Here is a 144,179-nt window from a genome sequence, read left to right as displayed (position 1 = left end):
GTTGCACCTATTAACCATTAAGAGTACCCAATAACATAAACGGCTTGCGCCCGAGATGTTCAGAAATGTTTTCGAGATGTAGACTCGAAAACGTGGTTCATTTAAAAAATATTGATCACAGCCTTGGATACAAATGACGACACTGTGTTTATGTCAACAGCAGAAGGAAAAGAATGAGAGTGCACTTTGTCTCTTTTTTCATGCAACCGTGACAAAAGTAGTCAAACACAGGTCAACGGCGTCAGCATCAGTCTACGCAGTTTGGATACGATGACAACCGATGGATATGTCAACCTTGTCGGTGGGACTCACTACCAGATCCCGTTAATGCCATGGGTTGCTGAATATCCATACTAACCCGGATCTGATGTAACTGTATTGAATAAAGTAGCACTGTTTATCATTGACGTATTAATAATTATTCACCCTGCATCCTTAAAATTATCCGTTGACTGTTTTAAAATCTCCAACATAAGGAATAGATATATATGTATTCATGTGTACATACATCAAAAGTACCAACCATTAATACACCTATCTGCAGAACATATGAATCACAGTTCATCTATGAAATCAGTTTCTTTTTAAATAACAAGAATTAAATGAAATCTAACATTATTAAAATCATCTTTAACAGTTTTAACATATGTATGTATGTATGTATGTATGTATGTATGTATGTATGTATGTATGTATGTATGTATGTATGTATGTATGTATGTATGTATGTATGTTTCTTATTAAAAGAAATTGATGAACTGTGATTCACATGTTCTGCAGATTGATGTGTGTTAATAGTTGGTAATTTTGAGTAGCTACTTACATTCATAGTGGCTGTACCCTGAAAGCGGGTTTAAGTATCATCAAACTATTGTCCCCCCTGAGAGGATACGTAAGACCCAAAACTTTCAAAGTAAAATTTATTAATTGTTTGTTATTTTAACATTTCCTCAATCGCCAGTGGCTGAGGATATCATGCAAAGCCAAATAGTTTCCGCACAGGAAGGAAAGACACTGTAAGTCCTTGGTATGGTGATCTATCCTCAGTTGTTCGTCTTCTGTGGCCCATTGTTACATTGAATTGTCCAAAATGCCTTTCTTCTTTCTAGGATATTTGCCAGCTAGTTTTAACTCAATGTGTGATAATCTAGTGCTTTTACTGTCATTCGTGGACAGGGTTTTAGATATTATATGTATGCATTATGTATTTAACAGCAACATCGTGTGCTTTTCTAAACCCTGATCTCGCCGGCAACGAACTCTTGGATCAAAGTCAAACCCCTCCTTGTTCGTATCATTTCAACAGTCTAAAGAGTGTCTCTTCCTGAAGACCATTAATTTTCTCAGTATATCAGTAGGACATGATTAGCACTGGTAATGTGGTTTCTATCCCCAGAAACAGACCCGTGAAGGACAAGGGTAGGATAGGCATTCGGCAACCCAAGCTTGCCATAAAAGACTATGCTTGTCGTAAGAGGCGATTAACGTGATCGGGTGGTCAGGCTCGCTGACTTGGTTGACACATGTCATCGGTTCCCAACTGCGCTGATCGATGTTCATGCTGTTGATCACTGGACTGTCTGGTCCAGACTCGATTTTTTACACACCGTTACCATATATTTGTAATATTGCTGAGTGCGGCGTAAAAATTAACTCACTCACTCCCTAGAAAAAAGTTAATTTGTTTTAAGTAAAGGGAAACATGGCTCTGAGAACTATATAAATGAATTAGTTAAAAGCAGCGATCATACCAGGTGTTCATGAAAAAGGTAAAGGTAAGTACGTCTTTCCCCACTACATAACAACCATTAATTTCGCGGATACAAAAGCAGCAGATATAGGTCAAGTATGAAATTAAGTTGTCCTGTTCTTTCATTTTCGTCTAGAATTATCAGTGCCAAATCGTCCAACCACTGACATGATCGTACCTTCGGCCAGTTGCTGATGTCGCTGTAGAGAAATCCTGCCTGGCTTGTGATGCCCACCTGGTCACTGCTGTTGCTGTTGAGTCCACAGGTTCGAGTCCTGGTCTCAAAGTTGAAGGACATGCAGAGTGATGACATCAGACATTCTGAGGCACAGGAATAGACAGACAATGAACTCACTTTCCTGAATACGTAATGTTCAATATGTGCGTCTTTCTTCAGAACAGAAGACACATTGAAACAGGTGCCGCAACAGCCCAGTCCTACATATGAGAGGAATAGGACTCCGGTAAAAAGTGGACAATGCATCTTCCTGACTAAAAAACACAAGACGACTGGTATGGAGAAAGTACAAGTATTGGATGTTGACAAACTAAAACCTTTCTCCTCCATATTCTTTACATAAAGTGGTAACGTGGTACTTCTGAAGCTAACAGAATACGGAATCTGACTGATATAAGCCTATCCCTATACCAGTTGCTTTGAATAAACCATAAACATTTTCCACACAGTCGTCTAACTATCCTTACTTATACCACGCCCCTTTTAGTAAAATAGTTGTCTGCCAATAGTTCTTGTTTCACTGATATAACAATACACCATGGCAATTTGTTATTTTATGTATAGGCCTATACAAGATCTCATCGCTGAAAGCAAATAAGCAAGCATTGATTCAGGTCGGAATGCAGTCGACATCAAGACGCATATCCTGGTAGCTACAATGACTCATTGTTACACAGATCAATAGGAAACTGAGGCTAATTGAACAGCTCCATTTACTTCCTATGTCATGAATAGCTTAGGTTATCACAGAAGAATGCTAATTACACTAACCTTACACTCGTTAAAACAGTGCATGGTGTGTAATATAGGCAATATTGGTTTTTTTCCAAACATGACATTCCTTAGCACCTGAACCCATAATGTGCTGGCCAACCAGAATTTATTATACTGGAGCCGGAAATTTAGCCCCATGATCATGTGATTCTGGTACAAACCTTCTTCTAGTTCCAACAACGTAGATGGCGATCTTCTGTTTTGTTTCTGGTAATATGTGACGACAGAGCAGTGGTTTTCCAGGTAGACTTCCCACGTGGGTATAATATGTAAAGCTCTGTTTGGTGACCCCGTTGTGAGACTGCGTTCGCTCGTCAAGCCTTGGTTCGATGTCCCGCATGGGTATAATATGTAAAGTTCTGTTTGGTGTCCCCCGTTCGAAACGGCATTCACTCACTTCAGATTGACAAATTGATGATCGGACTGGACGAAAATCATCCTCAGTTTCAATTACTCCAATAACATAACTCACGACAGCTTGACAAATTTAGTACATGTCCATAATGTTTTGGATGAGATATCTTCCAAGTGTGATACATTCATGATAATAATTACAAATAGTGTGCCCTTTTCTGTTATTCTGCCTGACTGACAAAGAATTAAATCTGTATCTATTCAGTATCTGCAGAAACAAAACATGCAAAACTGGTATCAGGAACTTACATGTATCGATTTCCAAAGGATTGGATGGTTCTCTTTTTCGTACTGTCAATTCTGTATTGATTAATACACACTTTTCAAGTGTGAATGGGTTATTGCTGTAAGAAATTACAGTCAGGATATACCTCAACGGGCCCTGTGTTTTGTCGCTCTCCTTCAACTGGCTCAGCTCGTTTTATATCAGGCAAATCCTTAGAGGGTACGTAAGTCCGAAAACATTTCACGTTACGTACGTTTAGACTTCCACTGTTTTAATCGTAGTATATGTGTATTTTTAATTTTTGGCTAGATGTGACTAAATTGCTAACAGCTGTGGGGATGATGTAAATCCAACTAGCGTCCATGCAGGTAGCAAAGGTGCTGTAAGTCCCCATGGCCCCTAGTATGGTGATCTTCAGTTGTTGGCAATCTATAGCCTGGTTTTATGTTGTGTTGTCCGAAAAGTGATATTAGTTTTAACTTTCCACACCAGTTTTAATCACATTTGTGATATTCTAGTTGTTTTACTGTCCCTTGTTGACAGATTTTTATGGTATCCATATATTTCATTTCAGTATTAAATGTTCTCGTCACGATATGGCTGAGATACTGCTGATGTGACGTTAAATATTAACTCACTCACTCACTCACTCACTTTATATCAGGCAAAACACTCATTTGTATATTTTCCGACAGTGAGAAATATTGCCAACGGTCTTGAGTATCCGACAAAACAGATTCTGTGCAGCTTAAAAGGAAAAACAGCTCTGAACACTACGGTTAACATATGCAGTTGGTCAGGCCTCTTTCCAGTGTTCTGTGACCTCATTTAAACACTCAGTGGTGCACAATATGGCGATACGCACCACTGAAAGTGTGTCATCATGACTATGAACCCATTCCTGTAACATGACGCGTTCGTTTATGGAAGCATTGTGGACCGTTGACCGAATCCCAAACACAGGCACGTTACTCCGTTTGGCGTGTTGGTAATAAAAGGTGAAGTTGAGGAGAACACTCTTCGCAAATTGTCATCATTGGGTAGAAAAGTAACATCCCACATCCCATACAGTCCTGGTGGATTTCGGGAGACTGTATGGGATGTGGGATGTTACTTCGCAAATTGCCGTAACTTGGTAGAAAAGTAACATCCCGTACGCGTTTTCCCTTTGGAAACAGAATCCATTCGACTTGTTATATATGAAAGTGTATTTGTAGCAAGGTATGATCGATGTACATGATGAAACATTTATGTATACTGCTAAAATGATGATACCCTTCACGTAGTCTTAAAGTGTCTTCTACGTACTACGCTAGCCTAATACGGCTCTACACAAAACTGAGTGGTATAACGGTAAATTTAGAAGTAAAAAAGGCCTCCGGCCTATATTACAAGTCATACAATTATAATATCTTGAGCACCAGTAATAATGATGTACAAAGATTTCACAATAGTGTCTCTATGTTATATTAAGAAAAGTTTTGTAAGTCCCGAGACGACAATATACCATGTTCTTGTACAGGTACTAAGAATAGACATAATCTTCTTCTGGTGCATATTTTCCGCAAACGACAATCCTTAGGTTATGATTTGAACAACAGAATTTACAAACAACGATCCGAGAAGCATAAAATTTACCGATGGTAAGTAGTTTTCATTCATGGGAAATTCTCTCATCTACGCTGTGATAAGCTAGGATAATCACACAGTTTTGGATTAGGTAGTTTCTTACCGTTTCTTTACAGACTTTAAATATTTCACATGACTCGTTACCGTACGTTGAAGAGAACATCACGTGACCAACATGTATTCTTCAATTGTTTCTGTAGGTATCAAAAGTAGTTTTATCATGTCTAGGCACAAGAAAACGAGTGTCAGTCTACCTTTGTTTATTTTCTTATTTTAGTTTTTTAACTTTTTTTTAAAAAAAAATATCGAAAACACACAACAACGATTTAAATGATATGGAGTATGTCCGTTTCAACGTTTTACAGTTGTGATTAAATAGATTGATTTGTGGATAGACAACTAAGCATTTAGTAAATAAGATATTCCATGTTCACCTAGGATTTTCTCTGTTCAGGATTAAGCAATGCTGTTGATACGTCGGAAGACTAAACTGTATTAGAAACAGTGGCCGAAACTGTTGGTGGGGATAACAGTCCTGTTGGTGAAAGTGGTGCTGACTGCAGAGGTAACTGAGTTGCTTGGTAGAATGTATGGTATAAGCAAAAACTAACAGAACCATGTTTTATGGATATTTTAATCACAAACGGTTGGAATAATATCTTAGAAACGATAATACACTTACTAAAAAAACGTAATATGATAACAATAGATATATGCATAAATTTTAGCATCAGTTGTCGTACAAGATGTAATTATCATATAACCACAAATCTGATTTGAATGAGAACACAAATGATGAAGGGCTTATCACGAAAACAAATGTCCATGAATTGATGCAGTGTAAGGAGTGGGATGTCACGTCGATGTGATGAATGAAATAGAATCACGTTGACATGATGAAGGGCAATGGGATGTAACGTCTATGTGATGAAGGGAAATAGGACCTCACATCGGTGTGATGAAGGGAATTTGGATTTCTCTTCAATGTGATATACAAACACTAACACAACATACACCTGCGATGTGTCAAATATGATTGAATTATCTTACTGGTAGTTGAATCTCGTATACAAAATACGTACCAGGGTACCAAAAGCTTGTTTGTTTTATGCTTTGAGCATCTGGAATAAACCTTTGGGTGAGACTTTCTCCTCCGTCTCTCGACCTACCCATGAAGATGCGGGTTAGAATTGATCTTCAGTAACTCAGGCTTGCCGTAAGAGGCGGCTAACAGGATCGATTGGTCAGGGTCATTGACACATGTCATCAGTTCACAGAACTTTGCGTAGATCGATGCCGATTACAGGATTAACTGGTCCAGACTCGATTATTACAGACCGCCGCCATATAATTGGCATATTGTTGGGTGTGGTGTAAAACTACACACACACATACACACATACACACGGACACACAGACACACGCACTCACACACACGGAGACACACACACTCACACAGACATACATACGTACCTACCTACCTACCTACCTGCCTGCCTACCTACCTACTTACCTACCTACCTACCTACCTACCTACCTACCTACCTACATACCTACCTACCTACCTACATACATACATACATACATACATACATACATACATACATACATACACACACACACAGACACACACACACACACACACATACACACATACATACATACATGCATGCATACATACATACTTCTATATATCAACACCCTCCCTCACTTTCCACTGGGTACAATGTGTGAAGTCCATTTCTGGCGTTCCCGCCGTGATATCGCTGGAATACTGCAAAAGACGACGTAAGATTCAAACCCACTCTCCTTTACGAAAACCATCATGTGTTGTCACTCATCTTTACTGTCATCAATCTTTTCAACATTGTCCAGCTTGATGTCATCGCAAGCCACATTGTCCGTCATGTCCAGGGTTGGATCAGTGGTAGAGTTATCCAGTCCCTGCTCGTACGGTCTAGCGTGCGCGTTGCGGTTGACAATGTATTGTCTTGCAACAGCTGTGATCTTCTTGCGGTTGAGTACAACGATGACGATGATGACAAACGCAAGCACGCCAGCAAAGACACCAGCTATGAGGGACAGATGAGTACCAGGGCCTTCAGGAGAGAGACCAGGTGTTGTTTGTTTGCCGGCTTGACTGGGTGTATCTGGCGACAAAAACCACGAGGAACACACACATATTACTTCATCACAGCATGCTTGCTGATAATAGATATAAACTTTGGTAATTTTTAGATTATACAGTTTGTTGGATGCGAACAATGATTTCACCTCATACAATTATCATCAGGCTCAGGGAACATCAGCAAACATCGAGGGTACATCAACCCGTGTCCCCTCAACTACTGAGCATCTTAACATGTTCTATATAACAGTAAGACATGATTTTTTTGGTAATGAGAGGTATATTTTCAAATGATGAGGAATCTTTCAGGACGCGACAATAATAAATCCTTTGGACCTGCTTCTGAGGTTACTTTAGGAGCTTTTTTCAACAGAAGGAAAGATGTATCCACACTATATCCAACCTGTTTAGCTCATTGCCTTGTTGTATCAAGTAATAGATAAACAACATCGACAAAAATGGTAACATCCACAATGGTCTATAAATACTGAAGTGTCATAAAAGTGTATCTTATCAATAAAATATCTAGAGCCGTTACTTTGAAAATGTCTACGTGATCAGCCAAGACAGTGTGCGTGATCAACCGATCGAAATAATCGCCACTTAATACAAATGCGGACACATTCATCGCTAGATCTTCAAAGGTTGTACACCATCCTATACAACCTATAACAAATGCAACACTTATGATTCACAATTCTACCCTCAGTTTCAGACATGCCATTGATCCGTTGACACATTCGTAACGACGAATCGATCGCCATCATGTCCTATCAAACTTTTGGGAATTTTATGAAGAACAATGTTCCAGCTCTTACTCTCCCTTGTCAAACACCATGACCACCACGTGGGTTGTAAGAAATATGCGAGGTCGTTACGGTTTGTATCTAGCCAGTCGGTCTAGGTATGCCTTAAAATAATTCACTAGCCCGATATTGAAATATAGGCACAGGTTTCATCGTTAAGTTGCTGATACATGTAAGGTGAACATTGACATAAAGTGTATTTACTTAACAAATCTGAAAAAGTTATTTCCAAAATGACCTAATGTCGGTCGGGTCAGCGACTGGAGATTTGCTGGTCCGACTGGTCAGTGTCTATTCCGAGCACTGGCTGTAAGTATAAATCGCCTACTACGAAATAACATCCAGTTTCAACTATCCCGATAAACAGAATCCATTTGGTGTAAAGGGTAAAACAGCTGCTATGTAAATTATATGAATTAACACAGAAACTCAATGAAACAAGGTGTTCAAGAGAAGGGAAGTCTGTCTGCCTTACTGGATACCCCATGCCACAAATTGTCATGACAGAATACCCCGTCTTAACTATACAAAAACGGATTACATTTGTAGTTAAGAGCAGAATTGTTGTGTAAATGCTATGAATGAACATATTGGCATTTTAATCATATGAATTAACACAGGAAATAAATGACACCAGGTGTTCACGAACAAGGGAAGTTGTCCCACCTTGCCTGTGTTCCCCCGCCACTCCCACACATTGCCTTAAAGGTATGTATCTACAGCACGATGTCTGACATCAGGACTCCTATCATGCGACGACAGGTTATGGGTGAGTGAGTATAGTATTACGCCGCACTCAGCAATATCTAAGCTATATGACGGCGGTCTGTAAATAATCGAACCTACCCCTGACAAACTAGTCATCAGCGGCACGATCATCTATTGGGATACGATGACATGTGTCAACCAAGTCAACCAGCATGACCACCCGATCCCATCGTTTCTTAAGACAAGCATGGGTTACTGACGATCACTGCTAATCCGGATCTTCAAGGGTTGACGGGGTACAAGAAAAACATGGAAGTGATCGATGGGACATAAAATACGGTTTTATAAGCTTGAATTACGACTAATGCGTTGATCAGGTGCAACTCGGTTGACAAGTAAAAGCGTTTTGGAAATATGTTGGGGTCTGTACGTGCAACTGCATTTGGTCTATCAATATTTTTTACACTTATATGTGGGAAACCACTTTCATCCTTCCCAAAGCACAACAATTTTTACTGAGGATGTCTTACTTGAAGGCTTACTTGATGGAGGTGTCGTCGCCAAGGTTGTCGTAGGGAGCTCTGTGCAATCAAATGTCAAATTATGAACAGATTAAAACCGTTTGATCAATGCTTCGGCATAATACATTCCACGAATGCTAATTTGCCGACATTATCAGCTCAGTGCAAAGCTTCTCTGGCATTTCATTTGGGGGTGATCGTATGTGGTTTCCGATCGCCTAAAAAGTGATTTAACGTTATGCCGGATTAATGAGTGGATTTGAATACATTGTTCACTAATTTGATTTTCGATATAATGCACAAATTAAAAAATGAAGCACAATGGACACAATGTTAACTAAACATTAATTTGCATCATTACCAGTCAGACAAACTGCAAAACATGAATTTAATTTGCAATTCCGAATATTTGCCTTGCTTATCTCCTACATATATAAAGAGGCTAAAGACTTGCGAGGATTGCACCGCTTGCAAAAAAAATTCTGAGAAAGGTATTTTGAATGCTGCCGTGAAATGATCAGTTATTAGTTACTGACTTACTTGAAATAACAAGGGAATATTATATTATAACAAAGATTATACACATATAAATACAAGGCACATAAAGAAACTGTGCACACAAAAATTTTAAATCTAAATTTATCCAACCTGTGTAGTCACATGACGATATAACCTAAGAGATTAGTGACATGTATCCGACATGCATGCACATGCCGCGTTCCATGACGTCAGTGGTTTCGTCAGTGCTTTCGTCCTTGAGACGAGCATTCCGGGAAAGAGACACAGAGCAAATAAATACCACATAACTGTCACTTTGGAAAGCGTGCGATCGTTCAAAAACTTAAACGACTATTGAAACGCATAGCATGCCAAGGCTAACTTGAGGAGGCCATTGGGATGGTCCGTGGGGGGAATGTCTTAACGACAAGTGGCTGCACGTTCCCACTGCCACCGGAACACATTTCTGCTACCGGAAAATAAATGACGTCATCGATCTGCCACGTTTTTGACGTCCACGTGTAACAACGCCAAGACAGGACAGATGGATAAGGATGAACCATCTTCGCCACAGGTTTCACACTGTAGTGATGACTCCTCGGACCATTCCAAGACTTCGCCGTATTCACCCCAACACAGTTCGACAACGTTTACGTCACGACGGTATCAGACCACGACGTCCAGCTCGCCGAATGAGGTGCCGAAATCATGTGCACAGACCCTTGTTTTGGTGGAGAAATGTTGTTTTTACAGATGAGTCCAGGTTTAACATTTCCCATAGTGATGGACGTCAGCGTACCTATAGTCGTGTGGGAGAACTTTAAACACGAACCTGTGTCTTGGAGAGGAATTGTTTTGGTGGTGGTTCCGTGATGATTTGTGGGGGGAATACGCCCAGGAACTTCTTTGATGATTGTTCAGGGCAACGTAACTGGTGTGGGCTACAAGGATCAGATTCTTCGACCAATGGCAATTCCTTTTCTGCAACGTCATAGTCCTGGGTTAACAGGACAATGCCTGCCCTCACACGGCAAGGGTTGCTATGGATTCCTTGCAACACCACAACGTTGACTTACTGCTTTGGCCTGCAAATTCACCGGATGTCTCCCCGATAGAGCATGTTTGGGATGAGATGGATAGACGTCCACACCATCTTCCTCATCCGCCAGATAACGTACTTGACAGAACGTGAATCTAGCATGACATCCCACAAACCTTCCTTGCACGCTTGATAGGCTCTATGCATCATCGATGCACTGCTGTTCTCAATGCCGATGGTGACATACCCGTTACTGAGCTTGTGACATGGCCGTATGAACCCTGTTCGGCTTGTGGACTCGTCACGTCTTTGTGACTGACTTTTCAATTGAAATTCTCGCGACTTGTTATGGTCTCATGATCATTCAATTAAAGTTTATATGTACCTTTGACATTGTTATCGTACTTATCAAGTGGGACAATATTTTGACAATGCACAGTTTCTTTATGTGGCTAGTATATTTATACACCGCCAATATCCTGCTCAGCTACACCAAGGCGTTTTGAGTTTCCCCCATCTTTGGACGTCAAACTCAGTTGGCAAATCGTATTATCAATCCCAAATCTCTGAGGAGCACACACCACTTGCAGCCTCTCGGTGCACCGAGTTCATGTGACATTCGCATCCTTACGGGGTAGCCATCCACAGCTGGGTGGACTGGGAGACATAGTTATGTCCACGTTTTACTGCTCGTTGCTGTACCCTGAACTAGTTGTAAACTTGTGGCCACGATGTGTTAGTCTAGCAATCCAGTGATCAAGGTCATGAGCATCGATCTACACTATTGCGATACGATGACATGTGTTTACAAAATACTGAAGTAGGACACTAAATGATCAAAGTTATTTACGACATGCAGGGTACATCAATAATCGTAAAATATGACAACTGGCTGTATTAAGAATATGTTGAAGTCAAACGATAAGTAGACAAATGAGCCAGTAAATAAGGACACCTTGAAACATATCATGGCAAGCCCGTGTGTAAATAGATGCCCAGAATGTCAGTCACTGAACTAAATGGACTTGGTTCGATTATTTCAAAGGATGTCATATACTGGAAATACACCAAGACGTTGAAATAAACGCACTGAGAAACTTACCTTAAGGCTGCAGAATATTTACAGTAGCTTCTCTACGATCAAGATAGGGATATTTTCTCTGACTTTATGAACATTATAAGTTGTTCACTGGTCACAAGGGGAACATGGGTATGTACCTTTGATATTTGTTTATGTTCCCTGAGCCCTAAGGGTGAGGGTAAGATGAACAAACATCAACTCTGGGACCCCGAGGGAACAGTGAACAACGCATTACCTTGCCAAACACATCAATGTTAATTTTCAACTTTGTGAAGCACGGATAAGAATTTGTTTGTAGCCGTAGCTAGATTTTGCAGACAAGAAAAACAGATTTAGAGTAACCTCCCCTCCACTGATTTGCAATTGCAAAACATCGGTAATTTCCGTTAATTATACGTGATTCTACTACCGTGAATTACTACCATGAAGTACCAGTTTGAGTTTAGCATTCCCTGCGAGGTACATAGAAAATGTTTCACGCTTGTGGGCAGGGTACATTGGCAATGACAGAAGAGTGCTCAGTCAATCAGAAAACGACATTTATGTGTGAGGCGAGGTAAGAGTTTTGACATACTGCCCATTTACAAGCATGAATAATAATGCTTGCAATGAGGTGACATGAGATAAAAAAAACATGTAATGGACACACTGAACCACATCATGGAGTAGAGCGGTACCCATGAAGCCAGACAATAAGTTAGGGTGTAATTAATTTTCAAAGTTTCTTCAAATACGCTGCCGCAGTGAAAAACAAATACACTAATAAACAATTAAGCAATACTTGCTGTAACGTTCAGTATAGTTTAAGTCAAATACTCAAAGAAAAGTTTAGAGGTTGCGGAATATCTACAGTAGGTTCGTTACGATTAAGATATGGGTAATTTCTATGCCTTTATGAACACTATAAGTTCACTGATCACAAGGGGAACATGGCTGGATGTACCCTTGATATTTGTTAATGTTCCCATCAACTCCTGGGTCCCGGGAGACCAGTGTACAATTTATTTATCCCACCAAACAAACTTTTATATACTGACCTTTAACAAGCTCCTGAATGCCACCGCAGACCAGATCCTGGTCGTAGTTATCACAGAAAAACTTTACAAAAACTTTTCCGAATGTATCCTTTGTAGTAATGAAGGTCTTGTTTAAGATGACGCTGGCAACGTTGTCTACTTCATGCCCACCGAGAAGGACTTCCTCGACACGACCGGTGGTTAGGTTGAACCCGGCATTTTCAATACAGTAGTAGTTCTTGATGTCAACTGAGAGCGTGACTTCTTCACCAAGTTCAAGTTCGTCCGTTTCAAGATCACTGGTGATGTTACAAGTAGGCGGACCTGTTGAGAGATTAAAATACGGAAGATGTTCAGGTGCAACACTTACAGTGAGTGAGTGAGTTTAGTTTTAGGCCACACTCAGCATTATTATAGCTATATGGCGTTGGCCTGCAAATAATCGAATCTGGACCAGGCAATCCAGTGATCAATAACATGAGCATCGATCCGGGAATTCACGGATTAGGAACCGATGACATGCGTCAACCAAGACAGCGAGCCTGATCACCCGATCCCATTATTCGCCTCTTACGACAAGCACAGTCGCCTTTTATGGCAAGCATGGGTTGCTGAAGGTCTATTCTACCCCGGGACCTTCACGGGTTGCAACACTTAGAACGTCATCATCAAGGTTCTCGGAATAATATACAACAAAGTATAAACATATCACGCACATACGCACACACGCACACACGCACACAAGCACACGCGCACACGCACACGAAAATAAATAAATAAATCAATACGACAATAAATCAATACAGCAATTTGAATATGAAGGTTGACTAGACCAGACTTCGCATTTATCTCAGATACCGCGTGGACAGTGGTGTTGAAATTTAAATTCCTAAGATATATTATTTGCAAAAATCTCTTTTTCTTTGTTTGTGTGTGCACTGTTTAACGCAGTGCTAAACAGTATTTTAGCAATATGACGACGGTTTGTAAATAACCGAACTGGGGACAAAGACTGATCAATATTGTGAGCATCGATTTTGAATACGATGACATGTGTTCATAAAATGCGTGAATATGACCATAACAATGTGTTCAAACAGAACGGTAAACAAATATTTCTGTTGTGAATAAGTTGAAAAAGGACGGTAAATAAATAATTCTATGTGAAAGTATGTTGAAATAGAATGGTAAATATATAATATGGCAATGTGTTGACATGAGAGAGAACATGTAATGTGGACACGTTGAAGTATAATATGGTATCCTCTTGTGTAGATAGATGCTCATGGTGTCAGAAAATTAATTCCGTGGTGTTGGCGTAATTAATAACAGAACTTCATCAAATAACGAGAATATGCTGAAGCGGTGAAAACCAAACACAACAACAAACAAGCAAGCAAAACTTACTGTACATGTAACGTTGAGTATAGTTTACGTCAGATCTTCCAAGACGGGGTTAGAAAATTTACAGTAGGCTTTCCGTGATTAAGAAAGGGATATTTCCTATGTCTTGTGGATACACGTGTTTGGGATACTGACCTTTAACAAGCTCCTGAGTGCCACCGCAGACCAGATCCTGGTCGTAGTTATCACAGAAAAACTTTAAAATCACTTTTCCGAATGTATCCTTTGTGGTAATGAAGGTCTTGTTTAAGATGACGCTGGCAACGTTGTCTACTTCATGCCCACCGAGAAGGACTTCCTCGACACGACCGGTGGTTAGGTTGAACCCGGCATTTGTAGAACAGTAGTAGTTCTTGATGTCAACTGAGAGCGTGACTTCTTCACCAAGTTCAAGTTCGTCCGTTTCAAGATCACTGGTGATGTTACAAGTAGGCGGACCTGTTCAGAGATTAAATTACGGAAGAGCTTCAGGTGCGACATACATACATACATACATACATACATACATACATACATACATACATACATACATACATACATACATACATACATACATACATACATACATACATACATACATACATACATACATACATACATACATACATACATACATACATACATACAGTTAAATAAATAAATAAATAAATAAATATTTCTACAAATACACACATACGGGAATCTGATTTATCAAATGACTATGCTAGAGTTCACATTATCATATCGCAATAATCCACTGAGAATCCGGCTAGGAATTCTCTTCACCAACCCATGTCTGTTGAGAACAGAAACGGTTCAGGGCATCAAGCTAGCTTTCTTCGATCCAAATGCTGAGGATCATATCAGTCACTGGATTATCTGGTTCATACTTGATCATTAGCAACGGACAGTCGTAAGTCCCTCATTAGCAATGGACAGTCATGAGCTGGACAGTTGCCGAGTGTGGCGTTAATCAATCAGCATAGCAACGCTCTTCGTTACACACTATGTAACCACTTCACCCATGAAGACAATTCCACTAGGGAGTGTCAGTGTTGTGTCAATATTGCGGGAAGTGTCACATGATCTCTGACACGAGAGGCCAGTTATGACCACGAGGTCGGAGGGGAATTGCTTAATATTGGTGTGTACAAGTTTTTGACGTCTCACTAAATGTGTTAGAACTACTCACTCTTTAGCAACTGGTTTACACCAGTACAAGGAAGATCCCAGGTGGTACTGTGGCAGGAAAAGCTGAGCAGGACGTCCCCGAGACGTTGCAAAGTAACGTTCAGGATGCTGTTTAGTGTGACATTGGCGTAGTTGGTAACGGTTTCATTCTGCAGCAACGTGTCGGTGACGTTACCAGCGGTAAGTTTAAAGCCTGCGCCGAGGGAACAGAAGTAGTTCCTGACGTCCACTGTGAGTGAAAGGGTTGTTCCTAGTTCCAAGGAATGTTGATCCAGGTCACTGCTTATGTTGCACATTGGAAGATCTGGAATGTGAACCACTGACTACAGAAACGCGTTTACGCTCCTGCAAAACAAATTCGTGACGTTGAAATGTCATTGTCATAGATTTAATAAGTGAAAAACTCGGAGGAAATTGGGGAATTCTTAAAGCTTCACGCTAAAACACAGCTGTTCACACACACACACACACACACACACACACACACACACACACACACACACACACACACACACACACACACACATATATATATATATATATATATATATATATATATATATATATATATATATATATATATATATATTGCCACATGAACTACTTATATATATGCATACATCATGTATACATGTACGCACACACACACACATATATATACTCCTCACAAACAGTTAAGTAACACAAATGTTTAGTCTCGTTTCATTTTCATGTTTTGACACTACAAATCGTGGAATGATGCGAAAGAGAGGTGATACATATGCAGACGCTATTAACAAAATGAAATGAAATGTTATTGAGCAATAATAGACTTAGTGTTACAAATCACCACATGCATGTGCTCGCGATATAGTCGTTCAAAATGTGCTGCGTTGATGGAGCAAAATGGTAACATTAACGTTAAGTCACTTTTGGACAGTGAAGCAGTGTGCAGTAAAGCAAGCTTCTACGCAGCTTTGCATTTACCAAATGGGCCTTTAAAGTTATTGTTGTGGAATGTTCAGGAAATCTCTCGGTAACGCTTGCTTAAGGTCATCCAGAGTTTGGGGGCGAACATGGTGACAGTGAACACGACTCCCAATGTCCCAAGCATGTTCAAGGGGATGAAGTTTAAGTGACTATGCAGGACAGTCAATGTGTGTGATGTTGATGATTTTAACAGCATCGTTATTCCTTCTCAGACATAACCTTCCACAAAAACGAAACTAGGAGCATAGGATTGATTACAGGTCTGTTTACACCTGACAGGCTGCATGTATAAAGAGTGGAGCACATTCATGCCACCCATTGGGCATGTTGTCTCTGAGGATGGTTGTGTTCTGGTGATGTTGTCAATGTTATCAAATAAATAAATTTGACAAACACTGAAAGTTATGCATTATTCTTTTTTCGGCATTATTGTAGATAAAATATTTATAAAACTATTAAACAGCAAGTACATGACATCCTACCAGTGAAACTGAACGATAAACAATATCATCGATGTTGTGCTGGACACATATACAGCTGTAAATGGGATGTACGTAAATTGTGAATAAAGCAGCATGAAGGGATTTTGCAGGTAGGATATAAGTAATGCTGCTAAAAGGCAAATACATGGAATAAAAGTAATGACAAAGTTAATAAACCCACAGTCTTTCATAGTAAGGGGATTGTACTGTCTGAAACCATTATGATTGTGCATAAACGGATCGACGGACATCCATCACTTAAATACCATAGAAGGGGTTGTTCATGCCAAAGCGTTACAGCATAACCTACACCATAAATGATAAACGTCATAACTTCACACTCACTTGCCGTCGTTAGATTACATACTAGTGTAAAAGTGCCAGTATCGTCATTTGCATCCTTCAATTTCCAGAATCCGGAGTCAATGAGTGAGATACGGTTTATATGCAGGGTGGTATATGTGGTATTGTAAGTGGCACTGTAAGGCGATGTTCCACTGCAGCTGGGGTTGCAGGTAACGACGTATTGGCCGCCGTAGGGACGTGCCCAGACAATTCCAGAAATGTTCTGTTGGGTCCCTGTTATTTCATAGACTGACCCCAACAAAGCTACTCCGGGACATGGATTTGCTGAAAATGTTAAAAGATCATCATCATCATCATCATCGTTTTATTAACGCATCCACCAACTTATTCAAATCACCATCTTCATCCTACAGGTACACTTATATCACAGTACCATATCATATCATATCATATCATATCATATCATATCATATCATATCATATCATATCATATATCATATCATATCATATCATATCATATCATATCATGAAATTTCACCTTATTTAGACTGACTAATTATCAATTTCAATTACAGATTGTTTACAATACCGAACGGTTTCATCATTACCACTGATGACCGTTGAAATATGACCAGCTATTGCGTGAGTCAGTGAAGAGGATACATGTTTCTTCACATCAGCAACAGGTCAAACATATCTTAACGAGATATACATTATACATTAATAACAAACACAATGAGACCGTAAAGATGAGGTTATCACATGAAACCGGTTTGGGGGACGTACAATTCAATGAACATTGCGATACACAAAGGGTCAAGAGACAGCCAGCAAGGTCATGTCACCGCACTGGGCACCTTGGGTACTGACCTGTTGGAATTCTTGTGAAGGGACGATGAAATAGACAAGTGGTTGAAGCATTCTCCCATAAGAATCGGGTTCGATTCACTAAATACATCCTATGGGTTAGGCCCATTTCTGGTAACCACCGCCCTGATATTCTTAAAATTGGCAACTCAACCCAACGCACTTACTTTAAGGATTGATCTGTCGACAGCGTACCTTGAACACACTTGGTTACATACGAAAGGCTGTTTTGGGATGTTTTCAGTCCGATGAGCGTGACTGACCAGACAATCTTCCAGGTAGAAGACAGAATTCGGTAAAGTGGTGATTTGTTTAAATCTATTTCATATGTGGGGTTGTGCGATTGAATTCATCTTCCAAAAGGGGGAATCACGCTTCGAAAATTTCGAAACAGGTTCTCCTCAAGTGAGTAGAAAAATCGTACACACATGGTTTGATTACTATGAACGCAGTGTAGTGGTGTATTGCATGAAGAGTTTAATGTGACGATGTTCGGTTGAAGGTTCGCCGTATAGAGGTAATGGTATCTTTACTGATTCGACCTTTACTGCTCAGCAATGACTTTCATTATCTTTTCAAAGACATTGTCTTGTCTTCAGACACTTCAGGGTGTCTCCTTGAGTCCGTCAATACTCCTTCACATTTCAGTTCAGAGTGCGACATCATCGACCAGGCATACTTAGACTGTTAGCCTAGACATGATGAGATCATGTTCGTGCATCATAGTTTTTTTTCCCTTCTAAATGGATTCTTAGGGCTACGAACGAATAAGGGTTCAGGTGGTGTGTCACCTCGAGGATGCATTGTGCATAGGGCAATGCGCATGATAAACGGACTATAGTTATTATTGACCGTTCTCTCCATGGCCTTACAAAAATACACACAGGTGGAATTTGCTTGTGATTTTAGTTTCAGGAATCAGTTATGACAATACTCTGCCCATGGAAAGATAATAGGTTGTCTAGATAAGAAATATGTCCACATGGTGGTGGAAATAGTGGGACACTGAAGGCCGTCTGGACCAACTCGTGGAGATCATGATGAGAACTGATCTTCAACAGCCCTTAAGCTTGTTTGCCTTAGAAACGGCTGTATTGCAGTAGTCTACAGCACTAAGGATCTCATCAATGTAGCTGTGGTGTTTCTGGTAAGGAAGGACCCGTAAAGGTCTCGGGGTAGAATAGGCCTTCAGCAACCCATGCTTGCCATAAAAGGCGACTATGCTTTTCGTAAGAGGCGACTAATGGGATCGGGTGATCAGGATCGCTGAGTTGGTTGACACATGTCATCGGTTCCCAGTTGCGTAGGTCGAAGCTGATGATGTTGATCACTGAATTGTTTGGTCCAGATTCGATTATTTACCGCCTATATTAGCTGCACTGTTGCTGAATGCTGGAGTGTTCAACAACAATCCAACCATCCAGCAAAACCAACCCTTTCGACCTTGCGTCACTTCACGCCCCTTTTCGAGGAAGGTTTTCCCTGATTGACACGAATACGTTTCGACTGGCTCTCTGATCTGTTGCTTTTTACGTCATAAGTGCGTGCTTATTTTTTGGGTCAAAGGAAAGCTGGTATTGCGTATATTGCGATATGACAGACAAGACCCTGCTTAATTCACAAACCCGGACATTGCAAAGATAGTGTCAACGGCGTTGTTGAGCTGACACGGATGATTGGCCGAGTGCTTCATGAACCCACACACGTTTTGTGCGTCAAGACGTCAGTTTGACCGATTTTCCCATTGTAATCGATTCAGTTGACGGGTACAATCGCTTGTTTATTGCTTTAATTCAAATAGTATTATTTTAATCCTTAGCCTGCGGTTATATTTACATCTTGTCCCGCCTTTTGTGAGTATGACGGATGATAGGTTGTGTCGAAAGATCATTACTCAGTGCCATCGTGTCTGATGTGCTTTTTTTGTCCGGGACAGTCCCCATGTGTTGATCATTTGTTTGAAATATTAAATACAATTTGCCACTGCACTTCACACCAGCCTGGTCACATTTTAGAACACGTCTTAGAGAAACCCTTTTTGTTTTGTTTTGTTTTGTTTTTTCAATGTTCAGTTAATTTGCAGATGACATTAAATACAATATATAAGATCTCATTGGGATTTTGTATGGTTATATTAAGGGATAAGTAAAGGGATAAAGGGATGAATATATTATCATTAAAATTCCTGTAGAGGGTAAATAAGATTGAAGAAATAAGTTTAAGCACTGTGATTTTAGTGGGTGGAGACTGTAAATATCACCTGATATTCAAAGAGCGCCTCTACGCTCAGTACAAAGTACGGTGGAAAAATGTGTCCACTCCCTATACAGAGTCCCAAGTTATTGTTTTCGTCGGTGTATATTTTATAGTTGTACATATATCTTTTAGTAACTTCAGAAATCTTTCAAAAGAGAGTGCATGTTGTTTAATACTTGAAACATCTCTTGGCTAGGAGTGCAATATGATTTATAATTTTATTGTTTGCACACAATTCAGACATGATAATGTATTTTGTAAACGTGACATTACACTGAAGATGGGTATTTACTACAGTTTGCCCAAAGTTTTTAACTGAATAACAATGAAAAATACATGTGGTGTGTCTTATGGGGTATTTTTACAAAAAGTACACGTATCAGTATCAAAGGGCGGCATCCTTAAAATAATTATTTGTTTTCAAAAATTATTCCGTAAATAAATCTGTACTCAAAATCTAACAGCGTACTCATAAGTTGCACATTTCCTGTGATATCTGAATGCCTCACTACAAATTATATCATACTGAAAGAAAGTATTCCAATAGTCTAGTATCTCAGGGGTATTGTTGTTCTCCATCAATTTATCATAAAATATCCTTGAACCTTTAACATCACAACTTGGTAAACACTATTAATGCTTAATTGATTTAAGCAGAGAATACTATTTCCTAACATCTGTCCCCAGTTCACGGGGATGTTATTTAACATGTGGTGATAAACCAAGAAAGTTGCTCTTATTTTGTACCTCTGTTTTAGATCTTTTAAACTGAGAAATCCGTTTTCACTACAAATATTTCCGACATTGTGTATATCGCAATAAATCATCTCTCGACCAAGGAAACCCTACGTTTGATCCTTCTGATGCGTAAAATACGTTTGATCAAGCTTTCGCTTCTATCATACATTCGATATTTCCATTGTTTTCTATTTCTTTGACAAAATTTCTTGAATTTCGAGTAATTTCCCATACAGGCCCTGCCATTTTAAGTTCAAATGCTATATGTTTCGATATAAAACGGTGCCATGTTTCTTAGGGAATTACCATCAGCAGAGGCACATGTTCTGTTTACATTCCAGACATATGCAGACTCTTTAATTCTGCAACGAATAATGTCTTGGAAAAAACGTTACCCTGACTGTGTTATTTACTCATCATTTGATTATCGAAAAGTCAGAACATTAATGTTTCTATCTTAAAAGTATTTCTCGATGGATACTGCTCCTTCTTCGTGGCGTTCAAACCCGTGAAGGTCCCGGGATAGAATAGGTCTTCAGCAACCCATGCTTGCCATAAAAGGCGACTCAGCTTGTCGTAAGAGGCGACTAAAGGGATCGGGTGGTCAGGCTCGCTGACTTGGTTGACACATGTCATCGGTTCCCAATTGCGCAGATCGGTGCTCATGTTGTTGATCACTGGATTGTCTGGTCCAGACTCGATTATTTACAGACCGCCGCCATATAGCTGGAATATTGCTGAGTGCGGCGTAAAACTAAACTCACTCACTCACTCGTGGCGTTCAAACTTTGGTTGTTGGTGAACTGTAGCCCACGTGTTTTCGACTGACAATTTATTCGCAAAAGTTTATTCATAGTTTATTCATAGTTTATCAATGCATTACTTCTTGTCCACGTGATTGCTGAAACAATGGCGATGTAACAAATGCCATCCGTACCTAGTGTTACAACGGGAGCCGTGTCAACTCACGTGTTCAAAAAGGGTATGCAGGACACTTGACCAAGACTACCACTTGTCGAAGGTCCATTTATGCCGAAATCTCTGGATCTAACTCTCTGAGAGTATGGATTCGAATCTGGTACGCACTGATCTATAAGAAGTATTACAGTGTATATTTCAAATTAAATTTGCAGCTTTATATTAAGGATGTGCATGTTTTGCCGATGTGAGGTTATATAACTAACTCACCTGTTATCATCGGAACTGAACAGAGGGCAGTGAACCATAGCAGGAGGTCAAAGGTTACCATGTTTCTGTAGCACAGCAGCTGGAAGAAAACAAAATCGATATTTCACTTATTCGCTTATTAAGCAAGAACAGTTACGACTCATATTAAGTGTCTCGTCGCGATCGTTCCTTGTGTGTCTGGCGATGGGCAAATCCTTCTATGTGGTGTAATATCACCATCATCAGTACCCAAGAGTTTTGGTGCTGGTCTGTATTAATGAGTCTGGAGAAGGCGCTGCAGTGAATGGCTTGAGCATTGCTCGTTTGGATAAAATAATGCGCATCAAGCAAGTCAGTATCAGACTCACTTGTTAGTTCGGTGTGGCTGTATTTCTAACTACAACACTACATGTAATAACAATATTGCGAGCCACTGTGCTACAGCGACATTACTGTGTACAATAATATTACTGTGTACAATAACATTACGGTGTAAAGTAACACTGCTGTGTACAATAACATTGCTGTGCAATAACATTATTGGGTATGGTAATCATGAATCTATTTTGAATATCTCATGACTTACTTACCCTCTCAGGACGACAACTTTACAACACTCTAACCTCATGAACATTATAAAACACACCTTTATCGATTTATTCTCGTACAGGAATATTCATTTGTCAGTTATGTACTTCCTGGTTCGCCAGACGGTTCATACTTAAGATAAAGCCTGCCCCAAGACCCTCACGGGACAGATCAATAATCCCATTATCGAGGTGTTCTGTGATTGCCAAGAATGTAAGTCACACTTCAAGTATTTCTGTACAGGTGTTGTATACACATCATGAACATGCGACGTAAACCGAACAGAGAAACTGACACCATTGACCTCGCCCAAGCGATCTACAGCACCTTTACAAAATATGTACCTGTCAGTTATAGACATATCAGGCAGGTGCGGTAGGTCCCCAGATTCTGATCTTAGAGCATATCAGCCATATCCAAGCTGTACTCTTTCTGCAACAAAGCATGCTATACGAGAATATGGACAGACAACGTTACCACCTGCAAACTTGATTGTGACGATATGGTTGATCGAGGTACCGATATGATAACCGATACGACGTGTACGATACCTCACTCACTACAGCAAAATGGGATTATATATATTTTGACTAGCGACGCCATTAGCAGCCATTTTGCGATTATATGACCTGCACATGGCTGTGTTGATGGCTGTCAGTTCAGTTATATTGACAGCACAGTGAAGATTTAGACACATAACATTACCATAACTCAGGGAATATACAAAGATGACAATATCGCTGTTAAAACCCATATCCCGCCAAAGTGCCTACGATGCAGTAGTCCTGTTATATCATAGAAAAGCCCCGTGAACCGAACTTTTAACACAATGTTTTACACGTTTTTTAATCGAAATTTCTGGTATTTTTTAAAATCATTCAGTTATTTCGGTTGTTAGTTTTTATTAACATTTTTTCTCAGGAATACGAACCTCAGTTCTCACTATCCGTGAAGATCCTGACTGGAATTGTTCTTTAATAACTGATGCCTTTCGATCACTGGATTGTCTGGTCGATTATTTATAGACCCCCTCCATATAGCTGGAATATGGGTGAGTAAAGCGTAAAGCTAAAGTCACTCATTCATACAGTTCTTCCCACTAAAGACACCCTTGAGTGATTATATATTGGATAGTGGCATGTCAGTATTAATTGACTTTGAACTATACTAACAACGAGACAGAGCATATTTTAAGACAAACAAAATTTAAAAAAAACAGCAGAGAAAAATATAAAATAAAACAAGAACAAGTCATTCAGCATATCCATTCACCATCTTTAATAGTAGGCGTTGGTTCTGGTTCTACACTATAAAGTTGAAAAAACGCGATGAAAAAAACGCCTGTGAAATCAGAGTTTAAACGATTCACTAAAGTGGTTTCAACAGTTGTGCGCCCACAACGCATGCGCAGTAAATAGGTTCGCAGAGCTTGAAACAGTATGCATGCCCGGAGTATCAGGACATGAGCAGTCTAATCTTGGTTGTGTACACAAACAAGTAAATAATCTACTGGTTACATTAAAAAACGTGTTGATTGTGGTAAGCAGCCTCTGTCACAGAGAAAGCTCAATGTCTGGTTTATTGACACTTATATGTCTGCCTGCCTGTCTGCTAAAGCTTCAGTCACTGACCACATGCAATTTGAACTTAACACCTATCAGGCAATACGCCATAAATGAATTGATTTACTACTGGGGAACCCGAGTTCTGTCTCTGCCATATTATGTAATTAGGCAGGTGTGATACTTGTACATATGTTTTTAGCGTGTGGGTTGGCAGCAAACTACATCCATTTTTCTCGGATGACTGGATCTGACGGAAACGGTTGCAAACTCTTGTCAGTTTCAAGTCCTGTTCTGTACTTGGACGAATGACAGTTTCTAGCCACGCAGTAGTTCACCACCTCTGCTGAGATGATTTTTTTATTGGATCGAACGCAAATTCAGTGAATATGTATTTACAAAACCCAACATGTCTATATACATTCTTTATGGGTAACAACTTCTTATAGTGTATATGAGTTTGTTTGACAGCTTTATATGAATCCCTACTGAAACGACGCATCAAGTACAACAAAAGAAGTTGTTATCCATAAAGAATCTTACTTTCTTGTGACTCGCCATACTTCTAAAATGCCCATCAAACAGATCATGTTTCTGAACACACAATGAGCCCTCAGCGTATCAGCAAATGACCCAGCCAATCGGAAGCCGTCGTTACACTAGAGTGCACACCCACCCGCTATGAATGGGTTCAGTCGCTCGAGAGTTTCGTTTCGTGGGATAATTATGTTATAAGTGATAACTGTGTTTTAGTTATGTTTGATTTTTTGGTTGCATGTGACCTTTAATGAAAACAAATGTGTTAAAAACAAGGCTAATTTTACATGAACAGATTCGTCTTCTGATTTCTTACAAGTATTTGTACGGTGACCCAAACATTTCTGTGGAATATGCTCCTTTCATAAATTGGCATAAGTATCACATATCAATCAGACAAGGCAAAATATTACATGTCTGGCCAATAATTGTTTACGGCCAGTATTGATAATAATATCTGTCAAGCAAAGTCTAAATCTCATAATTGCACTTCTACATTTCTTGCTTGTAATGTTTGTAAGATATGTCTCTGGTTCGATCAATGTGTTAAATGATCTATATACATCAAATCTAGAACACAAACTCATGAGTATTTTTAAATTCATATCAGTGACTCTTCGACGAAATCCTTTCACAAACAGCGACTCTTTACCAACGTCTTGGAAAAGCCACACACATCGAAATCCATACGAAAATACCAGATATCTTATACTTGTTACATAACCAAGAATATCTAAATTAAGCAGCATGTTTTAAAACTTTTTAGGTAGACGCTGTTCATGTATTGTCAGTATTTTGAACAAATATATCATGCATCGAAAGTGAAAGTTTACATAAAGCGGATATCTCCCACAACCTCCGTTTACCATATATTTTAATGTTGTAATGTTAACGTTAAGGGACTTCTGACATGCCAATGAATATATTTGTTCAATCAGCTGAAAAGTCTGAAAACCCCACATTTCTAGCAATATACAAAAGCATATTGTGTGAATCTGTGAATCGAAAAACGTCTTTGGTGCTAATGGGTAGAGTGATGAAAATATACACTAGATCTTGTTTAAATTTGTTTTTGGTGATAAGGCAGCAGAAGTTTTATATGTCTAATCAAAACGTATTCAGAAACTATTAGCATTGAAATGCTATTATGAGACCATTGTTCGCCATTGATGAGTTGTCCACCCTCCTCTCTAAATACTACAATATATTAGTTTTCCCCGTTACCTGACCAACTGACTGAAGAGGACCAACTTCCTCATGATTGAGGAACCCATTAGTTCAAGACAATAAGCAGAAGGAAGTAAACTTTCCTGGTACACAACAATTATCATGTAACCAATACGCCATAGAGGAAGGAAACCACCAGGAAAACAATGTGAAATGTTGTCAGATTCAGATTTATTGCATTCGGTACTCGATAATAAACCAATAATGAAATCAGTGTCTACAGAACTGAACGAATATACATACACACGTCCTGCAAAAAGATCACACTCAACATCACACACACAAAGAATCTTTTGGGCATCTGCATCAAGAGCCTTAGTAGCTCCCACCCCGATCCCCCGTCCCCACCACACACAAACACTGTGGAATTTTGGGGGCATCTGGATCAAGAGCCCTAGGGGCACCCACCCCGATCCTCCTTACCCACCACACACAAACACTGTGGAATTTTGGGGGCATCTGGATCAAGAGTCCTAGGGGCTCCCACCCCGATCCTCCTTACCCACCACACACAAACACTGTGGAATTTTGGGGGTATCTGGATCAAGAGCCCTAGGGGCTCCCACCCCGATCCTCCTTACCCACCACACACAAAGACTGTGGAATTTTGGGGGCATCTGCATCAAGAGCCCTAGGGGCACCCACCCCGATCCTCCTTACCCACCACACACAAACACTGTGGAATTTTGGGGGCATCTGGATCAAGAGCCCTAGGGGCACCCACCCCACCCTCCTTACCCACCACACACAAAGACTGTGGAATTTTGGGGGCATCTGGATCAAGAGCCCTAGGGGCACCCACCCCGACCCTCCTTACCCACCACACACAAAGACTGTGGAATTTTGGGGGCATCTGGATCAAGAGCCCTTGGGGCACCCACCCCGATCCTCCTTCCCCACCGTAAATATACTCATGGACACAAACATGCGAACACATGATGTTCCTTTTCTCTTCCATCCAGATCGGATGATCAAACTGTATGACGCTGCTAATAGTTATTACTTGGTGTAGGGTTTATGTAAATATGTTGAGATCTGGCTACGAATGGACTCCAACAGTCAGTGTTTGTCACGAACAGGATTATCCGATCGGGCCCTGGAACTTAGGGGATTCAGGTCATTGAATTCAAATTGCGTCGGCCGATACTCGTGATATAAATCATTGGATTGTCCTGCCCAAATTATTAGTAGCTACCACATAGCCGGAAATGCCAGACAAAAGTACAAACGCAAGAACCATGCTTGATACAGTTTGAATATATCGGACGCAAATGTATAGTCTGGTTCATAATTATTGAGAATTTTTCTTCTTACTTTGAGCTATCCTAACACCTCAAATGATTCACTGATACTTAAAACTAAGTAATGGTATAAGGGAGGTAACTCATCTTGGCCTACTGAGTATAGTACAATTAGAGTTACCTCCCCTGAATTTGTAGCAGACGTCACCTTCCTCAGCACTGTCAATAATGTCTGCTGAAGATAAAAGAAGGTTGATTTTTAAGTTGTGTAATCAAGGAATTGATGATGTAAATACATTGGCAGAGAGAACAGGAACTCCTCTTTCTACTGTGTATAGGATTAGGAAGAATTTTAAAGAGGGAAAGGATTTGGGGCACCAGAAAGGAGCAGGGAGACCCAGAAAATTGGACTTCTCAGATCGCGTCCGGCTGGGAATTTTAGCGTCTAAAAAGCAAAGGGCAAGCATATCCAACATCAGGTATGAAATGATAGAAAGGGGATCAACAGTTGTATCAAAATCTACAGTTAGAAGTAATTTGATGGAGCTTGGATGGGAGAAAAAGACTGGAATTCCTTCTCCTCTCATGAAACAAGAACATAAAGACAGGCGTGTTGAGTGGTGTTTGGCACATGAAAACTTTGAATGGGAAAATGTGATTTTTACTGATGAAAGCTCAATATGGGTATATCCCAATAATGTGAAAATATGGACAAAGTCTGCGTCAGCACCGTTGTATCGACGACCTAAATACAGCCCAAAGTTTCATGTATGGGGAGGGATATCCTTATTAGGAACGACCCGCTGTGTGTGTTTGAGGGAAATCTGACAAGTCAACGCTACACTAACATATTAGATAATTTTCTCCTTCCAAGTGCACATGTGTTTTATGGAAATGACTGGATTTTGCAGCAAGATAATGATCCTAAACACACCGCAAAACATGCCAAGCAGTGGTTTCAGGAGAAAAATGTGACTGCATTACCATTTCCTGCATATAGTCCTGACTTAAATCCCATTGAGAACATTTGGGGAATGATGAAGGAATGTGTGAATCAAAAGGGGTTGACAAAAATTGAAGACATGAAGAGAGAAGTGGTCCGATACTGGGACAGCATCACTCACGAGACACTAACCTCTCTGATAGGAAGTATGCCTACCCGTCTTAGACTGTGCCGTGAAGCTCAAGGAGACTTGATAAAATATTAAATTGTTACCTACACAACATGAAAAGGTCAGTTCACTTTCACAATACATTCAATTTTACCTGATTTGTTCTCGTTTAATAATAAGAAATGCTTTAGCTATTCTCAATAATTTTGAACCATACTGTATATCCTAAAGTGATGCTTAATTCTCCATTGCGTTCATTCTGTAAACTATTGGTTTGTGTGGTCCTGATTCGACAACTTATATGATGTCGCCATACAACAAACACAAAGACAACAGAAACAAGCCTTAGGATTCTCAGGCTACCACACTGCCCGGTAGTGTCACCGCTGGGTTCTCTAATTAACAAAACATGGGCATCGGCATTTGTTTCTCGTTGCCTGACGTTGCCGCTGCAGCTGGTAAGTTACACCATGACGAGTCAGCTGGAGACATAAAGCCAGTGGGATTCTGGTCCATGCCAGCGAATTTGGTACTGTGCGGATACCTAGACGGGGTGTTTTATGGATATACCAGCAGTGTGCAGGGGCATTGTGTGCACATTCCAATGAAAAAAACGGATAATTGACTAACATACCAACAATGAGCGCAGATAATTTAGTACGATTATGACATATTTGTTAGAGAATCAGACCCAAGTGTAATCTGATATCAATTATATCAAGACAAGTGGATAATACAAGTTAGAAATCCCCAAGGTTTGCCGAGGATATTTCTACTTTCAACAATGCGTTTTGATATATTTTATATCAGAAGAACAGTAAGTCCGGAAAACTTACTGACATATCTAAGGGAGTATGGCTGATTCACAGGACACACCAACAGGGAGTCTGATTTTTTTTTTTATGTGACATACCAAAAGAGGGCAGTGACATTGTGAACATATCAACAGAGAGCACTCTAATGTGATCTGCATATCACCAGGGAGCACTCTAATTGGAAGGGCATATGAACACGGAGCACTCTAAATTGATGGGCATATCAACATAGAACACTTTAATTTGATAGGCATATCAACATAGAGCACTCTAATTTGATGATATCAACAGTGTAGCACGGCGTTTTATAGTGTTACTACAGGAAGCAAAGAGCACGGGGATATGGACATAAGTACTGTGTTGTCTTACCTGAGTAAGTGGCCGTGTGAATATGTGACTGGGAGGAAAACTTTGAAAACACAGAACATCTATTTCTGGATATATCACAAGGACCTTCATTGAACCAGAAAATCCAACGAGAGAATACACACGACAAATTACTAAATAAGAAAACTGAATACCATCAGATGTGAGTGTCTGTGTCTGACTCTCAAGGCACACAATTCATCCATTTTATTCATGCGGAACGCTTTTCCATTCTGACTGAAACCTTATTCACAGCAACGAAATGTGTATAACTGTTCAATATAGATATAAGGATTATACTGATATGAGTGACGGGTTGACAACATTGGCACTGGACACGGTGATTCATGAAATAGAGCTTATCTCAATGGTAAAACTCTGAGGTACTGCACGTCCCGAAGTCTCTTTGCTGACGTGCGAATAAAACATTAGAGTACCCTCAGCTTAATTTAGCTTATATGTTCATCAAATAAGAATGCTCTCTACTGAAATGTCTGTGAAATTAGAGTGACTTTCAGTTGATATTTCAATCCACATATGTAATGCTTTCTGTTGACATGTCTATCAAATTAGAATGCTCTCAGATGTACACAAACATGCCAGTGGGTGGGAATTTGTTTTACGTGTTTACTCGACACACCGGAGTGAGTGAGTTTTAATTTTACGCCGCACTCTGCAATATTCCAGCTACATGGCGACGGTCTGTAAATAATCGTGTTAGGACCAGACCCCAGTAATCAAGAGCTGAAAACCAGGTCTACCCCGGATCGACACCGGAGAGATGTGATATGCATTTCAAAGCCATTACTATTGTAATTGTAACTCCCTGAAACAAATTGTTAATAAAGGCGTGACTCTCTGCTCAGGCAGAAAGTGAGATTGGTACGCACAACGATCGGATCATCACACTCTACATCCAGCATGCGACATTATCACCGTCCATCTACACAGTTTTTATACGAAAAAGCGAGGAGAATGTGCATATTTTGTATGTCATGTAGTCTGTCATAACTCCACTGTGGGTGGCTCGATATATTTCACTATTATGTTAATACGATGGTATCCATCAGCAACGGCATGTTCAGCGAGCCTGACCACGCGATACTGCTAGGCGATTCTTACATAAGGCACGGGTTACTCAAGCCCAAATCAGACCTAACGGCAGTATGTCCTGCACATTAGAAACAAGGAAAATGTATAAATAATTTAATTCACTTTACGTTTTTCCTGGTTTCTCGCTAAATGCTTGCTTTTCTGCTTCTTATTCAACTTTTACTGATATTGTAAGTATGTACGAAAATAGCTTTGAGAATAATGTCCAATGTGCAATAAAAGACTGGCTCAAGTGTTAGTCGGGGGAGCCGCCTACAACAGGTGAAAGTAATTCTTGACTCGCGTTTAACACAAAGGCGGCATATTCAAGGATCTTTACGAATGTAACCATTTCATAACCACATTCGGCTACCGGTCATGATTTGAACGCTCATGCACTAAACAGCTCACATGGTTATCACGAACGAACGCATCATCCACTAGACTACCCCACCGCCCCTGAACGACGACTGACACGATCGAGTGGTCAGGCTCGCTGGCTTGGTTCATGCATTCTTTTGTTTCCCATTCGCGTAGATCGGTATTCATGTTGTTGATCGTTGGATTGTTTGGACAAGCTGGAATATTGGTGACTGATGTGTAAAACTCAACTGACCCCCTGACTGCAGGTCCGGGTTAGAATTGGTCTTCAGCAACCCATGCTTGCCGAAAAAGGCGACTATGACTGTTGTAAGAGGCGACTATGAAATCGGGTGGTCAGGCTCGCTGACTTGGTTGACACATGCCATCGGCTCACAATTACGCAGATCGATGGTCATGTTGTTGATCACAGAACTGCCTGGTGCAGACTCTATTATTTACAGCTGAAATATTGGTGGGTGCGGCCTAAAAATAAACTCACTCACTAGATGCTAAATTAATCAACCCTTTATTCGGACAATCCCAACTCTTTGGGCAAACACACGCACACGCACACGCACACGCACACGCACACGCACACGCACACGCACACCCACACCCACACCCACACCCACACCCAAACGCACACACGCTCATAAACCTGACATTATAGCGATATTCATTCTCTCCATTACTTCTTAAAGCTGCGTTTCGTTACGTTGAAGACCCGGGTTCTATACCCCACATGAATGCAGTGTGCAAAGATCATGTCTGGTGTCTTCCGCCGTCATATTGCTGGGATACTGCAACAGACGGCGTAAAAATTAAACACCCTCATTCATTTAGCATTTCGTAAATCGTACATAAACAGTAACTGTGGAAATTATTTTTGAGTTGGGAAACTGCGAAAATCAAAATCTCTCTAATACCAGACACTGTGAAAAAGTGGATTTTAAAAGATCTCTATATATTGTTTATATTCGATCTCAGTGAACACCTAGATACACATAATATACACAAAAGACAGACATAAACAATAATATTTCATTATACAGCTTATAATTGTGAATGTAAAACGCACGTCCATCGAAAGCATTTCGCAAGACAATGAGGTAGGCGGACAGGTGGTCGCGAGACGTCACACCCAAGAGTCACTACATCAAGACACGGAAATACAGTTGAGAACCTGTTTGCTTACTGATGTCTGCTTCTAGTTTAACAAATCAGTCAGTCCAATAAGTCAAACCTGGATTTGGATGACATGCTAGATACAGATAACATCACTTATACATACAATTTGAAAGTATTTCTATCGGCAAGACCGACATAACTATTGACAACGATTCTAGCAGTTGACAACATACAGCCATGGGACGATCCCGATCCTGACTGCTTTTTGAATAGTTCACTGCAGATCAGTATACAAGCCACTTGCCTATCATGTGTTCATTGAAAACCGATCAGATACAGAATTAAAATTTTATTTTTCAGCAGTCACGGTCAAAATGCAATTTGTCATGATAACGGCAATGTTCAATCAATGTATTGAGCCTGTCTTCCGGTATACATCGGGAATGTAAACACTGAAATAGTTATACAGTCAAGGTTCATTATTTTATTAATCTTTTTAAGTAACTTTCAGCTTTGTTTCATAACATGCGTCTTCTGATTACATTACCCGTGAAGGTGTCAGCATGGTGATAATCTTTACCGTTATGGAAGTCGACAAGTTTGATCTCACTACTGTAATGTAATGAACAACCCTAAAGTCGTTAGTGTATGTTCACTAAGACGGTAGAGACTCTATATTGCTGCATCAAATATCAGTTTTATTAGATTCTCAATTTTCAAGCACGTGTAATCTGAAAAATCTGCACAATATACATAAAATGATGAAGACCTGTAACCTCAACAGCTGATAATAGATATAATAGAGAAATTTAGATACAATAAATTCTGACAGATCCTTGCAGTATCGTACTCTTCAGTTGGCAGCTAGTGAAAAAGAAATTTCTTCATTGTGTTGTAGTAGTAATGTGTAAAGTGAGATCAGTCCTAAAAAAAGACCAGCGATCAAATCAAGAGACTAAAATTAAATCAAATAATATATTTGCATACAAACTGTTTACGACAAAATAATGAATACAGTATGTGCACCAAAATCACGAAGGCCATGGCTTGCATGTATATTAACTGATGGACATAAACCTAAGAAAACAAGATTGCTCTCCCATACCATGAGGCAATTAGGCAATTAGGAAACATTAACCAAATGAACAAGTCACAAGATCCAAACAGAGGAATACAACAGACATCAGCCACAATTGGTCTGGTCTTTGGGGTAGCTGGTTGTCCTCTTGCATTTGGGTTTTCCAGTCTTGGTCACTGCTATTTAGACTGATTTGAAATGCTGCCATGCACACCCTAAAAGATAGCATTTAAGTAACATGTTTGAATTTGCCAATACAAAGCTACAAAAAAGTACATTAAGTGAATGAACATATAAAGTGGGTTAATAGTAACCTACATATACAGCTGTTATGATGCTATTACATGGGGCCCATAAATACCTCAGTTCATTGACAATGCAGAGCAATCCTTATCATTTTACCTTGTATTTATTGTATCTTTAAGAGAGAAAGGGTGAGGCAGTCAACATTTTAATCATGTCGCCCCCTGATTGATACTTACCTGATATGACTCATTTTTACTTTCTTTTCAGTAATTATGTGTTGCCTCTTACCACCACCTCCATATGTCCATGCCAAAACCCCTTCCAATTCCTCCACACAAACACTCACACACACCACAACACACCCGTCTAGGGAAATAGTGACTTGGCTCTATGGGTAACAGTTACTGTGGCTGTGAAAAATATATCTCTGATCGAAAACAGGACATGAACACAAATTATGGTGTGTACTTTTACATCAACTGTTTCTTTTTATAGCTAGCTACTAGAGTGTCTATGTTGCCCCAAAACAACTACATCTAAAACACTTGCAAACCACATCGCTTCTCTGTCCTAAACTGACAGTCTCTGTGTTTGTTTAGAATATCGAAAGGAATGTCCAGTATAGAGCATCCTTATATAGTTTTCGCCAGGTCTTTCATGGCAGTTCTTCTAAAAATGTAACGAACACAGATGACCCTGCGCGGAGTTGTTCGGAAAATCCGCACGATGACAGTAAACAACATATGCCCTTCTTCTTGTCAAACAGAGTTTCTCTGGAAATGTACAAATGTTGTTTACACAGTTGCGTACTTGGATAATCATCAACACTCGAAGTGCAGTTGTCAGTTTCCATTACATAAACACAACAACGTTATATTCAAAACATTGCGCTTCGTGTCACTTTCAGCTCGATGGCGAAATGTAAACACCGCGCGGTATGAATCTCGGGTATGACGTCAACCTTTTCAAAAATATCCTTTAAGATGTATGTTTCAGGAACACTACAGCTGGTGGCACCAAGATTGAGGTTCGCGTTCTGATACACTTAAATGTTGAGGAAGGAACGTGACGAACCAAAGCTTCAACCACTTACGTTGGGGTACGGGTTCGATTCTCGGGCTGGATAATGTGACCTTTGCACTGTTGCGGAGATTCTGTGGAATCTTTGTAAAACCGAGCAAAACTATACTCACTCACCACTGTCATAATATTGTCTTCCTGAGAGGGTATGTAATTCCTAAAACTTTCAAAGTCTGTTTAGCTCTACATGCGTTTTTAATCGTAGAATATTTCTTGTTATGGCTAACTATTACGACAATCGCCAATGGCTGAAGGGATGATATAAATTCAGGTCCCCATCGGCCTTTTTCAATATTGTATTGTCCTAATTTGAAGTCTTATTTTAGAGATATATGCTAGTTTTATTTCTTGGTGTGATATTCTTCTCAGTTGTACTGTCCGTCGATGTTTTCATAATTTACCAAAAATCACAATGCGGCACATGTAAATGTTCTCGTTACAATATGGCTGAAGTAGTGCCGATCTGACGTTAAATCTTAACTATCCCAATCACTCAACTTACATACTATATATTGTCCCACACACACATATCGATGTTTACCAGCGCAGATCCGGGTTAGAATTAGTTGTTTTCAGCAATACGGGTAAGCGGGTGGCTGTTGTAACGAGTGTTCGAATTCCCGTGAAACAACAATGAACTCTCTTCAAATCGATATCCATCGAATTGGACATTCCTCGTACACCGACATATATATTCGGTCCCGAATCGAATTTGTCCCAATATAATATCATATAACAAACTCCTTCTAATCCGACATCTTTCTAGTCCTATTTCCCACACCATTTTCGGTCCCCAAACATGCAAATTAACTCGCTCTAAACCAACATTGTATTGTCACAAGAGATTCCATCGGCCAAGATTTGGCAATTTGGGCGAGACATGGCCTGACATCAATGAAATCTCAATTTAGCATGAGTATTGCCAGTCAGTGTCACGAACACATATTTCATCATGATAAGAAGTCATGGTAAGTTTTGGATTTTGGAAACTTCCTGTAAACCGGCATCCCTCTAAACCGACACTTTCAGGAAGTCCACTATATTGAATACACGCGCGACCACGTCTTCCACAGCACTACACCTTTCTTTAGGACGTGATAAAGTATGGACACTGTCCACCTGATACGGCCGTAGGCCCGTGAGGATACGAGTTAGAACTGATCTTCAGTCTTCATGCTTGTCTTTAGGGACGAGTAACGGGATCGGGTGGTCTGGCTCGCTGAATTGGTTGACATATGTCATCGGTCCATAATGGAGCAGAACGATGCTCATGCTGCAGATCACTGGATTGTCGGGTCTATACTCTGTTATATGAAGATCGCCGTCAGTATGCCCCGCACATCGTTGTCGCGTTGCCCTGTAGAGACAGTCCAATAACTAAAAAGCCGTATATTTTAAGAGCGCTTCAATAGCCATCACCGTAGGTGCCGTGTCATGAGAGCCCATAAACTATAGGGAGCTAATGAAACAATTGAGAGCTGATAAAAATAGCTGATCAAACTATTGGAAGCTGATCAAAAGCTGATCAAACTGTTGGCGGAGGATGAAACTATTTGGAATCGACAAATCATTCAAAGGCATCCAAACTGTTGGTGTTTGTCACGCTATCGGGAGTCGACAAATCACCGGCAGCTAATAAAATTATTGGGAGCCAACAAACAATTTTGAGGATCATCTGTAGTTGATCGCTGAATCTGTACCAGTAGCCAAGCGTAGTTCTACCTCTGAACATCAAGTCAACGAAACCAATAATACTGATCCTTATTCTAACTTTAAGCGCCTCCACGGCAAAGCATACAGCCTAGTTTAAATCCAAAATTAACAAATATGAAAAACTCATGCTTTGCAATAGTATCAGCAACTGTGAAATGACTTTTCGAGGGAGCAGTTTAGATTACACACTTTTCAGAAGACTTGGACTTTCTTGTAAATGAGGACTAGTCAGTCACTAGAGTTAGATTTCACTCTTTAACTCAGTTTGAAAGTTGTCACATTTTTTGTTTGCTGGGAATTACTTCATCCCGGTATATCCCGAGCAGGCTAGTTTTTAAGGATGTTGTCTCTTCAAACACAGAAGTCCATCAGTGGATCCACATCACTTTATTCGTGGTCTCAATATGCAACTACAAGATCGTGCAGCAACTGCCAGGCAGCATCACAGACACGATCGCCAGTCAGGCTACCTACCCGCTGTCCGAGGGTAAAGTCCCTTTGCATTCAGAATTCATTGTATAGATACATTACTGACAGTCAGGCAGCTGTGTATTGTATTATACATGCATGCTCAGCCTGCAGGATCCAGCCTGCAAGATAGTCATAAGTGTCATACATTAACATTAACTTAGAGCTAAGTGAGCTTCGAAAGTCTGGGCCCAGTGCCTCTTCCACAATGTTAAACTTCTGTGGTCAACCGGCCATATTCTGAGGTTCATTAAGGTTAACTACACGCAGACAGCTGATCTGTACATGGCTGGGCTGTTAGTCATGATAACAGACTGCTGATATTTCAGTTATATTGTCATCACTGTGATGTAGATTAAGACAACAACTTTAACTTAGCTCAGAGAATATACAAGCATGTGTATAATAACTGATAAAACCCATATTCCAATAATATGCATACAATACTCCTGCTGAAATAAAGGGGCTGCACATTCTGATCAGGATCCACGACATTTTATGGATGTAGATGCTTAGGGTCTGCAGAGTTCTAGGGTTAAAGAAAGGGTTGAAGAAATGTACTTGTGGCATTGGGTAAATGTTGCAAAACGGCGTGAGAACCAATAGCCGAGCTGAGGGTATGGTGAAGAAATCACCGAGTCTCACCAGGTTAATTATCATTTAAATCGTTGTCACAGCTGTCATAGAAAGATGGAGACTAATTATAAATTAGATTCCCCCTGTTTAATGTTTTGAAGAATAGGGAGGTAAGAATGAGAAAAATTTAATTAAATCTGATTCTTTCCCAACATCATGTAAAACAATGCTTGTTGAAGCTTATGACGAGCAAATGAAATGAAATGAGTATTAAAGGTTTGGTTGTGATCCCGTCAGGTAGCGCTAGTAAGAGCAAAGCATGAAAAACGTCGATATTTTTCATCTCCTAAAGGCTGCAATACCAATGAATTTACACGTCTTCTATATACATGTAGTCCTTTGTAACTGATCTGAAATTAATTATCCATGCGATCTAACAAAGGTGACACTTAATGAACAGACTCAAGCTTCATAAATTTGGTTTTTCATTGACGCACTTTTCACCTCACATATTGTATGTTATGGCTAAAGTGGATAGAATTATCATTAAAACACCCGCAACAAATTACAACATGCAGCAATGGAAACGTCGACTGGCACCTAAACGTTGTTGCGCTCTGAAAAAATAATGGCTGCTGCTAGTATTGGCAGATATCAAGGTCAAATGTCGTCATTCTCAATAATGACGTCATCTGTTATGTTCCCTGACGTTTCCATAATTGTAAAACGTGGATCAGAGACCTCCGTCATTTGTCGTCAGCAGTAAATACTTCAAAACAGATAGATTTGTTTGTTTTAATTGTGTTCTAAATTCCATCCATCTTAGCTATAACAACGTATAGACAGAATAAACATTCCTTCACGTAACTTTAGAGTCAAGCTGACAATCCACTACAATCAGTCATATGTGACAGTGAGCTGATGCTCATGGAGGGGATGGTGTGACCATGTCTGCCTTGTCCAACAAAACACCCATTAAAAGGCTGTAATGAAGGCTGGACCGGATACACCTTGGCTGGTATAATAGGCAACGGCTTAAGCATCGGAATATGATGACGGAACATGTATGTTGACACCAAAGTTGAAAGGAAAACGTTAACATCCATCCATCCATCCATCCAATATCCATCCATCCAATATCCATCCACCCATCCATCCCAAATCCATCCATACATACATACTCACCCACCCACCATCCATCCATTCACCATCCACTCATGAATCCACCAACCTATCCATCCACCCATCTTCCCATGAAGTAAAACAGTGCGTAACCAGACTTTGTGTTGCATATCAGTCAAAATTCAGTCAAATCCTTTTTGCAACCACTTGTCAGTCGAACTAAAGTCGTTCACAAAAGATTCTTCTGTAATGCTGTAAAACATAGATAATATTAATCACAAGCACTGCATGTTTGGACTATTTCGTTCAAGGGTTTCATCAGTTTCACCATCTAAACCACTTATAATATTTACCACTTATCACCAACTTTTATAATCAGTATTGTACGTGAACCCTTCAAACATTCTTCACATTTTTAGATCAGTACTCAGCAACACGCCCTCATAACGTTGTCACACTCTCACCATACATCAATAATTAATCAGAATCACCGAGTCAATATTAACGCAAATCACCTTTCTACAGAAAATTGGTCTCACAAATCATCTCGTTTAGTTAATTATCTAGATTGTTAAGATAAAGACCCGCTTATAATAGGTCTTCTTTAACACTTGCTTGTCGTCAGAGGCAAAAAAAAGGGATCGGGTCGAAAGATTCGACTTGGTTGATGCACGTCATCTTATTGTAATTGCGTAGATCGATGCTCATGATCTCAGTGACTGGAGTTTCTGGCCGAGACTCGATTACATTTGAATTTACAGACGCTTGCATATAGCTAGCTGGGCTATTGCGAATAATACACAAACTAACAAAAGGTGTTTACCTCCAGACTCTACAAAATGCAGCGTATATGTGGAAATACAGTCTTTCTGAGCACTGCGTAAGGAAGTAAACAAATCATCCAGCAAACAACAGACTCACATAATGCTACTAATTAGAATAAATGTGTACTGTTTTCAAGAACATGTTTACAGCTTACGATATAATTAGTCTCTTTAAGTGGACTGATCAGTATTTCGATATTTAAATGTTGCATATGATAATACCTGTTCAAACGTTCGAATTAATTACATCCACGCTATGCTTTTCAATCAATTATCGTACAGGGTATGACGAGCTACAGTTTTATCGATCGGTGATATTAAGTTTTCAAGTACCCCTTTTAAGTAAAGCGAGGCTCATGCCCTTGATCACCGGATAGTCTTGCCAAGACTCGATATTTACAGACCGCCCGCCACCTCATTGCTGGATTATTGCTGGTTTAATTACACATCAAGCCAGTGTAACACCGAACCTAAATATATCGGACTTCCAAGGAGGTCCAACTTGCGTGAGTTTCTGCATCATCGGAAGAACAGAATGCTGCTTTTTGTACTCATAACTTCACCAAAGTATCGAAACAGGATATTCTAACATCTTTGTGTCAACTGCAAGTGATTTCTGCAGATAAATGACCACATAAATTTATCTGCACAAAACATTTCGCCGTTCAACGACATTCAGATATCTTTTCTTTTTAGCAGAACCATGAGTGGAACCATGTTCCCTTCCCACTTCATATTTCCACTGATCTCATCTCTTGCTTTAGAGTGCCATCTTTCTCTAACTTCAGAGAAAATTCTTAACCTAGAGTGGAGTTTCCTTCTGAAATGCGAATTTTCAACTCGTGTCTTGGTAGTCTTTCTCCAGAAGCCTTACTTCCGTTTGGAATCCTTAGTCGGCCAGTTCTTTGATGTATGGATCACTTCCGTAGAGACTTTTCTCAGATCCTATGTATCTTAAATGGTCCAGGGATATATAGTATTAGTCCGTCACAGTTAAGCTATTCTTTGGAATTTTCTACCTCGCGTTTAGTGCTGTAAACATTATAGAATGCGACATTTCTTTGACTGAGTGCACTCTGCAACATATGTCATATTTGGGATTTCACTTTCTTAGTGAATATGACATATGTTGCATTTGACCACTTTCTAAATGGCATCGTGTAATCATGAGTGCATTCTGCCATTTGGAATACAATGATTCAGTCTCAAATGAGTGGTCTCTGCCATTTGGAATACAATGGTTCAGTCTCGGATGAGTGCACTTGCCAGTATGAATGCAATGGTTCAGTCTCAGATGTACTTCAGGCTCAGCGGACAAATAAAACATAAGAGCATTGTCACCTTCAGAACATATTGATGTGAGCGTGTCAGTTAAGGTAGGTGTGCACTTTACGGGCTGCCAGAAGAGGTCAGGGTTATTGTTAGGAGTGATGACACCCTTGAAGTGCAGATGACTCGATGAACTTTCACATACCATAAGAAACTGGGTTTTCTATGTTTTCTAGTCCAGTTTCTATGACTGTCTGTATCCGCACCAGTCTTTTATTTCAATATTTCTCTTCTTGATTCTTGTAAAGTGTTGCTAGTTTTAAACAACTTCTCACTGATTTCTTCCAGTGTCGTGTAAACTTCACCACAGTCGTTCTTTTGAAAGGATATATGGCTTTGACTTTGTATCTCTTCTGAATGTCCCTAGAGGCTTTATACACCGTATATTAGAAACAGGTAATGTGCATAAGCATTAAATATATACAAGTTATGTCAAAACTCGTGCTACGCCCGTGGGTAGTGTGGTAGCCGAACTATTAAAACGTCAGCTCGTCGGGCCAAACACCCGGGTTCTATCCAACCCGTGGTTACAACGTTTGCAGCCCATTTCTGGTGTTCTCAACTGTAATACTGCTTAAATATTGCTAAAAGCGGAGTACAGAATTTGTACAGATAAAGGATTTAGACAAAAAGAAATATCTGGTCTCATCGTTTATATATTTATTCTCTCCCAACGTTGAGCCAGATCTCCCTTAACGTCATAGAATGATATGTGCATCCGAGTACGTTTCATTAACGTGACACGGCGCTAAAAGGGAATAGGATACTTCCCTAAATCGCCATTTCTTAGAGATAAGTATGCAGTGAATGGCAGTTTGATAAACTGTGAGGGTATTTCTCACTTCTGATCCAAAATGTCAATTTCCAAATATCCCTCCGTCGTCGTAAAGATCGCCTGCAGTCTGTTGTTCTACTTCCATCACTTTTATAATTCTTCCATTATTAACATTCGCCAATCACTAAAAATAGATATCTTACATAATTTTAGAAATTATATGAAAGTTACCTCTGGGAAAAGTACCACAATGTCTGACAAAAAATATTGACACATTGTTTGACACTCTCGGAAGACTTCGTTCTGTTTAATCTCCCATCAATACTTTGACAGTAGACGCTACACCTAATTGATCGTCGATGTTCATTAGTGGACACAAGTCGCCTTGCGTCAGAGTTCAAAACGCGTTCACACCTTTTAGAATCGTAGGGGATATTGAAAACCCTGAGCCTTTAAGTGATGATAATAGCTACTTACCACAGAATCTATTTGTCCCATGGTGTTCTGAACATTTCCTAATGGCTTTGAAACAATGTACCAACGACCAGCCATTAGTTACACAAAAGTGGGAAGCTAGCATACCGATCAGACAGACATAAACACACTTCATTAGAAAGTCCTACTGTAAAAGAGTAACTGGCTACTAATCGGACAAGGCTTGACTGGTGCGCAAAAGTACGGATAAAAGCCATTTTGTCTCCTCCCACACCCCGCCCTCGACCAACACCCACGTGAATGTTGGTTATTACTATGCAAACTGACACGTTTCACTTAGATAATATAACCATTCAACAAAGTAGTGAAAACCCCAATTTGCGAGAATACCACTACCAATGCCAGTGTAAATGAGAAATTGTAATAGATCCATGCAGATGAAACATTTCCAAAAAGAATGGGAGACATTGTCACATATCCCCTTAATTTCTCTTCATCATCTGATGCCCCCTTGGCTTCATCATCTGTATTTTATCAATCTTGTTAATCCAATATCCCCTACTTTTTTTAATGGTATGTGTGAAACTGGGAAACATTTAGTGTTATCATTAATATTAACAACCCATGTACTTTCATCATCCCAAAGAAACGTGATTTGACTGATCCCCAAAAGGTTCGCCTTATTTACTATATGAATACACAAAGTATTTACAGGGCATTTTACAGATCTTGTATCATCATACAACACCTTCAGTGATTATATTTACATGGATCAGAAACGAAACAGAAAGTGATTCTTTCAAGGATCAACTGTTGGTAACAAAATAGCATCATAAGCTCTCTGCGTTGGTAAGACGGCAGCAAAGTGTATGATTCTCTCGAATTCGAGTGCAATTGTCATAACGTATTAGTCTCACTGTGCGATTATTTGTTTTACTCAAGTCTTTAATGAATTGATGGCCATCGCAATTTGAACGGTATTTGTTTTGTTAGGATAGGGGCTGATCTCAGAACTAATTTCAGTGAGAAGATAAGTATTTCTGGATGATTCTTTTAGTTTTTAGCTATTCTGTCTATTACTAAATCTATAAAGAATTTTCGGCTTATCATCCTGGACCTCCCCAACAGAATCCCAACACACCTAACTGGTATCCGGTACATTGATGACCGTGAGCTTGCTGCCAATGGAGACACGGATGAAAACACAGATTCACCTTGCCGAGTCCGTCTCCAATTAACTTTTGCGTATTTTGCTTCACCCTAAACGTGGCAAGATAAAATAATGAATAGCATTCCCAGTAATTGAAAATTTATCAATGTAACGATTTATTGACCACATTCCTAAGTTCGAAACAGACGAATGTGGGATTTCGTTTACTGAGGTATTGTACATGGCAAGCAATGTAACGCCATTATACCGTATATGGTTGGTAGCAATTGACATTAATAAATTTATACAGATCGAAATATATGACACAGAGCAGTAACGAGGTAAGAGTTATTGAGGCCAAGCGATCGTAATACGTTGATACATTGTCTTGCCTTTAAACCACAAGTTGTGACACTTTCTTTACAGATATATTACTATTTATTATAAGGGTATTTTGGAGGTTTTCTTGGTACCTGTTGGGTATGTGAGATAAAGTGGTTAGATTAGAAATACCATGATAGCAGATGGCGTATTTGTGAGTGTTAACTATTGTACAAACAGTCAGATGGCCGGTCTTCTTGGTGCCGAAGCACTGAGTAGGTTGACGCCGGATTAGAGGGCGTGCAAATGATTATAAAAATGTGTTTGCCACTAATGTGGCACAATGTCCTCCGCCGCTAACGAAGACTGTAATATTCATAACATATTAACTACTTTTTACTTTTTGGTCACACACAGGAAGCATGAAATAATGTCTGGTATCTGCATAATCACCCAATGTAGACTGTGGACAAAACTGAAGACTTTGGTTGCAATGTTTTATGAGATATCGTGTTAACATAAGTTTGAAAGTGTACGACTTGTCGTGGTCACATTTGTAATAGGAACAAGGTCACCAAAATCGACTGATGTCTGTGAAATCCCCGAATTGATGTGACCGTGAAGGTAAGGTCAAGATCACCCAAATCGACTGGTTTCTATCAAAGGCCCCAGTGTAGGACAATGGGTACAATTGTTTATGAGATACTTCCTTACCAAGAGTCGTGGTGACCTTGAAAATAAGATACGGTCACCCAAATTGACTGTGTCTGCGTAATTCCCCATTGTAGGTTGGCAAAAAATATGAAGAAATTGGGTATAACAGTTCATGAGACATCCCGTTAACAGGAGTTTGAAAAGTGGTCAGAGAGTCGTGGTGACCTTGGAAATAAGGTCAAGGTGACCAAAATCAACTTGTGTCTGTGTAATTCTCCAATGTAGGTTGTCACAAAATTTGAAGACATTGGGTATAACAGTTCATGAGATTTCGCGTTAACAAGAGTCTGAAGAGTGGGCGGATCGTGGGGTGATCTTGAAAATAAGGTCAAGGTCACCAAAAGCGACTTGTGTGTGCATAATCCCCCGATGTAGGCTGACACCAGATTTAAAGACAGTGGATACAACTGTTCATGAGATACCTTTAACAAGAATGGGGACGTACGTACGGACGTAAACACGCTGCTGAACGCGTTGACGGATTCGAGGGATGTCGGTTTTGAGGACTTCTACTGTATATCTAAGGCTTTGAAAGTTTCTGTATTGTTTTGTGGGGTGCTTGTAGTGTTGAATGAAGCACTATTCTGTGTTGTCGGTAGTGTCTGACGAAGTGTAGTCTCGGTGCTTTTTGTTTCTTTGCAGTATGTACAGTTGCCTGTTTAGTGTATTTGAATTTTGTTATTAATCTGACCACTGTCTTTGTTTTGAGATATTTAAGTTTTAAGATATTGAGTATGTTTAGGTCAGATTAGGTAGTTTAAGTATTGTCATATTCGTAGCCAAACAAACAGAGACTGGCAGTTCTAATGGGATTTAGGTTGTTAGTGCTTGTAATGAGATAAGGGAGTTTGACAGATGTGTGCGAGCGATTGTTTTCAGGGCTTTTCCTTGTATTAGTTTAGTGTATTATTTAGTGCTGCGTTTAGAGTGTATAATTAAATCTATTTTGGACCTAAGTAGTAATCTGTATTATAATAACATTGTCTCCTTGGAGGCTTTCGGTTACCGCCTATCAGGCAGCGGGGGTATTAAGGTCCTTGCTGAACCTATTGATTAATTTTTTAATGCGGACGCACTAGATGAGGTTCTCACCGAATATGATGTGCACCATCGTCCACACATTTGCTACATGAGAGGAGACTCCCTAGATTGAAAGCGATAGACACTATATATTGCCTAGTAGTTGTTTTTTGTTGTTGTTATTGTTGTTTGTTTTTGTTTCTAAATGATTTTAACCTCACTTAATGATAGATGTTATGGGCGGTTGTTCTTTGCTTTGTTTTTGTTTTGTTTCGTTTTTGTTTTTGTTTTTATTTGGTTTGGGTTTGTTTGTTTTGGGGTTTGGTTTATTTTTTGTTTTGTTTTTTGGTTGTTTGTTTTGGTTTTGGTTTTGGTTTTTTTTTTGTGTGTGTGTGTGGTGGGGGTGGGTGGGTAGAGTTTATTTTGGTTTGGAAGCCACATTGCATATTTGTAATTAAATTGTTGCTTTCCAGGTACCAAACCAATCGATTATTGATCACTTATTTTGCAAGTCACCTAGTCATGACGTTGGTAGGTAATGTGACAGGTCAGAATGATCTCGTCGATAGGGTTGAGGGAGCACAATTGAAAAGAAGCCAAGAGAAGATAAAGAAAGATTTAATGGTAACCTTCAAGGTTATCTGAATAAAAATCAGTGTGTTTCATAAATGGTTGATGACAAATGTCTGCAGGGTGTGTCATCCAGCTTCTTTGCGAGGTCAACATAGTTGATAACATTCAACCACAATCCTTAAGATGGTGAATCCATGACCTTTCCGTTTAATCGTTTGAATCATATTCTACACCTTAATCTTTAGACATTATGTCTCGATGTCTGACCTTATCTTTTTAATGGCATGCTTAATAATGCTTTAACATTTGCAGTTTCAACCCTCGTCAGAGTGTGAACAATTTCGGCAAACGTCTTGTCCCGCCCTCTTTCCAATTCTTTCTGACCATGAGTTTGCTGATGGCTTTGATATCGTTCTATTTGCAATCCACTTAATCTGCAAGGAGATTTGCTCTGTTTGGCCATGAACATTCCTGATAATGTCATGTTGTGTATTGAAATGATGACCAGTCTGTCTTAGTATAGTCGATAGGGATGATAATTGAATTATAAATGGATTACTGGTTCACAGAATTATAGGGAAATGGTCGCCTTCGAACACATCGTCGTTGACGACCATGTATATTCACTTATCAATATATGGATATAAATTTTATCGATACTATATGAACTGTGCTGACAAACATCACATAGATCGGCTGGCATTGCTGCTGGCTTAAAAACCTGTTGTACCAGCAGTTGAATCATGAAAGATGTTCTTTAGCCTCTTACAATTCCGCTGAAAAAAACGAGTTAAAACTCGTGTTGTTGGTGGAAGTACTGTGAATTTTGCCACGTATTCCATGCAGTTTAAGTACTGTTTACACATGAGCTGATGTACCGTAACAAATCCGTAACGTTCAAAAGATCATTGTCACGCGTTTATTAAATGATGAAACTCAGTGAACATTGGCGAATTCTTAACAAGATTTTACACCAAAACTCAACTCTTCACGTGAACGATATTTGCATAATATTATTATGCTTTTCGGCAATTCGATGCATGATCCTCAAGCGATTCCGCTGCAAAAGTTTGTTCCCACAAGATAGTGGAGAAATCATCTTCGATGTAAATATATGTATACACATAACACACAGTGAAGGGTTTACGTGTGTCTAAACTTTTGATGGGTAATATATACTGAGATCTGTGCCAGGATGGAGACGTATGTGTTAAAGGTGTTACATACAGGATGTCTAAAAATATGCTACAGCTAAATAGCGCAAAAACTTATCTCATGATCATAGATTCTAAATCTAGACTGCAGAAATGTGCTACTGATTATATCTAAATCGATGACGTATACATTCCTGTTTCTCATAGTGTTAATCTATTCATGTGAAGCTATTCATAGAAGAGCATATTAACCACCTATCGAGTGAGTGAGTGAGTTTAGTTTTATGCCACACTCAGCAGCATTCCAGCTATATGGTGGCGGTCTGTAAATAATCGAGTCTGGACCAGACAATCCAGTCATCAACAACATGAGCATCGATCTGAGCAACTGGGAACCGATGACACGTGTCAACCAAGTCAACGAGCCTGACTACCCAATCCCGTTAGTTGAATCTTACGACAAGCATAGTCGCTTTATGGCAAGCATGGGTTGCTGAAGGCCTATTCTACCCCTTGACCTTCACGGGTCCTTCCTTACCAGAAACACCATAGCTACACCAGTTGATGAGATCCTTAGTGCTATAGACTATTGCAATAGTCTCTTCATTGGTATTACCAGCTTCAAAGACTGCAGAAGCAGCAGAACACAGCAGCCAGGATTATCATGCGCACAAACATAACATATCCAGCCTGCACTGAGGTCCCTCCACTGGCTGAGAGTCAGGGAAAGAATTGTGGCTAAGATTTTAACTCTAAACTACAAACCCTAACTGGAACAGTACTGCTTCACTCTATCGCCAAGTCCTCGTCTCACCTTACGTCTCACAAAGGAATCTTAGATCTACCGATCAATCACTTCTTGTTTTTCCTCCATATACACTCAAAACATTCGGAGATAGATCCTTCAAACGTTCAGCTGCTTTCCTATGGGTCTGTCTTCCTGCAGATATTAAATATGCTCCAACTCATTCAAGCTTTAAATCTCACCTGAAGAAAGACATTCCTTTTTCTTCCCTACTGACTTTCTTGTGTTTGCGCTTAGAGCATGGTCAAGTGCTGGGGAGTTTATATATATACACCTGGAAATTAATCAAGCAACACCCCAATTTTTTCTATTGGAGCAACTTTGAAGTGTTCTGACAATCAAACTATGCCGGGTTGATATAGTTTGACACTTTTTTATTCAACAGACGATCTCTGACAAACAACTTAAAGGGAAAAAGTATCAAGACTTTGCTTTATTGCAACGAAATCCAAATTCTTAAAACTGTCTTAAATTCATGAAAAAATGGACACAATTTACTATTCATCCACAGACGTTGTTGTCAGGTGTATTAACACAAATGTCACATGGAAAGAAAGAACAGTCATCTGAGAGTCTGCACACCGACTTTCATCAATATCTAGTGTGTCCTCCCTGCGCACGCACCACCGATTCCAGACGCCTCCTCATTCCTTGGATGAGTCTCCGGATCTGATTCTGGGGGATCCTGTTCCACTCCTCATGCAGGGCAGCCGTCAATTCGTTGAGATTATGGACTGGTGGGTCTCTCTGCCTCACACGACGGCCAATAAAGTCCCACAAATGTTCAATGGGGTTGAGGTCAGGGCTCATGGCAGGCCATGGAATTCTGTCAATTGCATTTTGCCGCAAAAAATCATTTACAGCATGCGCCCTGTGAGGTCTAGCATTGTCGTCCATAAATATGGGTCTCGTTGCCAGAGGATGGTTCTCAAAATGAGGTACCACAGCCCTGTCAAGAACCTCCTGTTGGTAACGAACACCGTTAAGGTTGCCACGGATGGTAATGATATCCAACTTGCAGTTCATGGAAATGCACCCCCATACCATAACGGAACCTCCCCCAAAGGCCACAGTCTCCTGGATGTTCCGTGGAGCCATTGCTGTGTTCCTCTGCCTCCAGACCCGAGTACGACCGTCCACCATGTGCAGCAAGAACCGGCTCTCATCTGAGAAATGGACCTTCCTCCAAGAGGCAATGTTCCAGTGCAAACGGTCATTACACCAGGCCAGTCGGGCTGCCTTATGGGCTGGAGACAGTCTGGGTCGCTTGATTGGCCTCCTTGCCCGGTATCCTGCAGCTTTCAGACGATTCCGAACAGTCCTGTTCGAGATGGGTCTCCCTGGAAGCCACTCCTGTCTCAACCGAGAGCTCGAGTCGAAGGACCTGCGCCGTACAAGTCTCAGTAAAGCTCTGTCCTCCCGGACTGTGGTCTTCCTGGGTCTTCCTGGTCTAGGCAGGTCTTTAACTTCATTAGTGGCCCGGTATTTTTTCAAAAGTTTTGAAATTATGGAATGATGTCGTCCGATTTGAGTCCCGATTTGTCTTAGAGACATACCAGCATTCCTCATGCCGATTATTTGCCAACGAGTGGCCTCTGATAATTTCCTACGTGCCATGACATTGAAATGAATGAAAAACCGAATGCAATCGACAACCTGCGCTTGTAAACACCCCAGGGAAAAAGTGCATTTTTCGAAAGTTGAGGTTAAAGCAATGCACGTGCGCTGTGCAAGCTTCACGCGCGTCATATCAACCCATGAAAAGCTCATGCTGTATGTCAATACATCAAAATTGAATAATCAATCATCAAAATTACTTCGTTAAACTTTGTTAAGTTTTTATGTGTCTTTGAATTTGGTGTTGCTTAATTAATTTCCATATGTATATATGAGAGAGAGAGAGAGAAAGAGAGAGAGTATATATATATATATATATATATATATATATATATATATATATATATATATATATATATATATATATATATTGATGGTGGTTCAGCGTGTGATTCTGATGCAGCAATCTCTTTCGCAGTGGAAGATGGTTTGATGACTGTACTATGTGACAGGATGCACAATTGACAGTTTTATTATGAGGGTGTGAATCGCCTGTATGTCATACCTGCTGTTGAACAAGGTGTGCCTTTAATAAGAAATAAATGCTTCGTGCTATGTTGCATGGAGTTGAAGTTTGACTCACGTGTATACTCACGTCTACAGATAGTGCGCGGCTTACATGAAGATTTGTATTTGTAAAACAAATTACACATTTTGGAGATGACAGACCATTACATCCGTCATGTGTAGCTTCATGTGTAATGCAAGAATGTGCACCATGGCCAAATGCATCAAAGTGACATCGAAGTGGATTTTGTCTACTTTGTTCCGCTTCCATGATGCAATATCCGGTTTTCGTTGATTTTGTGTGTTTCGATTTTCTAACCGAAAGTAAGTTTGCATTTGTTTCTATAATTTCATCATTTCACTCTAATATATTAGTATTCTGCAACGTATCACATTCGTGACCCCTTTCAGTTCTGTTCACTTTTTGGGTAGCCCCGTTGCTAAGAAGACCCAGCTGCAGGTTCGATTCCCCCTTTGGGTACTATTTGTTTTGACACCTTCATTCAAAGAAAAGGAAAGCGCATGTCTTGAGGTTGCCATGAAAATTACATGCAGAACAGATGTAAATAATGAACACTGAGGACTTTATATTTACTTAAAGTAATTAACCTATGTCGTCTTAACTATATATTTAAATGTAGTGTACTATTACACTTAATGTCATACAAATAAGATCGGTTCTGTGATATGGACACGTGACATGTTGTCTCTGTCACGCATGTTACCATACAAAGAGATTTCAGTTCCGCTAATATGGCTGTACTATTACCAGCACTAGTTTACATTTGTCTTGAAGAAGAGAAACAGTTTAATCGACAAACAAACAACGTATGTTCCCGTGGCGTTTTTCTTTGTGTCCATGGCCCTCGTTATCGTACACCATATTGCCATCTATAGTTAACAATGAAGAGTTGACGTCGTTATACACATACCAGATAGTATTGACTGAGTTTGTTTATACGTTTAATAAGTATGATCCCCAATTGTAAGAAATCCATACTGGTAACATGTTTACACAGAAGTCTCTTAGTGCATATTTCTTAGGCATCGTGGCACATGTACGTACACAGACGCAATTACATACTGAACATATTCATTAATACTCTCATTTTGTAGATGTGTTGCGAGTCGCTCACAATCGGTAAAACCTAATGGCGACTGATGAATACTTTATTCAAATTGTATTCATTTGGTGCTTTTGTGTGGTGGCGTCGTGCCATGTTTTATCAGTGGGGGAGACAAGTAAATAATTGACGGAGATCAACTGACCTGATGGACCGTAGCATAATTGATTCTCACGTGTTAGGAATTTTGTCGGCGTCTGTTCAGATCTCCAGAGAAAGCGCATAGCTAGTAGAGATGAAACGTCAAATGTTTGGTTCTTGAAGTTATAACTATTGAGACATTCGTTTAGATGGCTGTGGTCTTAAAAATGTTAAAGTAATTATTTTGTGAATTAGGTAGAATACGCGTATCGTTTTAAGCTGCAAACTGACTGTTACTTTCTGGTATAAACGACCTGTGAAGGTCCCGGGGTAGAATAGGCCTTCAGCATCCCATGCTTGCTGTAAAAGGCGACTATGCTTGTCGTAAGATTCAACTAACGGGATCGGGTGGTCATTCTCGCTGACTTGGTTGACACATGTCATCGGTTCCCAATTGCGCAGATCGATGCTCATGTTGTTGATCACTGGATTGTCTGGTCCCGACTCGATTATTTACAGACCGCCACCATATAGCTAGAATTTTGCTGAGTGTGGCATAAAACTAAATTCACCAACTCATTCTCGTATAAACATGTTAACTTGAACCTTATCCGAAATCAGCTGTCCGTATCGTCGTTATTTGTCTCTGATAATGAACGAAATGTTTTATTGAGAACTGGGAGGCAATGGTGGAACTATTGCACACTATGCCAACAAACACACGACGTTTCCACTTAACATAAACATCAAGTAATTTTAATCTTGTGGCGACGAACAAATAGCGTATCAATACGTCAGGCCACATGGATGTGACAATGTGAAATTGTTAGCTATGTACACGTATTTTATGACCCACAAAATGTTTCTAGCCTGTTTCTAACTATACGTAGGTAGAAGGGTACCATCTTAAATATTTGCAAACTAGTCCTTCATTTGTTTCATCCTGCACTAAAATCTAGAACTTTAAGAACCCATTATCTGGCAGACGAAGTCAGACGTCCGCTTGCTATAAATAGAGATTTTATGACATATCAGCTGTGGAAGTCTATTGTCAATGCATTCCTCTACCTGTCTCAGTGTGAACTTTTATTTAATCCAGATTCAAATCTATCATAAACATATACGCTCGGCTCCCTAAATATCATCGGTTACAAAAAATAGTGTTGACTTGCTGAAGATAAAGTAAAAAAGCAAGTTACCATATCGTATGTATAATATATAAGTACCATATATGTGAGCCAAATAGGCTTGCTTATGTGTCGTTTCTATTCAAGCGTTTTCTCTCACTAAATGTGTGGTAATTATGGATGACGTCATGCTACATGCACCTATCCGGGTATTTCGCTAATTACAACCGGTTAAGATCATTTTCAAGTAGTAATTGTATAGCGACACACGAACTGCAAAAATACTGATGTTTTCTACGCATGTGAAGTGACGTTTGTCAATGCAGTCAGGGCTAACAAATACATATTCCGTGAGTGATCGATAGGTTGGTGGAGCCTGACATGTTGATGAGGGCTCGCGCGGCTACCGGTGTGTCTGGCTAGCCATTAATTACACACACACCTATGCAACATAGAATGAAATCTCAGCATCTTTGTTGACTCGTGGGGTTCACTTCTGTTTTCTCTGATCTCCACAAAGACTGTGACTTTGTATTGGTAGTGAAATATATACAACATACATCGTGGGTTCATCTTCCACGTCACAGGTTGAGCACACAAACAGTTTCATCGTTAACTCGATACACACAAATTGTGGCTTCACCATGGTTGGCAGAGATGGTGCAAGGAGAACTATCTGAAAGTGCGTGGCTTCATGTCTAACGCCACAGACAAACTGTGAGCAGGATTTATTTCAAATGAAGGGTGGCTTCATCGTGGACGTCAGAGACACTCTGTGAACAACAGAAATATGTCATCCAAATGCGCCACACCAATAAGGATGGTGGTATTTTTTCTTTTCCCTCTATTTATGACAGCTGTTTGTGCTAGCATCCCTTGCTACAAATATACATTTGAAAGGCTTACTACGCAAGACGATCTTAAAGCCATTCAAGTACCATTCAGCGTATTACCAGCTCAAAATGTTGAATACTGTGCCCATCAGTGTGCCGACGACGACAAGTGTGTTTCACTGTCTCATCACGGAGGTCAGTGCACCATCTACAGATCATCTCTGTCTTCATCAGGGATTACAGTCTCAGGGTCCAGATCCTACATCAAACAAGGAGGTAAGACACCATATTTGTTTTCATGTTACTCTACACAAAGTACATGCTAAGTCTTGTACGTGTGCGTAAGTTACTGGCGCGGTAGGGCAGTGATATTTTGTTTTCTTGGTTCTTTAAGTGAACTCAACATGACCTCGGTAATCAAGTTTGGATCAGTTCACACGTTTCTGGTGGTTCTGGTGGTTCTTGTGGTTGAGGGGTGAGGGTTGTGTTTGATGGTGACACATTTGTTTGCGAATCTTTAACAAGCAATATACTATTTGCCTCGAGTCATGTGCCTGATGGGCTAATCCTTTGAAGTTGACCTCCAAATAACTAATATCTCCAATTTATTGTCATGGGCAGATAAACATTGACATTAATCTGTTACATGAATACTGCTCGTTGTGTCAAATTCCCTGGCGTACAGCGCCCATGTATACCTGGTGTCAGCACGTTTGATATCCGGCGCTACTTGACACCTACTTGTTGACATTCCGTCGAGGATTGTGGGCATGAGTGGTGATGTTTTTCTATGTCACGACGACATCTGGTTCATGTAGAAGTGCTTAATCATGTTACCTTCATCATGTCGCAGTCTGCTTCACCTGGAAAGGAAAGGAACTTTTTCTCTTATCAATCAATTTATCGTGGGTGCGGGGTTAGAATGGATACCCACCACCCGTCTGCTGCTGAAAAAGGTCAGTTTGTTGTAGTTTGCGTCCCTGTGGCTTGTTCCTTGGTCCAGCAGACAAACTCGACTTTGCCAGTGCCTGAACGAGTGGCAGAATAGGTCTGATTTGTATGTTGACCATGAGCCGCCCTGTGCACATAATGTTCAGCACTCAGATATGATGTTTCGAGATTCGAATTGTCCTAAATGTCCATGAAATTCCTATGAAAACACATCATGCTTAGAGCCCACAAAGTCATCGTAGCGCTCCGACTGTTGTAAGTCTATGTTAAGGTATGGGAGTTACGATCATCTTATCGTAACGATCGCTTTGTGGACTGCGTCCCTGGGTCGAGAGGATGGTGACTCATTCTGATGACGCTGACGTCCGAATATATTTTACGTCAATAATTTTCATTGTCCGGACCAACCTAACTAATAATTTGGTAAACAGCTACAGTTTTGTGTGTGAGATTCACTCGAGTACAACACCCTCGTCATCTGCAGCATTCCCCGTTGAGACTCGTGCTTAATTACTTTTCCTTGACACGATTTTCCAAAACAATGGTTCCAAAGCAAAGAACACTGATTCTGCTAAATGATTATGGGTCAAGAGTACGCAAGAGACGACCGAAGGCCACATTTCTTATTGAAACTTGTGATAAAGAACCGACTGAATTTATCTGTTTTTTCGGAATGTACACATGTATTGCTGGTATTTGGTGAGAGATTTCCGGTGTAAGCTTCTGTCTGATTCGCTCCTAAATCATAATGCAGAGACACAACAATCCGTACATCTGCACAAATGGACGCGTTTGTCAGTATCAGTGCTGATGTCTCGGTGAAAAGACACTACTTTAAACAGAACTAGCTGCTTCCTAGGACATGATCAAAGAAATTATTACTACGCAAATTACCGCTGCCAAACAATTTGCTGTATTAAAAGATGCTGTGGTTCAACCGACCAACACCTGTCTCTTCACATTTGTCCGAAAGACTATCATTAAATCGATCAATACTGATTAAAGAAATGTTGGATTGGAGGGGTACGGCCTCCAATATTTTGACAGCGATCTGAGTCCTGTCTTGTCTCTGTTGTTTCTTAATTAGCTCTACGTTGAAAGTGTGTTTAGCCTATCACTGTATCTTTGATATTCTCTTCGTTTCTTCAGTGTTTTACATCTTAAATAATTACTTGTGAATCTTAAAAGATATACGCATTACAACGTCATGCCTCAGTAGCACACTCCGCTCTTGATCTTTGATGTTGCTGGCAAGTTTGAATGATTCAATCATGGTGTATCACTTGGGGTGACAGGTTCTGATATGCGGAGTTAACAATTGTGAATGATTCATATTGTCATGATGTAACTGAGTGATTGAGTTTAGTTTCACAACAATACTCCTGCAATATCGCTGTGGAGGACACCGGGAATGGGCTTCACACATAGTACCCATTTGGGGAATCAAACCCGCGTCTTCAGCGTTACGAGCGAACCCCTTATCCACTAGATTAAATACCAATAATGATACCTAATAATTATTATTAATGACTCGTTTGATCAGCCGTATGAGTAGTATCTGTACTAAATATAGCCTGTATCATAAATTGAAAAATATGTTTGTGCACATATATTGTATATTAGTTAACTGATGTAATGGTATTTTAAATTGTAAATAACATTGGCAAAGGTTTCCAAGTATAAATTTGCTCTTGTCAGAAATTAGTGTGAATAAAATTGGTTTCGTCAATACATGGCTACAAGCTTGCCGATACATATTTTCGTTTTCACTCACTCACGTAACATTTTAAGTGATTTAATTCTTTTGTCTTCAGCTCTGCCCAGTGAGGACCCGTGCCCTCTGTCTCAAGGTTACACGTCTGTTCTGTACCCACGTGTCTGTTACAAATTATACAATACCGATCCTTGGAAGACTTGGGCAGAAAGTCAGGCTCGATGTCAGAGTGACGGCGGACGTCTCATTATCTTGAACACGACAGAGAAACACGACTACATCGCAGACCTCATGACTCAGGCGTCGTCCACATATGGTACATAATAAATATAGTTATTACCATCATAGGTTGTTCACAGGTTCGGGGAACATAAACAAACCTCGAGGGTTCATGAGCCCATGGACCCCGAGGGACCAGTGTACAACGTATTTTTCTTACCAAACACCTGAGTTTCAATTTTAAACTCTTTCAAGCACTTCTGTTGAATGCGAGGCGAATCGCCATTTTGCAGACGACACAAGGTAAACAGATTTAGAGTTATCTCCCTTCCATCGATTTTCAATCGCAAAACATCGGTAATTTCCGTGCTTCATGCGTGATTGAATGTTATTCGAGACAAAGACGTACTACCATGAAGCACCAGAAGAGTTCGGAATTCCCAGCGATGTACATGGAAAATAATAGAATAGCGTTTAGCCAATCAGAAAGAGACATTCATGCGTGAGGTAAAATAAAAATCTTTAGAGATAATGAAAAGCATTTTATAGGCAACTCAAAACAACGAGTGATGGTAAACATGATAACCTGACTCCCGTGGATGCCAATGAAACGTCCTGGAAACAGTTGTATTGTGTGCCCGGCAACTGTAAGGTGGAGGCACGCAATGCATGAGAAAATAACCGGGTCGTGTGTCTGTTACATCTCACCAGATTGCCTGAGGTGATATTCCTCAATGGTTCTGCAAAGGCAGCAAAAGACTACTTCCGCCAAAACGAAGACTTGACTGATCCGATATCATTCTGCCCTAACACGTTTGAAAACACAATATATACAAATATTTACAGGGTGTTTGAAAAATCTCGTGTCATTTTGTTCTTTTGTTTGACTTGATTTAAAAGCACCCTGCTCAGTGATATTATTAGTTTGCGTACTTTTGTACATATTTATTAATCGGATGATTCTTTTGGGGATGCATGTCAAGACTGATGATGAAAGCAAGGAATTCCACAGCTATTTTAAGTGTGCCAAGTTTGTTCGACAGAATCTGAAATTCGAGATTGATTTTGTTGATGGTGGTGTACTGCTGGGCGGTACAACGATGGGAGTAAACCAGGTGTAGTCGGTACAACAATGGGAGTAAACCAGGTGTAGTCGGTACAACGACGGGAGTAAACCAGGTGAAGTCGGTACAACGATGGGAGTAAACCAGGAGAAGTCGGTACAACGACGGGAGTAACCCAGGTGAAGTCGGTACAACGATGGGAGTAAACCAGAAGTCAGTACAACGATGGGAGTAAACCAGGAGAAGTCATTCATCAAGACTGCCCAGACTCTGTCATTTGTGCAAGAGCTTTTAGAAAAGCCATTGCATCGTGTGAACATGCATGTGTGTGGAACAGAATATCACTTCACCTGGATGGAGTCGTTTCTTCTCAGATGTGAAACTGAGGGCCTCCTTTTTGCTGCTCAATACCAGATACTACCAACTCGAAAGACGCCATGGCATGGGTCGTGGTTTCTACTATCGTCCCGAGACCCTGTTTATATATACAGGACAAAATAAGTTAGAGATAATGGTATTTGTTATGAATGATATTTTACCAGTGTGCCAATGAATAAATACATCATTATTAATAATTTCAAAATGTACAAATATCCCTAACTGTTTTTGTCCAGTATATCTATGGCGTCATGGAAAATCCTGCCTTCAAACGTCTGTGGAATAGGGCCATATACAGCCCCAGAACAATTCAAACCAATAAACCTAGTCGTGACCTTTTCAATAACATCATTTAACGTATTTAGATCATTGAATTTTCTGTCCCTTTTGACGTCAGTATGACGGGCAAGATTCTGGAAAAGCATGATAAATGTAAGGACCTCGAAATTGAAATGTCTCGCTTGCATCTCAAGTACACTTTTGTTAGGCTCCCCATTTTTCTTGGTGCCCTTGGTTTGGTACCTCCTGATCTCCTGGAGGAGATAATGAGAGTCCTCGGCTTCTCCAACGGGAGCACAGTCCTTCTGACACAGCTGCAATGTTTTGGAGTCTTCATATTCTCCGGAAAGTTCTTTGTGGGTTCGACTAGGTAACGTTTCCTGGGAGAAGTCCGATTTGCTGTCTGGGCTGCGTGTAGAGGGGGCAACGTCCCTGAGCTGGTGATGCGCCATACCAGCCTCATATTGTACCACAATAACCCTAACCCTCTCTGCTGCATTTTCATCGAAATCTGAAAAACATAATGATTGTATTAATACAGTCAAACCCCGTTGTGTCGAACTCGTCGGGTCCAAGGGGAAAGTTCGACTTATCCGAGTGTTCGACACATCCGTCAACATTGCAAAGACCATGAACCAACACGACCACGGTGCTTAACACATCGTTATTTTCAGTAGGATACACGTACGAACAATATATCTTTGCAATAAACGTTTACGGCAGTATTGATCTTTAAATTACAACATATACATGTAGTATATAATGTGTTATAAAATTTAAGTTTATTAGAGGTAAGAATACTTATGTTTAGAAAATAAAGCTAGTCTGGTTTCAAAACAGGTTCGGTAATGAAATAATACGACATTTTCAACAACATAAATGCTTCTATCCAGGAACCAATATGCTGGTAGTTTTAATAAGTAGCATAAATAGATTACAAAGCTACAGGTTTTACTGTGTGGGAGGACTTGGTCTTTGTGGCCAGGACGGAAGCGGGGAGGTTAGGACACATGCTGTCGATGTCATGCCCACTAGACCTGGAATGTCTGGTCCAGACTGGATTATTTACAGATGGTCGCTATTTTGTTGAAGAACAAACACATTCAAAGATGCATGTATGTAAAAATTAATTTCCAGTCGTTTTTCCTCAACAGGGGCGCTTATTGGACTGCAGGCGACAAGTTCAACCAGTTTTGCTTGGACTGATGGATCAACCTTCCTACGCACAGGATCAACGGATTCACATTTCGGCAGTGGATGTGCATACCTGGCTCAAGATAAAGTAAGGACCACTTCGTGCTCAAATAAAGGGTGGTCGTTGTGTGAAGTTGTCTGATGCTTCAGCGGAAGAGGAAAGAAACTTCTCCTGGCTTTGACATGTTTGAATAGCACAAAAAATGACTTTTTTGAGGCGTGAACACAAAACATTCTAGAAAGTATTATGTTATCTGATAAAAGCTTCTGAAGCACTGTTGCAACTTATGAATGTATAACATACCATGAAAAAAGTAGAAAATATTGTATTTACAAGATTTATTTAACGCAAATGTAGAAGCGAAGGAAGAAGAGAAATTGAAGGGAAAATGTGACAATTCATTCCATTCCTTTGGAATTGTTTCATCTTTATGAATATATATTGGTTTTTCATATATGCATTGGCATTGACTAGTGGCATACTCGCAAAATGGAATATCCCCTACCTTTTGAAGGGACAGAATATATATTTTTTCATTCAGATAGACGACTGTCCCAGTTGTAATTGTAAATAGATCCACCATGAAATTGCTAAATCAGATGCGGTTACAAATTGGTCATCAGCAACTCTTGCTTGTTGTGATAGTTCACTAACGGGAACAGGCTCGCTGATTTGATTCACGCATGTCACCGAATCCGAGATGAGAAGATCGATGATCATCTCTGCATTGTCCCGTTCAGATTGTATTATGTACACACGGAAAATACGTCAGTTGTAAAGACTTGGAGCAACTACGGCTGTGAACTCGGTCGCCCTTTGAAGTGTTCATTGTTTCAACGTTTCCGAATGTTGGCATCTCGATGAGATCAGACAAACTGAACCTTTCCTACTAGCACCATAACGCGACCACACATAAGTATGACTGGTGTTTTTGACACACAAGGACGACCCATACCCATTTCCAGCGGAAGTAAAGTTTAAACCCAGTGAGACGACGCAATCTTGGTTTAGACCGTTCCTTGCAGCATTCCTGCTAAATGGGAGGCTGTGGAGAACTACAAAAGATTTAGAATTTACGGTTATATCTTTATTGATTTAAGTGAGCCAAGCGTTATGAACGCTACCTCCACACAAATGATCTTTGTTTAGCCTCATGGAGAACGAAGACCAGATGTTGATTGGCTTGGGCTTCAGCAGGCTTAAAACAATGTAGAACCCTGTTCCATAATCCGCTTCAGTCTTACAACCGTTCCAAAGTCGGGACTCTTGAACGACAGATGCCTCATCTACAGCGTACACCAAACGTGTTGTGAATATTATTGGGCCAGCGAGATACCAGTTCTGTTCGGCAGGCTGTAAGTTATAAGGGCCTCGTCATCTGTTGCCTGAATGCCCCAACCGGCTCTGACCCTGTAGCTCCCCTTCCTGGGCACGATTGTCGTAGATCCAAGGAGCTGGATGAACAAACAAGAACGCTTCTCGAGGAATATACTCTCGATATTGAGGATCATACGCTGCTACACTCTGTGGGACTTTTCGTCCTTTCCAGTGGACTCATCCGTCATAAACATTTTAACTAACTCTCCCCTACTGCTCGGCTGCAGATCTACAAGTTTGTAGGAGCTACAGACACTCACTCTGCACAGACCAGATAGACGTATTTAATTATTTAGTTTTGAAAGGGTGATTTATCAAACCGTTTTGTGACAATACTCATAAAATGGACTCTTGTTTCGCTCACAGTGATATAAAACGAATTATCCAAGTCATTTTCGGCCGAAGCCTTTGACGTTTGGAAAATACGACAAAACTATTTTCTGGTCTGTTTAATTGTATATGAGGTACAAATTCGCAATTTATGTTATTTTATGCTAAACCGTTTGAGGCGCATGTATTAATTGCGTTCATATGTGTGCTATATAAATATCCCATAATGATAATAAAATAATAAGTAATTCTTATCTGCATGGTACGAAGTGGTTTTCTTAAATGCAGCATTAAACAACAAACAAACAGTTACGTGCTGTCGCTCTATCATTACTGCTGTTACATATATTTTGCAACAGTTTGTATTGATTTGTAAAACCTGTTTCATTGTTGATATGTGTAAAGCATTTCTATGCCGTTTGCCTGACAGGTTTTACACTGCGTTTGGTAACTAACGGGATCGGATGGTCAGGATCACGGACTTGGTGCACACATGTCATTGTATCCCACTGGCGGCGACCGATGTCCATATTTTCCCAGTGTATTGACTGAAGCAAGCGCGATTACTTACGTTATACAGCTTGTATAGTGTTGGGAGCAGCTTTAAACAACAAACTGTGCGGTTATGTGTTTCTAGTTGCCTTGTCAAGCGTTTGAACCCATCCGTTACACAATGGCCAAATCGCCTTGGTTCTAGATTTGAATTCAGAGTGGATCGATGCAGTGACAATGAACTTCTTTGCCAATCAACCAGATTTCGTATTTTCCGAGACATCTGACACTCATGCTGCATATTATACAACCAGGCAAGTGTATATCACTTTTGAAGACAATGTGTGTGACCGCTGGTAGTTGAAAGGGGTATGTCCTTGGAGGTATTGATAAGTGACCGTTGGTAGTTCCGGGGTTCAAAGGGGTATGTCCTTGGAGGTATTGATAAGTGACCGTTGGTAGTTCCGGGGTTCAAAGGGGTATGTCCTTGGAGGTATTGATAAGTGACCGTTGGTAGTTCCGGGGTTCAAAGGGGTATGTCCTTGGAGGTATTGATAAGTGACCGCTGGTAGTTCCGGGGTTCAAAGGGGTATGTCCTTGGAGGTATTTATAAATGACCGTTGGTGATGACCATGTGCTTGATCTGACAAAATTCAGTAACAATCCTTACTGTCATTGCTGCGTGCGAAACAACGGTGATTTGTGATCCTGTGCACAGCGACCATGACTAAGATCAGGTGAAGTTAACCAACGTTGGCCGCGGAAAGTCACTGGATGGGTGACCGCGTTTGGCAGCTCTGACTCCTGAGAGTTTCTACGCCTACAGTCCTGCCCACCATAGGCATGCAGAAGTGCGTGGAAAGAAGAGCTTTATGAATAACCATCATTAATTACATGTTACGTTGTATGCACAGAAATTCGGACAATGGGTATGTATGTGCAGCTTTCACCCAGTTTGAAGTTATGTTGCTTATTTTGTTTGTTCATATCGAACACCGGAAATAAAAAGCAAGTCTGGCTCATATGTTCTAGTTTATCTCTGGCTTTGTCAGGCAAAATAGAAAGGCGAGTCCTAAACAAGAACTAAAATGAATATGAGAATAGTGGTCCTGCCTACTGCCTTAATAATTTGCTGTCTTTTGATAATGACATCCCTTGTACGTAATCATGGCATCACTTCCTTCTTCACTACTATGTTTATTTTTCCGTTTTATTTTAGGACAGATTTTGCACGAACAAACACGAATAGGTTTCTGAACACCAGGTTCCCAAGAACACGTGTTTTAACGAGGCCATTAAAAGTATGACACTATGTGATTTCGATGACTTAATGTCGATAACAAACGAAGTTACCTGGCGAACTGGTCAAAGTTGTGACAGATTTAGTCCCGAAAGAAATTTAGTTTCACATAATCATGAAATATTAAATAGGAAGTGCATTATATGTGTTTAGATCATTTCTGGCAGAAATAATAATATAAGCATGCATATTTCTTCTTCACGATGATGTTTGTTTTCTCTGAATAAATATATTAGAAAGAGAGTATGACTTGTCATTTCGTGTTCGAGTTCTACTTGACCATTTTGGCAGGGTACACAAGACAGGAATTTCAAAATACGAAGAACTTCGGGATGTTCTGCATGAAGAGGAAAATCTTTAACCACACGGCAACCACGCTGCTCCTGATTTAGGAAGAAAATTTAGACTTCGTGGGAACATAACACGACACCAGTACGCTAGGCGTGTGCGTGAGTGAGTATAGTCTTACGCCGCTTATACATTCCAGCAACATTACGGCGGGGGACACCACACATAGGCTTTACGCATTGTACCCGTGCGAGGAATCGAAGCAGGGTCTACGTCGTGATGAGCGAACGCTTTAACCACTGGGCTCCCCCTAAGCCTAAAATACCTATGGAAATAACGTCAATGCATCACTGAAGCCAGTGTTAGCACCAAATGTTTGCGAAAGGGTCGGCGTATCCTGTCCTAACAGCAACACAACCTGAAACTGCACCCTGCGTTTTCCGTCCTATTTGTATTTTTTTTATCATTTTATTTTTGCCTGGCGATATATACCATTACTCCTGCCGTGCTAAATGGAACAAAATAAGAAAATCAATCGGAGATCTCAATGCACATTGGTACAATAGTGTATTCACTGTTCGAATCAAAATTAGAACCATACTATAAATTATTAATTAATGCTGGTGCTTACAATTACAGACATTGTTGCGTAGGGTTAGAGAAACGCGTGCTTGAAAAGCTGCTTATCAGTACTCACATGAGTACAGACATGCTGAAAAACTGGAAAAAGTAGCTCTAACAATGCAGAGAGAGTAAAGCTTATTAGTTTGGCTGTTGTTTAAACCTACACTACATTCCAGCTACATGGCGTCTATCTGTAAATAATCATAATAAATTATATATCTGTGAGGATCCGGCTTAGAACTGGTCTTCAGCAACACATCTCGTTATAGACGACTAATACAATCCTGTGATCAACCTCGTTGACCCTTGTCATTGTATCTCAATTGCATAGACCGATGCTCATGCTGTTGATCAATGAATTGTATGGTCCAGGCTCTGATATTGAGGCGTAAAACAACACACAGACCAAACCTTGTAAACTAACGGCGTGTGCGTCCGTGCCCTGAAATCCATGTCGACTAGGTGGTATTTGGTGCGAATGTCGCAATTACAAACTAATCGGGGACTGACTTGCAGAAGTAAATAGTCTTCAGTCCATGTAGAACTTTCACGGCTCTTAAACATCATTTATCGAAGTCTCCATGGCAGAACATTTAACAGTAAACTCAATTAGGTTCTGTATCCCTCGTTTTGTCCTCTTGGTCAGGTCGATAACTTGATGAAGCCAAGGTCTATAGAGCAATACTCATCAGCTGTAGAATGTCCTGGAGACAGATCAAGACCAGCTCAGTCCAGCTAATCAGAACACTGCCTTTCAAAGACCTTACGAATGTTGTCATTCAATTAAGCATTTACTGTTTAGATCTAATTATTTACAAGAACTATACCTGTGTCATATAGTTTAAACAATCGTATATTTTGCTTTACGAACATCAGTTTGCAGAGTCTGCTTGTTTACTGGGTTATATCGCACTCGGCAGCATTCTCTAACGGTCTCTAAATTATCAGAGTAGGATCAGACAGATAAATCCAGTGATTGACATCGTGGGTATCGATGAGACAAGATACAATAACAATGCATCAACCAAGTCAACGGGCCTGACCACCCAGTTTCGTTAGTGACTGAAGATCAATTCTGACTGTTTTCTCGTACTTGTTGTCGTATGTAATTATTACTGTGTCTATGTCTCTTCAACTTGCATCATAAAGTGTCTCGCAATGTTGCCTAATTCAGTTACAACCGTGCGATTTCATTTCTCTCTCGTTAAACCTGACAATGCAAGAGTGAGTTTCGATTCACTGTCAGAGATACTAAGTGAACATTCAACTGTCACAGATAGTAAGTGAACATTCAACGTCAGGTGCGAGAATGAGTTTATTTAGATTCAACGTTAACCGAGAGAATGAGATCAGATTCAACGTCAGTCGAGAGAGTCTCCTAATATTAAGTGCCAGCCGATAGAGTGAGTTAAGATTCAACCTCAGGTGACAGAGTGAGTCAAAATTCAACGTCAGACGCGATAATGAGTTTAGATTCAACCTCAGACGAGAGAGTGAGTAAACGTTTAACGTCAGTCGAGAGAATGAGGTAATAATCATGTAATAAGACCAGACTTTGTCTATTTTGCTATATTTCCATCCCGTTGTAAATCGTAGTGTATTTCATATGATTTAAACAAATAGCTAACATTGCATTCCACCGCGCGCAGAAGCTGAAGTGATGGTACAAATCATGCAGGGGACAATGTCAATTAATTAGTTTCATGTAGATACGCTCACTAGTTTCTTAAACATGTGATAATACGTAAATACTACCAACGTTGACTTGGAAAAAACATAGTACAACTTCTAAACGTGTTTAGAGGTTTAGTAATCTTAGAATCAATCTTCAACTCAAGAAACAGGAAGGTAATATATTTTATTGCGTTATGTCTGCATAATGTATTCCAAACAAGATCTGGATCGACTTGACCACTGTACATCGATGATATACCCGTATAACTGTATTATAGGCCACGTGGCCGACTTTACGCAAATAAATTGTCTGTCTGTCACAATATAGTTGTTATACTGTCCTTTGATGACAGCCTTTTTATAAACTATGGGACGTACTGTGACGTAATGTGACGTAACCTCTCAACATAATCACTCACTTCATATATTCTGAATCATTACCGTGTATATTCACGCTGCACAAACACGGTGGATATATAGACGCCCGCTCCATTTTCTACCAGCACGGCTTGAATGTTTAAGCAAGGACTGAATAAATATACTTCACAGCAACTTTGAACACATCGTGAAAGATCAGTTCGAAAACAGCGATCCCACTTAAACACTCTCTTCAGAGTATTTGCCATGTTTAACAGTTATGTGATCAATACGAATCTACTGCGAAGTTTGATTTCTGGGTGATAACACGTGGGCCTAAAACGCATTTCCAGCCAAATGTCTTTTTAACGGAACTAAATCATAAAAAAATATTGCATACAGGTTTTATTGTCAAAGTAAAACAAAACATGGTCAATAATCTGTCATTTCCCACCCTCTTAACACCTTGTTTTTTTCACCGACATCTCATCCCTTTGCAAATACCCGACCATTGATATTGATTTTGGTATGAATGCATTTCAAACAATTTCGCAGAGAATAATGAACCGCCATGAATAATCAACCACCAGGAGTGTCTGTAAGTAATCAAAGATATACATTCTACCATGATTGAGTTATTGAGCTTCTGCGTAATTAAAGTGCATTTGTGATGAGAACATCAACAGTTATGAGTTGCCTCCACATATAACACTTCTCATTTCAGTATTCAATCTTAATAATCGATATTGTAACAAAAGTATGAAATACATAACCAGCCACAACAAAACACTCAGTATTTCACATGACTGTTTCCGTCACACAATAGCGGAAAGTAAAGGGGTAGGAAAGTTAAGTTAATCGAACCATGTGTATATGTTTGTTTGCGTGCATATGTCTACTGGGACGATCAAAGCGCTCAGAATTTGCTACGTCGTTTCTAATTCAAAACAGAAAGGTTCATTCTGTTCATATTGGTTGTGGAATACGAAGTGCCAATAGAGTTGAAACAATTCTCTCCCACGCACTGCAGAACTACCTATACAAGAAAAGTTTAATATTTTGCCACGATCATATCAACCATATGAGGGAGTTGGATTTTACGTCGCTTTTAGAAACATTATACGAATATTCCAGCAGGGGATACCAGATATGAGCTTCACACATTGTAGTCATTTGGGGAATCCTACCCGGGCCTTCGGCATGACGAGCGAACGATTAAACACTATACCACACCGCCCCACAGTCACTGGACCTTCAATAAATGGAGGAGTTTTAGCAACGTGTTGTTTTATCTCTGTCATCAAAATGTGTGGTTAATGATCATTGACATTACTCCTCTCCCCAGTCAGCGAGCCTGACCCCCATCACGATCCTGTCAGTCGAATCAATGCCGTTGTGACAGTGGCTCTGGGCAAAAACTTATAACTTTTCTACAAGTCATCATTCAATATTGCGTTTTGTTTAATTTGAAGAGCCACGTTGCAATACGACTTAATATACGCTGCATTGACCAGTATTCAATTTGAAATGAAACCATTTTTCTTCGGCCAGAGTAAATACTACTACGTTAAAAGAATTCACTCGTTGTGTAAATAACAGCAATTGCACATAGCAACCTCACACACAAAAGCTCAATAAGGTTGTCTGGTAATTGATGTCCCACCTATCAAAACAGTGCAGAGCGGCTGAAATGTACTTATGAGATAATTTTATCTACATATAAATATTTGTTACTGTCGATCAATGTGACGTATTGTCAGCCATGACTCTTTTCAGAGTATTCGATATTGACATTATGTGTTAAGTACGCCTTTTGTCCCGTGATTATTACGTAAGAGTAAAGTGAACGTTCATTTGAGTGAGTGCTCTATGTCTTCGACACGTGAATCCACTCTGGTACCAGACACTGCATCATTTCGAAAAAAGGACTTAAAAGTATAAAAGCAAACTGGGACCCCACAACTGAAGAAAACATCTGTGTGAGACCAGTGAAGATCCGTGCTAAAACTGATCTTCAGTAGCCCATGGAAAAAGCAATTTGGTTGTCATATGTAATCGTATCCCAAATGTGCAGATCGATGGTCATGTTGTGGAGGAATGTGTTGTCTAGTCTAGACTCGATTATTTACAGACCGCCGACGTATAGAGCTGAGTGTGACTTTAAAAAACAGACCAAACATCCGTATGATTCTTCTTTTAGCAGTACAATTGTCGACAACGGATGAGGTATAAACACCCATTTTACTTTCAGCCATTAAAGCTTCGTCAATAACCCAGAACTAAATAAATACCACTCACAGCGTACATCTCTTTGAGCATAGCATATCCAGTGTACCATTGATGACCATTTGACAAGCACACCAAAATACCATTTCAGCGAATATATCTGTTATTGTTAGAATTATGATTAAAATAAACATGGTGATTGCATCTTATCAGCCGGGAGATATTTTTGTTTCAAAAAACAACATCAAAATGTATCGATCATATTGTCACGCCTGAACTGTATGAAGCAGCACACAAGCAAACTCATTATCCACCGGAATTCAAAATGAAACAGGGCGGAGAAGAACTTGACAAGCAATAATGACGATCTCAATTTCAAGTTTCGATTATTTATAATCATAATAATAAGTCTCCTTCTATAGCGCACAGTGTACGAACACCAAGTGTTTGGTCGTGGCGCTTAATCACAATCTGATTATTATTACCCCGGATAACCCCAGCTGCCTGATAGGCGCTTGAAGGTTATGGTCACATGACTTTATCTAACCCAATACCCATTTTCTGCTGGAGGTATATAGCCAATTTTGAACAAACTCATTTGACTAACGTAAAACCACGTGTATCACATGTGCCTGGTTGTGGAGCAGGACTGAAGTCCAAGAAACTCAGTCACCCAACCTAGGACTGTAAAAACTCGACGTTGCTGAACTTCAACATATTTCGTTACCTGAGATCTGTGCACAGGACCACAGGTCACCACTGACGAGCTGGTAGTTCATACAAACCTATTTCTGCAACTTGTCCCTCAAGCTACATCTGTCATTTCAACAACACGTACATTACTGGATTAGCCCACGATTTTTTTAATAAATCATGAACTCATCTTATAACGCGTGAGAGGTCGCAAATCTAAATCGTGGCGATCTCCGTGCTTTTGAGGCATTCTGATAATCGTGGCAAAATATTAAACATGTAATATTTTGCCACGATAATGCCTATAGGCACGTTTCAGGACGTGGTACATAGGCGGATCCGGAGGTAGGCGCAGGGATGCGCACCGCCCCACTTTTGTCCTGAAACTTTGTTAAATGACCGTTCAAACACAGGTGAAAATGATGTGTAAGAAAAACACCTAGCTGTCGAAAGTAAACTTTCTAAAACTCGATACAATTGAGAAAGATATTTCTGACACCAAATCAAACAATGCAAGTCTGGAACTTAAAGTGGAAGCGCACTACTAAGACCTAAGATCAACTCACTTGAGGACAATATAAAGTTCATCTCTGACTTCTTCTTCGGAGTTCGATTGCAAGAGGAAGAACATTGAGATAGCCACCACAATGTCGAAAGATAAACTTCAGACTCTTGATAGAATTGAATTTTAACATCTCACCATTAAAGAAGCAATGATCGATTAACAATGTAGATCGATGAGAGACAATTTAATCTTCACCAACATTCAAGAGTCTACAGTGAGTGAGAATGGGAGAGAGGTTCTCATCCCACTTATGGAAGTATGGCGAACGCGCCAATGTAGATATCGATAAATTATTGTTCATCGACAACCAGCTACAATCAATCCTCACAGCCGACAAATGTAAATAAACAGGCTCGTTCGAACCCATCCGTTACACAATGGCCAAATCGCCTTGGTTCTAGATTTGAATTCAGTGTGGATCGATGGAGTGACAATGAACTTCTTTGCCAATCAACCAGATTTCGTATTTTTTCGAGACATCGGACACTCATGCTGCATATTATACAACCAGGCAAGTGTATATTGTGACCGCTGGTAGTTCCGGGGTTCAAAGGGGTATGTCCTTGGAGTATTGATAAGTGACCATTGGTAATGACCAAGTGCTTGATCTGACAAAATTCAGTAACACTCCTTACTGCCATTGCTGCGTGGGAAACAGCGGTGATTTGTGATCGTATGCATAGGGTTAAGTTAACCAACGTTGGCCGCGGAAAGTCACTGGATGGGTGACCGCGTTTGGCAGCTCTGACTCCTGAGAGTTTCTACGCCTTCAGTCCTGCCCACCATAGGCATGCAGAAGTGCATGAATAACCATCATTAATTACATGTTACGTTGTGTGCACAGAACTTAGGTCAATGGGTATGTCTGTGCATATTTCACCCAGTTCGAAGTTATTTTGTTTTTTTTGTTTCTTCATATTGAACACCAGAAATAAAAAGCACGCCTGGCTCATATCCTCTAGCTTATCTCTGGCTTTGTCTGGTAAAATAGAAAGGTGAGTCCTAAACAAGAATTAAAATGAATATGAGATTGTGGTCCTGCCTACTGCCTTAATAATTTGCTGTCTTTTGATAATGACATCCACATATTCCTTGTACGTAATTATGGCATCATTTCCTTCTTCACTACTATGTTTATTTCTGCGTTTTATTTTAGGACAGACTTTGCACGAACAAACACGAATAGGTTTCTGAACACCAGGTTCCCAAGAACACGTGTTTTAACGAGACGATTAAATGTATGATACTATGTGATTTCGATGACTTAATGTCGATAACAAACGAAGTTACCGGGCGAACTGGTCAAAGTTGTGACAGATTTAGTCCCGAAAGAAATTTAGTTTCACATAATCATGAAATATTGAATAGGAACTGCAGTATATGTGTTTAGATAATGTTTACCTTTCTGGCAGAAATAGAAATATAAGCATGAAATATTTCTTCTTCATGATGATGTTTGTTTTCTCTGAATAATTATATTAGAAAGAGAGTATAGCTTGTCATTTCGTGTTCGAGTTCTACGTGACCATTATGGCAGGGTACACAAGACAGGAATTTCAAAATACGAAGAACTTGGGGATGTTCTGCATGAAGAGGAACATCACACGGCAACCACGCTGCTCCTGATTTAGAAAGAAAATTTAGACTTCTTGGGAACATAACACGACACCAGTACAGTAAGCGTTATTGATTCTCTGTTCATGCATTTTTCAGTAGGCATACGATATGTGTGTGTGAATGAGTATAGTCTTACGCCGCTTATACATTCCAGCAACATCACGGCGGGGGACACCACACATAGGCTTTACGCACTGTACCCGTGCGAGGAATCAAAGCAGGGTCTACGACATTACGAGCGAAAGCTTTAACCACTGGGCTGCCCCTAGGCCTAAAATACCTATGGAAATCCTACATCAATGCATCACTGAAGCCAGTGTTAGCACCAAATGTTTGCGAAAGGGTCGGCGTATCTTGCCCTAACAGCAACACAACCTGAAACTGCACCCTGTGTTTTCCTTCCTATTTTTATTCTTTTATCATTTTGTTATTGCCTGGCGATATATACCATTACTCCTGCCGTGCTAAATGGAACAAAATAAGAAATTCAATCGGAGATCTCAATGCACATTGGTACAATAGTGTATTCACTGTTCGAATCAAAATTAGAACCATACTATAAATTATTAATTAATGCTGGTGCTTACAATTACAGATATTGTTGCGTAGGGTTAGAGAAACGCGTGCTTGAAAAGCTGCTTATCAGTACTCACATGAGTACAGACATGGTGAAAAACTTGAAAAGTAGCTCTAAGAATGCAGAGAGAGTAAAGCTTATTAGTTTGGCTGTTGTTTAAGGCTACACTATATTCCAGCTACATGGCGTCTATCTGTAAATAATCATAATAAATTATATATCTGTGAGGATCCGGCTTAAAACTGGTCTTCAGCAACATATGTCGTTAGAGACGACTAATACAATCCTGTGATCAACCTCGTTTACACTTGTCATTGTATCTCATTTGTGTAGATCGATGGTCATGCTGTGCCCAAAACTCCATGTCGACTATGTGGTATTTGGTGCGAATGTCGCAATTACAAACTAATCGGAGACTCACTTGCAGAAGTAAATAGTTTTCAGTCCATGTAGAACATTCACGGCGCTTAAACATCATTTATCGAAGTCTCCATGGCAGAACATTTAACAGTAAACTCAATTAGGTTCTGTATCCATCGTTTTGTCCTCTTGGTCAGGTCGATAGCTTGATGAAGCCAAGGTCTATAGAGCAATACTCATCAGCTGTAGAATGTCCTGGAGACAGATCAAGACTGACAGTCCAGCTAATCAAAACACTGCCTTTCAAAGACCTCACGAATGTTGTCATTCAATTAAGCATTTACTGTTTAGATCTAATTATTTACAAGAACTATGCTTGTGTCATATAGTTTAAACAATCGCATATTTTGCTTTACGAAAATCAGTTTGCAGAGTCTGTTTGTTTACTGGGTTATTCAGCACTCGGCAGCATTCTCTAGCGGTCTCTAAATTATCAGGGGAGGATTAGACAGATAAATCCAGTGATTGACATGGTGGGTATCGATGAGACAAGATACAATAACAATGCATCAACCAAGTCAACGGGCCTGACCACCCAGTTTCGTTAGTGACTGAAGATCAATTCTGACTGTTTTCTCGTACTTGTTGTCCTATGTAATTATTACTGTGTCTATGTCTCTGTTCACAACTTGCATCATAAAGTGTCTCGCAATGTTGACTAATTCAGTTATAACCGTGCGATTTCATTTCTCTCTCGTTAAACCTGACAATGCAAGAGTGAGTTTCGATTCACTGTCAGAGATACTAAGTGAACATTCAACTGTCACAGATAGTAAGTGAACATTCAACGTCAGGTGCGAGAATGAGTTTATTTAGATTCAACGTTAACCGAGAGAATGAGATTAGATTCAACGTCAGTCGAGAGAGTCTCCTAATATTAAGTGACAGCCGATAGAGTGAGTTAAGATTCAACCTCAGGTGACAGAGTGAGTCAAAATTCAACGTCAGACGCGAGAATGAGTTTAGATTCAACCTCAGACGAGAGAGTGAGTAAACGTTTAACGTCAGTCGAGAAAATGAGGTGATAATCATGTAGTAAGACCAGACTTTGTCTATGTTTCTATATTTCCATCCCGTTGTAAATCGTAGTGTATTTTATATGATTTAAACAAATGGCTAACATTGCATTCCGCCGCACGCAGAAGCTGAAGTGATGGTACAAATCATGCAGGGGACAATGTCAATTAATTAGTTTCATGTAGAAACGCTCACTAGTTTCTTAAACATGTGATAATACGTAAATACTACCAATGTTGACTTGGAAAATATTCAGTACAACTCCTAAACGTGTTTAGAGGTTTAGTAATCTTAGAATCAATCTTCAACTCAAGAAACAGGAAGGTAATATATTTTATTGCGTTATTTCTGCATAATGCATTCCAAACAGGATCTGGATCGACTTGACCACTGTACATCGGTTATATACCCGTATAATTGTATTATAGGCCACGTGGCCGACTTTACGCAAATAAATTGTCTGTCTGTCACAATATAGTTGTTATACTGTCCTTTGATGACAGCCTTTTTATAAACTATGGGACGTACTGTGACGTAATGTGACGTAACCTCTCAACATAATCACTCACTTCATATATTCTGAATCATTACCGTGTATATTCACGCTGCACAAACACGGTGGATATATAGACGCCCGCTCCATTTTCTACCAGCACGGCTTGAATGTTTAAGCAAGGATTGAATAAATACACTTCACAGCAACTTTGAACACATCGTGAAAGATCAGTTCGAAAACAGCGATCCCACTTAAACACTCTCTTCAGAGTATTTGCCATATTTAACAGTTATGTGATCAATACGAATCTACTGCGAAGTTTGATTTCTGGGTGATAACACGTGGGCCTAAAACGCATTTCCAGCCAAATGTCTTTTTAACGGAACTGAATCATCAAAACATATTGCATACAGGTTTTATTGTCAAAGTAAAACAAAACATGGTCAATAATCTGTCATTTCCCACCCTCTTAACACCTTGTTTTCTTCACCGACATCTCATCCCTTTGCAAATACCCGACCATTGATATTGATTTTGGTATGAATGCATTTCAAACAATTTCGCAGAGAATAATGAACCGCCATGAATAATCAACCACCAGGAGTGTCTGTAAGTAATCAAAGATATACATTCTACCATGATTGAGTTATTGAGCTTCTGCGTAATTAAAGTGCATTTGTGATGAGAACATCAACAGTTATGAGTTGCCTCCACATATAACACTTCTCATTTCAGTATTCAATCTTAATAATCGATATTGTAACAAAAGTATGAAATACATAACCAACAACAACAAAACACTCAGTATTTCACATGACTGTTTCCGTCACACAATAGCGGAAAGTAAAGGGGTAGGAAAGTTAAGTTAATCGAACCATGTGTATATGTTTGTTTGCGTGCATATGTCTATTGGGACGATCAAAACGCTCAGAATTTGCTACGTCGTTTCTAATTCAAAACAGAAAGGTTCATTCTGTTCATATTGGTTGTGGAATACGAAGTGCCAATAGAGTTGAAACAATTCTCTCCCACGCACTGCAGAACTACCTATACAAGAAAAGTTTAATATTTTGCCACGATCATATCAACCATATGAGGGAGTTGGATTTTACGTCGCTTTTAGAAACATTATACGAATATTGCAGCAGGGGATACCAGATATGAGCTTCACACATTGTAGTCATTTGGGGAATCCTACCCGGGCCTTCGGTATGAGGAGCGAACGCTTAAACACTATACCACACCGCCCCACAGTCACTGGACCTTCAGTAAATGGAGGAGTTTTAGCATCGTTTTGTTATATCTCTGTCATCAAAATGTGTGGTTAATGATCATTGACATTACTCCTCTCCCAAGTCAGCGAGCCTGACCCCGATCACGATCCTGTCAGTCGAATCAATGCCGTTGTGACAGTGGCTCTGGGCAAAAACTTATAACTTTTCTACAAGTCATCATTCAATATTGCGTTTTGTTTAATTTGAAGAGCCACGTTGCAATACGACATAATGCATACTGCATTGACCAGTATTCAATTTGAAATGAAACCATTTTTCTTCGGCCAGAGTAAATACTACTACGTTAAAAGAATTCACTCGTTGTGTAAATAACAGCAATTGCACATAGCAACCTCACACACAAAAGCTCAATAAGGGTGTCTGGTAATTGATGTCCCACCTATCAAAACAGTGCAGAGCGGCTGAAATGTACTTATGAGATAATTTTATCTACATATAAATATTTGTTACTGTCGATCAATGTGACGTATTGTCAGCCATGACTCTTTTCAGAGTATTCGATATTGACATTATGTGTTAAGTACGCCTTTTGTCCCGTGATTATTACGTAAGAGTAAAGTGAACATTCACTTGAGTGAGTGCTCTATGTCTTCGACACGGGAATCCACTCTGGTACCAGACACTGCATCATTTCGAAAAAAGGACTTAAAAGTATAAAAGCAAACTGGGACCCCACAACTGAAGAAAACATCTGTGTGAGACCAGTGAAGATCTGTGCTAGAACTGATCTTCAGTAGCCCATGGAAAAAGCAATTTGGTTGTCATATATAATCGTATTCCAAATGTGCAGATCGATGGTCATGTTGTGGAGGAATGTGTTGTCTAGTCTAGACTCGATTATTTACAGACCGCCGACGTATAGAGCTGAGTGTGACTTTAAAAAACAGACCAAACATCCGTATGATTCTTCTTTTAGCAGTGCAATTGTCGACAACGGATGACGTATAAACACCCATTTTACTTTCAGCCATTAAAGCTTCGTCAATAACCCAGAACTAAATAAATGCCACTCACAGCGTACATCTCTTTGAGCATAGCAAACCCAGTGTACCATTGATGACCATTTGACAAGCACACCAAAATACCATTCCAGCGAATATATCTGTTATTGTTAGAATCATGATTAAAATAAACATGGTGATTGCATCTTATCAGCCGGGAGATATTTTTGTTTCAAAAAACAACATCAAAATGTATCGATCACATTGTCACGCCTGAACTGTATGAAGCAGCACACAAGCAAACTCATTATCCACCGGAATTCAAAATGAAACAGGGCGGAGAAGAACTTGACAAGCAATAATGACGGTCTCAATTTCAAGTTTCGATTATTTATGATCATAATAATAAGTCATCTTCTATGTACGAACACCAAGTGTTTGGTCGTGGCGCTTAATCACAATCTGATTATTATTACCCCGGATAACCCCAGCTGCCTGATAGGCGCTTGAAGGTTATAGTCACATGACTTAATCTAACCCAATACCCATTTTCTGCTGGAGGTATATAGCCAATTTTGAACAAACTCATTTGACTAACGTAAAACCACATGTATCACATGTGCCTGGTTGTGGAGCAGGACTGAAGTCCAAGAAACTCAGTCACCCAACCTAGGACTGTAAAAACTCGACGTTGCTGAACTTCAACATATTTCGTTACCTGAGATCTGTGCACAGGACCACAGGTCACCACTGACGAGCTGGTAGTTCATACAATCCTATTTCTGCAACTTGTCCCTCAAGCTACATCTGTCACTTCAACAACACGTACATTACTGGATTAGCCCACGATTTTTTTAATAAATCATGAACTCATCTTATAACGCGTGAGAGGTCGCAAATCTAAATCGTGGCGATCTAAGTGCTTTTGAGGCATTCTGATAATCGTGGCAAAATATTAAACATGTAATATTTTGCCACGATAATGCCTATAGGCACGTTTCAGGACGTGGTACATAGGCGGATCCGGAGGTAGGTGCAGGGATGCGCACCGCCCCAATTTTTGTCCTGAAACTTTGTTAAATGACCGTTCAAACACAGGTGAAAATGATGTGTAAGAAAAACACCTAGCTGTCGAAAGTAAACTTTCTAAAACTCGATACAATTGAGAAAGATATTTCTGACACCAAATCAAACAATGCAAGTCTGGAACTTAAAGTGGAAGCGCACTACTAAGACCTAAGATCAACTCACTTGAGGACAATATAAAGTTCATCTCTGACTTCTTCTTCGGAGTTCGATTGCAAGAGGAAGAACATTGAGATAGCCACCACAATGTCGAAAGATAAACTTCAGACTCTTGATAGAATTGAATTTTAACATCTCACCATTAAAGAAGCAATGATCGATTAACAATGTAGATCGATGAGAGACAATTTAATCTTCACCAACATTCAAGAGTCTACAGTGAGTGAGAATGGGAGAGAGGTTCTCATCCCACTTATGGAAGTATGGCGAACGCGCCAATGTAGATATCGATAAATTATTGTTCATCGACAACCAGCTACAATCAATCCTCACAGCCGACAAATGTAAATAAACAGGCTTGTTCGAACCCATCCGTTACACAATGGCCAAATCGCCTTGGTTCTAGATTTGAATTCAGTGTGGATCGATGGAGTGACAATGAACTTCTTTGCCAATCAACCAGATTTCGTATTTTTTCGAGACATCGGACACTCATGCTGCATATTATACAACCAGGCAAGTGTATATCACTTTTGAAGACAATGTGTGTGACCGCTGGTAGTTCCGGGGTTCAAAGGGGTATGTCCTTGGAGTATTGATAAGTGACCATTGGTGATGACCAAGTGCTTGATCTGACAAAATTCAGTAACACTCCTTACTGCCATTGCTGCGTGCGAAACAGCGGTGATTTGTGATCGTATGCATAGGGTTAAGTTAACCAACGTTGGCCGCGGAAAGTCACTGGATGGGTGACCGCGTTTGGCAGCTCTGACTCCTGAGAGTTTCTACGCCTTCAGTCCTGCCCACCATAGGCATGCAGAAGTGCATGAATAACCATCATTAATTACATGTTACGTTGTGTGCACAGAAATTAGGTCAATGGGTATGTCTGTGCATATTTCACCCAGTTCGAACTTATTTTGTTTATTTTGTTTCTTCATATTGAACACCAGAAATAAAAAGCACGCCTGGCTCATATCCTCTAGCTTATCTCTGGCTTTGTCTGGTAAAATAGAAAGGTGAGTCCTAAACAAGAATTAAACTGAATATGAGATTGTGGTCCAGCCTACTGCCTTAATAATTTGCTGTCTTTTGATAATGACATCCATATATTCCTTGTACGTAATTATGGCATCATTTCCTTCTTCACTACTATGTTTATTTCTGCGTTTTTAGGACAGACTTTGCACGAACAAACACGAATAGGTTTCTGAACACCAGGTTCCCAAGAACACGTGTTTTAACGAGACGATTAAATGTATGATACTATGTGATTTCGATGACTTAATGTCGATAACAAACGAAGTTACCGGGCGAACTGGTCAAAGTTGTGACAGATTTAGTCCCGAAAGAAATTTAGTTTCACATAATCATGAAATATTGAATAGGAACTGCAGTATATGTGTTTAGATAATGTTTGCCTTCCTGGCAGAAATAGAAATATAAGCATGCATATTTCTTCTTCATGATGATGTTTGTTTTCTCTGAATAATTATATTAGAAAGAGAGTATAGCTTGTCATTTCGTGTTCGAGTTCTACATGACCATTATGGCAGGGTACACAAGACAGGAATTTCAAAATACGAAGAACTTGGGGATGTTCTGCATGAAGAGGAAAATCAGACGGCAACCACGCTGCTCCTGATTTAGAAAGAAAATTTAGACTTCTTGGGAACATAACACGACACCAGTACAGTAAGCGTTATTGATTCTCTGTTCATGCATTTTTCAGTAGGCATACGATATGTGTGTGTGAATGAGTATAGTCTTACGCCGCTTATACATTCCAGCAACATCACGGCGGGGGACACCACACATAGGCTTTACGCACTGTACCCGTGCGAGGAATCAAAGCAGGGTCTACGACATTACGAGCGAAAGCTTTAACCACTGGGCTGCCCCTAGGCCTAAAATACCTATGGAAATCCTACATCAATGCATCACTGAAGCCAGTGTTAGCACCAAATGTTTGCGAAAGGGTCGGCGTATCTTGCCCTAACAGCAACACAACCTGAAACTGCACCCTGTGTTTTCCTTCCTATTTTTATTTTTTTATCATTTTGTTATTGCCTGGCGATATATACCATTACTCCTGATTAGTACGATAAGGACAGACATGCTGAAAAACTTGAAAAAGTAGCTTTAAGAATGCAGAGAGAGTAAAGGTTGTTAGTTGGTAGTCCGCTATATTCCAGCTACATGGCGTCTATTTGTAAATAATCATAATAAATTATAACTATGCAATCTGTGAGGATCTGGCTTAGAACTGGTCTTCAGCAACACATGTCATTATAGACGACTAATACAATCCTGTGATCAACCTCGTTTACACTTGTCATTGTATCTCATTTGCGTAGATCGATGCTCATGCTGTGCCCAAAACTCCATGTCGACTATGTGGTATTTGGTGCGAATGTCGCAATTACAAACTAATCGGAGACTCACTTGCAGAAGTAAATAGTTTTCAGTCCATGTAGAACATTCACGGCGCTTAAACATCATTTATCGAAGTCTCCATGGCAGAACATTTAACAGTAAACTCAATTAGGTTCTGTATCCATCGTTTTGTCCTCTTGGTCAGGTCGATAGCTTGATGAAGCCAAGGTCTATAGAGCAATACTCATCAGCTGTAGAATGTCCTGGACACAGATCAAGACTGACAGTCCAGCTAATCAAAACACTGCCTTTCAAAGACCTTACGAATGTTGTCATTCAATTAAGCATTTACTGTTTAGATCTAATTATTTACAAGAACTATGCATGTGTCATATAGTTTAAACAATCGCATATTTTGCTTTACGAAAATCAGTTTGCAGAGTCTGTTTGTTTACTGGGTTATTCAGCACTCGGCAGCATTCTCTAGCGGTCTCTAAATTATCAGGGGAGGATTAGACAGATAAATCCAGTGATTGACATGGTGGGTATCGATGAGACAAGATACAATAACAATGCATCAACCAAGTCAACGGGCCTGACCACCCAGTTTCGTTAGTGACTGAAGATCAATTCTGAGTGTTTTCTCATACTTGTTGTCCTATGTAATTATTACTGTGTCTATGTCTCTGTTCACAACTTGCATCATAAAGTGTCTCGCAATGTTGACTAATTCAGTTATAACCGTGCGATTTCATTTCTCTCTCGTTAAACCTGACAATGCAAGAGCGAGTTTCGATTCACTGTCAGAGATACTAAGTGAACATTCAACTGTCACAGATAGTAAGTGAACATTCAACGTCAGGTGCGAGAATGAGTTTATTTAGATTCAACGTTAACCGAGAGAATGAGATTAGATTCAACGTCAGTCGAGAGAGTCTCCTAATATTAATTTGAGTGAGTGCTCTATGTCTTCGACACGGGAATCCACTCTGGTACCAGACACTGCATCATTTCGAAAAAAGGACTTAAAAGTATAAAAGCAAACTGGGACCCCACAACTGAAGAAAACATCTGTGTGAGACCAGTGAAGATCCGTGCTAAAACTGATCTTCAGTAGCCCATGGAAAAAGCAATTTGGTTGTCATATGTAATCGTATCCCAAATGTGCAGATCGATGGTCATGTTGTGGAGGAATGTGTTGTCTAGTCTAGACTCGATTATTTACAGACCCCCGACGTATAGAGCTGAGTGTGACTTTAAAAAAACAGACCAAACATCCGTATGATTCTTCTTTTAGCAGTACAATTGTCGACAACGGATGACGTATAAACACCCATTTTACTTTCAGCCATTAAAGCTTCGTCAATAACCCAGAACTAAATAAATGCCACTCACAGCGTACATCTCTTTGAGCATAGCAAACCCAGTGTACCATTGATGACCATTTGACAAGCACACCAAAATACCATTTCAGCGAATATATCTGTTATTGTTAGAATTATGATTAAAATAAACATGGTGATTGCATCTTATCAGCCGGGAGATATTTTTGTTTCAAAAAACAACATCAAAATGTATCGATCACATTGTCACGCCTGAACTGTATGAAGCAGCACACAAGCAAACTCATTATCCACCGGAATTCAAAATGAAACAGGGCGGAGAAGAACTTGACAAGCAATAATGACGGTCTCAATTTCAAGTTTCGATTATTTATAATCATAATAATAAGTCTCCTTCTATAGCGCACAGTGTACGAACACCAAGTGTTTGGTCGTGGCGCTTAATCACAATCTGATTATTTTTACAACGGATAACCCCAGCTGCCTGATAGGCGCTTGAAGGTTATGGTCACATGACTTTTTCTAACCCAATACCCATTTTCTGCTGGAGGTATATAGCCAATTTTGAACAAACTCATTTGACTAACGTAAAACCACATGTATCACATGTGCCTGGTTGTGGAGCAGGACTGAAGTCCAAGAAACTCAGTCACCCAACCTAGGACTGTAAAAACTCGACGTTGCTGAACTTCAACATATTTCGTTACCTGAGATCTGTGCATAGGACCACAGGTCACCACTGACGAGCTGGTAGTTCATACAAACCTATTTCTGCAACTTGTCCCTCAAGCTACTTCTGTCATTTTAACAACACGTACAATACTGGATTAGCCCACGATCTTTTTACAAATCATGAACTCATCTTACAACGCGTGAGGGGTCGTAGGTCTGAATCGTGGCGATCTCCGTGCTTTTGAGGCATTCTGATAATCGTGGCAAAATATTAAACGTGTAATATTTTGCCACAATAATGCCTATAGTGTTAGCTATCGTTTCAGGACGTAGTTTATAGACGGATCCAGAGGTAGGTGCAGGGATGCGCAAGGCCCCAATTTTTGTCCTGAAACTTTGTTAAATGACCGTTCAAACACAGGTGAAAATGATGTGTACGAAAAACTCCTTGCTGTCGAAAGTAAACTTTCTAAAATTCGATACAATTGAGAAAGATATCTCTGGCATCAAATCAAACAATGCAAGTCTGGAACTTAAAGTGAATGCTCGCGCACTACTTAGATCAACTCACTTGATGACAATATAAAGTTCATCTCTGACTTCTTTACGAAGTTCGACACCAAGATGAAGCACATTGATATAGCCATCACAATGCTGAAAGATAAACTTCAGACTCTCGATAGAACTGAATTTAAAAAGAAGCAATGATCGATCAAATGAGAGACAATTTAATCTTCACCAACCTTCACCAACCTGCAGAGAGTGAGAATGGGAGAGAGGTTCTCATGCCACTTATACGTGCTGCTAGGAAGTATGGCAAACGCGCCAATGACGATGTCGATAAATTGTACATCGACAACCAGCTGCAATCAACCCTCACAATCCGCAAATGTAAGCAAACAGGCTCGCTCAGCCCGCCCGCCCCGGGAATAGAAAATCGCCGGTGGGCAGAAGCAGCTGACTCAGAAAGCACAGCAAGATGAACTTATTCAAACCCACGCTGCAGAGAGTAACATATGGGGTAGGAAATATTACACGTGTTATTGCAGATTCCTATGAGTTAGACCTTACTTCAGATGTGACTCAAAATGACTTATCCCAATCAAGTATAAACATTCCAAAGATTTTCACATTAGCACTAGAAACACTACATCAATATCATTATGTGTGTTGCCATGCATGATGTATATGTAGTGTGTGTATGCAGTGTATTTGTGATGTATTGTGAGGTACTATATCTGTCATATAATGTTTCATAATTTTATAATGGTACCTTGTACATGTATGAATTGTGTTATACATTACATGTTCCATGAATATTGTGCATTATGTAATGCATGTACGGGTATGTATATGTATGGAGGTATGCATTTACCGTTGTATGGTATATAAAGGGGATGCATACGATGTTTTGTGTAATGTAGGTGCAAGGCATATGGTGTTGTGCATGTGCACAGTATATATGATATATGCTGTTATGCTTGTGCAGGGTGTATGTGTTGTATTGTGCATTGTATTATTTACAGTCTATAAATGTTGTTTTTATATTATGTATATAATGAAAGTTATTCCTTTAAAAATAATAATAATAAAAAATATATTAAAACATTTCTACGGTAAACGACGTTTCAAGACATTCTGGTTTAACAAACCCTCATACAATAATTACCATATGATATAGCATGTCAATATAATGGACTAAGTTTTCTGAGCATTTATGTGTGTTTGCGATACAAACTGTATTAATCTGATTTTTCACAATTTGATTGAAAAAATATTATGGTATTGTTTCTTTACAATTGTTTCTTTACAAGAAACAAAAACAAACGCTTCAGATTATCTTAAATTGAATGTTATAAACTCTACGGTCAAATAGAGCAAATATATCACGTAAATCTGGCGGCATTGCATTACGAGTTAGAGAAACTACTCCTGTACATATTGAGAATATAGTGCATACAGTGGTTTAGAATTTCAAAAGAGTTGGTTAATACTAAGAAACAACTATATATTGGAGTTACCTATCTACCCACGATGGGTCAAGGTGTGCCAAATATATAATGTTCAGTGATATAGAAGAGTCAAGTCTTACCCCTCTGATCCTGGTGAACGTATGCTAACTGCCAAGGGGGCCTGTCAGGCCCAGGTACTAGTAAACTTAAAGTTTCAATCCAGTGTCTGCCTAGGATGTCAGATGCGTTTGGCAATTCGTTTATTTGGAAAAGGAAGGACAATGAATGAATTCATGACGATCGTTGAGAATAATGGGTAAGTATTTGCAATATTTTCACAAATTGGATAAGTTTCAAAATTTTACAGTTTATTGATCACAGACCTTTTAAACCAGTGATATTTAACTAAAAATGTGGGTTTTTTTATAATGATATCTTTGGTTACAGAGACAAAGTTCCACAGGGTCTTTATCACATCCTCATGCATCATGGAACCAGCCGTCAGGAGGTTTATAGATATATGTATGGGCAGCTTGTGGTAGGTTTTGTGTTTCTTTTAGTTTCGTTTTGTTGTTACTTTAACATTCGCTCTAACCACATGTATAACATTACAATATATAGTTTACGTTCAAATTCTTTATTTAACATTTCAGAATGATTTACATGAAATTTACAATGTATATTTCAGCATGGTGGTAAGCTTGCGACTCCTGGGTCTACCCTAATCTACCCCCTCGAAATACGCAATGTTGTCTTCAGGCCAATATGATGCCCACTATGACAAGAAAGATGATGTAAGTAGAGCGCATATGTAACTCTTTACAGCTCCGAATGATTAGTTTTGTAATGACTATAAACTCTAACTATGTCAGTATGCCAGTTATTGGATTTTATGAAAGCTATGTTATTTTGCAGTGCATCAGGCTGACCATCAAACAACTTATTGACTTTCCTTGGCGACCACCACCCAAGAAATGTGACCAATGCAAGACCACCAAGAGTCAAAAGGAGCGCTACAAGCCATACTGAACAAAAATAATTTCAAATTATCTGTAATATTCAGAAAAATAAAGCTTGCCTTTTAAATGAAAAAGGAAGATATTTGTTATTCCAATATTGTTTTTATAGAACACTCAGGTACAATATTTATGCATTGTCAACGTCAGCCTGCCAAAACCTGTCACAGAATTTAAACTATAAAACAGTAAGCTAAACATCTGATAATGTAAAATGGCTGAGCTGCTGCAACAGTCAAGGAGTACAGTCATCACAGACAATTTTCATGGTACTGTGTTCCTTGCAAACATTTCTGGTGCAACTGTCGCATCTTTGTTTGGACTTTCTGTCCTTGGACGATGGACAAAGGCAACACCTCCTTCTTCTCTTTGGGCTGGATGGTTCTGTGTCCTCTGCTGTGTCAAAGATCTTGGAAATCTCAAGTCGAACATTGGCAGTTGTTCTTCCTTCATTCCTGCGTTTCTGTATCTGTGGTGACATCAACTGTTCCGCAGTTGTCCTCAAGAATTCCCTCCTTCTGGAATCATGGAAGTATTATGAACTAATAGAGGGACAGGTAAAGAATTACAAAAGGTGGCAATGGGGAATAGAATAGAGGGTTGACAGATGTTTACAAGATGAGACACTGAGAGGATTAATTGAGTGAGAGACAGACGTGAGGAAGAATATATATGAGAATGAAATATGAAATGAAATGTGAGAAGAGAGAGACAATTGTTAGTGAGAGAATGTATGAGAGAATATATATCTACAGAGAAGAGTGTAAGAGAGTGCAAGAATAATATCGACACAATGCACCTATAGATGGAGAACAATGAGGTACAGACTTAAGTTTACATGTGAAAACAGTAAAGAATATGTACCTGCTAGTGTTTGTGGATTTCCACTCAGGATATTGTCCACACTGTAAATGCTGCAATGCCTGCTATGTCCAGCATATTTGTAAACATATCAAGGGGCCATCTTCTTGTCCTTCGTTTGGTTGTGTATTGGTGGGCCATGTAATCCATTGTGTCCACACCACCCTTGGTGCTGTTGTAGTAATTCACAATCACTGGCTTTTTCTTCTCTGATGAAGCATCAATCTCTCGCTGATTGTGCATGGTGCTGATCAACCTCACGCTGTTGTTGTTCTTGCTTTGGTACTGAACAAGGGTTACTTTATCTTGAAAGGCAAAGCGCGATTCGTAGAGTTGCATTCCCTTTTTCCATGTAAATTCTGGAGGTAGAAATTTTTTATTCTGGCGCAAAGTTCCAACAAATGTGAGCCCATTAATCAGGAGATCACCAGCCAGATCACGACAAGCAAAAATATTATCAGGAGTGATATTTCTGTGTGAGCCAAAGAATGGCCTGCACAAATCTAGTGTCAATGACCGTCCAAGTCCAACTTGTCTTTTGGTTCCTTCTTTGCCTAAATAAGGGATACATGAAAGTGGATAGAATGTTTCCGAGTCAACTGCCCAGAATAACTTTATCCCATATTTATCAGGTTTGGATGGGAGATACTGAAGGAAACTGCACCTACCGCAAAAAGGTACAAGTTGTTCATCTACGGTAATATTGACGCCTGGTATGTAAAACCTTCAAAGGGACAACTCAAACTTTGTCCAGATGTCACGTATTGGTGCAAATTTGTCCTTAGCACGCCTTTGGGAACGTGAACATTTATCATCAAATCTCAGAGCAGCAAGAAGGTCTCTGAATTTTGTTTTACTCATTGTGCATCTTATGATAGGTGGCCCATACGATGTGCTCCACAAAGTATCAACATCCACCATATTTTGCTTCAAATGACCACAAGCTAAAAGTATGCCAATCAGTGCAAATATCTCATCCCTATCTGTATTCAGCCACTCAGATGCTTCTTTACCCCGCTCATCATTTCTCTTCTGCCCCTCTGCATTTGTGTATTTGACAATGATGTCTATAATTTCCGTACTAATGTAGGCCTGAAACATATGAGATTCGGTCGATATGTGGTCCGTGTGTATCACTTTCTTCAAAGGACCGCGAATAACATTATGGGCAGGTGCACGACGTTGAGTAATCGGTTGACTATACCACACACTCCCATCTTTACCAGCGTATTTGATGGAATTTTCAGCAGCAGCACTACTGTCAGTGTCAGACTCTCCTGTATCAGAGGATTCAGAATCTTCATCACTTGATGGCAAATACGAACTATCTCCTGAATCACTTTCAGACGCGTCAACGTCGAGGATACGCCGTGAACAGCCAGCCATTTCAACAAAGCCACATGTAGGAATCATGTTTTAAATGGTTCTGCACAAAAAAGTGACATGAATGTGTTGCACGTCACTGCTGGGAAAGATGCCAGTCCCTGCAGCAAAGTCCTCACTTCATGTGATATCAGTATAAAGAGTTATAAATCAGCCAAGGCACTGGGCCTGACAAGCCCGCTTGGCAGTTAGTGTGACCTTTTTTTAAAAATCGCTCTAATAATTATGAAAATGCAAAGTTTTTGGAAGAAATTTAGAGAATATGTATAAAATACAATTAGAAAAAAAGTCATAAAAGCATGTGAAAAAACATCCAAAGGTAAACTCAGAATCACCTTTTAAATGTCATGCCGGGCCTAAGAGGCCCCGAAAAAGGATCAGAGGGTAGTGTTCGGGCTATCAGAATACGTAATTCTATTCGGTGATAGAGCTTAGAGCTTTTAATATGCCTGATTATTCCGTAACTCATCAACATTTAGTTGATGAATTTGGCCTTGATGCTGAGTGTGTGGACATTAACCAAGAAGATATTTTAGACACACAAATATCTTCTAAAGAGAGGTGTAATATGGATACAGGTAGAGTAAATAATTACGGGAAAACTCTAAGTCTTATATCACTCTTCAGAGACCTTGACTTTTACATCTGTAATGGTTGACCCGGAAATGATTCATACCGTGCAAAGAAAAAAAGCGTTATTGATTATGCTATTGCCTCATCAAATGTACTTGAATACTGTTCTCGGATATGCACTCACCAGTTACTCTCACTTTAAGACACGAAAAGAAAGTTGCAAAGAAACTTTAATGCTGACATCATATACACTAAGGAAATCAGGCCAATAAGGTGTGATAATAGTAGATTCGAGAGGCAATATTGATCTGAACATGGTTGATGATCTTGGTCATCGAGTTATTGGTGCCTCAGAAGGTCACGTCAGCTTGACCCAGGAGATCAATACTTAAAGCAAATCAGGTAGCGCACGTGCTGTGCGACGCAGCACTCACTACATTTGGTGCCCGAAAGACGACATATAATAGTTCAGCTCAGAAACGTAGAAGAGATAAACCCTGGTTCAGTAAAGAATGTAGACATAACGTTTGGTGTTTGGGAGGATTTTATGTATCGTATTTCAGTCTGATCCTGTCTTCAGGAGTTATCCTCGAGGAGTAATTATGGCTCACAGGAGTAATTAGATCAATATATAAAAGTCATACTCTTCTATTACCATATTTAGCAGTTTCGGGAAATTATTTACATGCATTCTTAATAAAAGGTTGAATATATTTTTAGAATCAAAACAACTTTTTATTAAGTGCAAAGCGGGATTCCGACAAAGATTTTCGATGACAGCCAAAATATTTGCACTGTATATACTGTGCCATATGCTGTTTAAAACAACAAACCAATGGGGCATGCATGTACGTATTTTCAAGTCGACTGCCTCTGGACAGAAATAGAGGTTTGTATGTGCGTTGTCTGGAATACGTGGAATCCTCGTCACATGATGTTCGTTTAAAATGGTGTTTTGTGTTTGGTATCTCCCCGTCCTGTTAAACTCGCATCAGTGGTGCAGAAGATTTTTTCACAGGCTTCTGGACAAAATGTATAACTTTCAGAATGAAGTAATAATCTGACTGTGTGGTGTGATGATTTTATTCGAGGCGTAGATAGCATCCCTGACCGTGAAGTAACAGACTTTACTCAGAACTCCTATGGCCAATTGTTTACTGATTGTTTAACACAAAGGAACAAAGGTCTTTACATTTATCAAGAACGGTGTCTCAGTAGTTGATTATGTTGTCTGTGCTCATTAACACTTGAATCATTTTACAAATTTTATGTCATCATTAACCAATGGTATTGATATGCCCAAATCGGTGCCTGACCATTCGATTCTGTCTTGGAATTTATTTGTACCATGTAGTGAGAACGTGGCGATTGGTAATGATGTTAATTGTGATGTATTCTGTAATTCTAGACGTTATGTTCAATCACGTATTCCAGACTCATTTCTCAAGGGTCAGACAGTGTTATAACAGGTCAATGACTTCATACATCGTTTAGAAAGCAACATTTCTGCTCAGGACGACGTTGACGGAGTATATAATGATTTGTTTAAACTCTCTGTATGCGGAATTAGATAACGTTCCCTAGCATAGCTAATACGAAAGTTAGATTGAATAAGTTGATAATATTATCACAAAGTGTGCTGTTATCACGAAGTGGGTTGGTTCGTGAGTAACCCGTTTTGTACTAGCCCATTATGTAATAAAATCGTCTAAGTACGAAACTTTTTTGGACTATATAAATTTTATTACAAAGTGCGTTGTTATTACAAAGTGGGTAGCCACAAAGCCTTGTTGTAGAGGGAATCTAGTCACTATGGGATGATGCTAAAGCTGCAGGGTGTGAGTGGTTACGTTGTAAATCATTGTATTGCAAAGGTAACTTCGCCATATCAGTCATAGAAAAGTTTTCGACAAGCATCTACGCAAGTCTACAAGGCAGTATCAGGTGAAGGAGCAGCAACGATTATTACATAAACATTCTGATAATCATCGTAATGTTTGGGAGACCATTGGTGGGTACGTTTGTTATGACGAAGTTTGTATGATAAAGCACTTATCGCTGCCGACGAGCTGTCATCGCAGAGAATGCTGGATGTTGTAGCTGATTGGTGCTCCCTTTGGCGAATTCTTGTTAATATTCAGAAAACAAAAGTTACTCATTATCGTCCTAAACGGTTTACGAGATCTAAATGATTTTTTTATAACTGGCGATGATTATGTTGATTACACCAACGCCTATAAATATTTGGGACTTTGGTTCGAGGAGAATTTTGATTTAACACACAGCTAAGGAAACATCGACGTCTGCTAATCGCGAACTGTTATTGGTGATGTCTAAGTTTATGTCTGTGAGAGGTATGGCTTATTATATTATAGCGTCTTTAATACATTGTATGACAACTTAGTGCAGCCTATTCTGTCTTACGGTGTAGCACTTTAGGGAACCAAGGATTTTAGTAGTATAAGCACAATACAGAACCATGCTTGCTGATTTTTCATTGGCGCAAATAGAAAAACCTCAAATTTGGCAGTTAGAAGAGACATGTGACGGACTACTACTTTGTCGAAACAGAGAGCAGAATTCTTACAGTTTTGGGACAAGCTTCACCGTATGCCACCTGATAGATTGCCTTCTGATATTAGCAGCTGGTCACGTCGTGTAGCCACATATTGGGATAACACAGCGTCATCTTGCAATCATTGCAGTCGTTGCATCTCCCATTTCTTAGTCCGCAGTTTGTATTACTCTGATCTTCGGTAACGACCAAGTTACATTCCTCTTACATACATTCACGTGACACATAACTAAACTATTTTGTTTCCCTGAATTACATTCCTCTTACATACATTCACGTGAGACATAAGTCAACTATTTTGTTTCCCTGAATTGTTAACTGGTGAATAAATGAAATACTCTCACGAACCATTATTTACACCCCTTAAAATACATAATTCTATTCATGATCCTTTTAGTGATATCAAAAAGGATATACATTGAATGACATTATTCTCATAGAATGTTTCTTCATTATCCATACAGTGAAACATAACTGAATGCATTAATATCATATGTTGCACACGTGAGATAAACCCGAAAAAGAATTTCCTTGGTCAGTTATGCATAACCTTCACGACCCCACTAGAATGTGGAACTAATTTTGTCATTCATAACCAGAACTAGAACTTCATTCATACTACAAACTTTACTAAGAATGGTCAGTCCCGTTAATGAAGAACAAATTTTCACACATCATGTTTATTAACATGAGATTTCATGAAAATACAAACTTCATGTGTAAACATTAAGTTAGCACATTCGCAAGATGGCTTCTCCCATCCCAGTCAACAGTCTCGTTCAGATAGATGGGCAGCTAAAGGGTCATATTTTCAGTGTTACACAACCTCTAAATTCCTTGAACTTGTTCGTTGTTCTTTACACATCACATACAAGGATTATGTTGGATATAGATAAAAACACTAAATTAAATGCATTCAGAATACATGGAAATACAGTTTTTATCAGACAAATAAATCAGTTACATATATTTAAATCATAAACATTGAACCTAAAACTGTTAATCAATTATTTACAATCAAGAAGCATTTATTTGTAGCAAAATCACACGTTACTGGGGCTTCATCGGGTGTAAAGCTGCATCTGCATACACCATGACACTCGTGGTTTCTGCTTTGAAGTTGCGTCCCAGAGTGTCTCTCCTGGAGATGACATCGGAATACCTCTTCCTCTTGGGCGGTCCATACAACGTATGAATCCCATTTCTGGTGTGATATTGTTGGAATATTGCTGGAAGCGGAGTAAAACCCCAGTCCCTTAGGTAGCAGTCATTGCCCTACATCGAATTGATCGAGTTTTTACCATTTTTCACGCTCATGCTTTCAATTTACGCTCTCTTTTTGACGAATGACCTGACACATTATTGGTCACATGTTTTGTTTTCGTCTCTGCGAGGCACATAACAACTGAATTGTGTTCATTGCAATGTCTTCAGGCAATACCTTGTAACCAGATGCGCAAACTTTCACATATTAACTTTTAAAAACGAAAGTCTGTAAGGAATGTAAATTAAGGTATGGTTGATTATTGTGTTACTGAATAATTGATGCTCCTGTAAACAGAACAAAAACAGTAATGGATTTCCACGCGTGTGGCAGCCCCGTGCTTTGTGTTTATTTACTCCAATCAATGCCTTACTGAAGGCTTGATGTACGAGTAGGAATACAGAGAAATGTATGGAACCATTGTTGATATATATTAGACCCAAGGGCATAATCTTCATGTGCAATTCTTCATTGTGGATATTTAAACTGTTTTTTGGCAGTTTCTGCACAATGGATTCACGCCAAAGCATCTCCCGACAGACAGACAGAATTTGTATTTAAGTCTCACCTCGGTGTATAACAATAATGAATACAATAATATACTATAGAAGTGAAATATATCGAGCAACACAATGGGGTTATGATAGAGTCCACATGGCAGATACAGAATATCAAAACATCATCTACGATTAAGCTTTAAAAGTATGGTTCAAAGATTAAAGTATTAAAACGCATTGTACATTATGTAAAAAAATCATCAGGTGTATAAGAGAGGAAAACGCTTGGATATCATAGCATGGGGATTTGGGGCAGCAGTGGGTAAAATGACCGTATGTGAGAGTGTAAGACCTACTGTATCAGTATCACTGATGGCATTGCAGAGGTCTCAAAGCTCCTTTGACTCGTGGTGGCATTGGGGACACTTCATCAAAGCATGGATGTGGCCATCGCAAAATGGGCATGTTCTCTCCTCCAAAGGAGCGTCTCTGTCATGCCCAGTTTCCACCCTTAAATGGGCTCCTCCGCTTCTGAATCGTGCAAGGACTCTTCTAAACGAATTTATAGCTGCTTCGGAGATTACTGTAGGTATGGCATATAAGAAAATGCTAATTGTCTTCACTTGTATTTGAATGACATAATTAACAAGTTCTCTATCCATATTTACATGTATACGTGTACCTTTCATAAAACCAATTTGAGTTTCATGAACAATCTAATCTAAAACAGACTTTATCTTGTTCGCTAGAACTGTAACAAAAACATATAATTAATATTTAAAAAGTCTTAAAAAGTGAAACACTTGATGTATGTATTTCCGAAGAATACTCCAGTGATTTTTAAAGGAAAACTATTAAACGTTAAAAACTTGTTTACACTATTCAGTGGTTAAACCATCACAACTTTGGGCTTGTTCGGCTTCATCTGTGTAAAACTTATGCATAGCTCAGAAACATGGGCTTATCTTCCTCTGAGATACGTCTTGATCAAAATACTCTAAAACATCTTCACCAGTCTTTCGGTCTCGACCTGAATATAAGTAAAATAACAAATCTTTACTTTCTGACAATATATCTTGTTTATTCTCTATTCTGACTACGTTACCATTCTCTAATTCTCGGATAACATTTTACTGTGTCTCGATTTATTACTTTTCTTATTCTTTTCTCACCAGTCAGTTTTTGATCTTATGAAAGCTCCATCACCTTGTCTCGAAAATTAGTATAAAATCAGAAATCAGTCACTTAGTGCACCGGGTCAATCTTAAGCTAAATGCTGGTGTTCGCCCCTTCACAATGTGTAAGAGTTTATTTGTCTAGCGCCCCACACAGCGATTTTACAGGTATATGCACATGAAGCTGGTGTGAAGACAAACGAATCTGGGCCATACATTTAAATGACTGGCACCATGGGTATCGGCCGACGTAATTAGGATACGATGACGTAATGACCTCTTACGAAAAGCATGGGTTGGATCTTCAATGGTTCCCGAATATGTAGTGAGTGAGTGAGTTTATTTTTTCGCCGTACTCAGCAATATTCCACCTATATGGCGGCGGTCTGTAAATAATCGAGTCTGGACCAGACAATCCAGTGATCAACAACATGAGCATCGATCTGCGCATTTGGGAACTGCTGACATGTGAGAACCAAGTCAGCGAGCCTGACCACCCGATCCTGTTAGTCGCCTCTTACGACAAGCATAGTCGCCTTTTATGGCAAGCATGGGTTGCTGAAAGAATATTCTACCCCGGGATATATATCGAATATGTCCCCGAATATGTATCGAATATTTTTGTTACAAATAGGCATGTCGTTTTCAAAAGAGGGGCGGTAGGGTAGCTTAATGGTTAAAGCGTTCGCTCCCCATGCTTGAGATATAGTTTTGATTCGGCACATGGGTACAATTTGTGTAGCCATTTTCTGGTCTCCACGCTGTGATATTGCTCAAAGCGACATAAAACTACATTCAATTACGCTTTGTGACTCTCATGGCATTGCCACATTTGTTGATTGTTGTACGAGCTGGATGCGAACTGTGATCTATAGTCACCACAGCTGCCTCAAAGTGCTGTACACCTCGAGGTTGATGGCGATTGATCAATGACTTGAACGCCGATGGAAAGAGTTGCTGTGACCCAACACAGTGGGTAATGTTGTAAGGACTTAGTATTAAATGACAAGCACTACGAGAAAAGTACTCCATATAAAACAGAATTGTTTAAGCATAGTTGCTACAACAAATAAGGTATTGATTTTTAAACACGAGACTGTTTGGGGTGAAAAGGATGAAAAGAATTCACAGCTACCATTTTAATTTAGCGAAGGAAATATGAGTCCGTTATATTGGTATTGTCATAAAACTACAATTTCCGTAATTGATTAAGATCAATACGTCTGGTCTCTACATCATTATTTTCAGATACTTTCATATACACTAAACCTTAAAATCTAATCTTTGTTCTCACCGACGATTTGAGCCTTAACGTTATTGCTCACGTCAATCAACACACATAAAATCTAAACATAAATTCTAAATCTGTTGTGTTCTGTTTGAATGCTTGTTTCTTGTTATCCCGCTCTCAGCAATATTCCATCTATATGGCGGCGGTCTGTAAATAACCGAGACTGGACCAGACAATCCAGTGATCAACAGCACGCGCATCGATCTACGCAATCGGGATACGGTAACATGTATGAACCGCGTCTGCGAGCAACCACCCGATCCCGTTAGTTGCCTACTTGTGAATACCAAGTCTGACCACGCGATGCCATTAGTGGTCTTCAAAGATCTTCTGAAGATCTTCACGGGTCCGGGTCCTGTTTGAGTATCTTGTTCATTTAACTGGACAAGTGATAGGAACGGCACCAACAAGATTACGTCGTAGATTTATATCCCATCATACGACCATCGACCACTTTAACACAGCTGGTTCTATTTATCTATTACTATTACTGGTTATCATTATGCTTTTGCGCTAAATGGTGTCTTAGGTGTAGAGTAATATTCAAGCTAGTTTTAACTTGTTGATAGTCTAGTTTTGCTACTGTACGTTTTCGACAGATTTCATTATGAAACTTTATTTCATGTTTGAATTAGGTACGACATAGCTGGAATACGACCGACGAGAGCAGTAACTGACTCACTCAAGTTACAGCAAAGCAGTTATGAATACTTTGCGGGCGATGAAATAGCAGTGCCGATTGGGCCATCACAATAAGATGTTAGTTCTTGCCATGTGCCGATTATGCTAACTGTGCAAGCACAGCGTTGATTTGTGTATGTGTTTCTATGTTTTTTATTCTTTATAGCTGGAAAATTACTCTGTTTGACGTTACACGACAAAACACAAAATGCACAAATGTACCGATAAGAGCCCTATTATTGGATTCGTGGGTTGTTGAACCATTGTCATTTTATTCAGAAACAAAATAGTACTTCTTGTGTCGCAGTTTCAGTGCTTCGGACTTACCGCGCCGTCCATAAAGTGAAATGTTCTGTCTATGATACAAACAGCAAAGACACCAAATGAACGTTTGTCGGTATCAAAGACTGTCATCAATAGAAAATATCGACCACTATTTCCATGTGGTCAGATCATGTGGACATCAATATCTGACAGAGGACAGGAAATAATATGGCATGCGCTAAAAGCTAATCTTCTCTGCATGTTATTTACCACCGTGAACATTTTGAGAGAGAGCTTTTCTGTGTTTCGTGGCGCAGGGCCAATACAAAATATTACCAATCAATATTAAACCGACCTGCGCCAGGTTCACAACCTCAGTACAAATACTTTTGATATTTAGTACACCGTATTCAGTCATTTCTGGCACGTTAATGGTAAAACATCCACATCGTTACAGATCAGTTGTTCTTCACTGTTTCAACGTCAGAAGAGCATAGTTGCTACTAAATTGCCAGTGCAAAACACACACACAAAAAAACGACGGGTAACAGAAAGAAAGAAAAAAATGCTGTTTATTATCTTAGAACTCCCACAAAGAAACTATCATGCATAAATAATTAGGTGGAGCTTATTGTCGATTTCACATTGTATGTTTTCACTTGAATCAGAATGACTGAACAATTAATTCTCAAGGGACGTTTTACCATAATCTACACGTAGGAAATTTAAGACCCGTGAAGGTCCCGGGGTAAAAATAGGCCTTCAGCAACCCATGCTTTGCTTGTCGTCAGTGTAGACTAACGGGATCGGGTGGTCAGGCTCGCTGACTTGGTTCTCACATGTCAGCAGTTCCCAAATGCGCAAGTCGATGCTCATGTTGTTGATCACTGGATTGTCTGGTCCAGACTCGATTATTTTCAGACTGAGTATTGCTGAGTGTGGAGTAAAACTAAACTCACTCACTCATTAGGAAATGTAAGCGCATATATATTTTCGTGTGGTATTTTGCTCTGGGTGAAGAAGAGTTGCGTCCCTTGAGGATCGGGGTGAAGAAAACACAAAAAGCACGGACATGGACAAAACACATGGGCAGCTCTGCGCTGGACCTCTAAAGCTATCACAGTAATGACATGTTTACACGGGAAAAACAAACTTACCAACACACTTCACTGTATTTCCTGCAAATAAACTCTTGAAATAATCCTTTTTGTTCTTTCACGAACACTGTTGTAGCCAGATATTTGACATGATTCTTTGCAAAGTTGTCATGACTGTTGTCTTACGGACAACTTTGCGATACCATTCCTATTCAAAAGTTGGAACAAAATGCCTACCTATGATTCACGTGTTGGTCTGGACCAGACAATGCAGTGATCAGCTGCCTACCTGTGACTTCCGCCAGCCAACACGTGTTGTTTGTTTGTTGTTTGATGCCGCACTATTCCAGCCATATATATAGCGTCTGTGTACAATCGAGTCTGGATCAGACAATCCAGTGATCAACATCGTGAGCATCGATCTACGCAACTTGGATACGATGACATATGTCAACCAATTCAGATGCAATGTGTGAAGTCCATTGCTGGTGTCCCACGACACGATATTGCTGTGAAAAACCTCACTCACCCGTCATTTACAATCAGCGAGGGTTTCCGAAGAAGTACCCTAACCCGGATCTTTCCGGTACATGGGTACAGTGACAATGGCGGTATGGTATGTTTCCAAACCAGTTAATGATAAACTACTGGACGTGAAATGTACAAATTGTTGCTCAGTACAGAATGAAACCGTGGTAAAAGGCAGTGCTAAATATATTCACCCCACAAGTTTCCTAAAATGAGCTTCCAGGAGGAGTCACAAAACTTAGGATCTTCATCTAACGTCTTATAACCCGCAAATAGCCAGGTTAGAATTGATCTTCAGTCACCCACACATGTCAGAAGAGGCAACTATTGTAAACGAGGTCTCAGACTTAGGCAGAGTTGGTTGACCCATATGTATTATCATTGTCTGAGTTACATTTAGCTGGAATACTGCTGAGGACGGAGTAAAACTAAGCGTGCAATTAGACAGATGGATAAGAGGTGCTATGAATAACTGATCAGAGGAGCGGAGATGTCTTAATGGTCTGCAGTACAAGTGAGTGAGTTTAGTTATTACGCCGCTCTCAGCAATATTCCAGCTAAATGAGGGTGGTTTGTAAATAATCAGATGAATTTACACTAATAATTTATCAGTCAAGTCAGTGCTCAATTAGATTACCACGTGTTTTTAAAACTGAGAGAGCAGAAGAATAAGACCTGCCAGTTAACACAACAATATACCAATGTACTCGAGGTCCCTACGGAAATTTGGCATCCGTACTGGAGACTTAAAGTCTGGATTTCTTAGTCTACTTAAGTACTCACTAAAACAGCCCACTAAACAGAAAGAAATGAGGTTAAGAATCGCTGCATCGTGTTAAACCACTGTGACCACAAAACTGACACACACACAGTTGCGACATCATTACAACATGGAAGCTGGTGCACTACAAAGTGAGAGGGATCGGCACGCACGCACGCACGCACGCACGCACGCACGCGTGTTTCGGTCCTCAGCTTGCATTGCCGCCAAAAAGGTTTTCTCAACTTTATGATTAGATGCCGAACCGGTGGTTCTTCTGCATGCTTCTCCCAAGAATGTCCGAGGAATATTCGACTGGGGCAAGGTCTTGTTAAGACGTCAGTTTTGTTGCTGCAGCAGATTTTAAGTCAGGCGAGTTGTATGTGGACGTGCGTCCATATTAACCGTGCTTGAACATGACCTGGCGTTAACGGTATAGCCTTGGGGGAAAGACAGGCAAGGAGACGACTACGGACGAGCTGCGGACTTTGAACAGGTTCTGCTGCACTATAAAATTTGTCTTCACGTGGCGTTCTTTAAATGCCTTTTAAAAAAAATAAAATAATTGTAACAACCGTGTCCGTTTTGTTTATTGGGTTAGCGTTTAATAGCAATATAATTCTGGTGCCTTAAGGATTTGGATGTGAATTTTTTTCACTAGTGTTTTACAACATACATTGTTCCTTACATTCTACTTCAAGTGGAAAGTCACATATGGGCAAGGATGCTTTCCTTAGCGCAAGGTCTGGTAAAACCAAAACTGAAATAACCTTGTGGCGAAATCCGTATTGTACTTTATTAGGATTAAGAGACCCGTTTAGGTACACGAGGTGTTGAGTTACGCTGATTTCCTTTTTATTCTCATACAGTGCTATAAATATCACAACTGCCGGTCTAATAATTTGCACGACACGCTGTTGTATAAGGGCTTCGTCTGACATATTGATTCTTACAGTTAGACTGTTATTCTATGGTGATCTTGGTCCATGCACGAGTCCTAGGTGAGAAATAAATGTGCGTTATGCATTGTATCCACAGGGAAAATACCTTTTGCGCGTTTTATGATGAGTCAAAGCCTTGAGGACGATAAGAAAACAAAGTGAATATGTTGTGCGAAGACACTTTGTCTTTGAATCCATGACTGCTTTTTCAGTATTATGGATGTGATCAGTGATGTTCCGTAAAAGGGGGCTCTTCGTCAATATAATCTTTCAAATGATTGAATTGACAAACAACACTGACTGTTGTATAGGCGAATACCAACGCTGGTTTACAGTGGAACAACGCGGTGGCTGCGTGGGTTAGAAAGCTGACATTGTGTGCTGGAGATTAGGTGCCTGACTGTGAAAGTGTGGTTTGAATCCTGCATTGGACTCAACTCAACAAAAGTACTACCGTCTGTACTTACTGAGAAAAATATAATTTTCAAATACAGCATGTTTTATATTTGACCGATTTCTATATGACATTGCGTATTCATGCAGTTGTTGAATGTCATCGTGTCACCGACGGCCTTGGTCACCCCATTATAAACATAGAGGGATCGTTACTAATAGGGAGGTACACAGCTGGAGGACTACGTTGATTGTACATCACAAAGAGTCAAGGAACATTGCTCACAGCTTCATTCAACCGATTATTACACGGCAGTGTTAGTGCGGGGTTGGAGTTTATTCCGCCGTTGTGGTGAGACTTTTTATTGATGAAACACGGAAAGAGACGAAAAGCGAAATGATTTGCTGAATATACGGCTCGATATTCTTTAGTCCACAGACTGGAACATTAGATTATGTAACATCAAGAAGGTGTGGATGTTTACCTTACGTTCGATAGTGTGTTTGTTACCTAAAACAATCAGGAAACCTGGCTGCTAGCTTTTCAAAAGAATCATGACTGTGGTCGATCAATTGAAGCAATTCGCGGACGGAGGAACATTTTTAAGTGCAGTGCATCGCTCGGCACGCAGTAATCAACAGTATTTCCGGATTTAAACAATGGGGTATAAAAGGATATATTCTCAACATTTGGCTTCTTGGCAGACCCTTAGGACCAGTCAGCAGAGAACAATGTGGAGATGTAGAGGCATACTGTGACTATGGACAGATTCCAACACAATTATCAACAGGAAATAGTCAAGTTGTTGGACGAGGACAACGGCGATTACTTTGATAATTGCTAACGTGATATTTTGAACTACATCTGTCCGGTGCACCTAGATAAAAAATGAAGGTTCTATCACTTGTCTTCGTTTTTTGTCCTATCGTGTTTTCGGAGAACACCTACTCACAACATCATTTTCAACGAGAGATTGCACTGGACAGTTTGAAAGCCAAAGAGCCTTCCTCGGACGTCAGGCAAACTGATTCTCGACTGCAATGTTCAGCGCTTTGTTCTCAGGACGATCAGTGTGTTGCTGTGACGTATCACGATGGCCAGTGTTTCAGGTACAGCTCCTCAGTCTCAGACTCTGGTATTACACTCCCAGGAGCAACAACATTCAGCAAGGAAGCAGGTCAGATGTTTATTTGATATTCAATACAGAATCCATTCTATACCCTTATACTTGTATTTGGGAGTGGTAGCTTAGTATCTAAAGAGTTCACTCATTATGTATACAAAAGATGTACTATTGGGTATCTTGGAACTGTTTTGTCTTGTACTGAACACAGGCAGCAGCTGTTCGGCAGCTTGAGGATCTCAGAATGGTAGCCTTGCTCCTGATGCTGTTTTATATACCAAAAGTAATGTATGAAATATATATCTGTCTTACCTACAGGAGAGTTTTGCAATTGTTTTAAACCAGGGTAATTATATACTGTATAAAACAAGAAAATTGATATGTTTTGTATTTCATATACTGAATGCATATATAAGTGATTCAAACATGACACCATTGCTCAGTTACAGTACAGTTATCATCACTTTACAAATTTCCACGTTTGAACATGGTTGTCCAGACAGATTGCAGCCAGCCACCCAAGACCACCATACGTTATTCGTTTTTTAGAAAAACAACAGTTATGTACCTGCTTATTTACAATACTTTTTGTTTCGAGTAGTATAGAATGAAATGTGACACAGACATAAACATATGTTTCACATTATGACGTGAAACCCTTGCCATTGCCATGTCCCGACAGTAGAACAAAACATACTTGACGGTGAACATTTTATCGTAAGTGATGAACTGCACAATCTGCTACACGGATTGTAACGAGCCGAAGCATCGGCCGTTGTGTTACACGCTCAAACATAACCATCAGTTGGCCATTGGAAAACACAAACGAAGACAGCGTCAGAGTACTGTAGAACCCTGAAACTCCTTCCCCTCGACCCCTTGACGTATGGATTTGCGTATTGGTAGGGAAAAGTTTTTGGCTGGCCTTGACGTTACATATGTGGCGTCTAAAACTAATGAAAAAATGTAAATCCTTTTGTGTGTCATATTTTGGGGGGACACAGGTGGTCTTTCAGTTTGTTCTTACTTTTCTCTATGCACACTGTGGTGAGAAAACACACACAACAGAAGATTGTAAGAGCGATTTTTAAGAATGCATCAACTGCTCAGGCGACTATTCATCTTCTTCTAAACAATGTGCAATTTGGAAAGAGCAAATGCAAATTAACAAAATGAAATTTACTCAAAATATCTCTTTTCCTGAGGCAAAGAAACTGGTGAAGAGGTACGACCTTACAGAATGTTATGCTACAGTAGCAACAGCATCATCTGAGTCTAGCTCTAAAATATGAACATCATCCACAAGCTGCCAAACTACCTTGACTTAGGTCAATTGCAACTCTCCACAGCTTTTGTACCTTGCTACATCATCTCAAGAAGAATCACTTCCTGGTATGTCAAAGTCTTCTTCTGATCGTAAATCATCTTCTCGGCCACGCCCAGTGTCTAAATCGACAGCTGATAGTCAACAAAGTGTTAAGAGTAAACCTAGAACTAAGCCTGATGCTTCAAAGCAACAAAGTGGCAGTGCATATCATTGTCTTTCAATGACCATACCGTTGTTTATCACCTCCGGGTAATAGGTCCACTGGAGGATCTTCCATCCTAGTCAAAAAGAACGTTATGCATAGCGTTGTTTCACTTACCACTAATCTACAGTGAGCATTTGGCGTTTTCACTATGCTCTCTCTATATGCCTCCGTCTTCAACAACGTTTCACAAAACCGATCTTCAAGCTCTGTATGACCAACTCCCGAAGCCCTGTATTATAATGGCAGATTTGAATGGGCACAACCCACTCTGGGGAAGTGTACCTACAAACACTAAAGGTAACTTGTTGGAAGACTTTTGTTCTGACAATGTTTTATGTATTTATAATGATGGTTCCAACACATATTTATACCCTGATACAGGGACCTATTCTGCTCTCGACTTGTCACTCTCAAATTCAGAACAGTAAAGGTAAATTACGGGAGGACTATTGCTCTGATAGTGAGTTATGCATTTACAATGATGGTACGGTACGGGAACTTATTCTGCTTTCGACTTGTCACTCACAAATTCTGAACTACTAAATGAATTTTAATGGTCCGTCCGCGATGTCCTCTGTGGAAGTGACCATTTTCCAACTATATTAAAACCTGTAACTCCATCAGATGTACCTCCGTCATCAAGGCGGAATGTTAAAACGTCTAACTGGACTTTATATGAAACACTGTGTGCTTAATCCTGATGCTGTTAAATGCTTTCTGATGAACTGAATTCCATAGCTGATGAGTGTATACCTAATTCCTCTGCAGTTCCACATATCCAGACACCATGGTTCAGCGATGAAGGCAAACAGGCTAGGAAGGCAAGGAAAAAAGCAGAACATTATTTCCGTCGCCATCCTATGGTGCATAATTTAAATAAATTTAAAAATTTAAATGCTAAACGCAGCGTACCTTTAACAGAACAAACGCCAATCTTGGCAAAATTATGTATCCAAAATAAATTCTTGGACACATATATTCATGGTATGGACATGGCCCAAAAAGTTAAAGGTAAAGGTACTAAATCTAGTATCCATTATCTTAAACATGGAGATCAATTACTTACCGATAAATCAGATATTGCGATTAAACTGGGTGAAACTCTCGCTAAACACTCTTCCTCTTCTAATTATGTACCTAAGTTCCAGCAATATCAAACACAACAAGAAAAGATGACTATTAGTTTCAGTTCAGATAATGGGGAAGATTATAAAGAAATATTTCATATTCATGAACTCCATACAAGCTCATGATACTGTTACAGGAGCTGAGAACGTACATTATCGACTACTGAAGAACTTACCAGAATCCTGGTTAGAGACGCTATTATATATTTGATGATATTTGGACATCAGGGAAATTGCCTCCCTCATGACGTGACGCTATAGTTGTGCCAATACATAAACCTGGACCTACGGATCCGTCCAATTATCGCCCGATTTCATAAAAAAATATGCATACTATTGAACGGCAACTACAGTTGTGTTTAAACAAAATACATTACAAAATGCATTTAATGATGTCTTTCATCCCCCCCCCTTTCTGATGATTTGTGTGACAGAACGTTTTCCCTTGTTGCGTCTCTTGGGCTCAGAATTAAGCCATTTATTGCTGCTGCCGGCATTGAGCTGGACAACATAGCTCCTTCCCAACTACTTTCTTCTCCATCTTGGCAATTGGTTAGGCCACAAGTTGACCTAACATTAACTACATTTAAAAAATCAGAAACTAATGACTTACAATATGTACAAGAATACAATCAGTTTAACCATGATATAGAAATAACAAATCCTTATTTACAGATGGGTCCAAGGACGGTGGCGCAGTGGCTTATGCCACTGTCATTGGATCCAGAACAATATCTTTTAGATTGCCGGACAACAGCTCTGTTTTCACAGCTGAAGCTATTGCCATATTAACGTCTCTTAAATATATTCAAAGACACCTTAAACATAAACAGTATATAATGTATTCAGAATCTCTTTCTTGCCTTCAGCCTATAAAAAAAATACTTCTTGCGAACATCCAGTTTTCATTGAAATCATTGAATTGTATAATGATCTTACTACTGGCCAGTACGACATCGTGTTTTGTTGGTTACCCAGCCACGTAGTAATTTCTTGTTACACGATGGCCGATCTTGCCGCCAAGGCAACACTCAACAAATCTGTGACACCACTTCTTATTCCATTACAAAGCTAACATTAGTACTTACATCCGTGGTCTGATGCAGAAGAAGTGGGACACCCAAGTACGTAACAATAAATTACATGCAATAAAACCCTATATTGGTTACACCTACTTGGGTTGTCAGTCCAGATTTGAGGAGGTCATTATGCAATGATGTCGTATTGGTCGTACGCGGTGTACACACGGATAGTTGTTAAAAGGTGAGGATCCTCCGTTTTGTATCCCTTCTGATGAAAGAATCACGGTGAAGCATGTCATGCTTGACTGTATTGAATATTCCTTCACTAGGGATAAATATTTTAAATCACGAACTACAAAAGATCTTTTAAATATTGTTAGTTTTCATTGTTATTGCATTTTAAAGCAATTAGAGTTGTTAAATGATTCGTAAATAGATAAATATTTTATGATTGGAAGTTTATTAATAACTGAGGTGGTTAGTGGCCGTACCCTCAAGGGAGGTTAAAGTATTTTACAATTATTGTCCTCCTGAGAAGGTAGGTAAGTCCCGAAACATTCAAGGTAAATTTTAACTTACCATGCTTTTTCAAGGGCTTTTTAGTATTCTTGTTGGTTTAATTTTGGCTGACATTTCCCACAACCGTCAGTAGTAGAAGGGATGATGTTAGTCCAGCTAGGGTCCATGCAGGTAGCCAAGGTACTGTAAGTCCCCATGGTCCCTAGTATGGTGATCTAGCTTGAGTTGTTGGCGGTATATAGCTGTTCGTATATAGTTTCGTCCTCGACAGTGAAACTGCTTTAGAGTTAATTACTAGTTTTAAAAATCTACCTGTGATAATCTAGTTGTTTTGCTGTCCTTCATGACAGATGTTTTACCTTTCACTGTTATGTATAATATTAATGGTTCTAGTCACGATATGGCGGAAACATTGCCGATGTCACGTTAAATATTAACTCACTCACTTACCCATAACATCTTGTCTTATGCTAATTATGATTCTGTTTATCTCCAGTGGGATGTCCTGAGTCCCAGGGATATACGTTAGTCCAGTCTCTACAACTGTGTTTTAAGCTGTACACTGATCCCTGGCTGAACTTCAGAGACAGCCAGACCCGATGTGAGAGTGATGGAGGGCGTCTCATTATTCTTAATACTGAAAAGAAGCACGACTATATCGGAGACTTCATGACGCGTACATCTTCGATCTACGGTACGTAAGTATAACCATGCACATGCATGAACTCGAACGTTTTCCAACTTTCAACACGAAACATAATTGTAGACGTGAGCTCACATAACACCGCTTCACACTTTGGGTCATCATATTGATATATACGAGTATAATGTGACAAGGATCAGCAGTTCTCAAGGCTTTCTCCTTGACTCTACTAAACTTTGTATACATGTTAGGTAATAATTCTGCCATGTACTTATCAACTAAGTAGTGTTTTCATGGAAATAGAAACAAAGGAAATTCTGAAAAAAACATCCAAATACCACAAGGCTCATCTATGGGTAATACTTAACATGTACGTGAAGTTAGGTGAACCTAGCATGTAGAATTTAAGAGATATTCTCCGGATAAAGCCGTGAAACACATTTGGCACTAAGTCGTGTTTCCATGGAAACAGCACAAAGCAAAAGTCTGAATAACTTGAATGACTTCAAAATAGCAAAAAGCACAGTTATGAGTAATGATTAACATGTACGTGAAGCTTGGTGAACCTAGAATGTAAACTTTAAGAGCTATGTTCAGGACAAAGTTTCGGAAAGGACGGACGGACGGACAGATTGACAGAATGAACGCTATATACCCCCGTTACTTCATAGCTGGTGTATAAACATACTTTATGGCCACAATGTAATGCTCAGTTTCCATAAGTATCTTTCAAATATGCACAGGATCAAAAGAACGGTCATCATATGTTTCCGTTATTTGGTTTTCACACATTTTTAAATTTTATTTTCACACATTTTGGGACGATTGATATCAACGTTCGCGTGACCTCATTATTCTTATCACCAAAGAGTCTGACAAAGAAAGTAGGATTACGAAAGTTAACACGTCTCATTAAGATGTGCACACACTTGCAACCAGTATCAGTTACGCCTTGTCTGTGGTGTTTGCAAATCTTGTGAGGTGCTTGTTTCGAGGGTTTAAAAGGTTCAGTGATGAACAAAGGGCGATGTTAGTCTCCTCTAGCTGTCCCAACAGAATCGCACTTCATCTCTCTTGGAGCATGGCGTAATTTCTTAAGTCTGCTCAGCTCGCGTATCGCCACTGTAGCATATTTTTGACTGTAGATAATTGGAATACTATTGCACTGCATGTGACCTAAACTAAACGTTGTCCACAATATTCAATAACGCAAAAATATGCGATAACAAACAATGTCACATCAAAGCATATGTTCTGTGAGACAAGAATAAAAATAGACAGCACAGATAGATGTGGATGCGGGGTTTTTTTCATGTCTTTTGTTGACATATATTTGGAGGAGGTCTATGACTATTACGCCCCAGTGTTGCTAAACATCTTGAAGACCTTTAGCTTGACATAGATGCAGACCTCTCATGTTCAAGTTCAGGGCCTCCTTTTCCTTTCACAAAGCACTACTGTGACAGTAAATCACTAAGATAACCTTAATGCAATGTTAAAGAATGGGACTTAAGGTTAAAATTAGTAAGGGTTGCTTCGTGAAAGGAGCCCCAGCTCTGACAGGTGCCGAAAATATCATTTCGATATGAATGCAATATCTCACTGGGTTATTGTTTTCCTAAGTAGGTGAGGTGTTTTCTATAAGATTAGCGATAGGTGTATCGTTGTCCTTCTGATATTCCCCCGAGCGGATACACGCTATACCTATTTACTTTACAGTATGTTACAGAATTGTAGGGAATAATCTTAAGACTTTCCTGCGTTGACCAGGATTCTCGAACTTGTAACAGTCGTTTGAGAAGATCAAGAGAGTAAGGGATACTATGGATGTATATGACGGGCATATATACGGAGTATGTCCGAGGAATGTTACTGTATAAATACAATAATAGAAATATCGGTTATGTTTAAGAAGTACCATCAATCTGATAGTCAGAGAGATTATTGTTATGCATCGTCACAAACGGGCCAAGATAAAAGTACATGTCATTCATCCACACATTTTATCCCTTTTATTGACGCAGGACATCAGTGTTACATGTAGGTGTATGTATTCAGGGCCTGGTTGTTCAAAACTTGGTTATCCTAACGGACGGTTAACTCCTAACGGCCGGTTAAATCCCTAACCGAAACGAACGTTAACTATGCGCTGTTCAAAACATGGTTGGTCATGCCGTTAGCAAAGTGGCTAACGTCACTGGTTAGCTTGCATTAATCCCATAATTCCGTTTCTGTTTACTTCCGGTTTACCGCAAATGGAAACGCAAATGTCGCCTACACCTTACGGAAAAAGAAAAATCGACATTTCTCAGCTGAAGAAGAGAGAATCCACTCAATGGTTCAGACCAACTTCATAGTGTATCATGGGCATGTGATTGTTTTTAGTGTCACGAACGTTTTGTATAGGAACACAGCGTTTCAGTCGTTTCCATTAATATTTCAAAGATCCCAGTTCTGTGTGGGACGTACTTCAATTTCGACAACAAACAAGACATTTTAATGAGAAACTGTAGCACAACTGGGAAACAAATATGATGAATGCATGAATATAATATTAATAGCAGAAGCACAGCGAGCGTCGATAGAAGATTTACAAATATTGCACAGTTACGCTTAGACGGCTACGGTTTTAATGAATCTTTGAATTCACACAAGACCCATCGCTCACTTTTCACTCCTTAAACTGTTCTGAATGTATGGCCAAGTCAGGAAGGTGCTGTCAGAATCATTTATTTTAATTATTTGCTGTTTGTCTGTGAAAAATCAGTCTGTAATATATGACCACACACTGACAAATCTTTTAAAATTAGAGAATCTAGATATTGTAAAATCAATGCTATTTGTTTTTTATCTGTAATATTAATTCATTGCCAACAGAAACTTAATATGTTACCAGCACCATATGCACCTAGATCAAATTGTACTACAGGCCTCTGGGCCATTATCTGACCATTCTGTTGACAGGATTCTCACGAGATACGTGACCATTGTACTCATTAATCAGACGAACCTCCCTTTAGTTTAATTTTCAAGTGATGGAAGAGAAATTCGGAAGAGAAATGCTTTTGTGCCATTGTGCCTTATATGAAGCTATCAGCGGATACCATTAGCACTCAGATATTCTTATAAAAAAGTTCCAAAGATTATCGTGTAATAGTGACACTGTTGTGTTCGCTGTGACAAAAAGGTTTCGATATTCAAATATAACATTGAATCAAAGTGACTACGAAGTAGGTCTGGATATGATTCACAACAAGAAAAAATGCATAATAATGGTTTATTTATTTTCCTATATGTCGATTGCGAGAGGAGTGTTTATGTTACTAAAGTCTTCGTAAATTTATATCTTCTTCTTTAAAAAAAACAAAAAAGGATGATTTTCTTCAATGAGAAATTGTAAGGATAATAAAGACATTAAGGCCTATTGTTGAAGTGATTGGTAAAAATATAATTAAAATCCACCTAAGCGAAGCCAGACGGACATGTAAAAGCAAAATTGGGTGATTACTCGGGGTACTGACTTTCAAAGAATTATCACTGATATCAGTTTTTCATAAAGTCAAATTAAATTTGAAACGTTGCCGATAGACCTGGAATCGTGTTAAAATGTTTTCATAAATATTCACTCACACAAACGCCCAAGTGCACTGTCTCCCATATTGGATAGTGTTCACTAAATCACGTTTCGCGAAGGCCGGTATTGAGACGCCAATTACATCACTTATATTTCACATTCCGCGGCGACAAATGCACCAATGAATTCCTCAAACGTTTCAGAATCTAATTACAACAGCTCTTTGTCACCAAGTGCCTAGATAAACTGAAGGATATTGGGGTCGGAACGAATGCTGTGATCGAAATACAACACCGTTTTGAAATGTTAAGAAAGAAAATTTCAGATTTTACACTGTGTAGCATTTTTTCAAACTTTCAGACACCCATTTGCATGGAAAGAGCATCGCAGCAAGAAATAGGAAATTCAAAAAAGATACAATACATGAATGTGTTTTGTTTACAAGAAACTGCCAAGTTTCTGTGCCATAACTGACGGAAAGTCACGCAGAACAACAACGGTAATGATCGGTATATCTGGCTTTTTTAACTTTCTTACAATGCAAAAGATAAGACCATATTACAATGTACAAATAGTCAGAATCAGTCTAATTTCTTACAACTCATACTTATGTATAAACTTTCCCTGAATCAAGGGGAGGGCCCTTGATTAAGATGGTAGAGAAGCAAGTTCTCCTCCCATCACACATATAAATGTATAGAGATCCAGTGATTAGTGGTAGCGTTGAAACAACTTATTAAAATTTACGGCATACACTACGGCGGTAGTACTGCATACCTAGCACCGTATTTATTACTCTTGCTAAGGTGAAACAGGGTCGTCATGGTAACAGCAATACTGGGTATTATTTTATTCTTTAATCTGCAAATAGAATTTAAATCTGTTTTGACTTGAGCATGCATGTCGGGAGGAAACAAGCTGTAAAAGGAAAAGTATTGTGATCGAACCTATAGGCCTTTGTAAAACCGAATTTCTGGCCACCTGCATGAGAACCTGTTTTCATAATGAATATCCGCCGATCCGTGGCACGATTCCGACCATATCATGAGTACGCGTTTGTGAATCATGATCAAATAGTGACGTTACGTGGCGTCTAGCACGCCATTTGCCGTCATCAACACGTGCAGATTCACGAGAATTGCATTAGACGTACTAGACTAACCCATGTACAACACAAGAAATATGCCTGCCATTCACACACTTATCTGATATTTGTGGAATGTGTTTGAAAATGATTCCTGCACCTGTAGCACCGACATTGATGTTGTACGAAGATACATTAACAGTTTCACCCAATAACAGCAAAGCACACAGACAATAAGTTTCGGTACATATTATATTCCATCATATTAGGATGCCAAAATGAATAACATAACTAGATAAAGTATAACAAATCAGACAGCAAAAAGAAAAAGCAAAAATGAAAACTCATGAGCAGCATAAATGCTGTAGGGTAGTAAGCTTTCAATAAGATGTGGAATCAAAATAGGTGTTTGAATCGTATACTCAGTCGGGTAACTAAAATTTGAGAAAACGCCCTTGTGGGATAATGTCTGTGTTCCATATCAAAAAGAGATCATAGTCCGTTTGGGATAATGTCTGTATTCCATATCAAAAAGAGATCATAGTCCGTTTGGGATAATGTCTGTATTCCATATCAAAAAGAGATCATAGTCCGTTTGGGATAATGTCTGTATTCCATATCAAAAAGAGATCATAGTCCGTTTGGCATAATGTCTGTATTCTATATCAAAAAGAGATCATAGTCCGTTTGGGATAATGTCTGTATTCCATATCAAAAAGAGATCATAGTCCGTTTGGGATAATGTCTGTATTCCAAATCAAAAAGAAATCATAGTCCGTTTGGGATAATGTCTGTATTCCATATCAAAAAGAGATCATAGTCCGTTTGGGATAATGTCTGTATTCCATATCAAAAAGAGATCATAGTCCGTTTGGGATAATGTCTGTATTCCATATCAAAAAGAGATCATAGTCCGTTTGGCATAATGTCTGTATTCTATATCAAAAAGAGATCATAGTCCGTTTGGGATAATGTCTGTATTCCATATCAAAAAGAGATCATAGTCCGTTTGGGATAATGTCTGTATTCCATATCAAAAAGAGATCATAGTCCGTTTGGGATAATGTCTGTATTCCATATCAAAAAGAGATCATAGTCCGTTTGGGATAATGTCTGTATTCCATATCAAAAAGAGATCATAGTCCGTTTGGCATAATGTCTGTATTCTATATCAAAAAGAGATCATAGTCCGTTTGGGATAATGTCTGTATTCCATATCAAAAAGAGATCATAGTCCGTTTGGGATAATGTCTGTATTCCAAATCAAAAAGAGATCATAGTCCGTTTGGCATAATGTCTGTATTCCATATCAAAAAGAGATCATAGTCCGTTTGGGATAATGTCTGTATTCCATATCAAAAAGAGATCATAGTCCGTTTGGGATAATGTCTGTATTCCATATCAAAAAGAGATCATAGTCCGTTTGGGATAATGTCTGTATTCCATATCAAAAAGAGATCATAGTCCGTTTGGGATAATGTCTGTATTCCATATCAAAAAGAGATCATAGTCCGTTTGGGATAATGTCTGTATTCCATATCAAAAAGAGATCATAGTCCGTTTGGGATAATGTCTGTATTCCATATCAAAAAGAGATCATAGTCCGTTTGGGATAATGTCTGTATTCTATATCAAAAAGAGATCATAGTCCGTTTGGGATAATGTCTGTATTCCATATCAAAAAGAGATCATAGTCCGTTTGGGATAATGTCTGTATTCCATATCAAAAAGAGATCATGCCAAGTATGTGCAGGTGTACACATTTAGAGCAGTATTTTACAACGGGAATCGTTAATACATTCTAATCATCTTTCTTGAAAGTATAGATCACACACACACACACACACACACACACACACACACACACACACACACACACACTCCTATACACATCGCTCTTGCCTATATACCCATTATGCGTACCTTTCAAACAGACATTATGCGTATGTCAAGGAAGGCACGCTCGTTGATAGTGGTGCTCAATCATGGGTATCACTTCGCCATGGGCTTCTCATAATCGCGGTTCATTATGGTATGGTCGGACGCGCTAACGAAACCTAATCCTGGACATACGAGATTTCAAAGTATTGAAACAACAATTATAGTATTTACATATGTTACACATGCTGGAAAATACATGCAAACAAAGGCCAGGTTTACACATCTGTGAAATGCATGTCAATGCAGAGCTGAGTGTTCCTTTGTTTTAACACCGTTTATTTTAAATATATGAATGTGACAGTCAGATGATACATAGATTTCAAACGTTGTTCAAATGGCCGCCAGATGACACGCTAATTTGGTAACTTTAGTAAAATTGGGTAGTACCGTCATTTTGTGTGGTGATGCTAGCAACGTTTGGTGTATGTAACTACTGTACGTCCTGACAGTACGCAATCAGTTAAGCCAAGGAAACCTGTCTAAACACCGATGAAAGACGTTTGTTCAGCAAGTATTTGACACATATAAATATGTTTAATAATACAACCTTGAGCGTTAGATATCAGTGTAGTTTGTTCCTAAGGAAGGAAAAGGGGACAACAAAACGTCACGAGGCACACGATCAGCACAAGTATTAAACAAATACTTTTACAGTCATCTGAAAATGAAATGTGACGTGCCGGAACAGGCAATAGCTGCCATTCCTATATTGATTATCCACTGTTTAATTCAAACAAAACGTTTCTGATGAAGCTGGCGAACGTGTCAGATTTTATGGAGCCAAGTAGCAGAATGAGGTTAACCATGCGTGGAGTAAAACATGCCAGCATATTTTGCACTTCCGCAAGTAACAGAGCTGCCGCATGAGGAATCGGTTTGAAACATAGTCAAATATACAGTGTTCCCAGAAATTATTGAGAAAATCTTTGTTTTTTTTCTAATGATGCTAAGATTGGAAAAAGGGCTTTCACTATGCACTAAGCATACTAAATAAGGGAGACAACTCTTGAAGGCTTAGAAGGCAGCTCATTACGTCAAGAGTTATCTCCCTTGTCTGAGCAGACGGCTTCCTGTGTTGACATGGCAGAATTTACAGCAAGAGAGAAAAGAAAGCTCATTCTAGATGATTTTGAAAGGGGTGAGGCTGATGCTAAAGTGTTAGCTTGTAGACATGGTATTCCTCTGTCTACAGTATACAGAACTTTGAAGAATATTCAAACAGGAACCGGGATAAAGCACAAAGCAGGGGCAGGTCGGCCTAGGAAATTCAGTGTTGTGGATCGCCGAAGACTTGGGCAGATTGTGAGTAGGGGCAAATTGAAAAGTGTTGAGAACATCAGAAATGAAATGATTAGCAGAGGAAGTCCTCAGGTATGCAATGAAACAGTTAGGCAGGAATTACAGAGACTTAACTGGGTGAAAAAACATGGAATTCCCTCGCCGTTGATGAAAGATGCACAAAAGGAAAAACGTTTAAACTGGTGTCGGGCTCATGAAAATCAAGATTGGGATAATGTTTTCTTTTCGGATGAACGTTCTGTTTGGCTTTTCCCTAATTGTGTGAAAATTTGGACCAAAGATACTGTCAAACCTATCTACCAGCGACCAAAACATAGCCCGAAGATAATGACCCAAAACACACTGCGCGCTACACAAAACAGTGGTTGTCGGGCGAAAATGTTAAGTTTTAGACTGGCCCAGTTACAGCCCAGACCTAAACCCAATTGAGAATGTGTGGGGAGTCATGAAGGACAGAATAAACCAAAAGGGACTGAGAAATATTGAAGATATGAAGGCCGAGGTGCTCCAATATTGGGATACCCTGTCACGCTATTACCTACAAACTTTGATGGGTAGTGTGCCTAGGCGTATTCAGGCATGCATTGCTGAGCGAGGAGGTCTAACAAAGTACTAAAACAAGACTGAGACTGTAAAAGGATGATGTTTTAACATGTTTATTTAAGTAAAACGCCAGAAGTTAATAAACGTAATGAGTTACATGACGCAACATGATTCTCAATAATTTCTGGGAATACTATAAATGTACGTAGCTGGCAATCCGACGTAGGCAACCCAGACAACGTGGTCAAACGGCCATCATATATTACACCACAACGAAACAAAAAATCAGGGCAATTACATGTTCTCTGTTATGCGGGCAAAACCACAAACTGGAAATTGAAGCGTCTTTAAACTGTTAGTGTCACAATTTCAACATTTCAATTATCAATAGATAGGTCTTACCACAACCATCTTTTCAGTATATCTCGCCCTCCGTTATTTTAGTAACCAACGTCTGTATGAGCACAACGTTGATGACATACCAACACGTATACTAAGATGCTTCGCTAAATGACCAAAGGCACTGAGAGTAAAGTACACTGTTGCATGACGTCACATTGTATAGACGTCACTATGCCATTCTCGTATGTCTCTTCGTTATGAAACGTAACCAACGTAACCGACGTCGCTATTCATGTCGGTTGTCATCACCTCGTACATTCTCCTATAGTAAACTACTTGATCCCCGTTTCCTCCTTTGCAGTTGCTTCACGGAATATCACCGGTGGTAACATTACGTTTAACTTTCTTGGACGGATATCTCAGGTCAAATCACAATTAAACAGCGCCAAGGTGACTAGTCAACTCATCTTGAATAATTGTTCAAACTTTACGTTGGTAACATAAGTGCAGTGTACACATTTCTCAATGTGGTTTACGATAATTACACACAAAAAACTATATAGTATTTAACCCGCACATAAACCGCCTTCAAGCTATTTGCCATTTGTTCAGGCGTGCGTCATAGACCTATGTCCCTTGGAGCGCTCTTTACGGGTATCCTCTAACTTCTACAGAACTCAGTCACAGACATTTTATTGATACATGGGAACATTTTAGTGGCAGAGAGAAGCCTCCAACACTGTAACTGAATAAGTATAAACAATCGTGTAAAACGACAGACAGCAATTCTTATTTGTGTTTCTCTTTGAATGTATGTTTTGAACGGTTGCAATGAAAGCTTGAAGGATCTTACAATATATTTTGACATAAAATGACCTGAGTGTAATAAACTCATTTGGCCGATGTTCCATGAAAAATTGCAGTTCCAGGAAATGTAAAGCCGGAACGTACACGTATTTATTTTAAAGCGTATCTATATTTAAAAAATATATATAATATTGTTTTTTTTAAAAAGTATCGAGGAAAGATAACGTACATCCAATTCTTTCATCTAGTGAATTTAGCCGTTGAAGCACACGCGGATATCTGGCGTAAAAATGTGACATGTGACTGAAACCAGTTCGGCAAATACCGACAACACGGCTTGCGAGACCTTTTAGTTAACGGAGCAATTGTGTACATTCCACATATGGCATGTTCTCTCTGTTTGGAAGTTGTTCGCCTCAAAGTTACTCATTGATTTCAGGCAGGTAGTAAGAGAAAACAAGTCTTTTACTGCATCAATAGGAGGCTGAAGTTATTACATATGACCCAATATATATAATTTAGGGCAAAATATTGTCGAAAATATGTGTGACATTGTTTCTTCCCATACATGATGTGGTACTTTTCATACAGGTGCCCTGGTTGGTCTGGAGGTGTCCAGCGCGACTTCGTATGCCTGGACCGACGGGTCAACCTTCATCCGCCCTGGAGGAACAAGCAACCCATTCTACAAAGGCTACAAGGGTTGTGCATACATACATAAAGCGACACTTAAGACAACGGTCTACACAAATGCTGGCTGGTCCCTGTGTGAAGTCGTTATGTAAAGATGTGATCCAGAGTACCATAGCATCGACCGGTTGTGCATAGATGTTGTTCCCGATTGAAACTATGTTTAAACTAATCGCCGAAAATATATTTACAACGATGCACTTGTGTCTGACAATGCCATCTCTCAGGGAAATCCAAGTGATTACTTTGTCTAGAAACAATCACCTTTCGGTGTATGGGTGGTTCCAAAAATCGAAATCGGATTTAAGGAGAAACGTCACATTACTAAACTAGTGGGCAGACAAAGTGAACACTTTCTATCATTATATTTCGGAAAAGGTGTTCAACTTAGTAAAATCCTTTTAGGCCGAAACGATTCACCCACACCATGAGCCCAAAAAGCAGCAAGTTGGCTGTTTAGAAGTTTAGAAGCACGTACATTTGCGAATGACGGCAAAACGAGCATTTCGGAGAATTTTGCAAAATATTTGTCGAGAACTGGTACTAAAACGTAGCGAATCGGCGGCTATACATCTCCGCTGACAAAAAAACCCACAGAAATTATGCCGCGGCTAACAGTGCAAAGGTGAGGGCTATAGGTATGAGGCAGATTGGCGCCAACAACAGCCATATTGCAAGGGCTCTGGACTGTACACATTTTACCATCATCAGGCTGTTCAAGCGTTACAGGTAAACTGGCAGCACCCAAGACAGGTTACGATCAGGAAGACCACGTGTGACGACCCCACAGGAAGACCGTCATCTGCGTCCTTTTCGTCTACGCAACCGGGTCATCACGGCAACGGAAACGGCGGCAACTTCTCTACCGTGGTACGACGTCTACTTAAAGCAAGTATCAGAGCTCGACGTCTCCTGCGTGGAAACCAGGAACATCGTGGTGACCAAGGAACATCGTCGTCATAGGTTACAGTGGGCAAAGACTGTGCGTCGCTGCCCGCTACGACATTGGTAGCGAGTGGTTTTGACAGTCGAAAGTCGATTTACAATGCTCCACAATGATTGTAGGTTTTGCTTCGATTTTATCGATCATTAATAATGGTGTTCACTTTCTTTTGTCTACTAGTTTAGTAATTAGTGAAATCAGTAATAGCTACAGAAAATGGGTGAACATTGTACTGACTATAATTGAGCGCGCAAGACTTGTCACAGGGAAAAGAGATGACAACAGCAAAAGTTCACTTATTGATTTCAGGCAGGTGGTAAGAGATAGCAATTCTTTTACTGCATCAATAGGAGGCTGAAGTGAGTGCATATGCACTCACGAATATCCTGAAATTGTCACTTAAAGTGAAGTAGGCGTTGCTCTCTTTTGTGGAAAGCAGAGAAGCAATCAGTGATTTCAGACACAAGTTGATGAAAGACAGAAAGGAAGTCTCATGTGGCTCACATATGGGTACAATCATATTTTCAGGCACTGTTATCTCGAAGCACTTGGAATCATAATGGTGTGTTTTTACAGAAATTCTAAGTGGAAATGAACTCCCCACAGCCGAGCTGGCTATGCTGAGGGTTGCGTTGTTGTTTAACACCATACTTAGAAACCCAGTTATCAACACCGTTAGCATTGACATACAAAATTTTAATACAATTACATGTGTCAACCAAGTCAGCGAACCTGACCATCCGATCCCCTTAGCCACCCCGAGATTGGGTGAGAGGTACGCAGACTACACTAAAATGAATGATCTTGACCTGGTTTTCAAGGTCATCACGACTGCTTTTCAAACTCTCGTTTACGCGATATCTTATGCACGATGTTCCAAATATCCCCAAATTTGCTGACAGCCCACACTGGGGCATCATGGGGGATTAAGGGGATTGCATTTCGTTGACCTTCAAGATCACCACGATATGTATACGCGAACTCTCATAAAACGCTGCATCCAGTTTCCTCAAGTATGTCGACAGTCATTTGAGGGTGATCTTAACCTAGCTTTCAAAGGCACACGACATTTTTCTAAATCTAAATGCGACATCCCAGGAACCGTTACACCCGATGTCAAGCGTGTGCTTTGATGACTGGCATCAATGTCGCTATGGGAAATATGTAACCTTCATCTCTTTCTCAACTGAACGTAGTATTAACATAACTGGAATCAGGGTAGGTTAATGGGGTGCGGGGTAATCTGGTAGAATGTTGGGACACATCCCAGTCCTAACGCTGACTGATAGTGACAGTGGATATGTGTATTGGAATCTACTATATTTCTGAAATATTTCAAGAGTTAGGAGAAGATTCTGAGAAGTGATCATGAAACAAACTACATCACACAAAGGGCAATTTCCTATGTGACCATACCTTACTAGTAAGTACATATGTTGTATTTCTTTCTTCTTTGGCGGCGGATGAAGACTGGTTACACAATTCATATGATCTCTGCACATCCAATTGAAATTGGATATTCATTGTTGTCATGGAGACGAGTTATTTATTCAGTAACTATACTAAACAGCAACTCTGGATTTTTGTCAACCTTTTGAATAGACGACATAAACATGAAGGCTTACTGTTATGAGATTTCATGTTTTCGAAACTCGCGTTTCTGTTGCTGTTCAGTATATTGTCCAAGTGAAATACGTGTGATATTCAGTTATTGAGACTTGAATATTTGCAAAGATCACTGCCCTTGTATTATATTACCTCTGAATTTGTACTGTCAATCAATCTTGTCCTGTCACAGTGATACATTTTTAGGGATTTACCATCTCAGTTGATTTTAGAAAACAAGTATATTAAGCATAGCAAATTTCTTTGTTGTTTGTTTCACACCTAGTCCTTTAACAGGGAGATTATCGGTTAACTTTATAATGTTCATCTTGCAATTCAACACGTAAGGCTGTACGGAATGACTAGTAGTGATTTAGTATGATTTTACTAATTGGTTGGTTATGAAGTCGGAAAAGTTGTGTACTAAAGTTGAAATAGCCAGGAATTTAATGCCAGCGATTTTCCCAATTAATGTCAAATTCCTTTGTCGCCAACCAGCAATCTGTTTATATGTTCTAAGCGTCTCCTTGTGTTACCCCATTGGATTATTTAGTGAAGCATTCAATGTGATTCCTAAAACTTTAAAGTTTCCGCAATGTAAACCAAAATTCAAATCACTGGCGAATGCATTCACAAAATCACCGATGAAACTAATAACGCTTGTTAGAACTGGGACTGATCGTCAAAAGGCGTCCTCATTACACTTGAATATTTTACGGTCTCATCTTCTGTTTAAGATTCCGTTTTCCACTTGTCAGTTCCTGAAACTATACTTCTCATCCAAAGTTTACATTCACTATTGCAAAAGTAACCACTTACTTTGGTCAACTGTTTTAAACTACATTTTGCAACATAGTCCTTACTGTTTTAAGGTATTGTGTACTCATGAACTGATGTATTGTGTAACAAATTCGAAACGAACATTATTATCTTGAGTTCAATAAAAGATAAGAATCAGTAAGAAATGGCGAATTCTCAACAAAACTCTACAAAAAACGCACCTGATTGGGAGTTTTAAGTAGGTAAAATTTGAAGGGAAATGTGTTTGTCTGAAAGCAAGTGATCCATGTCAGAAATGGTTTCTGCTGTGTTTAGGCATGTGTGCGTGCATGTATCTATGCGTGGATGTGTGCGTGCGCGCGTGTGTATGTATGGACCAACGATGACTTATTCGAAAGAATGATAACATTATGCGTTTACAGAAGTGAGTGAGCGAGTTTAGTTTCTCGCCACACTCAGTAATACTCAAGCTACATGGCGGCGGTCTGTAAATAATCGAGTCTGAACTTGAAATCCAGTGATAAACAGCATGAGCATCGATCTGCGCAGGTGGGAACAGATGACATATGTCAACCAAGTCAGCGAGCCTGACCACCCGATCCCATTAGTCGCCTCTTACGACAAGCATAGTCGCCCTGTATGGCAAGCATGGGTTGCTGAAGACCTATTCTACCCCGGACGAGCGGATCGTACTAGCAACAACTGTTACAGTACCATTACAAGTAGAATTCATAGGGTGAGATGAAATTAGGTCGAACGAGGTAGATAAGATTATTTCGCTCATGAATACGGCGACGTTTCTGTTGTATGTGTGACTGCTTGACACCTAAGCTGGTTTTACAAAGCTAGCTCACTGAGATACCACACCGCAGTGTAGCATGAATACCCCACTCAGACACAAGTGGACTCCGAGCCGACCAGTCCATGTTGTACCCAGTCATGCCGTGGGCCAGGTAGGGACCAGCAAGTACCAAATTTCAACGTCGTCTGGTATGACGGTATGACAAATCCGCGACTTTCCTTACTCCTAGCGGACGCTCTAATCACTTCATGATGAAGGCGGTATTAGAATGAATAAAGTTATACAGAATGCTGGATTGACACAGACACATTTAGACGAAAACAAATACGCTTTCAAACGCAATATCAGTTCATCTGTATACTTGCATACGTTTCAGGACGTATTCGCCTCTTATGTAGTTACTTCACCAACCAGAGTCATTCACGCCGTGGAACCAGTGTGAGCGTCATCGACTGTTCTGTTCCTATCATTGTTATAAAGCATTTGGAAATCAAATGATAATAAAGGTTACAAATGTTTTAAAACTATGCTTAAAAAGAAAACACTGTAAGGGGTTTATTTTGTAGCCGTCAAGCACATTTTAAACCAATCTTTGAAGTGCATTTAATATTCTGAAAACACTGTCGAGACGTGACGTGTGAAAAGCAAACGTCAGTCACAAGCAACCAAACACTGTCGATTCAAATGAGGGTTTTTTGCCCACTTTTGCTCAATGGCAGCGGAAGCATCTCTATGGCGTCAAACTGGGACATTTGCCAATATTTGCTCACATTGTGCGAAACAGTGCATAAGTATGGTATAAATAATAAATAGTAATGGAAATAGGGAACCTTCCAAGGACGCCATGATTGAATTTCATCATATACATGTGGCTAAAATTTAAGCATCACCATTCGTTTTTCAGGACAGCCACCTTTGAGATTCGTGAGAAATACTCAATGCAATAACGATTATAAACCGATGTTTTACTATAGCCTTTATCAAATCACTCGAACTCTGGCATGTTTTAATTCTATCGATTCCAACATTATACAAAGAATAAATGCAAAATGTCTCAGCTGTTAATTTTCATAATTTTCAGAACATGAGAAGAATTTTGATAACAGGCAAGCTGAAGGCAAGCTGCTGCCATACCTGGTTAAGGTGGGATCTTTATACATTTTGGAGTGAATCACGCCTACTGATATTTATGTGGAATTCTGAATTTAAGGCATTCCAAGAATGAGTGATGATGCGGTCTATAATTATCATTGTCACCAGGTCTTGTGCAAAGAGAATGGTTATCATAATGAGGGTTACACTGGTTACAGTGTACAGGTGAACATTCAGGTTCCCACCAACTGACACAAGAAGCAGTTTGCAATCATCGCACATTCTGTGCAGTTATCTTATGAATGATATCCCCTGACAGGCAACAGTTTTAAGAGGTTTTCGTCTACAGTTCGTTCTTGTCGTTGTCTCTAGTCTCTAGACTCGTGCACGCCATCATCGACAGTCCGCAAAAGTAGTCTGCATTCATATTATGTATCGTGTCACAGGACTTCAGAGCAATAGAAAAATGCATACATTAATGTAGGAGAAATTAGAGAAAAGTAAATATCAACTACAACCATAAAAAACATTGTATCATCAATACAACACTAGTCAAAAACTATTCAGAACTAAAACATGGGAAAAAGATTTGTCATACATCCCCTACGTGTTATCATACAAGGACAGATAGTTTTTTCACTATAGCGTTATTCATAGATTTATAAAGATTAATAAAGACCTCTGTAAATATGTGTTAACAGAATCTTTACTTTGTACATTCTGCAATTGTGAAATAGAAACAACTTTTCTTGTACTATGTAGAGAATCTCGCCTGAGTGTCTTTTGATATCAAATATATCACCACAACTTGAGAAAACTGAGAGAACTCCGGGGATATATATGTGATATCAAAAGACAGGAGAGATTCTGTTCATCTTCCAATATCATACTTGATTTGTCTTTCAAGAAAAATTATAGACGAAACGTCACTTGCATCACGTTTATTTGAAGACCTGAGTATGAATACATGCAAGGGAAGATGAGTGGCGGAAGAGGGAACAAGTGACACATGACGTCCTAGAAAACAAGCACAGAAAACGGTTTGCTTATTTTTATTGCATTAAATTCTGCAATGCATATATTTCATCATTTCACGGTGGTATTTTAAGTAAACTTTTTGTCGTTATAACAACTCATGAGCGAAAACAACTGTCACAAATGACTTAATTCCAGTGGCCAATTATGGGAAGGTCACGAAAATCTACTGGGCCTGCACCTTCCGTACATGAAGCTTGCTGCTTGAAGAAAATGCAAAGAACGGTTCTTGAGGTATCTCGCTGACAAGCTTAACATATAGCTTAACTAGCTGAAATCTTCAAAGTGTCACCTTGACCTTGAATGTTATATGAAGGTCACCAAAATCACCTGGGCCCTGCACCTTCCCTAGAATAAGCTATGAAGAACATTCAGGGAATGGTTCTTGAGATATCTCGCTGACAACGGTAAAAGGTTAAAGTCCCCTTGAGATCTTGAAATTAAAGTTAAGGTCACCAAACCTGACTGAGACCTGTGCGAAAAGAGATATTCCAATTCTAACGGACAGACGGACGGAGCCTAATACTATAAAATAAACTGAAGGGCAAAAGAAACTATACCAAAATATTTTTCAAGATGATGATATCATTTTGGATTCGCATCATAAGTTTTGAAGTGGAAAAAATCGCCCGAACGCAACTGTACTGGGTCAAACAAGGAAAACACGTGCATCATCCCAAATATGGACTTTATTGAACCTTTTACGTAACTGACATGCCGAGGTTAACTGCAGAACAGCGCGAGAGAGCATTTGGAATTATCCAGCTTGGAGCACGTCATGCACACGTTGCAAGAATTTTCAACTGCACCCGTACAACAATAACCAGGCTGCAAACACGATTACGACAAACAGGCACGACCGCGGACAGGCCAAAGAGCGGTAGACTTCGTGTTACAACTCCAACCGAAGACCAGTATCTGCGGACCATTCATCTTCGTAATCGTTTCGTGACGGTGACGTCGACGGCAGCAACAGCTCTTCACCATGTTGTCAGCAGGAGAACTGTTTCCCGACGTCTCCGACGACATGGTATTCTAGCCTACAGTCCCTTCCGTGGAATGACCCTGACCAGTCAAGATCGACGTAACTGTTTCCAATGGTCAAGGAGATTACAACACTGGCAGAACCGGAACTGGCAAAGAATACTGTTCATGGACGAGAGCAGGTTCCAGTTGTATCGAGCTGATGGGAGAATCCGTGTATATCGCTGAAGGGGAGAACGGACGGCGCAATGTTGTATCCAGGAGACGGTACCGTTCGGGGGTGGAAGCGTGATGGTTTGGGGTGGAATATGCAGTGACCACACAACTCACCTTGTGTTTGAACGAAACCTCAATGCCCAGGGGTACATCGACGACGTGCTTCGCCTTGTTGTCATTCCCTACCTCCAACAGAACCGACGAGTGCTGTTCCAACACGACAACGCTCGTCCCCATACAACCAGGGTTACAAGAGACTTTCTAGCGGCAAACAACGTCAACACCTTGCCGTGACCTGTCAGATCACCAGACCTGTCGCCCATTGAACACCTTTGAGACCATCTTGACCGGCAAATAAGGGCCAGACATCCACCTCCATCAAGAAGAGACACCTTGATACAGGCACTGGAAGAGGAATGGCAAGCCGTACCGAATCACGTCATCAGACGTCTCATCAACTCTGTTCGTCGACGTGTTCAAGCGTGCATTGATGCCAATGGGGGGCACACACGTTATTGACGCTTTAACGAGGACAAATCTTCCCTTTTCTGAAGTGATATTCGGAAAGTTTGAGTTTGAAAGTTGACATTTTACCCCACTGCCATAATTTGTGTTCCTGTCAGTACAGTGTATGTCATTTTGATGTGTAACTTCCATTAAAATGTTGGCAAATAAATTCTCTTTGAATCCCACCTAATGTTTCATGTCAACATAGTTTTATGTGTCGTATTTCATGATTGAAATGTTGGTATAGTTGTTTTTTTCCCCATCAGTTTATGAGACTTTATACAGTAGAAGTTTTCTAAACCAGCAATCGTTTGGACTGTAGATATAATCAGGTTTAGACAACGTTTCGGATTATACAGCTGATGATAAATTACAAACAGCGAGTGTGACTGAGATTTTATGCCTTTGACAACTTGCCGGATAGGACAGATACCGGTTGTGACGACTTCCAAGGTAGTTCATTTGAGTACCCGAGTAAGGCAACAGCCTATAAATCTATCAAGATTTTTACCTGATTATATGTTTGACAGCAGACAGATAACCAGGTAATAAAACGGGTACATTGATATTACTTGGAATGAACTCCTCCAGAGGAATATTGGGGGGTGGGAGGGGAGGGGGGAGAGAGAAAAAAAGCAGTGAATTCATTTTCATTGACGCACGCACACTCAAAACATGTCAATATTTAGTTGAGCTGATACTTTGAAGCCCGCTTATGGATTTATGTGCTGCTATTATCTAAACTCCGTGTTTTCTTTTTAAACAATGGTTGTTGTTGTGTTCCTTAGTCACTAGGGTGATATGTCCGTGGTGACCACGGATGCTGCGACAAATGAATATAACAGTGTTAGGAAAAGGTGTTGAATACATAGTGAGTGAAATTTACTATTCCAGTTGTCAAGGACATATCTTTCTGAATCGATATTAAACACCTCGTGTTCGAGAAAGGTGCGCACCAATTATACCTGACACAAACGAAAACTATGGGAAACCAATGAATCGTCTGTAACAACTTCTACCAAAGACTGCAATCGAAATCATCTTACTTCTTTTGTAACGGGTTATCTTTATCTTACCCCAAACATAAATGTCGTCCTCTGATTGGCTGAGCCAGTCAATGTACCACGCTTGCATGCGAGTAACATTTTCTATGTTACTCGCTAAAAATGCCAAACTGTGGGAATTTGTTTCATAATTCGCTTTTATAATGCTTCGGCTGTTGCCTAACTCCGGTACTCCTTATTATGATGTAATACCCATGTTCGGTAAGATAAATACTTTGTGCTCTGGTCCCGCGGGTCCATGGGTTGATGTGCTCTGGCCGTCGGTCTCAACAAACATAGAGGGTACATCAACCCATGTCCCACTCGTGTTAGTTATACTGTATTGGATGTATTTCAGCACCTGCACCATCATTCAGGGATGTAGTTGGGGGATGTAGTAGTTTTCGGTGCATTACAAGGTTAGGTATGGTGAGGTGAAATAGGGTCTAATGCCGTACTTAAGAAGTGGTGAAAAGTTTCCTGAGAACAAAAGCAAAGGAGACTCTAGTACACCTTATGAGAATTGGTAATAAATGAGGCTGAATCTTATCGCTTTCTTTTGGTTTTGATTGTGGGTTATGCCCTTTTCAAACTAAGGTGTCCTTTTCTGTAGAACCTTCACCCTGCCCTTTTTGTGAGTCTGGAGGAAACACTAAGAATATTTCCCTCATATGACGACGTGCATGCGCGTGTATGTGTGGCTACGTGTACTAGTCCAGATGCAAGTGGGTTTTATAGTGCTACTCACTGAGATACCATGAGGTTTAGCATGAATACCTCACTTCTACACAATAACCTGACTGGAAGCAAACCAGTCCTTGTACCCATTAATGCCGAGTGCCAGACAGGGACCAACAACTACCACATTCTAAAGGCTTTTGATGTGAAGCGACCAGAGATCAAACCGGCGACTTTCCACTCTCCGGGCAGACTTTCTAAACTCTACACAAAGGAGGCAGTTGTATCATATGGAAATTGCACCACATTTAGAACAAGCTTAACTCTAACTACGAACAGTCAAAAAAATCCCGCTGTGATTAGTGGTTTGCAGCTTTGTAGGTTGTCCTTTGTATTTTTTGTTTCAGGTAAACACAATCAAGGATTGATTGACAAAGTGTGATGCCATTGAACCGACTAATGGGGTCCAGTTGGTTCGTGAGATAGTCATAGGTTTCGGTGCGATTCTTACTTGATACCCAACTTGTTTAGAGAGACAAACAATCGGCCAGTATACCAGAACCACTATCATTGTTTATAAGAAAGATAATTCAATACATCATCAGCCACTTCATCAGTTATGACATCACACTTTGTTTAGAAGGTTTGTTTGCCATATGGTGCGCTCATTACTATGTGTCATTACTAAATTACCTGGATGTTGCAGTATCATCAATTGTAACCACGATTTACCATTGACCCTGATAAACTAAAATGACGCATGGCCTTTACACTCTACAATCGCATCTCAAAGGATAGTGTAAATCAAGCTAGGTTCCCGAAGGGCGAGGAGAACAGAAGCAAACATCGGGGGTACATCAACATGGGCCTGAGGGACTAGTAACACAAATTACCAAACGAAATCCCACAGTTCGGCACCTCCAGTTGGAAACATAGAAAAAGTTACTCGCTTGCAATCAGAAAATGATAGATATAGATATCGTCTAAGTTTGTTTGTTTTTTAATATAAAGCAGTTTTGGTTTTATGTTTATTGTTTGTTTCGAAGGGAAGGGGGGGTGGGGGTTGAAATACTGCCACTGTGACGAAAAACTTTCAACACACTTGCTCAGTCTTTTTCCGTGTACACCACTCCCCGCCAGCTGTGAACAGTCATGTTGATAATGCTGATGTTTATCAACGTTTCCTGTGATGCATGACAATTCCTCACAGATGAAAAGGTGTTTGGGCATAGGTTATTCAGAAATATCTTGTCTCGTAATATTTATTAAACTACCTCTCTAAACTGACATATCTAGGGACACTTTCTAGTCAAGCAGACTGTACCCACGATGAACTACGGTGCTATGGTACAGCTGACAAGAGATGTATTTCTGAATCTGATTCATATGTGGTATGTTGCAAGGTTCAATTCCCGGAGATATGGGTCAGGGTTGGTCATCCTTGTCGTAATACGCAACCAACGGGATCAGATGGTCAGTCTCTCTGACTCTCTGACAGTTGGGTAGATCGATTCTCATGCTGTGCCGATGATAACAAGATAGATTATTTACATACTTTCGTCGTGTAGTGAGTGAGGTAATATTTGACGCTACGTGTGTAGCGTGTGTGTGTGTGTGTGATAAGTACTTGTGACGAAGGTGATGCCATGAAGTTGGAATATTGCCGAGTGTGGCGATAAATAAAAAACCAACAACACGGGCAGGTGTGCTGCAGAGCTAATGTTGAGAACACAAGTATGTCTGATCTGAATCTGATTGACATTTCTAATGCTGCGCGACTCTGTTTCCTTTAATGATTTTGTGAAGTCGATGATCTAGTTTTCAAGGTCTCTTTAGCAAATACGATCACGTAGTGAAATAATGATCAATAATATAGATCTGTTTAAAGATTTGTTGTGAAAGAAAATACATTGTCTCGGTTGCATATGTACTACGTGTATTCTCTGTTAATCAAAGGGTAAACCTTTCTTACGATGCACCATATATTCTGAAAATCAATGTGGCCAATCAGGCGTTGGGAATCCGCTGATACCGACACAGTTACCGTTGTGGTAGAGGCTGATACAGCCGTTCGAAAGAGCTCTCCAGCTTCTTGACAAAGAAAAATGATTTTATATAGATTGTTACTCCAATCCAATCTTTTCATACCGATTGCATTTGCAATAAACACTGCATCAAGACACCTATTTTCAAGGATGATCATTCTTGACGACCTGGAAGCAGATGAAGTCAAGGTGAACACAAGTCAGTCTGGAAGCATCCAGGACTGTGTGGATCTCTGTGCTCGGAACGCCCTCTGTGTGGCTGCAACACAGTATCAGGACCAGTGTTTCACCTACAGATCATCCGTTTCGTCATCTGGGAAGACAATCGCGACGGCCAGAACCTTCATTAAACAACGGGGTGAGTTTGTGTAGTCTCAAGATTATACTTAGGGATAATTATTGTCCTCCTGGAGGGGTACATAAGTCCTAATGCATTAAAAGTAAAACTACACTTACCACTTTTTTAATTGCAGAATATATCTGTTTGTCTCAATGTACGGGTATGTATATCTAAACTTTGAATACTTTTGTTCAACTGAGATGTGATATTGTGGGTTCAGATACTGTGTTTCTGTCAACCATTAAGTTGAGCAGCTATTCTTTTGGCCTCTCCACCTAAATCTCAGGTGTTTTGGGAATCAAATGATATTATATGGCTAAGCACACTACTTTCACACTATATGAGGTGTTAAATGTTTGTGGTCGGGTAGCCAGGGACGTTCTGACAATAAGTAGCCATTTCCTCTTCACACAAGTAATGGAGCAGACAGAAATTGATGATCGTCTAATGCTTCTGGGGAATGATGACCTTTTTCAGGCTGTCCTTTGTGCCATTTAATATCCATTTAGTATTTCGATAAGACTATTGCCAGTAAAATTGACTGAGTACGTTGACTGAGTGTCAGGTTTTCCATTATGCTGATACCATCCTTACCTGTTTACCCATTTAATTCTTGTGATGAAGTCATTGTAATTGAAAGGCTATTAGTTATGAGACAATGTTAGGAGGATTGCTTACGTTCTCAAGTTCACAAAGCAAACATGATAGTACTGTTGTAGAACATCACCACTAGCAATCGTGAGTGCAACTGAAAAGCTTTCACCCCCGCAGAAGACCTAGTATCTAACTGAAAACACTTCTTGTTTATGTAAAATATCAAAATAAGTACTTCTGGAAATTTAGTACCTGTCATGTATATATATGAAATACATGTATGTGGCATGTCCACAAATGTAAAATTAGATGTAAATTTCAAAATCATTATGATTAGACAGTCGCATATAACAAGTTTCAACATGACTTCATGCACGTATATCATGTGTGGGAAATGTTGTGCTTCGACTGAGAAATCTTGACGAAATCATATGAATTCAGTCTGGCATGGTTTGGATACCACGATTAATCAAAGGTGTGATGCTTCGTGTTTCACAGTTGCATTGTAGCAAGATAAGGAAAGTCGATAACAAGTTCGATGACAAATAACTGACCAGCAATATACATTTTGATTCCTTGTATTTATGTACTAATCAAGTTGCTACAGTTGACTGGTATCGCAGTATGAACCCAGCACCGATTTAATATATTGCTGAGTGTCAATAAATATGGCTTTCTTTCATTATCAGATATTACCCTTTTATTCTATGAATAGATTACAGGTGTCTTAACAGTGACAAATGTTGATTGGAAAGCAACAAATTAATTTCTTATCGATTTCTCAAGGACACACGCACTGTACAATCATTTGTCAATAAGCAGACCCAGCGTTGCAAATTGAGATCATTGCGGTGTGGTACTCTGGCGTTAGTAAAGCACCTATTTAGATTTAACACCAGAGACAGAATCTTTCCAGTATCAATGGGAAACGACGAATGTATTTCTGTTGACAGGCACTTACTATTTATGAAAGTTATTACCCATTGAAATCGATACTATCGAATTCCTACTGTGGGCGAAGTTCTGACCCCAGTTTTGATTTCTGGCTATAGTTGTCTTAAACCAGCAGAGACTGACGGGGTGGTGTAAATCCACCTGGGCCCATGAGGGTAGCGACGGTACTGTCACGATGGTCCCTAGTGTGGTGACCTACCTTCAGTTCCTGGTGTTGTCCAGCCCGATTTTTATGTTGTATTGTCCCAAAAATATTGTTTAACTTTACAGTTACGTGCTAGTTTCAATCTGCCTCTGATAATCTAGTTATCCTTCTTCAACGGTTTTTATTTATCTTATTGTGTTTATTATGAATAAGCCACGACATAGCTGAAATATTGCCGATGTGACTATAAATCTTAACTCACTCACTCTGGCTCAACGACGAATGAGCAATGAGGAGTAACTGCACTTTGAAATTCATACACTACGTTCACTAGCAGATCCAGTGACTAATGACTAGGGATACCAAGCAAATAGCAGAGGTGTTTATGCCCTCATTATCGCTGGAATGCTAACTTGCGATATGCTGCTGGCGGTCTATTGACTTATACATGTTTTCACACATCCGTTCCAAGTGGTATTCCACAATGTCTTCAATGTGTTGAAAGGCAGGTTGGTAAATATCGGGCTTTTCTTACTGGATTTTATTAGATATTTTCTTATAGGAATGAAAATAACGTTCAGTGAGAGCCATAGCGATGAACACATCATTTTAAAGTATCTTTCTCCACATGGCGATGAAAAGGTAATGTATATCACAGTCTTAACATAAAAGAAACATGATCAATGAACACGGAAACACACTTTGCCGGAGCTCATGTCGATATGATAATAGATGTACTTTGTAGGTGAAGATTCTATACAGTCAAGTGAAATATGCTTCAGTGATTCAAACAGCAACAGGAAATGGTGCAACAGAGTTTTTTGCCATGCCATCGGTTACCAACTACGTCAGCATGGCTGGGCAACCAACAAACGACAAAGGCCAGTGGCAGGATCATTTTCCAGTTCTAACATATCCAAGATATAGATAGACTACTATAGAGACTACTTCTGAATGTATTCCAAGGCTGTGTTGATTACCTTCGACTCAGCTATCAATATAGAGCTTTTGTCTGGCAATCAGAAGGATGTAGTTTTCAACCCAGTCAACAGATACATAACAAAGTATTGCAGTCAATCTGTTCTGTCATTTGTTTCTGCTGGATCAGTTTCCATGAAGCATTCCAACACTGAAATGCTTTGTCTGAGATACATAATAAGACAGCATGTGACACCAAATTGATGAATCAGGTTTCCCAACAACCTGCTTCAAATGAAACTGATTATTCACGATGGCATTTCTCACAAAAATCCATTCCATTCCAATCACACGACCACTGTTTCTCCTGTGAAATACATAATAAGACAGCATGTGACACCAAATTGATGAATCAGGTTTCCCAACAACCTGCTTCAAATGAACGATGGCATTTCTCACAAAAATCCATTCCATTCCAATCACACGACCACTGTTTCTCCTTGTTTTTGCAAACCTGTATTTAATATCAATGATTAATGTGTTGGGTTGGTTTCAAGTACTAATCTGTTATCAACTATGGCTCCATGTGTTTTCTTCACAGACAATGCCGGTTAATGAAAAAGGTCGATAATGTAAATAATAAGGCCAGACTTTGGTGAAGGATTCGATATATAGGACACCATGCCACGAAGATGTCCATATGTCATCACATATGCAAAGCAGAGCTTCTAAGAAATGGTTCAGACAAATGTCCCAGGTGCTGATGAGCGATGTTATCAGAACCCGTGGTAGTAATATAAGCTGGAACAATCTGGAGCTAATAAAATTAGAATATTTCGTTAAAAAACTTCTCAGTTATCAGAATGAAGTTCAATATTTTTTCTTCTGTTGTACATATTTATATTTAATGCATTTAGGCATGCGCATTTGCATTTATATTACGAAGAATGTTTATCAACAAAAAAAATTGCAGTGTCACTTTTGTAAGGAACTAATTGAGTGGAGTGAGGAACAGACTATGAACAGATCACATTTCGATATTTTTTATCGAAGTAATTGATGTTGGGTGCCATCGGTAAAGGGAAATTCTACTTTCTTGTGGAAAGTGCAAGTGTATAGGGACGGATAATAGGGTTTTTAATTATATTTGTGATCTTCCTTGTGAATCGTTTACTGTTTGATCAAATCGATCTCTCAGCTAAACTGTTTAAGGACGTGTTTTGGTTAAAGCGTTCGCACATCACTCAAAATCCCACCCCACATTGAGTACAATGTTTGATGCCTATTTCTGGTGTCTCTCCAGTAATATTGGTGAAATATGGCTAGTACCCCAGTGTACCCCACGAACTACTGCATTCATCGTGTCTCCAATATCTTGCTGTGAACCAAACGACCCTGACATTAAATTTTGAGCACAAACTATACCTGCTTCAGTAAAACAATGCCCGTGCTAACACTCAGTAAAACACTCAGTGTAATTCTATATTTCATATTAAAGATAATCCAAATTATTTCAGGAGAATTAAAGGACTTTTCACGTCTCCAAAGAGGGTGCTGCTTGTGGTTTGTGCATGGAGACAGCAATTGATCAATACATGAAAAAATCATTGTTATTGCCTCATCGCACAAACGCCCATCTCCGGAGGAAGTTCATGCCAGCCCACATCTATTTAAGACTACTTACCACCGTTTTTAGCGATCCATATTTGTGAAGTTTACATCTTTCGCTAAAATAGCTAAGATCGTTTTCACAAACTGTGCAGAAAGCTAACGTATTGTAAGCCTCGACAAACTGTTTATGGAGTGTTTTTTTCACATATTAAACAAGGAAACATGGAAAAACTGCTTTTCCGAAAGAAGTCCAGGTGCACCTACATATGGAACATGATCTATAACGCAACAGTGACAGGTTCAAATTGAGCTATTTGTCATCTCAAAGATGCACAATCTGGAAAATGTAAGTTGGGCGATAAACATTCTTCTTCATACAATTATAATTCCAAGTTTTGAGAAGTATGAGAGAAACGGAATCAGAGCTATAGGTCTGATAATGGTGAAGATTGTAATGTTGGTTATAATGTTAAAGATGTTACGACCTGTGCTACGAACGAGCTAATACAACAGCAAGAGTATGTCCGGACATTTTGAGGAAGTCTTGTCACAAATACTGCTGATTGGTTTTAACGATATTTGAACAACGGATTCGGCGGGGATACTTCAGATCAATAAAAATATTCATTTCCTGACTGTAATATTAAACCCATGGTACTTTAATCGACCAGTTCGATGTTTGAAAACCCAGAATTTGATGAGGGATTTTCAATGCAGTTTCCGTAACACCCGCAACACAACTGACTATTTGGGTCATTTTGGAGTTTGTAAATTCTAATTCTAAAATCACGTTGTATCTATCATGTTCGATACCACACGGAAGCATGGTATTTAAAGATTGTACATGAGTTGAGGTTGATATGGGACTCAATCTTATCCAAATGTTTCTAACATCAACCTTACGAAGACACAGAATTACGTTTTGAGGTCTTATTTGTTATTACCATTTTACATATTTATCGAACAAAAGTTCTGCATTGTGCTGTTACACTGATATTACTAAATGTTGTTGCCAATTCCAAGTGGGATAGGGATCAATCCACCCTTATCAAGAATTACAGATACATTATCCCGTCCACGTTTGATGACGACTGATGAGTCTTCCCACAAACAACGCCCAATACAATTACCCCATTAGAAAACAACGAAATTACGTTTAAAGCTATCCACCCCAGTTCATAAGTCTTTCATCCTTTCACATGTTACGCCGAGAGGGGTTTGGAACAACTATCATAATATCGATATAGATATAGTATATCCATAGCAACCTCTCTCTGTAGCTCCTTGACAGTTAGTCGGGCGTGATCCTATCAGCAAGCATATTTACAGTTGTAAAGTATACAGGGCACTTGAGGTGCACTGTTTCCAGATAGATCAAAGTTGTTGTCAAGGCTTCAGTTGCCACTGTGACCGGATCTAATGTTACATATGTTCAAGGACACCTGGTTTCACTAGAGAAGTCAACAGATCTATAAAGTCTTAGCAAACATTCAGAATCTTTTCTCTTCTTCTTTATGAACGATTATAGGCCCAAGCCTATATCATACTTGATATTTTTAAGGGTACATTGAAGTGTCTTCTGGACATTTCTACACTGACTGGTTACCAAGTCAAGTGATACACACCGTGAATACCAAAACTAGTGGCTGATGCTGAAGCCGCGCTTGCTCAGTCTTTCTTTCCACTGCAAAGTTACTAACGCCTTCGATAAACTTTGTAGAAGGCAGTTCTTTAGGCAGTTATTGCTAACGAATGGAACGCTGAAGTAAGTAAGTAAACAAGCGTCATGGAATGAGACAAATCTGGGTTAAAGTATTTTTGGTACCAACAATGGCATGCAGTTTTAATGCAAAAAGATGTCGAATTGGCCTCTTTTCACTCATGAGTTTTTAACACGTGAGGGATCTCCATCCTGTATCCTTTGTGATGACAGAATTACAGGCAAGGATGTTTGGTAAACTGTAGACTTTTCGCTCAGAAGGGATAGCCACTGCTGGTCACATTCCTCGGAGGATAATTGTGTTTTGGGATGTTTTACGGCGTTATAGATTATTGGGTTGTTATAAACCGCGTATTTCTTACCGTAGGGATCAAAACAGTAAAAATATTTGTATCCCCTGTTATCAGAGTGGATTTGCGTCGGTGCTCTTTTCCGAAGCACAACCTTAAAATCGTTCAATGTTTGGTCACCAAACATGGTACACAGACAGGTCTGGCAGTGAATAGGTGCCTTTTGCAAGTTTTGGATTTCTGAACAAAATATGTGTTTTCAATTGCATTTCAACTGGAACAGGTCTCCGTAGCAAAACAGACGGTCAAATCGATTTCGAATATACAGCCGGAAGTAGTGCCAGCGACCTTGATTGTTAGTTGTGTGGTCTGTCTTCAGTCGCAAACGGTGTTCTGCTTAGATTTTACTTCAGCCTGAAGATATTCTGATAATAATCTGGTTAGTTTCATGAGTGAACTTTGGTATTTAATGTGCTCTTCTACCGTCATTTTATCACAGACTCTTAATCATATTTCACCTGTTGTCATCGCAATATGGCCGTGTAACACTGCCCATGCGAGATATAATTTCACGTCGTGTGATGAACGTACTTCAGGCGCAAACTGAATAAAACATTAACTTCGAAAGGAACATATGACCATTTCCTCAATGTAGAGCAGGCTGTGATTTCTGTTTTGTCCACGCATTTCACATCGATATCAATGACTATACCCACGTTTCACCTGCTTTGTTCCAGCCCTGCCAACCCCAGACCCATGCCCCGTGTCTCAAGGTTACACATCAGTCTTGTCTCCACGCCTGTGTTACAAAACTGGTGACGTCACAATGAACTGGACAGACGGTCAAGCAATGTGTGGGAGTGAGGGAGGTCGCCTTATCATCCTCAACACAAATGAGAAATACGACTACATGGTTTCATATATCAAGCTTTGTACGTACCAATCATTTCATGTGTAGGATAAAGCACGATTCTTAGGTTATGGTTGAGAAAGTAAGACCCGAGACCAGAGGTGGGGAGCTCGAGCTCTTACTTCTCTCCACCCAATAGTCGAGGAGGAGTGGTTTATTGTACATATAAACCGTCAGTCATGGATAATTAGTAATGAGATGGATCATGTAATGAAGTTACATAAGAATAAATGAAGCGCCAGCATTTCAATTTAAAGGTCACATGCAACGTAAAACACAAATTTGCAGATTCTGATACCTTTCGGTATGCACTTACCGAAAGAAATCATCAAAAATGGCAATTCAATCTATGAAGTTGAAAAAACGCGATGAAAAAAAACCCCCGCGAAATCGGAGTTCAAACGATTCCCCAAATTTCCCCCAGCGCTGGGGGGAAAAGGTTTCAACAGCTGTGCTGCGCTGCGCTCATAAAGCATGCGCAGTGAATAGGTTCGCGGAGCTTAAAACAGTGTGCATGCCCGATGTATGAGGTCGTCTAATCCTGGTTGTGTACACAAGCTAGTAAATACTCTACTCGTTACAGAAAAAAACTCCTTGATTGTGGTAAGGAGAAAAAGCTCAATGTCTGGTTTATTGACGCCTTGATATGTCTGCCTGCCTGTCTTCTAAAGACAATATGCAATACACAGCTTCAATCATTGACCACATGCAATTTGAAATTAACACTTATCAGGCTATGCGCTATTAACAAGGTAAACTGATTTATGACTCGTGCATTCGAGACCTGTCTACCACATTATGTAATTAGTCAGGTGTGATACTTGTACACATGACATGCTTTAATGTCTGTGGGTTACAAACAAACATCCATTTTCCTCGGATGACTGGATCTGACGAAAACTGGTGTAAACTCTGATTTGTACTTGGACGAAAGACAGTTTCTAGCCACGCAGTTCACTATCTCTACTGAGATGATTTTTGATTGGATCGAACGCAAAATTCAAAAAACATCTCTACATACATTCTTTATGGATAACAACTTCTTCTAGTGTACATTATTTTGTTTGACAGCGGTATATGAATCCATACTGAAACGACGCATCAACTACAATAAAAAAAGTTTATTTATCCATAAATAATCTCACTTTCATTTGACTCGCAATACTTCTAAAATGCTCATCAAACAGTTCATCTTTCTGTACACACAATGAGCCCTAAGCGTATCAGCAAATGAACCAGTCAATCGGAAGCTGTGGTTACACTTGAGTGCACACCCACCAGCTATGACTGGGTTCGGTCTCCGGATGGCCTCGTTTCGAGGGAAGTAAGCCCAAGCACAAAATATTGCACTTTTAAATCGCGAATGTACGGTTATAATCTTGTTCATTTGTTTTTACAAGCAGCAATTTATATTATATGTCATAAATAAGTGATAATTGCGTTTTAATTATGTTTGATTTTTTTGTTGCAAGTGACCTTTAATGACAGTAGCCATGAATATATACTTTAAACCTGCCATCTTTGACGGTCTAGTGGCCATAAGGTAGAGCGTCCGTCCGTTTAATAACCTACTAGATGCTGTTCTATTGCACAAGTTGCACTATGCACACAAAAATTATCTATGGCGATATTTGTCATTTGATTTCAAACAGTTACATATCATCAAAATTGAATATTGATGTTAATTTGGTGTTAGGAAAAGTAAAACCTGTGAAGAGGTCTTACTTACAATAAGTAAAACCAGGAAATAGGTATTACTTACGCAAAAAAAACGAGAAAAGGTAAAACCTAAAAGCAAACAAAAACCTCAAATGTGGATATTCCTGGAAAAGAAGCCATATCTTATATATATATATCAGTTTAAGTTCGTTGAAATACATTTCCTGTTTGGCATGTTATATAACACATTATGCTGTCGCGCGTCATTACATTGTCATGGTTCATGATTTGGTATCTATCTAGAACCGAAGTACTAAAATGTATTAGTTAATGACGAATTCTATAGCTAGTCTTCTAAAATTGTGTGTCATTGTGAATCTAATCCCACTGAGTTACATTTGTGTCATTCCTTCTTTGATGATGTTGGCTGGTTGTTTAACGCTGAACTCAGCAATCCAGTGATCAGCATGAGCCTTGCTACCCTTTGATGCTGGACTGCTACTATGACACAAAACAATATTCATTTTACTTAGTAATGTGTTGGAAACGCGTTTCAGTTCCTTGTTTGTTATCAGGGTTTCGAAACAGTCAACTTATCTGTGTTGGTCTTGATGTGGAGTGTCGAGTGAAACCCCTCACTTCTTTCACATTCACGTGAACCCGTGAAGGTCCGAGGTAGAATAGGCCTTCAGCAACCCATGCTTGTCGTAAGAGGCGACTAACGGGATTGGGTGGTCAGGCTCGCTGACTTGGTTGACACATGTCATCGGTTCCCAGTTGCGCAGATCGATGCTCATGTTGTTGGGCACTGGATTGTCTGGTCCAGACTCGATTAATTACAAACCGCCGCCACATAGCTGGAATATGACTGAGTGCGGCGTAAAACTAAACTCACTCACTCACTCACTCACATTCACGTGACCAAGCAGCCATATCGGCAATATCTCCTCCAGAAAGTGATTTGATGTCAAGACTATTCACTGTCGGCGTCTGTAATAATACACACTTCAATTTTGTTCAAAAATAATTTGCAACAAGATTATTGTTTGGGTAAGTGCTACATGGATCTCCGGATGACACAATTTAACTATTTAACACATAACCCGATCGTATTCCACCTTAATCCACAGGGTCATGGATTGGTCTGGAGGTGTGGAATGAAACCTCTTACACGTGGACGGATGGTTCAACCTATGTCAAAGAAGAAGCTAAGCATCCCGATAGGTTCTACAGAGGATACGAAGGATGCGGGTTCCTTACGCCTGGGGACATACGTTCCTTTCAATGCCCAAAATTAAAGTATCCCTTGTGTGAGATTGTGGTATAACATCAAACCAAAATAATGTTTCTGTTTATTTTCATTCATATTGTTCTTGCAATAAAATTTTGAAACAAAATGCATTCCTACACACTTGTATCCTGTCAATGTCTCAAGGACTCAATAAACTTCTTTTTATGTCAGTCATCAAGGGAATGGAGTATACCCAAAATGTAGCCTTGTAACTTTGTGCAATCGCTGTTGAATTGGTTCTAACCTTTCTCTCCTAAAGCCGCTTGTTTGTTTGTTCTCAAACCCACTTCTTTATGCCGGCAGTCTGAAGAAAACATGTTCAAGTCTGGATCTGACAATCTAGTGATGGGTCATGATCATCGATCTACGCAATGGGGATAAGATGACCTACATCAAACATGTCGTCAAGAATTATCTCGGGTCCCGTTTGTCACCTCTTCGATGAGCACACTAACCATCACTAATTCTGCCCGTATCTTACTGTTGTCTACTTAAATGATATCAAGCATCGTAACCAACAATTCTATCCCTATCGTCACAGCTGTCATGGTGCCTTTGGAGACGGAGTAGCAGTACAGGAAGTCCGACAGTCGTAAGGAGCGACTTCATTGATTAGGTTCTCAGGTTGCTTGGTGGAATGTGTTTTATTGATTTTATATTTGGCAATAATTGGTTCAATATTTACCAATATTTATTTGTACTCTGTGAGATGAAATCAATTGATTTTTCCAACTGTAATCACAGCTTTGCATTCTTTGATTCATGCCTGCTATTCCGTTGATGACAGAGTCATAACGACTCATACATGCACCAGATATCATAGTGATAGTTCTTTAACATGTAGGGCTCATTAAATAAATGTCACTGCAGGCGTTTTCTGTAAAGTCTCGATGGATCTCACAACACATGCGATGCCTTTGAAACTTCCAAACTGCTTTCAAGATATTCATGACACAACTGGTTTCTTGAGCCACGCACATTCCTCTTATAAAAGACTGAAAGACGTCCTTTTGAAATAAACCAATGCGATATTGTCTAAATGTTTCCATTGTGATTGTTTTACTGCATTTGGGACGGTGTGGTGGGCTAATGGTTAAAGCGTTCCCTTGTCATGCCAAAGACCCGGGTTTGATTCAGCACATGGATGCAATGTGTGTATCCCGTCTCTAGTGTTTCTCCGCTGTGGAATCGCTCGAATATTGCAAACAAATCCGTAAAACTAACCTAACTCACTGACTGTGACTATTATGACATTGTTTGCTTACTTACTGCTGTACAAAGCTTAATGCGATGTGTGGTCTGCAAGCACCACAACTGTTTCATAAAGAGAATCGTTCTGTGTTCAGAAACGGTGCAGAACACCGATTGGAAGAGAGTATTTCGACAGCAACCTAACGACACCTGGAATTCTACAATCAGTTTCGATGGTTATATATTACAACATGTTTCCAACTGGTGAACGTTGCTCATAAACAACACGACTCGTGAAGATCCCTGATACAACTGAGTGAGTTGATATTTAACGTAACATCGTCAATATTTCAGCCATATCGTGACGAAAGCAAGCTGGGCATTTATAAAGAATATGTGTATATTATGAAATCTGTCGTCCAAGGACAGTGAAACATTTAGATTATAACAGTTCGAATTTATGACAGAACTGATCTTTCAACAAAATTCTCAGTGTTAAATGTTCACATGGCAAGGTAAAATTATGAGGATTCTGAATCTTAAATTTAGATTTACCCTTTTGTTTAAAGTGAAATTCATCGGTACGTTTTCACTGCAAACAGATTTACAGTGCGGGACATGTTTGAAGTCTGTAGTCTCCTGGGACTGTAGACTCCAAAACATCTCCAAAGGCTTAACGCCGATGATATTTGTTTGAATATGCTATGGAAATATCAATGAAATTATTTTTAAAATTAAAAAATATTATGCCTTCTGTTTCATTATGATGATATCATGCACGCATGTTATAATCCATAAGATTTAATATTAGCACTACGTATTTCTAAAGGCAGTGTTTAAACATTAAGAAAGACAATAAATTCGTGGTATGGGATTTTGGTAAAGTGGCGTCCTTTACACCGACTTTACATGGGACAAAGCCTTAGAACACAGGACCTTTTCCGTATCTCACTGTTGTTTAACTACGGTCGTTAATATTTCTTCATATGGAACCGTCTCTTTAGTACAGATGAACTAATGATCGATGAAGTGATTTCTGTTAGTATCTGTAAACATTGATTGGGAAAACACGTCTTATTTATAGGTAAAGAAATCATCTTTACTGACTGATTGACTTCACAACGACAATAGTACAAAGTATAGTATAAAGGAACACAAGGAACATCAAGTGTTCTTTAATATGCTTTTAATCACCAGATTTGAAGAGCACTGTGGGAGGAAGTACTAGAATAAATATAGAAACACAACCATGAAGTGGTGTTTTCTTATTTGTTTCCATCAGTATATCATTGGTCCTTTCTTTAGATGGACTAATACAGTCATCTAACAATCAATATAGCCAATTAATTGATTAATTAAGCAGTGTAGCGATTATGGGTGGGGTAAGGGACCGAAACAGTTCACCTTGTTACCGCGGTTGCAAGGAGTGCTTTAAGAACACCTGAGGTTGCTATAGGCAGTCGAAGAAAAGATTCTGCTCAGATTCAATCTTTTCATCTCAGCTGTGTTTGCAATGAACACTGCATCCAGACACCTGTTTTCGCGTATCATCACTCTGGACGACCTAGTAACAAACGAAGTCAGAACCATACATGACAGTGTGGGCCTCTGTGCTCGGAACGCCCATTACCAGGACCTGGTTGAGCTAGTGTTTTCTCAAGCCTATATCTAATGCAAATGAAGTGGGACACTCAGGTTACACCTACTTGAGTTGCCCACCAAGGTCCGAAAAGGACTTAATGCGGCGGCCATATGCGATATTTTCACAAATACTTGTTAAAAGGTGAGGAACCTTTTTTCTGTAAGTCTGTGATGAAAGAATCATGGTCAAGCATTTCCTGCAAGACAGTATTGATTTTCCTATTAGAACGGATGCATATTGTAATGTCATAATTTTGAAAGATCTTTTTGGTGTTAGATAAATTTTGGTTAAGTTTGTGTAAATATATAAATGCTTAATGATTGCTGATTTCAATTAACTACTGACGTTGTTAGTGGCTGTATCCTCAAAGCGGGCTAAAGTTGTATAAAAAATTGTCTTTCTGAGAGGATACACAATTCCCAAAACAATTAAAATGAGTTTAAACATAATTAACCTCGGCATCTATGTTATTCTGGTTTTTAAACGCAGTATATGTGTTATTTTGATGTTATGGCAATATTGTAAAAAACTTATAACATCCGAAAGGATGGTGTAATTCCAGCAAGGGTCCATGCAGGAATCAAACGTACCGTAATTCCTACACGATCCTTAATATGGTGATCTACCTTCTAGCCTGTTTTTATATTGTCGTGTCATCTGTTGGTAAATGTTTTAGCGTTTGTATTATTTGTAATTTAATATCTTTGATAATTTAGTTGTTTTCCTGTATTTCATCCACAGGTTTTTGTAAGTTACTGTAAAATGATTATAAATCTATAATTTGATTTTGTCATGAAATCCCCGAAATACTCCTGGTGTGACTTATAATCTTAACACACGCACTCACACACTCATCCCCTCTAGCATATAGCTATGTATATTCAAAGCTAATAACCTCACGGACAAAAGAAATGGTACCAAGTCGAAGTCATTGCTATGCCTAATACGTTTGTCATAAAAATGCACATTCCTTTTCCACAATGGTGGTTTGTCGTTTTGTATTATTAGTGATGTTGACTTGGTATCGGTTCTTTTACCTCTTAATTTAGTTGGTCTTCAGAGCTGTTGGTTTGTAAACAAGATTGACTGTAAACAAGCTGAAACAAAAAGATGAAAAACCTTTCCACTAACACTAAACAATACTTAAACATTAGTTTTGTTTAGTTTTGTCAGAAGGTTTTAGCTGAAACATCGCTAAAACTAGCAAACTTCTATTGATATTTTCATACTGCGAAGGGCTCGTGCTTCACGAAATCACTATAGGGGAAGTGGTCTTAACACCCTTTGTCCCTACTACTGTTGCCATTGCAGCAGAATTGGCCATTGATCTATGTAAGTGTAGCAGGGCAGCATGACCCCTCATGACTTTGAAAGTCCAAACGACTTGTAGTCAAGAGTCTGTAGTTATTTGTCTTTGTGACAGACAAAATACTGCCTTTTGGTCCTGATTCTAATGATCAAAGCGGTTGACCCCAATCAAATACCTGTCTGTCATAAACACCGTGATGTTACATGATGTAAATAACGTCGGAAGCCACATTCATGTAAATGGTTTCAAATACCGTGATTTCAAGCACATCGTGTAATTTATACATGTCATTCAAAAGGTTCCAGTAGTGCTAAACCATCAAAAGTATTTCGATTTGTCTGGAAACCACTTTGTATATTGATAATTATGTTATCGGTTTCCAGATACCAAATTCATCTTTTGTTTACAATTCGTTCCGTAGTTGTGATGACAGAATCACGATCAAGCATGTCTTACCGTTTGTAATCACAGTCGTCCCGGCCATGTACTGTAATTAATTTCGTCTTAGATTTGGTCAAATGACTTTTGATTGTTAGTGGCTGTACTCTAAGAGGAGGTTTAAGCACAATTGAATACTTTTTCTCCATAAAAGGTCCTCAAGACCACATTGGTCAGTGTATGGTTATCATCGCCAGGGTTGTAATCGTAGAATTTATGTTAACTTATTTTATCGCTAACGTGCTCAAAATCTCCAACAGCTGAAGAGATCGTGTATATCCAAGTAGGACACATGCTGGTGGCAAATATTCTCACGATCCCTGGCATGGTGATCTACCTGCAATTACTGGCGATCTATAGCCCCATTCTATACTGTGTTAGTGTGAAATAATGAAATATTTGTATTGAACACATGTTACTATTTCGATGTCGATAGACTATTGCATGTTACTATTGCGATGTCGATAGACCATTGCATGTTACTATTGCGATGCTCATAGACTATTGCATGTTACTATTGCGATGTCGATAGACTATTGCATGTTACTATTGCGATGTCAATAGACTATTGCATGTTACTATTGCGATGTCAATAGACTATTGCATGTAACTATTGCGATGCTCATAGACTATTGCATGTTACTATTGCGATGTCGATAGACTATTGCATGTTACTATTGCGATGTCGATAGACTATTGCATGTTACTATTGCGATGTCGATAGACTATTGCATGTTACTATTGTGATGTTGATAGACTATTGCATGTTACTATTGCGATGTCGATAGACTATTGCATGTTACTATTGTGATGCTCATAGACTATTGCATGTTACTATTGCAATGTCGATAGACTATTGCATGTTACTATTGTGATGTCGATAGACTACTGCATGTTACTATTGCGATGTCGATAGACTATTGCATGTTACTATTGCGATGTCGATAGACTATTGCATGTTACTATTGCGATGCTCATAGACTATTGCATGTTACTATTGCGATGTCGATAGACTATTGCATGTTACTATTGCGATGCTCATAGACTATTGCATGTTACTATTGCAATGTCGATAGACTATGGCATGTTACTATTGCGATGTCGATAGACTACTGCATGTTACTATTGCGATGTCGATAGACTATTGCATGTTACTATTGCGATGTCGATAGACTATTGCATGTTACTATTGCGATTGCGATAGACTATTGCATGTTACTATTGCGATGTCGATAGACTATTGCATGTTACTATTGCGATGTCGATAGACTATTGCATGTTACTATTGCGATGCTCATAGACTACTGCGATAACAATTGCGATAGTTCAGACAAGATTCACATATCAGGTAAACTGCCATTTTCTACCAACTTTACATTAACTACTTAAACAATCCAGTGTGTCAAGATGTCATGATAAATTCTCAGTGAACATGATTGAGTGTTTAAAAATCGACGAGCCAACACATTCACACAGGATTTGATAGTACGTGTATTTATTACAAAACTGTGGTTTGGAGACTCTTTGAAACCCACAACTTCGTATGTAAAATAACACACACATAAAACAATAAATACTGAGTCTGTGGCTCTGCCACTTTTGTTACAAATGGTCACTTTTCAATTGCAACAGAAAAGAGTTACTGTGTGTAAAGGTTGAAAATTAAACAGTTCACAGGTAGATATTTTTGTTTAGTTTTAACAACAGTGATATATTCAACTTTGTCCTGAGTAAGAAAATGCCAACTACATTCCTTCAAGAAAATCATAGCACAGTAGATGAACCAACGTGGACGGATGAATGGGTTTATACGTGCTATAATTCACACGGTACAAGTGAAAGTTCAGGAGTTATTAATTTCCATCATGGCGAACAAGATTTGAATATTCTGGAAAACCATATTTTCTATATTAACCAAGCGTTACATCCAAACCTGTCATTACAATAAGACTATTCCCATGTTTGCCCCATATATGTTACCCAAAATGTGTAAAGTATTTTACACTTACACAAATCAATATATGCTGAATCCCAGCATGTACAGGACGACGGAACGGTTGAAAAGAGAAACGTTGAACACACGTTGCGATGACGTCAGTAGTGAATCGCTCGTACATGGAATGTACGTGAATCATGAAATTGTGTATCACCCCTATCTTAAGCATGTGACTGTGGCTTTAAAAAGCCATATCAATGGTACTCCGCAAGCATCGTTTTAAGCCACTACAGACTTTAAAAGAATACCAAGACCAACAGACGTTCAACGCCATCGGCCGTTTGCAAGGAGGGGAAATTACAGCATGAGTGGGTAATGCACTTCGGCGTGCCCAGACAGACCATCTCAAACCTATGGACTCAGTACAACAACACTTTGGATGTTAATAACAGACCCATGTTGCAACCAGTAAGAGAGGAGGATCGCTACATCCGGTTGAGACGTCTTCGTTCACGTACCGCGACCGCATCATCCACAACAACCCACATCGACCAGAATGTGTGCAATAGGCTACGGGAAGTCGGGAGGCCAGTTCGATGTAAAGTCATAACACAACGTCAACGTGGGATCTTGCCAGCCTGCGAGTGCTCGACCTTACATTGCATGTGTTCGCCAGGACTTCCCCCACCAAAACAACTCTCAGGCTTTTACCATGGCCTTCTTGATCACCCGATTTGTAACTCTGTTGGAAACCCTTGATCAACGCTTGCGCCAGCGTAATCCGCCATTTCTGACGCTACAAAAACTACACGCAGCACTTCAACAACAATATCAGCAGATTCTCTAATCTAATCTAGTCTAATCTAATCTAATCTAATCTAACCAATATATATATATATATATATATATATATATATATATATATATATATATATATATATATATATATATATAGGTACAAAAATGAAAGAAAGAGAATCGAAATACGGGAAAGCATTAATCAATATGGATGATATTACATTAGAACCGACAAGTAATCAGATCAGACTGAAGGCCAAACAACTAAACAAGAAGTCCGTGCATTACTAAAAATAATAAAATATAACAAAAGTCCAAGTTCTGATGGCTGTTCGTATGACTTTTTTTAAATGTTTTTCCTTGAGTTGGAAGATTTCCTGTTAGGATCTCTGAATTACAGTTACAATATTGGTGAATCATCTTTGGCACCGAAAACAAGGAATTATAATTTGTATTCCAAAGGGAGGTAAGGCAAGAAATCTGTTAAAAAGCTGGTGTCCAATTTCACCTTCTATAAGCTATTATGATCAGTTATTGCTGACAAACTAAAACGAGTTCTCCCTTATCTTACAGATGAAGACCAGACTGGC

At 39.5% G+C, this 144,179-nt stretch overlaps 6 protein-coding genes and 1 long non-coding RNA gene across 8 annotated transcripts in view; 5 read left to right on the top strand and 2 right to left on the bottom strand.

Moving 5' to 3' along the window:
• Window positions 1-2,234, bottom strand: part of LOC137272820 (uncharacterized) — an 8,392-nt gene extending 6,158 nt beyond the window's left edge. Inside the window, exon 1 of the mRNA XM_067805229.1 lies at window positions 1,929-2,234. Coding sequence (XP_067661330.1) covers window positions 1,929-2,234 — 306 coding nt within the window. The remainder of the gene's footprint in view (window positions 1-1,928) is intronic.
• A 4,630-nt stretch (window positions 2,235-6,864) lies between these two features.
• On the bottom strand, window positions 6,865-22,269 carry LOC137272811 (uncharacterized). The gene is made up of 6 exons (XM_067805217.1): window positions 22,209-22,269; window positions 17,199-17,483; window positions 15,404-15,706; window positions 12,850-13,152; window positions 9,204-9,254; window positions 6,865-7,181 (listed from the first exon to the last, which is right to left on the bottom strand). Exons 1-6 carry the CDS (start codon window positions 22,267-22,269, stop codon window positions 6,865-6,867), a joined length of 1,320 nt encoding a protein of 439 aa, XP_067661318.1.
• A 30,608-nt stretch (window positions 22,270-52,877) lies between these two features.
• On the top strand, window positions 52,878-58,831 carry LOC137272802 (NKG2-D type II integral membrane protein-like). Its single transcript, XM_067805206.1, has 3 exons — window positions 52,878-53,166; window positions 55,656-55,871; window positions 58,650-58,831. The coding sequence occupies exons 1-3, from the start codon at window positions 52,878-52,880 to the stop codon at window positions 58,829-58,831; spliced, it is 687 nt and encodes a 228-aa protein (XP_067661307.1).
• A 24,034-nt stretch (window positions 58,832-82,865) lies between these two features.
• Window positions 82,866-83,319, top strand: LOC137279166 (uncharacterized). The gene is made up of 3 exons (XR_010956676.1): window positions 82,866-82,883; window positions 83,015-83,105; window positions 83,256-83,319. It is a non-coding gene; the product is annotated as an uncharacterized lncRNA (long non-coding RNA).
• A 15,436-nt stretch (window positions 83,320-98,755) lies between these two features.
• On the top strand, window positions 98,756-114,208 carry LOC137279156 (uncharacterized). Of its 2 annotated transcripts, XM_067811640.1 has the most exons (3): window positions 98,756-99,044; window positions 103,687-103,884; window positions 114,015-114,208. In XM_067811640.1, exons 1-3 carry the CDS (start codon window positions 98,756-98,758, stop codon window positions 114,206-114,208), a joined length of 681 nt encoding a protein of 226 aa, XP_067667741.1. The 2 variants fall into 2 exon arrangements, 1 of the variants encoding a protein (XP_067667741.1); XR_010956675.1 differs by lacking the exons at window positions 98,756-99,044; window positions 114,015-114,208 and adding an exon at window positions 100,331-100,382 and having other exon boundaries at window positions 103,687-103,724.
• Window positions 114,209-121,084: 6,876 nt separating this feature from the next.
• On the top strand, window positions 121,085-121,582 carry LOC137272794 (uncharacterized). The gene has a single exon (XM_067805193.1). The coding sequence runs from the start codon at window positions 121,085-121,087 to the stop codon at window positions 121,580-121,582; it is 498 nt and encodes a 165-aa protein (XP_067661294.1).
• Window positions 121,583-125,903: 4,321 nt separating this feature from the next.
• LOC137272785 (uncharacterized) lies at window positions 125,904-136,311 on the top strand. Its single transcript, XM_067805181.1, has 3 exons — window positions 125,904-126,201; window positions 133,153-133,347; window positions 136,115-136,311. Exons 1-3 carry the CDS (start codon window positions 125,904-125,906, stop codon window positions 136,309-136,311), a joined length of 690 nt encoding a protein of 229 aa, XP_067661282.1.
• The last annotated feature ends 7,868 nt before the right edge of the window (window positions 136,312-144,179 follow it).

This window comes from Haliotis asinina, chromosome 1, assembly GCF_037392515.1.
Source record: "Haliotis asinina isolate JCU_RB_2024 chromosome 1, JCU_Hal_asi_v2, whole genome shotgun sequence".
In the NCBI taxonomy this organism is placed as follows: domain Eukaryota; kingdom Metazoa; phylum Mollusca; class Gastropoda; order Lepetellida; family Haliotidae; genus Haliotis; species Haliotis asinina.
This window is presented reverse-complemented; position numbering and strand designations above follow the sequence as displayed.

Excerpts from the sequence above, each read along its gene's own strand:
- LOC137272811 (XM_067805217.1), bottom strand. The coding sequence starts at position 22,269 with ATGGTAACCTTTGACCTCCTGCTATGGTTCACTGCCCTCTGTTCAGTT. Across the intron at positions 17,484-22,208 it reads TTCAGTTCCGATGATAACAG|CAAATCCATGTCCCGGAGTA; the intron begins GTGAGTTAGTTA and ends TAACATTTTCAG. Across the intron at positions 13,153-15,403 it reads TGTAAACCAGTTGCTAAAGA|GTCCGCCTACTTGTAACATC; the intron begins GTGAGTAGTTCT and ends ATCTCTCAACAG.
- LOC137272802 (XM_067805206.1), top strand. The coding sequence starts at position 52,878 with ATGGTGGTATTTTTTCTTTTCCCTCTATTTATGACAGCTGTTTGTGCT. Across the intron at positions 53,167-55,655 it reads ATCCTACATCAAACAAGGAG|CTCTGCCCAGTGAGGACCCG; the intron begins GTAAGACACCAT and ends TTTTGTCTTCAG. Across the intron at positions 55,872-58,649 it reads TCAGGCGTCGTCCACATATG|GGGCGCTTATTGGACTGCAG; the intron begins GTACATAATAAA and ends TTTCCTCAACAG.
- LOC137279156 (XM_067811640.1), top strand. The coding sequence starts at position 98,756 with ATGAAGGTTCTATCACTTGTCTTCGTTTTTTGTCCTATCGTGTTTTCG. Across the intron at positions 99,045-103,686 it reads AACATTCAGCAAGGAAGCAG|TGGGATGTCCTGAGTCCCAG; the intron begins GTCAGATGTTTA and ends GTTTATCTCCAG. Across the intron at positions 103,885-114,014 it reads GCGTACATCTTCGATCTACG|GTGCCCTGGTTGGTCTGGAG; the intron begins GTACGTAAGTAT and ends CTTTTCATACAG.
- LOC137272794 (XM_067805193.1), top strand. The coding sequence starts at position 121,085 with ATGCCGAGGTTAACTGCAGAACAGCGCGAGAGAGCATTTGGAATTATC.
- LOC137272785 (XM_067805181.1), top strand. The coding sequence starts at position 125,904 with ATGATTTTATATAGATTGTTACTCCAATCCAATCTTTTCATACCGATT. Across the intron at positions 126,202-133,152 it reads AACCTTCATTAAACAACGGG|CCCTGCCAACCCCAGACCCA; the intron begins GTGAGTTTGTGT and ends GCTTTGTTCCAG. Across the intron at positions 133,348-136,114 it reads GGTTTCATATATCAAGCTTT|GGTCATGGATTGGTCTGGAG; the intron begins GTACGTACCAAT and ends CTTAATCCACAG.